Consider the following 135,074-nt stretch of genomic DNA (forward strand, 5'->3'; position numbering starts at 1 on the left):
TCATTTGATTGCGGTCAGAAATCCATGACATATCCTATCATTTATCAAGCCAATGTCCTGGTGCGTATAATCGCATATTTCTTATACCGCAAAGTCAAGTATGAATACATGCGTAATCTGTATTAATTCCTGTAAAAACCATTATCACTCGCATTTACTTTACAATTATTCTCAGGAAAGTATTATGGGAAGAAAAACGTCCAAGCTTCCACATCTAAAATCAGAGCGCTTTTCTAAACAATAACCATAATGTTTTATCTGGTATTTCATTAGTTATTGGCCAACAATAATAAGAAAACCTACTTGATACAAATAGTATAAATAAATATCACCTTATGTTTGTATTTAAAAACAAGAACAATGCAACAGGCAGCAGATGCATTGACATAGAATCATTAATTTAAAAAAAAACGAAAGACAGAAGTAATTGGAAGTGTCTCCGATGCTATGAACGGATTGATGTTGAATCAATTTCAAATTACAAATGTCAATCCTGAAATTCAATTATATTCTTTAACAGTGTCTACTTTTTCCATTAAAAAGCTTTATAACGAGGACATAATACAAATCAAAGTCGTGTCTGTGCTAAAATAATGTCCTGCATTCAGACGTATTTATTCTGTGTTAAACGTATCACTAGCATATAACATACAATGTTTTATTTTGTATGCGATTTTGATCATAAACGATCGATATTTAGTATTTACGGTAATGATCAAGCTATTTGACATGTTTTCCTGGATCATACTTTGTGAAGGGTTTTATTGGCGAAAAGCCATGGATATATTGCTTTATAGGCTTTTAAAATACCAATATAGAACATGCGTGTATATCACCCATTTACAAAATATATGTTTACATGAATAATAATTTAACGTAGAGCGTTTGATTCTCTCACAAAACGCATTAATACAGCAAGTTCAATACAAAACAAATCAAACGCTTGTGAAATCTCACTCCACAAAAATCATGCTAAAACTATATTACGTATTATAAACGTCCAAGCTATGCCACTATATCGTTGTTAAAAACTACGTTGCTTTTAAAGTTTAATTTATTAAAACAATAGCGCACCGTATGACAACTTTCTTTCAATGAATGCTATCGAACGATCGATGTGTTTGTTCAACAATGTCGTAGTTCCTGCACATGTGTCATTCTTGCCATTTAATTTATGAAACACAAGCAAACTACATAATAGTATTATCAACGGAGATACATAAAATGCTGCGTGCTGTTATTCATAAATAATGATTAATTTAAGACGGTTCAAGAGTTATTCAGATAAATTTTAAATAATTTGACAATATGAATATGTGCTCGATATAAATTTCTATAAATAATACATTGTATTACCTCAATAATTGTACAGCAAAATCTTGTTTTTCGGATTTGAACAACAATTCAAAATGTTGATGGAATAGATAAATACAACTCATTTCCGTAGACGAAATTACTGTTTGCATACATTATTTGAAATATTTATTTTATGTACCTAAATACAGTTATTTAACAAAGTTAGTATTTAAAATAATAAGTACATAACACTTAATTATGTTTCATTTGTACGTTTAAGCTCCGGCCATGAATTATCCATATTTATTCATGATAAATGAAAACATACTTCATTTCTAGAAATAATAAATTGTATTACCTCAATAATTGGACAGGAAACATCTTGTTTTTCGGATTTGAACAACAATTCAAAATGTTGATGGAATAGAAAAAAAAACTCATTTCCGTAGACGAAATTACTGTTTACATACATTATTTGTAATTTATCCCACTTTTACAGCGAATTCGGTTGATTAAAGCCCCGTTGATTAAATATCATCTATAATCAACGGCAGGAAATGACTCAATATTTCGACGAAATGACGTCATTAATCCAGCGAAATTATCCAGTCAAACTAATTTTGTTTAAACAAAAAGGTTTACAAAATAAGAAGTGGGATATAGAGAATAATAGGTTAGTCGCCAAGGCTCGTGCTTTTTGTTTTATAAGCCTCGCATGATAAACCTGATCTATAATCAACACTAACCTATTATTCTCTATATTTATTTTATGTACCTAAATACAATTATTTAACAAAGTTAGTATTTAAAATAATAAGTACATAACACTTAATTATGTTTTATTTGTACGTTTATGTTCCGGCCATGAATTGTCCATATTTATTCATGATAAATGAAAACATACTTCATTCCAGTCCAGTATAATTGTGTACTTACAATGAAGTTCAACGCCCTAACATGATAATTATTTACTGTGATTTGTGGTTCCTAAAATGTGCGGTCAATGCCATTCTCTAGACTAAAGTGTGCGGTCAATGACATTCTCTATACAAAAGTGTAGGTGACACATTAATGTTAAACAGTAATATGATTAACGTTAACGTTTTGTCATTATACATTTTAATCACGCCTCAGTTTTGTTAGTGCGATTGAACTGTAAATTTGTTTTGCGTCCTACTGATTTCAATTATTACATGGAGGCATGGATGGAATCAAGCTTAACCGATAAAGATATGCATAATCTATTACCGAATTCTAAAATTGACTTATCATGTTTAACGGTATTGAAGATAAACAAAGCACATGTGTCTAGTGGTTTTTACATACGGAATCACAAACAATCAATTAATAATATATCATATTCATAAATAATTCCACTCGGCAAGTATGATTGGCACAAACAAAGTTTCTTGTTAACTATCGCAATACACATGTATATGTTTATATGCATTAAAAACAAATGCACCATCAAGCTTTAATCTTTTAATAGCAAACTCATTATAACATGTTTATATGTCTCTGTAATGTGGCAAGTTATGTTATGAACATAAGCTTATATGCATTAAAAACAAATGCACCATCAAGCTTTAATCTTTTAATAGCAAACTCATTATAACATGTTTATATGTCTCTGTAATGTGGCAAGTTATGTTATGAACATAAGCTTATACATATCAATATGATGGACATCCCTTGATTAAAGCGGATTCTTTATATCATATCGTATTTCGCTTCAATTGAAGATTGCATTTTGCTGCATTACAATAGAATGGATTGAGATTGTTAATATGATTTTATTTCCGAGAATTAAAACAAACACATTATATCTAAAAGTTTATGCATAAAAATTGCATTTATTGTGATTGTTAATGTAACTTTCTTTCCGGAATGTAAACCAAATGCATTACGGAATATCTAACATATGGAATGTTAGTCTTAAGTCGGTTTCTATGGCAGACGATGCTGAAAAGAATCGAATATTTAGCACATATGTATATTCATGCCACTAGTTGTAGTAAACTATGCAAATATTCAAAGCCATTGTAACCTTGTCAAAATAAAGGAGCAATATCATTATAAGCACCTAAGATCAGATCAGAATATATTGTCAAGAAAATGTATGTTTGTGATATAAAATTGCCTTTGTTTTGAATTTTGGGTGATATTAATTGCAAAAATGACAACTTGGCATTACCAATTCTTACAAATAAAGTATGTGATAAGTACCGGTATCACTTTTAAAGGGGCCTTTTCGCAGATTTTGGAATGTATTGAAGTTTTTCATTAAATGCTTTATATTGATAAATGTAAACATTGGATCTAAAAAGATCTAGTAAAAAAACTATAATATTATTAATGACATAAAAAAGTAACTCTCAACTGGACTCGAACCACTGACCCCTGAAGTAATAGTCTATCGCTTAGACCACTCGGCCATCCGTGCTCATACAATGAGTGATGCATTTTATACTTTATATAAGCAATCCTCGTAGTGTCACAAAATATAACGGCAACAACAGACCTCTCCAAATTATTCAATTGTTTCGCGTTGCAACGCTTTATAATTTTCAGGTTTTTAAATTGTCAAAAGATGCATATAATGGATATTTTATGAAATGGTACATATTAAGTATTACTGTTTTCTCACAAATATCATAACTACAACTAAAATTTGCGAATCTGAAACATATTTGTTTTTAATTTTGTCAATTTACCAAGACGTGAATATGCCCCTTTTATAAGTTAAGGCTTTTGCATAAATTTGCGTTTAAGGGGCATTCTTAACGATTTAGCACTAACATATTACGAATATTCCCAAGCATATAAGCTGCAATTGTGATAAAATAACTGCATCTGACTTCTGGGCATTATACTACTATTCTCAGAGTCCGTGTGTTGTGTGTACTTTGACAATATCGTTCAACAACTCACAGATATAGCTTCATTGGTCGATATCTAGGAGAACATCTACAACGTCGTGTCTTACAAAAGAACAACAGCATAATATATACATAAAACTATTTTCATAAGCTATCCATGTATTCGTGTGTATTTAATGGCATCGTGATTATGACAAATTGTAAAAGTTGGTTTGCAAGAACGCAATAAGCAAAACTAGTACATGTATGTGGTATATTGGTGTCGTGTAATGAGTATTTTGATTCGAAATAAAATAACTTAGTATGCACTGATAACGGTGGAACGATTACCGGAGTGTATAGCTTTTTTTTCCCCACCAGAATTGAGCATTATCTTATTATTTTGAAGCTGCAATTGTTAGTCACTTGTTTTTCGAACATCTCCCACAGAGAGCTTTAAGATATTGAACTGTATTTAACACTCTATTTTCATCAGTTATTTCAGAATTTTTGTGAAAATGTAGATTCCCATAACGTCTGATAGAAACAATGAGCAAATTAAAAAAATAAATAAATAAATTGTTGTTAAATATAATACTTACTGTATTTCAAAACAAAGCAAATAATATAAATGAATCGTTAATGATATGAATAAAATAAATTATTTAAAATGTTTGCATTTCTCTTCTTTAAGTCAACTTTGACTTTTTTTTAATATTTCGAAAAAAATAGAAATATAAAATGAATATGTATTGTATTGCATTGTTGTTCATCATATTCAATTAGACCAAACTATCGCAATGGTTTCGTTGGCTGTGACCAGAACCCCAAAACAGAACTCATCCATTTTTAACTAATGTCTGGCAGCGAATATTTCAATATTGTTGTTTTATTATATCCACTTTCCCCTCATCCCATGAGCAGAATAAAAAAATGTATTCGTATAAGTTATTGTCGATAACATGTGTAGTGCTTCTTGAAGAGTGTCGTAACAGAAGAATTTATTAGGTAATGGCTTTGCTTTCTGCAACAAACAAATCAATAGCCTTTTCAACCACCAATAGAAGAGATATAGACTTAATACCACTGTTATTCAGTGGTAAATAATGAGGACAAACGCAATTTTGAAGTACATTTATCACATTTACCCAGCAAGTAAAGGGAGACAGACGCAACAAGGGCAGTGAAGAAACAAAACAGATATTCATTAAGTAAACAGAGGAAAGATAGAATGTTGTTATTTCACATGAAAGGACTCAAACCTTTTTGTAAGGAATTCTTTCAGTGGAAGTTTTAATGTTAAGAAATGTGTTTGGGTTGTTATGTTTGTTTTTTCGTAATACGATGTGCACTGTCTGAAACGAATCATTTACTCAACAATTTTGAAAAGACACCTGTTGATATTTATAAGTGATAATTTCCTGAGATAAATGCACAATTGTTGCGAGAAAACTACTGCATTCAGTGAATTAAAGTATATTTTTAGTTTATTTTTTATAAATATAATATATGTTATATAATCATTCATAGACTCATATTATCGTACTAATTAAGCAGGGTTTCGACTAAGTATTATTGTGTGCAGAGTTCACTCTGGTGAACAATTTTAACTAGTTACATAACTGCTGCATTTGGTTAGGAGGTTGTCTAACTAAATACGTGATAAATGTTCACTTCACTCGTTTTGTCCGATTATTAGTAAATATTAAAATATTGATTAACGAACAAAGTGAATGCGACGCGACAAAACAAATATGAATCTACGCAATTCTACGATAACATGACCACATACAGTGATTTAGAGGTCAAATTATATCAATAATCTTTATTTCTAACTAGATTTACCTTATATAAAGTATAACACGATAATTGTATCAGTCTATGATCCATTTATAGCTACAAAAATACAATTCTATGAACATGATACTGATAATTCGTTGAAACTAAATGAAAAGCCTTTATTTCAAAACTAAACTTGAGATTTTCATTAAGTTTGGCATATTTATAACAATGTGCAGACGTCAACTTAATTAAAATTGAAATTTTGTGTACCGTTGCTGTAACTAAAAACCAATTAGTATACGTTGCAGCATGCTTATAAAATGACAAATGTATTGCAGAGACCTTACTGAAATATCGGGTTTGCATCGCACGCATAGAAAAAGTGTTCCAAGAAAAAAGTATTTACTGTATGCTATATTTGCTATATATATTTTCAACATCAAACATGATGTACATAGAACGCGTAGTATACAGACATGTATGTGCACACGCAATATAATTTCCTGAAATGTTCAACAGCGCAGGATAATGGCAATGATTAAGTTTCCGTAGTAATTACTACACATTAATTCGATTTGCAACACTGTTACCTATTAAAACATGTGATTTATTAAAAAGGATTACGTAATCACAAAAAGACCAAAGCCAGATGTAACTGAAGTTGGGTGAAATGTCGGATATACATGACAATTAGGGTTATGCACCTGGTCAACATCTCAACAGTTCATGTGATCTAGTGTTGTTAAATGTTTCAGGCACAAACAGCTAAAACGAATTCCTTGGAAAAGCAAAAAAAAACTATAATTAAACTAAAGAAATATGTACAAACCGAAGATTTGACTTACATTGGTTCGTTTAATCGTTTTGAAAAAGTATTCATGTTACAATATATCAGACTAAACTGTTTGAGCAATATTTACCTGCTCCTCGCAAAGAATTGCATAGAGCACCACGCTCTTGTTTACTTTTTAGTCCTATTTTTCGTCACATTGTGGTCGACAATTAATCGTCAGTTCGCTACTATTTTACTCATTAAATGACTACAAGTATTGTATAAATAGAGAATATAAGGTGAAAATAAAGATAAAGTTTATCATACAAACCCTAAAAAAGTTAAGTGCGGGTTCTGCGAGAATTGTTAGTTTTTGTGCACGATGAACCTCAATATACAATACCCAACTCATATGAAGTCTGCCTTACTATTGTAACGATGCAATGAATAGTCTACATAGCGTGATTCAAAATGTAAACAATCCTCCAGTAAACACTACTTTTTCATTCACTACATTATAGATTACGAAATTACGTTGAAAATAGCAATAAGAAGATCTGAATTGTATACGATGGGTTATTCTACAATCGGTTCAAATCTTGAATATGACAAAGCACATATTTTCCTTAGTTATTCATGTCAGCTAACAAGTTCAACATTAAATGTATAAAACGAATAGTCAATCGAGTTTGGTTTTTATTAGAGGAATATTTAAAGAAAATCTAAATATAGTACACTGTTAGTGCAATAATTTTACACGAATTCCTCTAATTTGCAAATGTCACGGATCATATTCAATTATCTCGAAATATGTTTGTTCGCAGAACATGACTTTGTCAATTATCGCCAATAAGCTTCATAACGCAGATAGGCTGACAATCAACGGCGTATTTCCACCATGCCCGATATATGACAAACACGATTATGTCTTGCTAATAAGATATGTTGTTGCGTTTTCTTTCGTTGGTAAGTGAGTTGAGCAATTAACTGTTTTTAATGAGAAATGTAGGTAACATTTATTAAAGTGCATTGAGACTGTTTTCGCTCACATCGACTAACATAATTTGCTACATATTCAGTTGAGGACAAAACTTAATGCACTTAAAACTGTCAAATTCAAATGTTCTGTATAAGATGTTCATTAAAAACAAACCGAAAATATGTATTAATATATTCCTTTTAAGAAGACCGATTCCATAAAAAAAACGATCCCATTTTAGTTTGAAAATATACGATAAATAACAGTGAGTTTATAACTTTTTTACATTTAAATCTAAGTTTGTAAATTATATTATATCAATCCCCTAGAATTCAGTATCATTCACGTCCTCTTTCAATAACTGAATGCTCCAAATGTTATATAATGTAAAAAAAATCCATAAAATTATATTATGCACTATATCTTATTCAGTTTCATTAAAAAATATATATGCAACCGATGACTAATATAAATACATAAATAAAGAAACAAATAAATAAATATTATTCATTATTATTTATATATATATATATGTATTTATGTATTTATTTATTTATTTGTGTATTTATTTATTTATTCCTTCCTTTCTTTATTTATTTATTTATATTAGTCATCTTATCGGTGCATTAATAATAAGTGATTGATCATCACAATGTATAAAGGGACTTGTTGACAGAGTTTCGTATTTTTAAAACATTTCAATCAATCGCTTAAATTGCAAATGTATCTAATTTGTATTTAATCTAAAAATACCCTTTTACACATGATTGTATACACCACTTATTATATCGCGTGTTGCTATATACGCGAACGATTATACTTACATTGATTAGCGTATTCCATTTAGGAGAAGATAGCTATAGGATCTGAAACAAGTGTGAATTAACATAGAGTATCTTACACAGGTTTTAATTTTGTGTATTTAATAAGTCCGGATCATTCGTAAGTAAACTCATTAGAGGCTTTTTAACTAACGAAAATGCCTTTACTAAAATTCGATATGAAACATTAACACTTGTTTGATATCGTTATCACAAACCTTTTAACCAACAAAACTGTATTTATTAAGTTAATAATATTAGCTGTTGCTATATATTTTATTGTATGTTTAAAACCAAATTTGAATTTGAACCGTATTTGCACATAATCAAACAAAATAAATATAGAATAGCACTAAGTAAATTCAGACTATCATCGCATAATCTAGAAATTGAACAAGGACGTTACTATAATATAGAGAGAGCAGAACGAAAATGCAAAATATGTTGTACAAATTTAATAGAAAACGAATATCACTTCATGTTAACATGCCCACTATACTCACATCTAAGAAGAAAATACTTCAAATCATATTACTGTAGATGGCCAACATTAACCAAATTTAAATCGCTCATGTCAACTACAAATAAATGTGAACTTCTTCAAATTGCAAAATATATTTACGATGCAAGTAGACTAAGAGAAGAACTCGTAAGCATGTAACTTTCTGACAAAAAAATAAATAATTATCATTGCTTCAAACGTCAATGAAAATTGAATTACTAATTGACTTAACTAATTGTCTGTATATATGTACATTATTCAACTTTTCGCATCGATAACATACATCATTTTATTTGTTGAGAGTGTATGTGATATACTAGTTTTACTATGTTAATGTATATATATGCACATTAGTCAACATTTTTCATCGATAACATGTACCATTTATACTATGCTGTATATGTGAAATATTGGTACCATTAATACTGCATTGTATATGTGAAATATTGGTTTTACTATATCGATAGTAAAAATAGTTTTTCTCATTATGCCAAAAGCATGCACTATTGTAATATTTATATATTCTAAATAGTTTTCTCAATATACCAAAAAGCGATTTCGGTATATTATGTTTATGTTAACAAATAAATATTTAATGACCATCAAGCACTAACATTGCATTCACGATCTTTGACCTGTATTACTAATATCTTTCTTCCTCTGTATTCAACTAACAATCACAGCAATCTTTACCTGAAGAATTACCATTTGCTTTATCTAATTGTAGGCTAGAAGCTTATTTGTAGCTTAATTGCCGAAATAAATGTTGTTGTTGTTGTTGTTGTTGTTGTTGTTGTTGTATATACCTTAATTAAATATACTCATGAACAATATTGCATAATGAATTTGTTCTTAATTATTTTTGATACCATTGTTCTATGCTTTCATATAAAGATCAGAACTACAATTTCACATTATTTCAAAATATGGCTTAGTCGACTTTCTCATTAGAAACATTATGGCTTAAGTCCAAAAAGCGAGGTAACATATTATTTTTCTTTACAGAATCGGAGGTAAGTGTGTATGTGCGTTTATAATCCTAAATAACTATCTAGATTTCCGTTACAGCTTTGCGGACGTCTGCAAAGAGTGAAGCGCCGTTATCTGACTATATAATATAATATTTCATATATTATGTAATGAAACACTGTAATCCCTTCGCTCACTTTTGAATGCTACTTCTGCAGCCAATAATCATTAATCATTTTTGCGATCACTGTGAAAAATAGCACATTTTTAGAAATAATGACCATTCCGATGCCAGTTATTGTTTATGGAAAATGTACGTACCGAACACCTTACTGTGAATACTATAATATGATTTACTAGTATCTCCGTATAGAGCGCTGAAAGAAATCATTATACACACGGCATGTGTAAAATAAATTTCGTATAATCAATTGTTTTAATTGGTTTGTATAACAAATTAATTTTTTTATTTTATTTTGTATGTTGATGTGTATAAGATGTGACAAGGAACAGAAACAGGGTGAGTAAAATGTTTAGTTATGGAAGCTACATAAAACACGTTTACAAGTACATGTTCAACCCTCGATACAATTGTGACCCTAACTTTATTTTACTTGGAAACTGAAACAAAACTGAACGAGATATACAGACGTGATCGCTTCCTAAAAGGCTTAACATGTCGCGCCTTGATGAAATTAGTGAATTGTGGTCTTCGCTAAATCTCATGAATACGTCAATTATCCGACAAATTTAGAGATCCTTAAACCGTACAACATATTTAATAAGCTACGGTTATGAAACTTTCAACCTAAATGTTGTGAATTATGTGAAGGTTATGCACGTTGTAAATTTGCTATATAAAAAACGCGCTTCTCTATTGTCACTTTTTGTAATGCTTTAATCTTAAGTGTTTTTTCATTATTTAATTGTCACATACATTTAAGCATTATTAGCTGATAACGCGTGGGTTTGTTTACATATATAAGTCATTAACAAAATCGACTTTTAATTAAAACGAAACATAAAAAATTAACTTGACAGGCATACATTCATAATGTTTCGTCGCATAATATATATTCATGCTAAAGTTTAAATGCTAAATAAATGCAAATTAAACCTGTCCAGGGAATAATAAATATCCCTCGTATATTTAATTATGACATCGATTAATCAGAATTGGAGACTTTTATTTGCAGTAGGTCAATTACACTGACAGTGTGCGTTATATTCACTAACTAGTTGGAATCACTTACTAGTTGGAATTACATATTTTCCGTAATATGCATTGAAGAAACAGATTTCTTTCATGCTCTGTTAAGGTATTATAGCTATGCTATCATCTTCCGAATAAGGTTCATTGACTTCTGTGTAGGGAGGCGCATGACAATTGTATGATATTAATTTAAGATGTCATTTACAGTTACACATTTAAAATATAACAAGATGACACAGTTAAGCAACCCATGCTGACCAACTTGTTGACACACGTTATTTATACGTTATTTAATTCATGTATCACACACACTTCAAGATGAGAGAAACAACAGAAACTGTATCATTAAGAACAGATATTAACTACACGCCTACAAGACAGAAACAAATTGCTCGGACTGTAACATTCGTGAATGAAGGATAAATCAATAATATTCCCTTTGAATTTGTTATGAAGACACTATGTACATCAATGGCTATCGCTATCGCTAAATCATCGTGCCTAAATCATTGACTCATGCGATAGCATGACATGGAATGGTTTTCCACAAATGTTTTGAACCGTTCGAGAATGTCTACATTAATGGAAACCCATTATTGAGAGTATTTTTGTTGTAAGATAAAGCCTGGGCATTGTTTCCGATTGAAATCCTGTTGGGTCTGATTCTTTCTTCCAATGAACCCATATAAAACTAGAAATGGCGCGGCAGAGGCCGACGCGTATCCCCACGCCGCATGTTTGACCCAAGGGCGCCCCAGGGTTGATCATGGGGCCATGCATAGTTGAGATTGACTGTATTGTCATAAGAGAAGTTCAGTATCAATTAGAAGTGAATGGGTGTAAAAATAAAGAAGTTATAGTAAAAGGCAATTTTGGGAGGGTGTGGCCTATGTGGGCAGGGTGCCCCAGGGTTGGTAATGGGGCCATGCATAGTTGAGATTGACCGTATTGTCATAAGAGAGGTTCAGTATCAATTTGAAGTGAATCAGTGTATTAATGAAGAAATTATAGTAAAAGGCAATTTTGGGCGGGTGTGGTCTATGTGGGCGTGGCGCCCCAGGGTTGGCAACGGGGCCATGCATAGTTGAGTTTGACCGTTTTGTCATAAGAGAGGTTCAGTATCAATTTGAAGTGAATCAGTGTAGAAATGAAGAAGTTAATGTAAAATAACCTAAATTTTTTTTATAGTAAATGGATTTTTTTGGTGGGTGTGGCCTATGTGGGCGGGCGCCCCAGGGTTGGGATTGGGGCCATGCATAGTTGAGATTGACCCTAATGTCATAACAAAAGTTCAGTATCAATTTGAAGTGAATCCGTGTAGAAATGAAAAAATTATAGTAAATGGAAATTTTTGGTGGGTGTGGCCTATGTGGGCGGGGCGCCCCAGGGTTGGGAATGGGGCCATGCATGGTTGAGATTGACCGTATTGTCATAGGTGAGGTCCAGTATCAATTTGAAGTGAATCGGTGTAGAAATAAAGAAGTAAATGTAAAATAACCTAAAAAAATGAGTGATAATTTCTGACGCGGCCCCACCCCAACCCCTATAACTTTTGACCCAGGGGTCAGATCAAAATTCCAAATAGTGCACCGTCGCACATATGCTCATAGCTACCATGTGTGTAAATTTCAAGGTTCTAGTGCTTTTAGTGTAGGAGGAGATAGTGGCCAGGACGGACGGACGGACAGACGGACGGACAGACGGACGGACGGCGGAGATCACCACAATATCCCCACCTTTTTTTCAAAAAGCGTGGGGATAATAATTTGCTTATGATCAAAACAAACAATGATCAATTTGATTCAGTCTCTATGTAGAGGTGGTTATCGTGAAGAGGACTAGGGAGGACATGTTTAAACAAAGGTTAGAGGAAATAAGATGTCACAAGATAACAGAGCAAATCGACCTTTGAGACAACGACATAAGTGCCAAGAAAGTTTGTATTATGAGGCTGGTAAAAAATAAAAAAGACTTTATTTTGAATTAAAATTCATTTGAGACGTTTATTACAATGCAACCATACATTATTTCTGGCTTAGGAAAGTTACCGTAAATAGTTGCGATACAGAGGATACAAACAAACATTCAAAAGCGCTCTTTGTTAATACAGTTTACGTCACAATAATGATAAAAGGCAATGACATATGTTGAACGGTGCTGATAATAGATAAAATATATAGATAGATAATCATAGATAATTTAGATAATAGATAATCATAGATATTCCGTAATTCTATCACATCTTAACTAGATAACAATTTATTCCATGTTTTTGACGTCAACGCATACCGAAATATGAATATTATTAATAAATAAATTTGCATTTTGTTTTATTACTTGGATTAGGATGAAATAAGAATAAAAACTGGATAGGAATTATTAAAGCATTGCAGTCTCAAATGTATTATAATGTTTCAGAAGGTTAATCTATTGACATGCTAAATTCGTAAAATTGGGATATGCAAATATGCTTAAATACCATTTGGGGGTTTAAACATTACAGAATCGTATGGTTTATGATACCCACATCCGTTAAGTCACACATGTTTTAAGGAAACAATATATTTTGGCTAATTAAGAGTAAGTGTAGAAATATATGTCTTTAAATTTTTACAATCTTTCAAAGTTTTTCTTCAATATAAACGCATACAACAATCTCCCGGAATCTGTAGGATTGGCTATTTATATCTCTGCCCTCAAAGCGAGTCTCAAAAAAGATAAAGGAAAACAATCCCATTCATAGCTATGATGGTGAGCGAATGCAGAAGCTAACATGAACATATGCACGCGAAAAAAATGTTGTTGAGATTGAAGATACATACAACATTAATTCCACTTGCACAATATAAACTAAAACAAGAGGGTTGTTGCCATTTTGGTATTCTATCAAATGCCCAGCCCAAATCGTTTCAACTACTTCTTTGCGGTGTTAAACGCGAGTCATACGAAACGGATTAATGATGTTGACGCTTTCGTTTAGTCAGTTTTTAATATTCATAGATTTTAATGTTAGTCCAACTCATAACAGACCATATATTGCTAACGAAGCCCCGTCCCGCAACTGCTTCTTGTCTTATCGGAAATTTCCTAATTCTTACACTCAACTACCTAGCTGCATCGTGTAAACACATTAAATGAAAATACTAAAACTGTTTAATGTACAACCATTATTTTCGCTATCAGCATTATTCTATTGCACTTATATAACTTATATCATCTTCCCAGTTCAAAACTGTAATATGATAATGTTCTTTATTGCTTTCTAGTTATGACGTAACAAACATTTATTTACAAGTTTCGTTGTTTAGTTATTTACACGTTATCAGCAAAATATCCAACTGACAGAAAAGAGACATAGAACATCGAGCTGTATTTTTCAATTCTGTCAAAGTGTACTTTGCATTCTTTATGTTGAGCAATAAGCACTGTTTAGATTTTCCAGATACATCGTCAAAATTAGTGTACATGATTGTATTGGATTGATTCCATTTGTATACGAGTAACTAAATAAATTAAGTTTGATAAGATATTTATTAACAATTACGTTTTATCTCCAAAAATCAATAATATGATTCATCGTGTTTGAATTATGCTGCTTATTCCATTATCTGACTTCATAACTTTATTGATCAGCCCGATTAAATCATCAAAGAATACTAAGGTTTTCTGTTATGTCAAAAAATAAGATAAATGTCGTCTACGCATAAAAAATAAACAAGGTTAAATTTCCTATCGGATCATAATAGTTATTAGTGTCTGCATTAAACCATGCTTTTACGATCTCATTCGAAAGGTCCCTGAAAATACTCCGAACTCAGTACGTCAATATAAACAACATGTAATTCAGATATAATTGACCAGACATGGTTTTGAATTAGGCAGTGTCACAGTGTCCATAAATATATTAAATAAATGTGTCGCGTAACAAATGGACAAAGTTACATTTTCCAGATATGACCGTGCGTGGGACTGATGCACATGTAAGTACACTGGATATTAACTTGTTTATTCAAACGGACATTTAATCAATTCTTTGACAGAACATTGCCGCCAAATCTTTCGATATGTATGGCATAAGTACTATTTGAAATGCTCTGTTTTGGTAAATTGTGTCCAATCTAAATCCTTCAAGCTATAATTGTGTAATGAATCCATTCAATAATTCCCCAAAAATATTGCTTAAAACATGGTCCAAAGGTCGCAGTCACTATATGTATACTAACTGTATGTAGATTTTAACAATATAATATATATAATTATATATATGGTGGCATTATTATATTAACGAATTTTGATGTTTACTTGACTATTAAAGGGGCCTTTTCACAGATTTTGGCAGTTTTTAACTTATTCATTAAATGCTTTATATCGATAAATGTAAACATTGGATCGTAAAAGCTCCAGTAAAAAATCAAGAATAAAATTAAAAAAAGGAAAAGAACATTGCCCGGACCAGGTTTCGAACCAGTGACCCCTGGAGTCCTGCCAGAGTCCTGAAGTAAAAACGCTTTAGCGTACTGAGCTATTCCGCCGAGTACACATACGCGACGTATTTTATACTTTATATAAGCAATCTTCGTAGTTTCACAAAATTTAACGACAAAAACAGAACTCTCCAAATTATTCAATCGTTTCGCGTTGCAACGCTTTATAGTTTTTAGGTTTTAAAATCGTCAAAAGATGCATATAATGGCTTTATTAGACCATGGTAAATGTTCAGTATTACTGTTTCCTCACAAATATCATAACTAAAACGAAAATTTGCGAATCTGAAACAACTTTTTTCAATTTTGTCAATTTACCAAAGCATGAAAAGATCCCTTTAAATATGTCAACCGATAACAAAATATTCACGAACCGTTTAACAGAACGGTTAATTAATTAACTGCACTAATTAGTATGAATATTTGACGAAGTTGTCCATAAGCTACCACTGTATTTACAGTACGCGTACAGTATTGAAAGTATTGGTGAATTGTAAAGTTCGGCATGCCTTTTAAGTCGGTCTAAATTCCAAAGAATTGGATTGTCCGGTCCAAGGAGGTGTCCGATGCAGTATTAAATCTGATTTTATTTTTGGGGTACTGTTGTGCTGTAAAAATTCGTTCTATATTTTATAGCAACCATCTTTCCTTAAATAAATGACCAGTATATGTTAGCAGCTCTTTCCGTCCTTTGAGCTGTCATAATTTGTTTTATAATTACCAATCGTTTCTCGCTACTCGTTCCTATATATTGTTTAAGTTATCCATCGCATCGTTCAGGTGTGACGCATACGCCGTGTACAATTTTATCTAGTAAAATGTTGTGTTACATTTAATCAAACATGTACTTATGGTAAAAACATTATGAATATTGGGAACCAGAAGACTACGAGAAGAAAATAATAACAATTATTCCGGAGTATTGGTTTATGATGTAGACTTCATTACGTCTATTTTGACCTATTTCAAAATTCATATTTGGTATTTGCATTATAAAATTTATTGTGTTAACGAAGATCACGCAAATATAACCCGACACTTACTTCAACGTGTAAGCATGGCATAAACGATATCATCTTCTGTCAACAAAGATGCTGGAGACTTTAAGTACAGTTAGAACGGTACCTTGAATAAAAAGAGTTTACATTAACACCACGACAATGGCATAGTATGCCGTACATTAACACCACGACAATGGCATAGTATGCCGTACATTAACACCACGACAATGGCATAGTATGCCGTGCCTTAATGACGTTGTATTGTGTATATTAATTAAAATTCATCCAAACGGGTTTTGCTGGAAATATTGCCAACGTTAATTGTTATGCTAAAGATACTGTAAACATACATTTAAATGTGCTTTACATTAAGGGATCATCTATACAGTTATAACGACAATTAACGTATATTTCAATCTGCATACTTATTAATTTGTGGAGAGAACATCCACCAATGTTATCAGTCCACATGCCATATTTACATGTTTAATGGTTTCTGACACAAACTTGTAATGCTCAAGAATATTGTGAATAACTATTTGTAGTCAGGGACATATACATGATTATGATATAGTTATTTACATTAGTTTAAATTATAAGTCCTGTTTAACCCATTTATGCCTAGCGTCTAGAAAAAAAGACCTTGGCAAACAGCGTAGACCCAGGTGAGACGCCGCATGATGCGGCGTCTCATCAGGGTCTGCGCTGATTGCTGAAATGATTTTGTGTACGAAATATTCTTAATATAGAAATACATATACTAGACATTCCTAATTTTTGAAATAAATTAATCCAATTTAGAAGGATGGGAGAGTCCACTAGGCATAAATGGGTTAATACCAATAGTTTTGAAGGATGTCGCGAATGATATTTTGAACTGTTTTGCTCGGCGTATGGCCTCTGGTCTGCAGTTCAATCATCATCTCCGCCACATCGGGATCACCAAGCAACACTTAAGCATGTCGATAAGTTACTTAATGCAGAATAAGTTGTAACATACTCTTAAACTTACCAAGGTGTACTATTCACGCCTACAAGTTCACAAAACAGTAGACATGAACTTTTCCTATCCTATGGCTTATAGTATCCCGTAAGTTATGGTTAAAATATTTTTGAACTTTTTTTATTTTAAGACTTACTGACTCTAACGTGATAGTGGCATTGTTGGTTTCATACATTAAACAAATACACTTATTAGTGAATTAATAATATAAGTTGATTCTAAAATAACTACCTTTCATAATATTTAAAATATTTAAAACCGTCAACTGTGAACTATTTCAATATTTTCATTTTCAAAAGGATGTGAATTTATAATAAAATGTTCTTTGGTAAAACAAAATATAAATATTATATTTTTAAAGTAAATATGTCATAATACAGATGCTTATGATGAATCGGATTCACCAACCGCCTTAAAGGTAAATACTTTTATATAATCAAGTTATGTTATTTTTTATTCGAATAATGTTTGTTAAACCCCCTCAGTGCATTTCCTTACCACAACTTTCTTCAGGGCATAGTAGTGTCTTCAACAAATACATTAAAATAATATTCAATAATAATGATGGTCATTAAGAAAAGGCGAAAGAAAAGTACCTCTCATAACGAAGAAATGGCTGTGGTTTCTTTGAAGGTCAGATGGAATTAGATGGAATTAGATGTAATAAGGCAAAGGCAATATCGAGAAATGAAGACGGGAAAAAAGGATTGATTTAGTCGGTTGATGTGACATGTGTAATAAAACAGAACCAAGACTGGATTAATGACGTTCTTTAACGTAAATACAATACGCTAGAAAAAAAGGTTAATTGTATAGTGGTTAATGCATAAGTGCAATACCAGAATTGATACTTGCAAAACATAAACGGGACAAATACCATAAGTAAATGATATACGAATGGTTAATTGTGATCTTGAATTATATGTGGCCAATTTAAAGTAAGGTCTCAGCGCCTAGGTTTGCGTTTTGATTTGTTTGTTTAATTAAACATGTAATTACACGCAGTTGCGAATTGCAATTACGGTTAACATTCATCTGAGTGGATACTGTATGGCATGACTCTGTGAAACTTTTCGAATCAAAATGTATTTAATAGATAAATGTTTTAATTATAATATTCATAACTTGTAAACAACTTACAAGGACATGTACAAATTTATAACATAGTTTTAACTTTCATGAAAACGTCTGTATTAGAACCTGTCAAATACAAATGCATTGATATAACATAGCGAATTTCCTTCTAAAATTAAGGTTTTTTTCTAATAACTTTGAATTCTTGTTAACATATGGGCCTGAAACAATGAGTCATGAAGCTAAACATTACAAAACTTTCCAACTGCAATGTGAGATCTATTTTAGCCAAACTGGCGTTTAACTTCGAATCGGTAACAGTACATCATAGAATAAAATATAAATTTGTCATTATTCAAATCAATAATAATGACAAGTTATTAAACTATTATTCATGTACACTTATTATTGCATAAACTCTATCTATAATGCCCTCTGGCGGGGTGCAGAAACTTGGCGAAAGGAGGGCTTGAACGAGAGAAATCGTGTATTAACAATGCGATTCACGTGCCGTTCAAGTCCTGTTATGTGTTTTTCATATCCATAATCTGGTCTACGCGCAATTACTTCCCTTCTCCAGCCTTCGACGACTTTCCAAGCATAAATGGGGAACTGAATAAGCACCAGTTTCCTCATGCATGCAGGGATAATGACTATTTCAATCCACTTTTCAAGTTATACCATCTGCACTCTCTTGACAACAGCTTTATTGTATTGGCAACGTCATTGAAGTTAAGGTTATTTACTCAACACTTTCAAAAGACTATGCTGTAAATGTAAGTGTTTATGTACCTTCAACGTTCCTGCTGTAAATTCCAAAATAATTCCTCATTTCTTACTTTACGCGGCTGCATTTCAACTTTGCATTAATCCACTGTTTAAACACATTTTAAATCGAAAACTGCCTATCCGAAGGTAAAGCCTCGTCATTTCGGATGATGACCGAGTGAGGCATATGTAAAACACAACCTTGAACTGTATTGAAATAATCGAATTATTTTGTCGATGTCGAATGAACAAAACATTGTTTTCAATGTTATTTAAAAGTATTTTGGTATGTGTGATTTGTTTATGCAATAATAGCGAAAATACACATTTTCTCGGACATGATCATCTGTGGGCGCTATCAAAATCCGTTCCTGCCCTCGTGCTGCGCACTCGGGCAGGAACGGATTTTTCGAGCGACCGCAGATGATCATGCCCTCGAAAACGTATATTATCCCTATAAAATAAAGTTTGTTATTATTATAATCATTACAATAACCTTTAGTACAGTCAGCGGTCTATGACAGAGTCGGACTCTTTTTTCCTACACATAAGATTCAATCGCAATATATGTGTTAATACAAATACAGCAAGATGAGCCTGATTGTATTGTACCAGCTTATAATTTTATTTTTACATTTTGATTTCCATGTGGCTATCATGTCACTGATTTTATAAAACGTTTATTATACCATAAAAGTCGGCATGAATCAATAAATATCGAAAACGTGCTTTTATTAAGATTATTATTGGCATTTGTATCAAATTGGCTCATGTATGGGAGGTTTTTATTATTTCGCCCGATAAAAACCGGACATATTAACGCTTGTCAAACTGTGTAGATCCAGATAGAAGGATTATGTTATTACCTCGAGTAACTAGGTGTATTTAAACGATTTAGCCATGTCATTCCAACACCTTACTCATCGTTCTCACAGGTCAGTTATCTCGTTCCGACAACTGTATAAGTCGTGAGAACGAGTTTCTTACTCGTGGGAACAAGTGTATATGTTATACTGTCTATATATTGTATAATAATGAATGTTCTTTGCCCACTTTCTAAATTATTGCATTAGAAAAAACAAACTAAAAAACAAATTATGCAGACATTACTAGAAGTAATTGGGGCTTATTTGTTTTAACTCATTATTTAGTTCACAAACTATCATACATTCCGTATCGACACTCCTTCAAAATAACGGAAACACTGGTAGCTGTGTAACAGTAACTTTCAAATTGTCGCGATGTTATTATAAGGTTGCCCGTCATGTGTGTCATCATAAAATTAGGTCTGTTAGAACATTTGTGGATAATTGATATAAAGGTTAGTTCAAAAGTTATACAATCAATTCAGACGATTCAAACACACTACGGCATTACACAAGTTAGATGTTGAAGTAACTTGGTTCGTTTTTTCCAAAATGCACACTTCACTCAATTGGCGGACCTAAACCAAACATGAATATTAAAACAATATTGTTGGGATTTTACCAAAATGCTACTCACGCTTAAGTTAAAGACCGTTCGTTGCTATAATAAGTAACTGTTTATAAACAGGCTAAAAACTGTTAAGTGTGCAAAGTTATAAAGTATATATGGTCATCAAATATGAAATTGACGTATAGGCCTCGGACTAAAAGCCATGCACTGACACTGTGTTAATAAATTTGAGTGTAATAAAAAAAGGGTACCGTTAATTCAATATATATATATATAAAAATTCTTTCATATGGTGATTGTTACCTAGTTGTATCTAAAACAATGCGAACAATGAACTTTTACTATATGAAAGATGCATCGTTGGTAGTGAAATTTCGTTTATAACAAACAAAAATGCCATTTGAATAAAAAGGCGTGGCAATATGTCACATAACACTGCAAATATATCTGGAGTTAGACAAACCATGACAACACGTTTGGGTTTAAGCTAAGAACTCACTTGTTGAGCGATTTTATGACGCTTGTCGCGTAACATTTGCACATTTACAATTTGCACATAGTATGTTTTAACACTAATGTGTCAATTTAATTAATTTATTTTTGTAGTGATATTGAAATGGAACACTATGACGAGCGTATAAATGAAAGGGTCAAATAGAATGCATTAAGTATTTACACATCGGACTTTCACACTCATTGCATGACAAGTGAAGTGCAATGAGAGCTTAACTTCAGGTGATGCTGTAGGTGTTCTATATCTTCAATCATAGCAGAAGCTGATTACAATACGTTAACGCCATTCTGGGTAAATACATAATATCAATATTTTTGCCATTCAAAAAATGTGTCGAAACAAACAAACGCAGTGTATTTTATCCCTATCTTTTCAGGCATATGAATCATTTATATTTTAATCATTCGCCCCCAGTAATCTTGGGAAAACAATGGAATAATGCAAATCAATATTGGCGTGCGTGAAATCCAGTTTACAGTTGATATATTGAATTAAGACAACTTAAATTGCCCCGATATGCACGTGCTTTATTACTTATAAAATTATATTGGCGAGTAAGGGGATATCTTAACGGATATTATGTTAATGACAACAAAACCATAGCTTCATAGCAAGAAAGACTCATAATGCTTACATACACCACTAAAACAAAATAATACGCCACAATTAGACAGGGTAGTTGTTTTTATTTATCATTCAGTTAAATGCATGTTATTTTAATTTTACGATTGTTGTTTCTGGCTTTATGTAAGATAGTGGTAGTCTGTCTATTCAGACACAAAATATGTTGATACACTAGAGCATTAATTGTTTTTTCACATGAACACGATGATTGGAAATGTTGCGACGCTTCCTTACTTGTACATGAGGAATCAAGCTCTATAGGTATAAATATACATGCATGCCTAGGATTTGAGGGTGGCTATCGGGAAGAAAGTGAACCAGCGATAATACCTACAGTTTCCAACGTTACCAAGTTATGCATATAGAATAACATATTAAATAGAATATATTCAATTTAAACGCGTTCTCATTAAAGCGTTTTTTCAAGCATATTTGCCAAGTTCCGAACCTACCGACTTTCTCTTGGGCGTCAACGAATATAATGTATAGCTTACAAAGACTTCAAAATGAAATATAGTCAACACTTCAAAGCAAACAATTAATTCACTAACCTGTGTTCAGAGATTCGAATATTCCATGAAAACCCGATGTGAGTCCTTACCTTTAAAGCCCCTATTGAAATCTTGCTCAACAAGCCTCGTAACCGATTTTGTTGATGGTCAGTTGTCAGATGCAACGAGATACAGGTCCGTGGCGGTGCATTCACGCCGAAAATCGATATCATAGTCAGATTCAATATGTCGCCTTCCTTCCTAGAGTATCAAGTGACAACTTTTCATGAACATTAGATTTCCATGCGACAATAATTCAGAGCACATCAGAATTAGCAATTTAGGAGACTTGAAGTAATTTTCTTTGTATTCGTCCATTTTCTTGAAGATGGTGAGAATCGTATACATGTGCATCGCGAATCGTTGATGTAATATGCATCTGCAACACTGGCATACATCGATATAAATGTACAGCAAACGAACTGTATAATTTAAGACGGCATGTAAGAACTACGCACATGGGTTCGGTTTAAAGAACAGGGTAATATTTAGTTAGAAAAGAACCGCGATCATCGCAATATCTTCTAATTTAGAATGGTTAATGGTTTTGATTTACCATTTTTATTTATGTGGCATACACTTTCTAAATTCAGATTTGTGACATTTGTAACAGCACTATTCACAGTTAAACGAGGTTGTAAATTTGGTTGCAAATAATCTACCTCCCCCCCCCCCCCTCCCCCCCCACCATAAAGCCGATCATGGCCAATTACGTAGTATTATGTTAAGCGTTAATCAGAATGATAGGTACAACAGCATATGAAAGACCACATCAAAAAAATGTTTAGTTGTTCGTGTTTGTAAAACGAATATGACGGGGATTATGTATAACGATGTAATGATACCAACTTGTCAAGAGGAATGTGTCGTCTGTTAAACGCACTTCGTTATAGCAGGATCAATATGCATGTACCTTTTCAAGAACGAGTATTCCATAAAAGAGACTAGCATGCTGTTCAACATAAAGGAACACTCAACGGAGAACAATGTGTCTGGGTTTTTATGTAATACTACCAACAAAGAGTTGAGCATTACCTGCGCAATGGTCATTGAATAATTACGTTTGAGCATAAACCGTGAATTGACCATTACATAATTGCTGCTGCATGACATATGCAGTTTTGATTGAAAAATTGCTGTTGAGCATGGCCTTTGAAATGGTCATTCAATCATTGTTCTTGAGCATGACCTATGCAATGACCACTGGATACTTTCTGTTGAGCATGGCCTTTGAAATGGTCATTCAATCATTGTTCTTGAGCATGACCTATGCAATGACCACTGGATACTTTCTGTTGAGCATGGCCTTTGAAATGGTCATTCAATCATTGTTCTTGAGCATGACCTATGCAATGACAACTGGATTCTTTCTGTTGAGCATGGCCTTTGAAATGGTCATTCAATCATTGTTCTTGAGCATGACCTATGCAATGACCACTGGATACTTTCTGTTGAGCATGACCTTTGGAATGTCATTCAGTAGTTCCTGTTGAGCATGACCTATCCAATGACCATTAAGTAATTGCTGTTAAGCATTCATTACGCTATGGTATTTAAATAACTGTAGTTGGAGATACTTTTTGCAATGGTCATTCAATTATTGCTATTTAACGGTTCTTATTAAATGGTCAATCAATATTATTGATTGAACATGACCTATGCAATAGTGTAATCTTAATTAAATCTTTAATTCACAGACAAGTTCTGTCTTTTCAATCTAATAAATATCGAATAATGACACGATGGGCTTAAAATAATCCTTATGGACTTCCATAAAAAAATAGAGCACTGTACAGTTGATTTTTACTTCTGGATTTTTTCCTAAACTTGTTTAAAAAATTATAATACATATATTAATTTTAAGCGGAAAACATTTAACTCGCATGTATATGGTAGTAGTATGTATGTGTGCATAATGCGAACACTTGTTGGTATGTGCAATTCCCAAAAAGAAATGCTTCGTAACTGTTAATGCCTTGACATGATTTAAATTTTAAACACATATATATTTGTATCTGCTGTGCCCATAGAGCAATTTTAGTTGTTGTTGGTTTGTACATATCATTAAATTATAATTATTGTTTACCTAAAATTGTCAATTTGATGATTCTGATAACAATTGTTTTGATGTTGAGTGACAATGTTTACTATGAAGAATTAGGCATCCCTTGGTGAAGCTTATCATTACCTAAAGAACAAAATAAAGCTAAATTGCTTACACAAACAATTAAGAATATACATCTGACGTTGAATGGGAACATACGTTCTTTGATATCTTTGAGCAAAACATGAAGAAAACATTTGTTGTTTTTATTGTTCGAGTTTTAGTCCTTCACGACTTCAATATTGTCGAGAAAATTAAGTGATATTAATGTAATTGCCCTATTTGCAAAACAGAAAAAGAAACGTAATGGCAGTTAATTGCAAAATCAATTCGCTGAAAGAAGCGTTCTGAAATAAATTATCATTTGGATTGCGATTTTGAAGTGCAAATTACCTGTAGTTGTAGTTGAGAATAATTATTATTCACTTTTATAGCGTTGCAATGATCAAATGAGGTCTATAGAGATGCATTATGCTAACATGAGAAATGGGACGCTTATGTTTAAAACAAAACTTCAATTAGGTTTTGTATACATTGAAAAACGACCATGAACGGTTTAACCTAAAACTGTGAAAATTCTGGCCGAGAAATATGCTGCAGTAGAAAATGAAAGAGTATTGAACCAAAAGGCTAGCAATTATTTATCGATGAGTTTGCTGTCTTCATAATAACTATAAAGTAGACATGAAATATCTTTTTTTAAATAAAATGGTGTCTATTTACATAAAAGTTGAATGAAAATTGCACTATTGACAATTCGTTTTTATAGACTGAGAGTTTAACGTTTGGACTGTTGCCAAGTAAATCTCATATATAATATATATGATATTGTTATTATTTCAGGCTTAACCTTTGCGCAGCGATATGACTGTTTCCGAATATAACTGTATATTATCTTTGCCGTCAATGCACACAATCTGATGATGATTATAATGATAAATTTAAATTATTTAAATTCGTTATTTGTACACTTTTATTACTTTGAGCTATAGATATAATGCGTTACATTCTGTATAAAATGACATTGATTTGCATAAAAAAGAAACAGATTGGCAAGGTCTCCAGATCTGGTAGAATTACTTGTGAATGATGTGGTGTTTTATACAGGTTTCTCTTCGTTTTGTAGATGAAAGGAAGGAAAACCATTGCTTTTTAGGAGCTTTAAATATGTCTAGTAAATAAAACTGAGACGACGGGTAGGAATCTGGACCGGTATACCGCTGCTTAGTGGTATACTACTCAATCAAAATCCCTGTTTTGAGGCTACTTTGTACGACGAGCTCATACTGTCAACCTTTCTTGCTATGAAGGTTTATATAAGACAGTTCACAAAGACAGCTAACGCCACAACAAAGGTAAAGACACTTTTGAACATAGAGCCTAGTTCAAACAAACTAAATAGAATACCGATATCTTGTGTCACGTACTCATATAACGCCTATGGACCTTGTACTTTGAGAGAAAGTAATGTTTGTTATTTTTATACCGTGTACATTAAAACTGTCAACCCTGGAGCATGGCTTATTTGTCCCCTATACACAAAGATTTAACAAACTCTGTAGAAGACCACTTTCTGATGTTAAATATTGCATATCAAAGCTATCGGCCCTGTAGTGCTATATGTCCATATTATAAATTTTACTCCAGGTATGTGGTCTGATTTGGTCCAAGAATCATGACATGAACAAATTGTGTATAGAACCTCAAGATGATTCTACATACCACATATGATAGCAATTGGCTTTTTTTATTTCAGAAAAGAAGATTTTCAACGTTTTTTTAATAATATAAGTCAATATAAAACTGGTTAAGCTCGGGGTGAGGCCGATTTCAACCAAAGGGATACATAGTGAACAAATTGTGTACAGGACCTTAAGCGGACACTACATACCAAATGTAAGCCAAGCTTTTTGCGGTTACAGACGAGAAGATTTTTTAAAGGTTTTTCCTATAAAAGTCAATGTAAAACAGGTGATCCCCGGGGCGCAGCAACTTTGACCCACGGGCCATAATTTTAACAAACATGGATAATGACGTTAAGATCATGCTATATACCAAATATTATTACCAGGGCTTTGTAGTTTCGTTCCAGACAACAAGGTTTAAAAAGGTTTTTATTTCTGTAAGTTTGAAACTTATGTAAAACTATTTATCACTTGACTTGTGCGACGCCACTGTTAATACCAGGGACGTGACTTTGAAAAAACGTTATGAGGACCTCTACATGATGCTATATACCAAATATTAAAGCCTTCGACTTTACCTTCATGGCTTGGCCAATTCTGACCTAATGGAATGACTTCATTATACGTTGTATGGTACCATAGACATTTCAAATATTAATCCCCTGAATCATTCGGTCTCAGATGAAATAATTGTGAAAGTTTTCGTCGTTTAAATTCCCTTGGATCCCCCACGATCTAAATAATCAACGAACAGAAACCGCTCGAACCCTTTTCATAGAGGACCACCGAAGGAACATTCCTGTAATATGTCGTCAAATTTTACCCAGCGGTTCAAGATGAGATTTCGTTTATGAAATAGTTAAGGGATTCACGCACGTCACGGACGGACGTACTACGGACATTACGGTATCTCAAAAGCTCATAATGAACACGTTGTGTAAAAACAGACAAAAAACTTAAAAGTTCTTTGTGCTTTTAACAGATGTCCTGTACTGAACTTCGGTGGTTTCTTTGGTTTATCGGTTCATTAGTTAAATATGTCATTCAGCTTTTGTATGGGTTGGTACATTTCTCTCAAATCAACCTATGCAATACCTTGGTATGGTTTCATTCATTCGGATCTCCTGCCAGAAATTTTCCCAACATTTGTTTTGATGTTAAGATATTTTAACACCTGGGTTAAACAACTATCCCGAAAAAGTATTGCCATCTTTTTAAAACGCTTCCGCTTATTTTTTGAGTACTTAAAAATAAATATATAAGTTGCTGTTTAAGCATTTGGGACCATGCGAACAATTATTTTCATTAATGCGAGTGTGTATGTTTTCGATGTCAACTTTTTACTATTGCGATCTTAAGCCCATATATGAATACATGTATGAGCAACGAATGTTTATTTTCTGATACTACTTCTTCTGTTCAAGTTGTTTATTCCTCAATGCCTTATATGTTTTTGAAAACAAAATAATGAGGTCGTATATACTCGTTTGAACCTTGTTTGACACAAGTTAACAAAATTGAATATTTAATTTTGGTTTCAACATCGTCACTTCAAGTGCACTGTCTACAGCACTAACAGCTATTTTTTAAATGAATCAATATACGGCCGGCCGGGCAATGACATAACCAACATAAATAAGCAGCATACGAAATGTTAATCCCACATGATATATAACGTCTAATATTTACAATTTGTTACGTTGTCACGTACGTGTGCATGACAGCATCTTTACAAGTTTCACTCATGCTGAGAGTTGCTTTACACTGGTCGGTAAAGACAGCGTTAATTTTATTTTGATTGTGTATCATTCTTTTATTTACACGTTTTGTCTGAATAAAACTTCAAAAGTTGATGAACGTGTAGATAGAGATAGAGTATTTATCTTGACTTTATTGCAAAAGAGATGCAACATTATTTCATGGAAAACATACTGTACATCAAACATTTTTAAATCGAACAGTATTTATAACTTTAAAATGACAATAAAAAGTTTTCAATCTCTCATATATACTAAATACATGTGCATTGATTTTAACTGGCATTTGTTAAACCTCACCGATAAAGTTTACATAACTGTGCGAAAATAGCTCGCAAATCGTTTAAATATATCTATAATGAATATTCAGGAGCGGAACCGCGCTGTTGGCGTTGTGCAGGCTACCTAGCTACCTAGCTTCCCCATGTGCTAAAGCATCCAATGGTCAGGTATGAATTATTATATCGAAAGCTTGCACATAATGAAGTCATATGATCATATTAAGATTCCTAATCAAAATATAAACTCATTACTGAGATATTCAATTATGAAAAGTGTTGTGTTGTGTTAGAAAAGTATCAAATTGCATGCTGCGTTATAAAAGAAAAGTGTATATTAAACTTTTATTATCTGCCAGCTCCCAGCAATCAGTGCAGTATATTAGTATTCGCCACTTGTTCTATTTTTGGACAAATATACGATATGATCTCATGGATCTAGGATAATATTGAGTATACTTTTTTTTAATAACGGGCACGCAAAATCAGCAAAATTAAGTTTCCAAACAAATAACCTCATAATGTTAAGTATGTATTTAATTCCTTACGAGTTCACAAGTTTCCATGACGGTTTACCAGGGACCTTTATAAAAAAAAACACTCTTCAACATTTGAGTGGAATTGGAAAGCTGAGTTGTACAACCATCCGAAATCGTCTGATTTTATTAAAATAATTATAAATGAATATGAATTGTAATCGAAATAAAACCAAGTAACGAAATAAACATTTTATAAAACCTGCGCTCCACGACTGTGTTGTCATCGAAAAGTGGTTTGTAACCTTTTTACTTTGAGCTGAATTTTACGGTCAATTGTAAATCTTTGCGGTACATTCATGTAAACAAATAAGTCGTATTTTTTCTTGTATTCTTGAACATTCCAGAGAATATCGAGAGTTTTTCAACATTTCAAGGTATAGGTATGTTTTGAAATAAGGCGTGTTATCACATACATTATCTATTATCAGTATTTTATGTAGTTCGTGGTAACGAGTTGACCGGCTACTATGATAAAAAGGGCGTCTGAAAAAATTCTGAACAGGTCTACTCTAGTTGCAATAATCAAACTCCCAGCTTATGGCCTTACGGATCGCTAGGATTTGCTACTATATGAAGATTTTTATGTTAACTCGACGCCTGGAATCCAGGCTGCACTTTTAATCAGTAAAAGGAGTCACACCAAATGTTTTCTGGCAGAAATAAAGACATATCATTTACCATTTTATGGTAGGTTCCTGTTGAGTCGTTGGTTCTTTTTGAGTCGTGGTTATAGAGGTAATGTGAAATTATGCATTGTCCGAAAAATGTCTTATTTTTCAGGTAGCCCTCTGGGCTACTAATAAAAATATTTGGTAGCCCATAAAATTTACCTACACAATGATAAGAGGCAAGTTTTCATCCCTATTTTAATTCTTCATTTACATACACATAATATGTTTATGTATATACATATACATAATACAGCAAGTAGTCTGATGTACACAGTCAATATCATAAATTAATGTTACAGTACAGGCACCGTGTACGGGGGATGGGGGGGGGGCGGACACGCTACTGACCGCGGTGAACACCCGAAATCGACCCGATTGCACCCTATCGTTAACAGGAACACCCGTTATCACCGCGATGCTGCGCAGCCACCGTAAACACCTGTCTGCGAGAGTCATTCACGCGTTTTAAATGTAAATGTACAAAAGAAAATCATATACTACATGTAGATATTACATGTATGTGCACATGTATGCGTACTTAAATTCGGACAGTACGTAAAGTCAGAAACGTAAATAAAGCGTTTAGATTATCAATACTATTGACTATTATAGTGTTAATCATTGCAATTGTCCTTTTTAACAACAAATACCGAGTTTCAAAGAAATCAAGAGAGTGTTAAATCATTTATTTACTTGTGTCCGACTTTAAGTACTGTCCAAACTTACGTATTGCATACGTATGTTACAACACTTGTGTGCAGTCAGTATACAATACAATAATTGTTTCAATAATGAAGGAACTGATACAGCGTAACAGTAATGATACAGCGTGTTTAAATTATATTTTATTAAGAGGAAATGTCAATGCCAAAAAATTCGCGAGATACCCCGGTACTTTAGTTGAAATTCACAACTTAACTTTTAATGGAAATTAAATGTTCTCAATGGTGTACCGGCTACGAAATTTTTATTTACAAATAAATACACCCACGCCAATTTTCGCGCGCTTTTTATCTGGACAAAGAAATTCATTTATTTAATGTAGAATTTGTTACCTAAAATAGCTGTACACGACGCGTGCAAACCGTGTCAGGTGATTTACGCATGTTGCAATCCAACGGTCCTGATTGGGAGCTTATTTCATCATATCTTTAAATAGAACCATATGCCGAAATTCATTTGACACTTTCGAAATTTTCAAACGTTTGTGTTTATGACTCTTATCGTCTATATTACCCACCCATAATTTGGTTTTAAAAATATAAATCGGGCATATATGGGATTATCGATTAAAAGTCGCTCCTTTAATCCAATCATTAATTGACAATGCAAACTAATTAGCAGGTTTTAACCGCGTTCACACCGTTGTAATTAATATTCATTTTCGGTTTCGTTACCGTTTTGAAGAATCCGCTATTGTTTTGATTTCTTTAATGTTCGGCGTCCTTGGATATTTAACGACATCAAAAACGTTGTTGCTATTACTCGTTGTAGCAGTTAAAACAAAGAATTCCAAATTGCGAAATGACGTTGCGTCATGTGCGCAAACTATCCAACCAGCTCTCATTATATTATTAGCAGACGACAAATGGTGATTCTGATTTGATGCTAAAAATACACTGTTACTGTTTACAATCGACATTAGGCCTACTGCAAGTGATCGGTGACTGATGAGATAATTGATTGCACTTTGTTATCGGATTATAAGCAATACACAGTGTACAAACACATGGTCAGCATGTTTATTCTACGTATGTCTGTCAATTAACCGGGCTACCGCTCTTATAGATTTATAGTAGCCCGGCGGGCGTGAGCTGGAAAATTTCAGTAGCCCGATGAAAAATTTTGGTAGCCCCCGGGCTCCGGGCAATGGATTTGTCGGACACTGAATTATGATATAAAGTTCCTAAATAATGCAGTTGTTACGGAAAAAAGTTTTGACCAGGTCACAATCCTTTTGCTGATCAAAAATGCAAGAAAAACAGGTCAATATTGTACTTCATCAGAACTCTATTTTTTCACCAGAAATTAACCTCCACTGCAATGTCAGTTTTAAGGCTACTTAAAGAATGCAAATCTTGAAATTGGGATAGCCAACCAAAATACATGGCTCAACAAGAACTTATTTTTAAGATGGCAGTTTGACGGTGTAGATGCATATCAAAGGCCTTTCTGTCAAAATGCTGCCTCTCTGTTTATTCTTCGCTGCCTCTCTCTCATACATTGAACGTAAAGATTTGATCATAAAGATGATACCAATGACACTAGATATTTGAAAAATTACTGAAAAGCTGTGTTAAAAAGTCATCAAAGTGGCATGTATGAACGATTGTTCCACCACCCTCGTCATCATTCCATCTTCGATAGAGTTTGTGTTAAGTGTTTGGACCTGCGGATACTGTGAACCTGTAGCTGGATATATGATTCAACTCATGGAGCACCTCTTTTTATGCACAAATGTGTTTACAAGTTTTAATTTTAGATTTTCTTACCTGTTTTGTGAATTACGATCATCCATTTTTCTTGTTTATGACAGAGAGTATTTTGACAGAAAGGCCACCGATATGCATCTACACCATGTAACAAGTTTTTGCAAATTACCCACAACTCAACAAGCATATAGCAAATTAGATCAGAAATGTATCCATAATGTGCAAATTAAAAAAACTCTACCCGATATAACATGCTCGAAGAAGAAAAATATCAAAGTTTCAAACACGTTGACATTTCATGAAAATATGTATGTTTTTGCAAATTGACAATGCTAAAGTATTCTGAATGTGAAAATATGCATCCGCAGGATAGATCATGACTGTGTCTTATCAACCAATAATATACATAGACTGTTAGTTTATATCCGAAACGTCTGTAAGATCGAATCCACAATTCCAAAATTGCCCTTTTGGTCGGATAAAGGTTTTTATCATGTATTTGAGCATAATCTCCATAAAAGTCACGCAAATTGATGTTGATGGTAACAAGTATTTTCTTTAATGCTATGTATAAAATTGATTGAACTTGATTTGAAAGACATATTTAATGACACATAATTTTTTTATACAAGATTTTTGGCTTTATATACCGGGAATAGCTTGTAGCTGTACATATTACATGTACATGTAACTCATAGAAGCTCAAAGTATTCAAGATGAACTAGGGGGAGGCACTTTAGTTTAAATATACTTGTCCGCAGGCCCAGGAATGCCTCACTTGTCCAAGGGTTTGCTATAAATAATGTAAAAAAAACTTATAATGCTAAACTGAACTTGTATTGCTGTAAAGCTTTTTATAAAATAAGTATATATGCATACATTTTGTTATTGAAAGTTGTTTTTTTTCACCATTTTGGGAATGGGGTTGGGTCCCTTTGGTTTGGTGAAATTCGCGGCGTTTTGACTAAAATTGGGAAATTAGTTTTGTTGTTGATTTGCTAAAAATGCTTCAAAATTGAGAATACAATGTTTTCAGTATTATATTTACTAAGATTGAACTTACATGGATGTGAGATGAACAAAATATTGAGATCTTGAGATCTAAAAAAAAAAATTTTTTTTTGAAACCTTCAATTGGGAATTTTTATCTCCCATTTGGGAAAATTATATACTTTTTTCCATTGGGAATGGGTCCGATTACTGGACCCGATTTTGAATGAAAAAAAAACACTGTGAAAGCTTCAAAATTACAAAATGACCGTTACATGAATTATAAATTACATGTACCATATATGTTATAAGGTTTGATACCAGTAAGTACTCAGGGTGCAGAATCAACAGGGTTTTCAGGAATTTACACACGGGCTGGACAAAATGTAATCACAAAATTAAGAACTTTATTTTTGCAAATATCTCAAGTTATTAAAATACATGTACATTTGCAAAAATCAATAGTGCATAAAAGACCAGTTTTTCGTGCAGTTTGTGCCGATATCATCAGGTATAAGAATAAATACGTTTGATATTGGTGACAAAAGTGTATGTTGCTTGAAACATAACCGTCCGGGTACAACGTATGCAGTAAAAATGAAATTTTTTGAACAAGAACACATGCTTATTAAATACAGTTATTCTGATGTATTTCACATTGTCATAAGCAGCATAAAAATCTTTCTTTTATGCACAAGTTGAAATTATTAAGAAAACTTGTTTAAAAAGTTATTGAAATAAAGCACCACTTACCGTCGTGTTAAATCCTATAAAGTTAAAAAGTGGAACCCCAAATGTCACATGATCCTGCACCCTGTACTGGCTTTATAAGTGATATCCATAAATACTTGCTGTCAAGAAAATATGTCTTTAAACTAAACTAAAGTTTGTCTAGATTAAATCAGTAAAAATGGTAAAACTAAAACTTCCATAAGACAATTTATTATACGTGTAATTGGTTCCAGGTTCAATGACTAAAAAGCAAGAGCTATTATATGTACAATCGATTTCAATGTATTCATCTTTGTTAGCTTAACAGATGAAATATGAAGAGTGAGTATGTTTCATATGTATACCGGTAGTCTGATCTTTAGAGAGCTACTTATAAATATATTCTTTCCTAATTTTTTGTCTCATGTGCTTTTATTTTTCTTCTTACAATTATAGTTTACTATGAAATACTTTATTATTAATAATTAGCTTTACAAATGTTGACTTGTATAATTTTTTTGCCTACATTGAAAACATGTACTAATGAATAAGAAAAATCATTTTTTTATTGCAGGGTTTGACTTTCTTCTTGCTTTTAAGTGAACTTTTGTTTTGGTCTGTCTGTCATTCATTCATTCATTGTGTTTGTCCCAAAACTTTAACTTTGGTTAAAGTTTTGCAATAACTTTTGCATTATTGAAGATACATGTAGCAACTTGATATTTGGCATGCATGTGTATCTCATGGAGCTGCACATTTTGAGTGGTGAAAGGTCAAGGTCATCCTTCAAGGTCAAAGGTCAAATTTATGGCTTCAAAGCGGCGCAATAGGGGGCATTGTGTTTCTGACAAACACAACTCTTGTTGGCTTTAAATACGGCAGATATTCGTATGTTTCCCAATCACAAAAGTAACATTTTTTCCCCAAAAATATTACCAATTCCTCCCCCCACCCCCACACACAGACACAAACATCAAAATGTAATGCTTAACTGTTCAAAATTACTATGAACTTAATTGGGATGTTTGTATTTCGAAGTTAATGAGGTCCTTTTTTAGCCAAAGGCTACATTTGGTGTTTACCTTGAGTGTGCCCCAGCACTCCAACCTAATTAATTTACTAGACTCACGAAAATTGGGATAATATTGAATTACAGCTGCTGCAATTTCCATTTATTTCTTTGTTACTGAAAGAGTTTTTTTATTTTGATTCGGTCTATGTTGTGTGCAAAGTCGGAGTACCCAATGAAACTCACCTGTCCGGTATGGTGACCACCAACCAAACTCACATGCTGCTGTGAACAGGAATTGTTCCCGGGTCACCTAGGTGCAAACGCGTTAACCAACCATGCACTGCCCTAGCCGGAGAGCCCCCCCCCCCCCAAAAAAAATAAATAAAAATAATCATCACTGCTGTTGCAGTTTCTTTCCAAGGTTAAGAATCAGAAAAGGAAACCAATTACATTTTACCATGTTAATGCTTTGAAATTCAGATATGACACTACTGTAACAATAAAACCTAGCTATTAAGACCACCTGTGGGACTGATTAAAAATAATGTTAAATTATTCACTGTCTTTTATCTTCATATATATATATATATATATATATATATATATATATATATATATATATATATATATATATATATATATATATTATCCAGAAACAGCAATATGGACGATGGAAATGATAAGAACCTTGATGATGTGATGGTAGAGGATTGTGATGATGAGGAGGAAGACTCGCTGTCTCACTCTGCTGGGAGCGAGGCAGACATGCATCCAAAACGACAGAGACTGCATCTTGATCAGAGTCCCAAACAGACACCATTCATGGTTCAGCGTAAGTATTGGGGCTAAACGATATTAAGAATTTGCAAAGTTTATTTATTCCTTATTCATACAGAATTTGTCTGATTTGTATGAGGTTTTATGTTTAAAAAAAAATGTACGCAAATAAACATTTTTAAGATGAAGGAACTAATTTGTAGCTGTTTGCTTATTTTGCAAATGGTAGAATAAGTCTTGCAGCTAATGAAAGATCTAAATCGGACAAATCAGAGTTTTATTTGCCAGTGTTGCTAATGAGGAACAGGCAGATGTACATGTAAGTACAAATATTGACGCCTTATTACCTTAATCAATCACTGGGGAAAAATGTTAGTCAATTACTGGAGCAAAATTTTAGTCTAGTATGAATTTGAAACATGCACAAACATACAATGGTTAACTAACAATATCGATTGATATTAAATTGTATTTTATATTAAACAATATATATTAAAGACCTTTGTGGTTTACATGTAGCGTAAGCGTGTGAGCTAAATCTATAAAGACTTTGCAAAGCTAACAAATCTAAGCTGTGTCTGTGTCACATACAAAAGCCTTAAACACAAATATTTGATACTAAAAGATTATGAAATCACTCTGATATGAATGTGATGTATAAACATAAATGAAATCAATAACAATAATAATTGATAATATTATTCATTAAATATTTTTATTAGCTCATCTATTTTTTGAAAAAAAATTATGAGCTATTGTCATCACCTTGGCGTCGGCGTCGGCGTCGGCGTTGGCGTTGGCGTTGGCGTTGGCGTCGGCGTCCGGTTAAGTTTTGCGTTTAGGTCCACTTTTCTCAGAAAGTATCAATGCTTTTGCATTCAAACTTGGTACACTTACTTACTATCATGAGGGGACTGGGCAGGCAAAGTTAGATAACTCTGGCGTGCATTTTGACAGAATTATGTGCCCTTTTTATACTTAAAAAATTGAAAATTTTGGTTAAGTTTTGCGTTTAGTTCCACTTTTCTCAGTAAGTATCAATGCTATTGCATTCAAACTTGGTACACTTACTTACTATCATGAGGGGACTGGGCAGGCAAAGTTAGATAACTCTGGCATGCATTTTGACAGAATTATGTGCCCTTTTTATACTTAGAAAATTGACAATTTTGGTTAAGTTTTGTGTTTAGGTCCATTTTATTCCTTAAGCATCAAAGCTATTGCTTTCATACTTGCAACACTTACTAACTATCATATGGGGACTGTGCAGGCAAAGTAATGTAACTCTGACTGGCATTTTGACAGAATTATGTGCCCTTTTTATACTTAGAAAATTGAAAATTTGATAAAGTTTTGTGTTTAGGTCCACTTTATTCCTACAGTATCAAAGCTATTGCTTTCATACTTGCAAGATTTATGAACTATCATAAGGGGACCGTGCAGGCAAAGTTATGTAACTCTGACTGGCATTTGGACGGAATTATGGGCCCTTTATACTTAGAAAATTGAAAATTTGGTTAAGATTTATGTTTTGGTCCATTTTACCCCTAAAGTATCATAGATATTGCTTTCATACTTGGAACACTCACAAACTATCATAAGGGTACAGTAAAAGGACAAGTTGCATAACTCTGGTTGTCATTGTTATGGAATTATGGCCCTTTTTTGACTTAGTAACTTTTAATATATGGTTAAATTTTGTGTTTCGATCCACTTTACTTCTTAAGTATCAAGGCTATTGCTTTCAAACTTCAAATACTTACATGCTATCATGAGGTTACTGTACCTGGCAACTTGAATTTTACTTTGACCTTTGAATGACCTTGACTCTCAAGGTCAAATTATTAAATTTTGCTAAAATTGCCATAACTTCTTTATTAATGATTAGATTTGATTGATACTTTGATGAAACTACTCTTACCTGACATACCACAATAGACTCCACCCAAACCATCCCCCGTGCCCTCCCCCCCCCTTCCCCCCCCTCCCCCCTCCCCCCCCCCCAATTTTTTTTTTTTTTTTTTTTTTTTTTTTTAAGATCATCTCACAAATGACCACCACAACCCTCACACTATACCCCCACCCCCACCCCCCACCCCCCACCCCCCCCAATTTTTTTTTTTTTTTTTTTTTTTTTTAAGATCATCTCACAAATTACCACCACACCCTCACACTATACCCCCCCCCCTCCCATTTTTTTTTTAAAAACTGTTATGTTTGAAATACCGTCCAACCATCGCACCCAAACCCCCCCCCCCCCCCCATCGCCCCCCCCCCCCCGAATTTTTTTTTTTTTTTTTTTTTTCGCTTTTTTGGAAGATAATGTAATAAATGTCCACAACCCCACACTATACACCCCTCTTCACTCCACTCCTCCCTCCTTTGTGATTGAAAATGAGAGTCCCTTCACCTTTAAAAAGAAAATAGATGAGCGGTCTGCACCCGCAAGGCGGTGCTCTTGTTAAAAAAATGATGCTGTGCAGCACTCAAGCATTTGAATATATTAAATACATGTACCTATATGTAAGTTTAAGTGAGTTTTGTCTTATTGGTTGAAGATTGTTTCACTCGTTTCTAAAGTTGATCAAATTAGCTTTCAGTAAAAACTTTTTTTTCCAAATTGAATTACTTATGTATCATGTTTGTTTCAGCCTCGCCCCCAAAGTTTGTTACACTAAAAGACTTGATGGAGGCTGCTAAAGGTGTTCAAAATATGAGTCTGGCACATGAGATTGCCGTGGATACTAACTTTCAGCTGCAAAAAATGGAGCCACCGGAGCACAGGTGCTTTTTTCTTTTACAGTTAACGTAAATTGTTTTTATTTACATGCCCATCTATCTTTTTATCCCCTGCCAAAGGCGGAGGGATATAGAATTGGGCTTGTCCGTCAGTCCATCTCTCTGTCTCATTTTGTTTAGGCTATACATGTATCTCAGAAACTATTTAAGATATCAACCTGAAACTTCATAGGTTTTATAGATATAAATGAGGAGAAGTGCCATGCATAAGAACCATAACCCTCAACTTTCTTTAATAAGAGTTATTGCCCTTTGTTTTTCTGAGTGATTTGTTCAAGGCTATATCTCAGATACCATGCACGACTTCAACATGAAACTTAATGGGTGTACTGATATTTATTAGGGGAAGTGCCACGCATAAGAATCATAATCCTTCATTTTCTTAAGTAAGAGTTATTGTCTTTTGTTTTTGTATGATGGAACTTTTTAGGGGTATATTTCAGATATGATACAATATTTCAACAAAAAACTTCATGGGTGTGTGGAAACCAAAGTGCCATGTACACTACGCGACCCGTGATTTTTGCCGCGATTCTCGCATCACCGCAATCGATGCAACGTGACTTATTGCGGTGATTCAGAGCGACAAGAAAATTTGGGTGATGTATCGGCGACCGTCGCGCGATGTATCTCGCTGTTACGCAATCAGCGCGAATCACCGCAAATCAACGCGAACCGCCGTGGTTCACCTTTTTAAGAGATTTACATTAAGGGTTACACTACATTACATGTACATGTAACATTTATGTATACACTTAATTATACATTGCAATAATAAAGCTTTTGTTGTTGATGTATGCAATTGGCGTATTAGCTAAAATACTCCCGTTCCGACATGAACGTGATGAAGTAATGTCGGAAGCTTTAATGGCTCCAAATTAATATAACAGCGCAGAAGAATGATCATGCAATAATTATTTAACATAACATGTAAACATTATTTAACTAATTGCATTAGCAGAATGTTTATTAAAACTTACAATCAATTATATTCCAGGCCCGAATACACTACCACTGTTCAAATTCCATATTGTTGCAATATACATGAAGCTTAGCACTGTGTAAATTGAAAGTTGCATAGTGTTTCGTCATTGGTCGGTAATAAATACCTTGTTTCTCTACATGGTATTTGATTTCGACGAAACTAATAATTTGGTAATTTACGAGAAATATGATATAAGTTTTCCATTTAAACTTTGATCTTACCGTGTGTGTTTATTGACGTTATTAATTATGTTAATACTTATTTTTGCATTTCATTAAAAATTATAACGTGTAGCCCTTTTGTTAACAGTGTTTAGCAAAATATTCGCGCCTTAAGACACGGAAAATTGTTTAAGTAACACTTTCATTTAAAGGTTAAATGTAATCGGTAGATTACATTAATTATTTGAACTAAAATATGCTATACTTATTTATTTTCTGCTTCAGGCTCCAATGCGGATTACTCGTGTTACTCGCGTTACTTTCCGAGCGTTGTACATACATTCACAATGCTTGAAAGCCGGAAATCGGAAATACATTACTGTTCTATTTTTAAGTACATGTTATTATGACATCGTGGTATATAATTTGTTGTTATTACATCATTGCCTATATATTAAAGCCGTTAAACATTGTGTTTGTTTTGCTGAAAAAAAAAACACGAGTATATCAACGTAGCACTTAGCGTTCGCAGAGTTCAATAAATTTATGATGATGTATAATGTACATGCATTTCTCTGGGTTTTCACGCCAAAAACAAAAAAAACTCAACATTTGATTATTTAGTGTGTACTGTCCAGCGGGTGATAGTGTTTGTTCAAGTGTCTAATTGGCACTCTTTGTACGTGTTCAAACTGTGAAAAGATGTGACAATCACAGAAACAACAGGATGGCGCTGCCAATAAAGTGCGATAATGGATCAAAGGGCATTGACAAAAAATAACAGTTTGGATATATTTTTCGGCGTTTACTCAGATGGTCTCTCACAACAAAAAAACTATACAAGTCAAGGTATTATGTTTTACTTCTATCAGTAACGATACGGATACGGCGTGTTTGATTTGAATTGACTTTAAAAGAAATATCAAATTGTTGGCGATATAACTGTTTTAAAAATACCAAAGAAACATTTAACCGAAATCAACAGAATTCAATGTTCTCTGCGCTACGCAGTTTGTATAAAAAATCAATACTTGCACACTCGTATACCTTGACCTTGTACATTGCCGCATAATTTTCGCGCTCTTTTGTCGGGAAATATACATGGTGACTACATTGAAAGCACTTGTAAACGTCATGTTAACATTAAAACATCGGAAGTGTGTTTCGGATTATAAATTTTTATTCTCATTTGGGAATTTAACGGAACATTTATACTTATGGTATATTTGTTTTGAATTGTATATTAATTTGTTACAACGCTTTACGTGTGAAAAAATGTTTTGATAATATTATGCATTAATAGCACAATTTCCAGGAGGAAAACGTTTTTTACATGAAGGCGTATGACGCAATAAAACGTTTTTTGTAAGATCGTATTGTATCAATCTAAATTTAAATACGCTCGTCCAATGAAAGCTGTGTCCCACATTATGCGCTGTACTCTTTACACTTCTGAAAAATGGCGTAGTCGTATGGTTGTTATAATGAAATTCTCAAACATATTTACCGACATAAATGTTCAAGATTATTTTTTTGATGTTGCATTATCGGATATTTGTGAACATTAGAAGCGTTATGTACATGTATAAAGTTATCGATACGATTCGGTTTCTATGCATGAATTGGCGAGTCATCGTTGTCACTGCGATCACGGCGAATTGCGGCGAATCGCAGCGAATCACCACAACATTGAGGGGATTTAGCGCGAAGATTATCTTGCTCTCGCGCGACGTCGGAGTGACGAGTCACGTGAAATCGCGTTGTTTTTTTACCCAAAAAGCAAAATGCCCGCCTTGACTTCGCAAATTAGGCAAAAATCACGGGTCGCGTAGTATACAAGAACCATAACCCTGCACTTTCTTAACTAACAGTTATTGCCCTTTGTTGTTTTTGTATGATGTAACATTTAACTAATATATGTCATATGTATACGCTTCAAGATTTCAACATGAAACTTCATGGTGTAGATATCAATGAGGTGAATTGCAATTCATAAACAAATTACCCTACACTTAATTATTGCATGTACCTTTTAAAATTTACCCTACAATAAATGATTATACTGTACAAAATGGTATTTGCACCGATCCATAAACAAACTTTATTTTGCAGGGATATCAATTCAACAAATTTGCTTGTTTGATTTGAACCCCTGTCTGGATCAAATCTGGATTTTATACGCCAGCTGTGATTACCCTAAGGAGATGTTATTGCGATAATTGGGCAAAGATCTAGGGTCACAAAAGGTGTATGGTCCTGCTTAAAAGGGGCAGGGTGGAAAGCCAGACCAGTTTGGTGATTTTTTAGCTCATCTATTTTTTGAAAAAAAAATATGAGCTATTGTCATCACCTTGGCGTCGGCGTCGGCGTTGGCGTTGGCGTTGGCGTCGGCGTCCGGTTAAGTTTTGCGTTTAGGTCCACTTTTCTCAGAAAGTATCAATGCTATTGCATTCAAACTTGGTACACTTACTTACTATCATGAGGGGACTGGGCAGGCAAAGTTAGATAACTCTGGCGTGCATTTTGACAGAATTATGTGCCCTTTTTATACTTAAAAAATTGAAAATTTTGGTTAAGTTTTGCGTTTAGTTCCACTTTTCTCAGTAAGTATCAATGCTATTGCATTCAAACTTGGTACACTTACTTACTATCATGAGGGGACTGGGCAGGCAAAGTTAGATAACTCTGGCATGCATTTTGACAGAATTATGTGCCCTTTTTATACTTAGAAAATTGACAATTTTTGTTAAGTTTTGTGTTTAGGTCCATTTTATTCCTTAAGCATCAAAGCTATTGCTTTCATACTTGCAACACTTACTAACTATCATAAGGGGACTGTGCAGGCAAAGTAATGTAACTCTGACTGGCATTTTGACAGAATTATGTGCCCTTTTTATACTTAGAAAATTGAAAATTTGATTAAGTTTTGTGTTTAGGTCCACTTTATTCCTACAGTATCAAAGCTATTGCTTTCATACTTGCAAGATTTATGAACTATCATAAGGGGACGGTGCAGGCAAAGTTATGTAACTCTGACTGGCATTTGGACGGAATTATGGGCCCTTTATACTTAGAAAATTGAAAATTTGGTTAAGATTTATGTTTTGGTCCACTTTACCCCTAAAGTATCATAGATATTGCTTTCATACTTGGAACACTCACAAACTATCATAAGGGTACAGTAAAAGGACAAGTTGCATAACTCTGGTTGTCATTGTTACGGAATTATGGCCCTTTTTTGACTTAGTAACTTTTAATATATGGTTAATTTTTGTGTATCAAGGCTATTGCTTTCAAACTTCAAATACTTACATGCTATCATGAGGTTACTGTACCTGGCAACTTGAATTTTACTTTGACCTTTGAATGACCTTGACTCTCAAGGTCAAATTATTAAATTTTGCTAAAATTGCCATAACTTCTTTATTTATGATTAGATTTGATTGATACTTTGATGAAACTACTCTTACCTGACATACCACAATAGACTTCACCCAAACCATCCCCCGTGCCCTCCCCCCCCCTCCCCCCTCCCCCCCCCCTAATTTTTTTTTTTTTTTTTTTTTTTTTTTTTAAGATCATCTCACAAATGACCACCACACCCTCACACTATACCCCCACCCCACCCCCCCACCCCACCCCCCCAATTTTTTTTTTTGATTTTTTTTTTTTTTTTTTAAGATCATCTCACAAATTATCACCACACCCTCACACTATACACCCCTCTTCACTCCACTCCTCCCTCCTTTGTGATTGAAAATGAGAGTCCCTTCACCTTAAAAAAGAAAATAGATGAGCGGTCTGCACCCGCAAGGCGGTGCTCTTGTTTTATTATGCCCCCACCACTATAGTGGGAGACATATTGATTTTGCCCTGTCTGTTGGTTGGTTTGTATGTTTGTTTGTGCAAACTTTAATATTTGCAATAACTTATGCAATATTGAAGATATCAACTTCATATTTGACATGCATGTGTATCTCATAGAGCTGCACATTGTGAGTGGTGAAAGGTCAAGGTCATCCTTCAAGGTCAAAGGTCAAATATATGGGGACATAGTGTTTCACAAACACATCACTTGTTATTTTATAAATTAAGTGAATTTCTTAGTCCAACTCTTTAAATAAGAGGTTTTAAGCATAGTCTCATCATTTGCATTGAATGCATGTATTAGCAAAAATATGCTGAATATATTTTAAACAGATTTTCACATTGTTGTTTTTGACAAGCCAAGAGGGGAATGATGGAGTAACCAAGAAGGAGCATGGTGCAAAACCCTGCTATTTTTCCCATGATCTTTCTCTATGCATGTAATACATGTATTACTATCCTCATCACCATCATCGGAACACTGCTGCTATTGAAACAGTGTACATTTTAACAATTGGGTAACAAAATATTCATTTACATGTAAGCTATAGCTTTACATCTAAGCATTAATGATAATCACAATAACATTAAAATGTTAACAAAGGATGGGGTCAATTTATTTTGATGCAGAATGATTCTGACATATCCTAATAATCCTACAGAAACTCTGCTGTTTAAGATATGTTTGTGTGGTTCTTATTGAACGCTAATATTGGTGTGTCTTTCAAGGAACAATATGTTTGTTATCTTTGATATATACACAACTGATGATTTTTGAAGATATGTTTTAACTCATTTTTCTAAATCTTAATCATAGTCCTGTGAAACATGAATAAATGTCACATTTTCTAGTTTTTTAAATTAATTTGTATACCGTTTTTAAAAAAAAAACTACTTTATTCAAACCATTTGCATGGATTAACCTAGCTCTAAAATGACTTTAGCCGGTTTAAAAATAAAAGTAGAAATTTTTGTTTTTCTGTTTTATCTAGGTTTTTGATTAAAAAATCATCTTAATGTAAATATCTTTTGCACAATTTTCTAACTTTTTGTCATTGCTAATTGTAAGAATCTTCAGAGTAAGCACTGACTTACATGTATATAACCCATTTTTTTCAAATCCCCACGTTTTCAGTTTGGAGAAGCGAGTGAAGGAAGTCGTTCACAAGGCCTTCTGGGATTTGTTTGAGGAGAAGATAAGAGAAGATCCACCAGACTATGGACAGGCTGTTGTGCTCATGAACGATGTTAAAGAGGTATGTCTGTAACACAAGTAATTGTAAAGCCCCCATCCCACCATATCGGGAGGCATTAGCATGGCTCTCATTTTGTCCATCTGTATACCAGTATATACATGTATGTCCAGTGTTTTTGTTTACAACTCATTATTAACAGGTTATTCAGGGTTGATCTTACTCAAACTTGCTCACAGCCAAATAACATTATTGTGTAGATGATCCTTAAAGATGAAATTTCGGCTGCAACCAATTTTGGCAAAATTTTGACTATTTGTCTGTTTTGTAACTATTTAATATATAAGCTCCAATTTTGTGTGCACTCAACTCAGTTTTTGGCTTTTTGGGTAGGGGTGGAAGAATTTTAGATAAAGGAAATAACCAATTATGCAGAAAAAATCAATTTTAGAGGGAAAATTGCTGGAATTCTACTGACAGGATGATGCCATACATGTATAATGGCTCTGTTTATCATTGGCCTAAGATTATTACCCAAGACCTACAGTAGGCTTTTTTAGTCTAATTCCAATATTTATTTTGGTACCTATTGAAGAACAATCAAGTGTCCTACCACTGGATCTTTTTATGATACTGTACCATCAAAATCCTTTAATTTCAGGACATAACACATGAGGCTGATTTGTTACTATTGCCAGATTTGTACAATGTACATCGTCAACAACACATAATGAAAACAGTACAATGTCAATTTTGTAGCTCAGAGATGTTAGGATTTGTTATTCCAATCCTTTATCACAGCATTAGTATAATACCCCAGATTGTTGTTGATGTAGCACAACTGCAAGGTTTCTCCCTCTATCAGCATAATACTCCAGATTGTTGTTGATGTAGCACAACTGCAAGGTTTCTCCCTCTATCAGTATAATACCCCAGATTGTTGTTGATGTAGCACAACTGCAAGGTTTCTCCCTCTATCAGTATAATACCCCAGATTGTTGTTGATGTAGCACAACTGCAAGGTTCCTCCCTCTATCAGTATAATACCCCAGATTCTTGTTGATGTAGCACAACTGCAAGGTTTCTCCCTCTATTAGTATAATACCCCAGATTCTTGTTGATGTAGCACAACTGCAATGTTTTGCCTTCTATCAGTATAATACTCCAGATTGTTGTTGATGTAACACAACTGCAGGGTTTCTCCCTCTATCAGTATAATACTCCAGATTGTTGTTGATGTAGCACAACTGCAGGGTTTCTCCCTCTATCAGTATAATACTCCAGATTGTTGTTGATATCACACAACTGCAAGGTTTTTCCATCTATCAGTATAATACCCCAGATTGTTGTTGATGTAGCACAACTGCAAGGTTTCTCCCTCTATCAGTATAATACCCCAGATTGTTGTTGATATAGCACAACTGCAGGGTTTCTCCCTCTATCAGTATAATACCCCAGATTGTTGTTGATGTAGCACAACTGCAGGGTTTCTCCCTCTATCAGTATAATACCCCAGATTGTTGTTGATATAGCACAACTGCAAGGTTTCACCCTCTATCAGTATTATGCTCCAGATTGTTGTTGATATAGCACAACTGCAGGGTTTCTCCCTCTATCAGTATAATACTCCAGATTGTTGTTGATATAGCACAACTGCAGGGCTTCTCCCTCTATCAGTATAATACTCCAGATTGTTGTTGATATCACACAACTGCAAGGTTTCTCCATCTATCAGTATTATACTCCAGATTGTTGTTGATGTAGCACAACTGCAGGGTTTCTCCATCTATCAGTATAATACCCCAGATTGTTGTTGATATAGCACAACTGCAGTGTTTCTCCCTCTATCAGTATAATACTCCAGATTCTTGTTGATGTATCACAGCTGCAAGGTTTCTCCCTCTATCAGTATAATACCCCAGATTGTTGTTGATATAGCACAACTGCAGGGTTTCTCCCTCTATCAGTATAATACCCCAGATTGTTGTTGATGTAGCACAACTGCAGGGTTTCTCCATCTATCAGTATAATACCCCAGTTTGTTGTTGATGTAGCACAACTGCAAGGTTTCTCCCTCCATCAGTATAATACTCCAGATTGTTGTTGATGTAGCACAACTGCAGGGTTTCTCCATCTATCAGTGGAATACCCCAGATTGTTGTTGATGTAGCACAACTGCAAGGTTTCTCCATCTATCAGTATAATACTCCAAATTGTTGTTGATATAGCAAAACTGCAAGGTTTCTCCATCTATCAGTATAATACTCCAGATTGTTGTTGATGTAGCACAACTGCAAGGTTTCTCCCTCTATCAGTATAATACCCCAGATTCTTGTTGATATAGCACAACTGCAGGGTTTCTCCCTCTATCAGTATAATACCCCAGATTGTTGTCGATGTAGCACAACTGCAGGGTTGCTTCATCTATCCGTATAATACCCCAGATTGTTGTTGATATAGCACAACTGCAGGGTTTCTCCCTCTATCAGTATAATACTCCAGATTCTTGTTGATGTATCACAGCTGCAAGGTTTCTCCCTCTATCAGTGTAATACCCCAGATTGTTGTTGATGTAGCACAACTGCAATGTTTCGCCTTCTATCAGTATAATACTCCAGATTGTTGTTGGTGTAACACAACTGCAGGGTTTCTCCCTCTATCAGTATAATACTCCAGATTGTTGTTGATGTAGCACAACTGCAGGGTTTCTCCCTCTATCAGTATAATACTCCAGATTGTTGTTGATATCACACAACTGCAAGGTTTTTCCATCTATTAGTATAATACCCCAGATTGTTGTTGATGCAGCACAACTGCAAGGTTTCTCCCTCTATCAGTATAATACCCCAGATTGTTGTTGATGTAGCACAACTGCAGGGTTTCTCCATCTATCAGTATAATACCCCAGTTTGTTGTTGATGTAGCACAACTGCAAGGTTTCTCCCTCCATCAGTATAATACTCCAGATTGTTGTTGATGTAGCTCAACTGCAGGGTTTCTCCATCTATCAGTGGAATACCCCAGATTGTTGTTGATGTAGCACAACTGCAAGGTTTCTCCATCTATCAGTATAATACTCCAAATTGTTGTTGATATAGCAAAACTGCAAGGTTTCTCCATCTATCAGTATAATACTCCAGATTGTTGTTGATGAAGCACAACTGCAAGGTTTCTCCCTCTATCAGTATAATACCCCAGATTCTTGTTGATATAGCACAACTGCAGGGTTTCTCCCTCTATCAGTATAATACCCCAGATTGTTGTCGATGTAGCACAACTGCAGGGTTGCTTCATCTATCAGTATAATACCCCAGATTGTTGTTGATATAGCACAACTGCAGGGTTTCTCCCTCTATCAGTATAATACTCCAGATTTTTGTTGATGTATCACAGCTGCAAGGTTTCTCCCTCTATCAGTATAATACCCCAGATTGTTGTTGCTATAGCACAACTGCAGGGTTTCTCCCTCTATCAGTATAATACCCCAGATTGTTGTTGATGTAGCACAACTGCAGGGTTTCTCCATCTATCAGTATAATACCCCAGATTGTTGTTGATATAGCACAACTGCAGGGTTTCTCCCTCTATCAGTATAATACCCCAGACTCTTGTTGATATAGCACAACTGCAAGGTTTCTCCCTCTATCAGTATAATACTTCAGATTCTCGTTCATATAGCACAACTGCAAGGTTTCTCCCTCAATCAGTATAATACCCCATATTGTTGTTGATATAGCACAACTGCAAGGTTTCTCCCTCTATCAGTTTAATACCCCAGATTGTTGTTGATGTAGCACAACTGCAGGGTTTCTCTATCTATCAGTATAATACCCCAGTTTGTTGTTGATGTAGCACAACTGCAAGGTTTCTCCCTCCATCAGTATAATACTCCAGATTGTTGTTGATGTAGCACAACTGCAGGGTTTCTCCATCTATCAGTATAATACCCCAGATTGTTGTTGATGTAGCACAACTGCAAGGTTTCTCCATCTATCAGTATAATACTCCAGATTGTTGTTGACGTAGCACAACTGCAAGGTTCTCCATCTTTCAGTATAATACCCCAGATTCTTGTGTATTTAGCACAACTGCAGGGTTTCTCCATCTATCAGTTTAATACCCCAGATTGTTGTTGATGTAGCACAACTGCAAGGTTTCTCCATCTATCAGTATAATACTCCAGATTGTTGTTGATGTAGCACAACTGCAGGGTTTCTCCCTCTATCAGTATAATACCCCAGATTGTTGTTGATGTAGCACAACTGCAAGGTTTCTCCCTCTATCAGTAAAATACTCCAGATTGTTGTTGATGTAGCACAACTGCAGGGTTTCTCCCTCTATCAGTATAATACCCCAGATTGTTGTTGATGTAGCACAACTGCAAGGTTTCTCCCTCTATCAGTATAATACCCCAGATTGTTGTTGATGTAGCACAACTGCAAGTTTTCTCCCTCTATCAGTATAATACTCCAGATTGTTGTTGATGTAGCACAACTGCAGTGTTTCTCCCTCTATCAGTATAATACTCCAGATTGTTGTTGATATCACACAACTGCAAGGTTTCTCCATCTATCAGTATTATACTCCAGATTGTTGTTGATGTAGCACAACTGCAGGGTTTCTCCATCTATCAGTATAATACCCCAGATTCTTGTTGATGTAGCACAACTGCAAGGTTTCTCCCTCTATCAGTATAATACTTCAGATTCTTGTTGATATAGCACAACTGCAAGGTTTCTCCCTCTACCAGTATATTACCCCATATTGTTGTTGATATAGCACAACTGCAAGGTTTCTCCCTCCATCAGTATAATACTCCAGATTGTTGTTGATGTAGCACAAGTGCAGGGTTTCTCCATCTATCAGTGTTATACCCCAGATTGTTGTTGATGTAGCACAACTGCAAGGTTTCTCCATCTATCAGTATAATACTCCATATTGTTGTTGATATAGCAAAACTGCAAGGTTTCTCCATCTATCAGTATAATACTCCAGATTGTTGTTGATGTAGCACAACTGCAGGGTTTCTCCATATATCAGTATAATACCCCAGATTGTTGTTGATGTAGCACAACTGCAAGGTTTCTCCATCTATCAGTATAATACTCCAGATTGTTGTTGATGTAGCACAACTGCAAGGTTCTCCATCTTTCAGTATAATACCCCAGATTCTTGTGTATTTAGCACAACTGCAGGGTTTCTCCATCTATCAGTATAATACCCCAGATTGTTGTTGATGTAGCACAACTGCAAGGTTTCTCCCTCTATCAGTATAATACACCAGATTGTTGTTGATGTAGCACAACTGAAAGGTTTCTCCATCTATCAGTATAATACTCCAGATTGTTGTTGATGTAGCACAACTGCAGGGTTTCTCCCTCTATCAGTATAATACCCCAGATTGTTGTTGATGTAGCACAACTGCAAGGTTTCTCCCTCTATCAGTATAATACCCCAGATTGTTGTTGATGTAGCACAACTGCAAGGTTTCTCCCTCTATCAGTGAAATACTCCAGATTGTTGTTGATGTAGCACAACTGCAGGGTTTCTCCATCTATCAGTATAATACTCGAGATAGTTGTTGATGTAGCACAACTGCAGGGTTTCTCCCTCTATCAGTATAATACCCCAGATTGTTGTTGATGTAGCACAACTGCAAGGTTTCTCCCTCTATCAGTATAATACCCCAGATTGTTGTTGATGTAGCACAACTGCAGGGTTTCTCCATCTTTCAGTATAATACCCCAGATTGTCGTTGATGTAGCATAACTGCAAGGTTTCTCCCTCTATCAGTATAATGCCCCAGATTGTTGTTAATGTAGCACAACTGCAAGGTTTCTCCCTCTATCAGTAAAATACTCCAGATTGTTGTTGATGTAGCACAACTGCAGGGTTTCTCCCTCTATCAGTATAATACCCCAGATTGTTGTTGATGTAGCACAACTGCAAGGTTTCTCCCTCTATCAGTATAATACCCCAGATTGTTGTTGATGTAGCACAACTGCAAGTTTTCTCCCTCTATCAGTATAATACTCCAGATTGTTGTTGATGTAGCACAACTGCAGGGTTTCTCCCTCTATCAGTATACTACTCCAGATTGTTGTTGATATCACACAACTGCAAGGTTTCTCCATCTATCAGTATTATACTCCAGATTGTTGTTGATGTAGCACAACTGCAGGGTTTCTCCATCTATCAGTATAATACCCCAGATTCTTGTTGATATAGCACAACTGCAAGGTTTCTCCCTCTATCAGTATAATACTTCAGATTCTTGTTGATATAGCACAACTGCAAGGTTTCTCCCTCTATCAGTATATTACCCCATATTGTTGTTGATATAGCACAACTGCAAGGTTTCTCCCTCTATCAGTATAATACCCCAGATTGTTGTTGATGTAGCACAACTGCAGGGTTTCTCCATCTATCAGTATAATACCCCAGTTTGTTGTTGATGTAGCACAACTGCAAGGTTTCTCCCTCCATCAGTATAATACTCCAGATTGTTGTTGATGTAGCACAAGTGCAGGGTTTCTCCATCTATCAGTGTAATACCCCAGATTGTTGTTGATGTAGCACAACTGCAAGGTTTCTCCATCTATCAGTATAATACTCCAAATTGTTGTTGATATAGCAAAACTGCAGGGTTTCTCCCTCTATCAGTATAATACCCCAGATTGTTGTTGATGTAGCACAACTGCAAGGTTTCTCCCTCTATCAGTATAATACCCCAGATTGTTGTTGATGTAGCACAACTGCAGGGTTTCTCCATCTTTCAGTATAATACCCCAGATTGTCGTTGATGTAGCATAACTGCAGGGTTTCTCCCTCTATCAGTATAATGCCCCAGATTGTTGTTAATGTAGCACAACTGCAAGGTTTCTCCCTCTATCAGTAAAATACTCCAGATTGTTGATGATGTAGCACAACTGCAGGGTTTCTCCCTCTATCAGTATAATACCCCAGATTGTTGTTGATGTAGCACAACTGCAAGGTTTCTCCCTCTATCAGTATAATACCCCAGATTGTTGTTGATGTAGCACAACTGCAAGTTTTCTCCCTCTATCAGTATAATACTCCAGATTGTTGTTGATGTAGCACAACTGCAGGGTTTCTCCCTCTATCAGTATACTACTCCAGATTGTTGTTGATATCACACAACTGCAAGGTTTCTCCATCTATCAGTATTATACTCCAGATTGTTGTTGATGTAGCACAACTGCAGGGTTTCTCCATCTATCAGTATAATACCCCAGATTCTTGTTGATATAGCACAACTGCAAGGTTTCTCCCTCTATCAGTATAATACTTCAGATTCTTGTTGATATAGCACAACTGCAAGGTTTCTCCCTCTATCAGTATATTACCCTATATTGTTGTTGATATAGCCCAACTGCAAGGTTTCTCCCTCTATTAGTATAATACCCCAGATTGTTGTTGATGTAGCACAACTGCAGGGTTTCTCCATCTATCAGTATAATACCCCAGTTTGTTGTTGATGTAGCACAACTGCAAGGTTTCTCCCTCCATCAGTATAATACTCCAGATTGTTGTTGATGTAGCACAAGTGCAGGGTTTCTCCATCTATCAGTGTAATACCCCAGATTGTTGTTGATGTAGCACAACTGCAAGGTTTCTCCATCTATCAGTATAATACTCCAAATTGTTGTTGATATAGCAAAACTGCAGGGTTTCTCCCTCTATCAGTATAATACTCCAGATTGTTGTTGATGTAGCACAACTGCAAGGTTTCTCCCTCTATCAGTATAATACCCCAGATTCTTGTTGATATAGCACAACTGCAGGGTTTCTCCCTCTATCAGTATAATACCCCAGATTGTTGTCGATGTAGCACAACTGCAGGGTTTCTCCATCTATCAGTATAATACCCCAGATTCTTGTTGATGTATCACAGCTGCAAGGTTTCTCCCTCTATCAGTATAATACCCTAGATTGTTGTTGATATAGCACAACTGCAGGGTTTCTCCCTCTATCAGTATAATACCCCAGATTGTTTTTGATGTAGCACAACTGCAGGGTTTCTCCATCTATCAGTATAATACCCCAGATTGTTGTTGATATAGCACAACTGCAGGGTTTCTCCCTCTATCAGTATAATACCCCAGATTGTTGTTGATGTAGCACAACTTCAAACTTTCTCCCTCTATCAGTATAATACCCCAGATTCTTGTTGATATAGCACAACTGCAAGGTTTCTCCCTCTATCAGTATAATACCCCAGATTGTTGTCGATGTAGCACAAATGCAGGGTTTCTCCATCTATCAGTATAATACCCCAGATTGTTGTTGATATAGCACAACTGCAGGGTTTCTCCCTCTATCAGTATAATACTCCAGATTCTTGTTGATGTAGCACAACTGCAAGGTTTTTCCCTCTATCAGTATAATACCCCAGATTCTTGTTGATATAGCACAACTGCAGGGTTTCTCCCTCTATCAGTATAATACCCCAGATTGTTGTTGATGTAGCACAACTGCAAGGTTTTTCCCTCTATCAGTATATTACCCCAGATTGTTGTTGATGTAGCACAATTGCAAGGTTTCTCCATCTATCAGTATAAAACCCCAGATTGTTGTTGATATAGCACAACTGCAGGGTTTCTCCCTCTATCAGTATAATACTCCAGATTGTTATTGATGTAGCACAACTGCAAGGTTTCTCCATCTATCAGTATAATACTCCAGATTGTTGTTGATGTAGCACAACTGCAAGGTTTCTCCATCTATCAGTACAATACTCCAGATTGTTGTTGATGTAGCACAACTGCAAGGTGTCTCCTTCTATCATTATAATACCCCATATTCTTGTTGATATAGCACAACTGCAGGGTTTCTCCCTCTATCAGTATAATACCCCAGATTGTTGTTGATGTAGCACAACTGCAAGGTTTCTCCAGCTATCAGTATAATACTCCAGATTGTTGTTGATGTAGCACAACTGCAAGGTTCTCCATTATTCAGTATAATACCCCAGATTCTTGTGTATTTAGCACAACTGCAGGGTTTCTCCATCTATCAGTTTAATACCCCAGATTGCTGTTGATGTAGCACAACTGCAAGGTTTCTCCCTCTATCAGTATAATACTCCAGATTGTTGTTGATTTAGCACAACTGCAGGGTTTCTCCCTCTATCAGTATAATACCCCAGATTGTTGTTGATGTAGCACAACTGCAAGGTTTCTCCCTCTATCAGTATAATACCCCAGATTGTTGTTGATGTAGCACAACTGCAGGGTTTCTCCATCTTTCAGTATAATACCCCAGATTATTGTTGATGTAGCATAACTGCAAGGTTTCTCCCTCTATCAGTATAATACCCCAGATTGTTGTTGATGTAGCACAACTGCAAGGTTTCTCCCTCTATCAGTAAAATACTCCAGATTGTTGTTGATGTAGCACAACTGCAGGGTTTCTCCCTCTATCAGTATAATACCCCAGATTGTTGTTGATGTATCACAACTGCAAGGTTTCTCCCTCTATCAGTATAATACCCCAGATTGTTGTTGATGTAGCTCAACTGCAGGGTTTCTCCCTCTATCAGTATAATACCCCAGATTGTTGTAGATGAAGCACAACTGCAAGGTTTCTCCCTCTATCAGTATAATACCCCAGATTGTTGTTAATGTAGTACAACTGCAGGGTTTCTCCATCTTTCAGTATGACACCCCAGATTGTTGTTGATGTAACACAACTGCAAAGTGTCTCCCTCTATCAGTATAATACCCCAGATTGTTGTTGATATAGCACAACTGCAGGGTTTTTCCATCTATCAGTATAATACTCCAGATTGTGATATAACACAACTGCAAGGTTTCTCCATCTATCAGTAAAATACTCCAGATTATTGTTGATGAAGCACAACTGCAGGGTTTCTCCATCTATCAGTATAATACTCGAGATTGTTATTGATGTAGCACAACTGTAGGGTTTCTCCCTCTATCAGTATAATACTCCAGATTGTTGTTGATATAGCACAACTGCAAGGTTTCTCCCTCTATCAGTATAATACTCCAGATTGTTGTTGATGTAGCACAACTGCAGGGTTACTCCATCTATCAGTATAATACCCCAGATTGTTGTTGATGTAGCACAACTGCAAGGTTTCTCCCTCTATCAGTATAATACCCCAGTTTGTTGTTGATGTAGCACAACTGCAGGGTTTCTCCCTCTATCAGTATATTACCCCAGATTGTTGTTGATGTAGCACAACTGCAAGGTTTCTTCATCTATCAGTATAATACCCCAGATTGTTGTTGATGTAGCACAACTGCTGGGTTTCTCCATCTTTCAGTATAATACCCCAGATTGTTGTTGATGTAGCATAACTGCAAGGTTTCTTCCTCTATCAGTATCATACCCCAGATTGTTGTTGATGTAGCACAACTGCAAGGTTTCTCCCTCTATCAGTGAAATACTCCAGATTGTTGTTGATGTAGCACAACTGCAGGGTTTCTCCCTCTATCAGTATAATACCCCAGATTGTTGTTGATTTAGCACAACTGCAAGGTTTCTCCCTCTATCAGTATAATACCCCAGATTGTTGTAGATGAAGCACAACTGCAGGGTTTCTCCCTCTATCAGTATAATACCCCAGATTGTTGTTGATGTAACACAACTGCAAGGTTTCTCCCTCTATCAGTATAATACCCCAGATTGTTGTTGATATAGCACAACTGCAGGGTTTTTCCATCTATCAGTATAATACTCCAGATTGTGATATAGCACAACTGCAAGGTTTCTCCATCTATCATTATAATACTTCAGATTGTTGTAGATGAAGCACAACTGCAAGGTTTCTCCGTCTATCAGTATAATACCCCAGATTGTTGTTGATGTAACACAACTGCAAGGTTTCTTCCTCTATCAGTATCATACCCCAGATTGTTGTTGATGTAGCACAACTGCAGGGTTTCTCCCTCTATCAGTGAAATACTCCAGATTATTGTGATGTAGCACAACTGCAAGGTTTCTCCATCTATCAGTATAATACCCCAGATTGTTGTTGATGTAGCACAACTGTTAGGTTTCTCCATTTATCAGTATAATACCCCAGATTGTTGTTGATGTAGCACAACTGCAAGGTTTCTCCCTCTATCAGTATAATAGTCCAGATTGTTGTTGATGTAGCACAACTGCAGGGTTTCTCCCTCTATCAGTATAATACCCCAGATTGTTGTTGATATAGCACAACAGCAGGGTTTCTCCCTCTATCACTATAATACCCCAGATTGTTGTTGATGTAGCACAACTGCAAGGTTTCTCCCTCTATCAGTATAATACCCCAGATTGTTGTTGATGTAGCACAACTGCAGGGTTTCTCCTTCTATCAGTATAATACCCCAGATTGTTGTAGATGAAGCACAACTGCAAGGTTTATCCCTCTATCAGTATAATACCCCAGATTGTTGTTGATGTAACACAACTGCAAGGTTTCTCCCTCTATCAGTATAATACCCCAGATTGTTGTTGATATAGCACAACTGCAGGGTTTTTCCCTCTATCAGTATAATACTCCAGATTGTGATATAGCACAACTGCAAGGTTTCTCTATCTATCAGTATAATACTCCAGATTGTTGTTGATGAAGCACAACTGTAGGGTTTCTCCCTCTATCAGTATAATACTCAAGATTGTTGTTGATGTAGCACAACTGCAGGGTTTCTCCATCTATCAGTATAATACTCAAGATAGTTGTTGATGTAGCACAACTGTAGGGTTTTTCCCTCTATCAGTATAATACTCCAGATTGTTGTTGATATAGCACAACTGCAAGGTTTCTCCCTCTATCAGTATAATACTCCAGATTGTTGTTGATGTAGCTCAACTGCAGGGTTTCTACATCTATCAGTATAATACCCCAGATTGGTGTTGATATAGCACAACTGCAAGGTTTCTCCCTCTATCAGTATAATACCCCAGATTTTGTTGATAAAGCACAACTGCAGGGTTTCTCCCTCTATTAGTATAATACCCCAGATTGTTGTTGATATATCAAAACTGCAGGGTTTCTCCCTCTATCAGTATAATACTCCAGATTGTTGTTGATATAGCACAATTGCAAGGTTTCTCCCTCTATCATTATAATACCCCAGATTGTTGTTGATATAGCACAACTGCAGGATTTCTCCCTCTATCAGTATAATACCCCAGATTGTTGTTGATATAGCACAACTGCAAGGTTTCTCCCTCTACCAGTATAATACCCCAGATTGTTGTTGATGTAGCACAACTGCAAGGTTTCTCCATCTATCAGTATAATACCCCAGATTGTTGTTGATGTAGCACAACTGCAAGGTTTCTCCCTCTATCAGTATAATACTCCAGATTGTTGTTGATGTAGCACAACTGCAAGGTTTCTCCATCTATCGGTATAATACCCCAGATTGTTGTTGATGTAGCACAACTGCAAGGTTTCTCCCTCTATCAGTATAATACCCCAGATTGTTGTTGATGTAGCACAACTGCAGGGTTTCTCCATCTTTCAGTATAATACCCCAGATTGTTGTTGATGTAGCATAACTGCAAGGTTTCTCCCTCTACTAGTATAATACCCCAGATTGTTGTTGATGTAGCACAACTGCAGGCTTTCTCCCTCTATCAGTAAAATACTCCAGATTGTTGTTGATGTAGCACAACAGCAGGGTTTCTCCCTCTATCAGTATAATACCCCAGATTGTTGTTGATGTAGCACAACAGCAAGGTTTCTCCCTCTATCAGTATAATACTCCAGATTGTTGTTGATATAGCACAACTGCAGGGTTTCTCCTTCTATCAGTATAATACCCCCAGATTGTTGTAGATGAAGCACAACTGCAAGGTTTCTCCCTCTATCAGTATAATACCCCAGATTGTTGTTGATGTAACACAACTGTAAGGTTTCTCCCTCTATCAGTATAATACCCCAGATTGTTGTTGATATAGCACAACTGCAGGGTTTTTCCCTCTATCAGTATAATACTCCAGATTGTGATATAGCACAACTGCAAGGTTTCTCTATCTATCAGTATAATACTCCAGATTGTTGTTGATGAAGCACAACTGTAGGGTTTCTCCCTCTATCAGTATAATACTCCAGATTGTTGTTGATGTAGCACAACTGCAGGGTTTCTCCATCTATCAGTATAATACTCGAGATAATTGTTGATGTAGCACAACTGTAGGGTTTTTCCCTCTATCAGTATAATACTCCAGATTGTTGTTGAAATAGCACAACTGCAAGGTTTTTCCCTCTATCAGTATAATACTCCAGATTGTTGTTGATGTAGCACAACTGCAGGGTTTCTCCATCTATCAGTATAACACCCCAGATTGGTGTTGATATAGCACAACTGCAAGGTTTCTCCCTCTATCAGTATAATACCCCAGATTTTGTTGATAAAGCACAACTGCAGGGTTTCTCCCTCTGTCAGTATAATACCCCAGATTGTTGTTGATATAGAAAAACTGCAGGGTTTCTCCCTCTATCAGTATAATACTCCAGATTGTTGTTGATATAGCACAACTGCAAGGTTTCTCCCTCTATCAGTATAATACCCCAGATTGTTGTTGATATAGCACAACTGCAGGATTTCTCCCTCTATCAGTATAATACCCCAGATTGTTGTTGATATAGCACAACTGCAAGGTTTCTCCCTCTATCAGTATAATACCCCAGATTGTTGTTGATGTAGCACAACTGCAAGGTTTCTCCATCTATCAGTATAATACCCCAGATTGTTGTTGATGTAGCACAACTGCAAGGTTTCTCCCTCTATCAGTATAATACTCCAGATTGTTGTTGATGTAGCACAACTGCAAGGTTTCTCCATCTATCGGTATAATACTCCAGATTGTTGTTGATGTACCACAACTGCAAAGTTTCTCCCTCTATCAGTATAATACTCCAGATTGTTGTTGATATAGCACAACTGCAAGGTTTCTCCCTCTATCAGTGTAATACTCCAGATTCTTGTTGATGTAGCACAACTGCATGGTGTCTCCCTCTATCAGTATAATACCCCAGATTGTTGTTGATGTAGTACAACTGCAGGGTTTCTCCCTCTATCAGTATAATACACCAGATTCTTGTTGATTTAGCACAACTGCAGGGTTTCTCCATCTATCAGTATTATACCCCAGATTCTTGTTGATATAGCACAACTGCAAGGTTTTTCCCTCTATCAGTATAATACTCCAGATTGTTGTTGATGTAGCACAACTGCAGGGTTTCTCCCTCTATCAGTATAATACCCCAGATTGTTGTTGATGTAGCACAACTGCAGGGTTTCTCCCTCTATTAGTATAATACACCAGATTCTTGTTGATGTAGCACAACTGCAAGGTTTCTCCCTCTATCAGAATAATACTTCAGATTCTTGTTGATATAGCACACCTGCAAGGTTTCTCCATCTATCAGTATAATACCCCAGATTGTTGTTGATATAGCACAACTGCAGGGTTTCTCCATCTATCAGTATAATACCCCAGATTGTTGTTGATGTAGCACAACTGCAAGGTTTCTCCCTCTATCAGTATAATACACCAGATTGTTGTTGATGTAGCACAACTGCAAGGTTTCTCCCTCTATCTGTATAATACCCCAGATTGTTGTTGATATAGCACAACTGCAGGGTTTCTCCCTCTATCAGTATATTACCCCAGATTGTTGTTGATGTAGCACAACTGCAGGGTTTCTCCCTCTATCAGTATAATACTCCAGATTGTTGTTGATGTAGCACAACTGCAGGGTTTCTCCCTCTATCAGTATAATACTCCAGATTGTTGTTGATATAGTACAACTGCAAGGTTTCTCCCTCTATCAGTATAATACCCCAGATTGTTGTTGATGTAGCACCACTGCAGGGTTTCTCCCTCCATCAGTATAATACTCCAGATTGTTGTTGATATAGCACAACTGCAGGGTTTCTCCCTCTATCAGTATAATACTCCAGATTGTTGTTGATATAGCACAACTGCAGGGTTTCTCCCTCTATCAGTATAATACTCCAGATTGTTGTTGATGTAGCACAACTGCAGGGTTTCTCCCTCTATCAGTATAATACTCCAGATTGTTGTTGATATAGCACAACTGCAGGGTTTCTCCCTATATCAGTATAATACCCCAGATTGTTAATGATGTAGCACAACAGCAGGGTTTCTCCCTCTATCAGTATAATACCCCAGTTTGTTGTTGATGTAGCACAACTGCAAGGTTTCTCCCTCTATCAGTATAATACTCCAGATTGTTGTTGATATATCACAACTGCAGGGTTTCTCCCTCTATCAGTATAATACTCCAGATTGTTGTTGATGTAGCACAACTGCAGGGTTTCTCCTTCTATCAGTATAATACTCCAGATTGTTGTTGATATAGCACAACTGCAGGGTTTCTCCCTATATCAATATAATACCCCAGATTGTTGTTGATGTAGCACAACTGCAGGGTTTCTCCCTCTATCAGTATAATACCCCAGTTTGTTGTTGATGTAGCACAACTGCAAGGTTTCTCCCTCTATCAGTATAATACTCCAGATTGTTGTTGATATAGCACAACTGCAAGGTTTCTCCCTCTATCAGTATAATACTTCAGATTGTTGTTGATGTAGCACAACTGCAGGGTTTCTCCATCTATCAGCATAATACCCCAGATTGTTGTTGATGTAGCACAACTGCAGGGTTTTGTCCATCTTTCAGTATAATACCCCAGATTGTTGTTGATATAGCACAACTGCAAGGTTTCTCCATCTATCAGTATGATACTCCAGATTGTTGTTGATGTAGCACAACTGCAGGGTTTCTCCCTCTATCAGTATAATACCCCAGATTGTTGTTGATGTAGCACAACTGCAGGGTTTCTCCATCTATCAGTATAATACCCCAGTTTGTTTTTGATGTAGCACAACTGCAAGGTTTCTCCCTCTATCAGTATAATACCCCAGATTGTTGTTGATATAGCACAACTGCAGGGTTTCTCCCTCTATCAGTATAATACCCCAGATTCTTGTTGATGTAGCACAACTGCAGGGTTTCTCCATCTATCAGTATAATACTCCAGATTCTTGTTGATATAGCACAACTGCAGGGTTTCTCCATCTATCAGTATAATACTCCAGATTGTTGTTGATGTAGCACAACTGCAAGGTTTCTCCCTCTATCAGTATAATACTCCAGATTGTTGTTGATGTAGCACAACTGCAAGGTTTCCCTCTCTATCTCATCTGATGTGAGGTCCTCCATGAGGACAATTAAAACATTTATTGGAGGCAGGTGTTTGCATGTCAAGAGGGAGTAGCTCGTCTATTTCTTTCCCCTTCCGTTGAAACAGGAGGGGACTTATGGTTTTCGCTCCGTCTGTCAGTCTGTCTGTCTGTCAGTCCGTCACACTTTTCTGGATCCTGCGATTACTTTTAAAGTTCTACATATTTTATCATGAAACTTAAAACATGGATAGATGGCAATATGGAGATTATGCACTTTATTTCATTGTGTTCCTACCTCAAGAATTCTGGTTGCTATGGCAACAAATATATATATAAATAAATAAATACTGACAATGGTGGAGTTTCACCAGTAGGGGGACCATATTGCTTGGCAATCTCTTGTTTATCTATTGGTTCTTGTTTAATTGTGATAAATTTACAGAGTAAAACTAGTCATTATTGCTCTGATGGGAATTTGTGTAATGTTAATAGTGCAAGAACTTTATGGCACTGTGACATTGATCTAGATTTCATGGAAGGTTCATGATGGTAATGAAATTATTTTTAACAGTGCAATTCAGCTAAGCTGTATTACTGATTTTGTTAGCTTTATACCAGTTTTCTTTTATTATTTATGTTATTATTATATCATCATTATTATATGGGCAATATTATTGTCATTTGGCTTTATTACAAAAGCATGACATATTTAATTCTTACCATGTTGTTTTGTGCAACCATTATGTAGCTGTATATATAACCCACCCCCAATTGGCATTAAACTTGAGATAACTCAGAATTTAATACAGACAAAATTTCCTTAGCAGCCGCCACATGATTCTGGATGTGTTTATTGGACCGCATCTTGTCAACTGATTATTTTATCATGATTTGATACCCACTGAATTTCAGATAGACAAAGAACACAATTATTCACAAGTCAGTTACTCATTAACACTACAGAAAGAAGCCCCTAATCAGATAACTATATTCTAGTAGTATTATATAGTGCTAATTTCTTTTTCTCCTTCTGATACAGCACTCCTTTTAAATAACAGGTTTTGTGCTGGCGCAAATTTGTTAATGGGTGAAAGCTGTACAAAAATGCTCAAACAGGTGTTAGTTTAAAACTATTTACATTGTAAGTGTTTACAGTTGGATAAGGGGGACAATGACGGCCACAGGAGTAATGGTTTGAAAGCTTCTTATTTCCAATACATAAATACAATTTGTATGACATTAGAATAGAATTGTAATGATTTTCACATTAAAAATATCATTTTTTAATGGGTCGTTAAATAACTATTTGCTCTTTAAATAGCTCTTAAATTTCCAAATGCTCATTTTTATCAAAAAACATAATATATATATACATTTCAGAGTGTGATGTCAGTGTTGTTACCGCAGCATGTTAGAATTAAGTCCCAGATGGAAGAAGTGCTTGACACAGATCTTATTCGCCAGAAGCTTGCAAATGATGCCTTTGATATTTATTACTACTCGGAATATGTGATCGGCATCATGGCGAAACTATGTTCCCCTGCGCGAGATGAAAGAATTGCCAAGCTAAGGGAGACGAAAGATGTAGTGCCACTTTTCAAGTGAGATCTGGTACTTTTCAACTTAACATTCCTGAAAAATGTGTAGTTGTAAAGTTATCTCTTCTACTCTGATCATATTCCTAATGCTTTGATCAATGTTTAAGTATAAATGATCTCTTTTACTTCTTCCAGCAGTCTTCACAATAATATTTATAATCCAGTACTTTTTTCAAACTTCATGAGTTTCCGTCTATGTGTGATGCAAATCTAAAGCTGTTTTTTAAAAATGTTTTTTGTCTTCATGAAATGCAGCTGTGATGGCATCAGTTGAGTATACTTGACTTATTGACCATTGTTAATTGGCCATAGGCACGGAGAAATACAGCTCATGCAGTTGGCATCAGCAGGAAAGCTTTTTTTAAAACTTGCTTTTAGTATCAAAGTGCAGGTCCTGTGTCTCGCACAGTTTTGTGTAAATTGAGCATGTGCATTAAGTAAATTTCATCATCAAGTTCCTTTTTGTTTGTTATATGGAAGTTCAGATTTTGCTCACATTCTATTATTTTGAATGCTTTAATTTTTAACCAGGTTTTCCGAAGGAAATTAACCAGGTTTTCCGAAGGAAAAAAATGGTTATTAGATTGGCGAATGTCGGCGGGCGGGCGGAACAAGCTGGTCCGGGCCATAACTTTGTCGTTCATTGTGAGATTTAAAAATCATTTGGCACATTTGTTCACCATCATTAGACGGTGTGTCGCACGAAAGAATTATGATGATATTTTCAAGGTCAAGGTCACACTTAGAGTGCAAAGTTCAATTTTGTCCCTTGTTTTATATAAGAGAAGGTAACACAAGACATATTTTTTATTGCAAAAAATGTTTTTTATGTAAATGATAGGCATGTTTTACCCACAGGGAGATATTTGAAGTCCTAGACCTGATGAAGATGGACATGGCAAACTTCACAATTCAGCAGATCCGTCCCTACATCCAGCAGCAGTCTGTGGAGTATGAAAAGAAGAAATTCGAAGAGTTCAGACAGAAACAAAGAGGTATTGTGGTTTTTGAGTTCAGATGAAAACAGAGAGGTATGGGTGTGCTTGAGTTAAGGATAACAGAGAGGTATGGGAGTGTTTGAGTTCAGACAGAAGCAGAGAGGCATGGGAGTGTTTGAGTTCAGACAGACGCAGACAGGTTTTGGTGGGTTTGAGTTAAGGATAACATAGAGGTATGGGTATGCTTGAGTTCAGACAGAAGCAGAGAGGCATGGAAGTGTTTGAGTTCAGTCAAACGCAGACAGGTTATGGTGGGTTGGATTTCATATGATAACATAGAGATATGAATGCTCTTGTGATTAGATGGAAAGATAGCGGTGTGTGTGTTCTTGAGTTTAGACAGAAAGAGTAAAATATGAGTGTGATTGAGTTCAGACAGAAGCAGAAAGGTATGGATGTGCTTCGTGTTACACTGAAATGGAGAGTTATGGGTGTGCTTCATTTAACACTGAAATTGGGAGGTATGGGTGTGCTTCAGTTCACACTGAAACGGGGAGGTATGGGTGTGCTTCATTTCAGACTGAAAAGGATATGCATGGGTGTGCTTCATTTCACACTGAAATGGGGAGGTATGGGTGTGCTTCATTTCACACTGAAATGGAGAGGTATGGGTGTGCTTCATTTCACACTGAAATGGAGAGGTATGGGTGTGCTTCATTTCACACTGAAACAGAGAGGTATGGGTGTGCTTCATTTCACACTGAAATGGGGAGGTATGGGTGTGCTTCATTTCAGACTGAAATGGAGAGGTATGGGTGTGCTTCATTTCACACTGAAATAGAGAGGTATGGGTGTGCTTCATTTCACACTGAAATGGAGAGGTATGGGTGTGCTTCATTTCACACTGAAATGGAGAGGTATGTGTGTGCTTCATTTCACACTGAAACAGAGAGGTATGTGTGTGCTTCATTTCACACTGAAATGGGGAGGTATGGGTGTGCTTCATTTCACACTGAAATGGAGCGGTATGGGTGTGCTTCATTTCACACTGAAATGGAGACGTATGTGTGTGCTTTATTTCACACTGAAATGGAGGGGTATGGGTGTGTTTAGTTCACACTGAAATGGAGAGGTATGTGTGTGCTTCATTTCACACTGAAATGGGGAGGTATGGTTGTGCTTTATTTCACACTTAAATGGAGAGGTATTGATGTGCTTAATTTCACACTGAAATGCAAAGGCATGGGTTTGCTTCATTTCACACTGAAATGGAGAGGTATGGGTGTGCTTCATTTCACACTGAAATTGGGAGGTATAGGTGTGCTTCATTTCACACTGAAATGGGGAGGTATTGGTGTGCTTCATTTTACACTGAAATGGAGAGGTATGGGTGTGCTTCATTTCACACTGAAACAGAGAGGTATGGGTGTGCTTCATTTCACACTGAAATGGGGAGGTATGGGTGTGCTTCCTTTTAGACAGAAACACAGAGATATGGGTTAACATCATCAAATTAAACAAACATATTTATTGTTTTTGAAGCTTATTGGCTTTCATCAAAAACATAAGTCATATCATTTTAATTCGATGCAGCTGAATGCTGTTGAACAGAACTCCTTTTTGGACATTTTACTTAAACCAATTCCACTATGATAAAAACCTGTAATAAAATGAAAAATTAGTTGTCAGTGCTCAATAAACAAGTTATTTGCTCCTACAGAAACTACTCTGTTTATTGGAGAATTGTACTGGTGAAATTGTTATTGTTCTCTGGAAACTGCAGTATTTATGGCAAAACACTGAAGCATCCAATTTTTATGTACGCGCAATTAGCAGTTAAAATATAGGGCAATTGGGTGAATAAAAAAGGTTTTATCTTTCCACCAAATAATAAATTTGCTTGACAGGCTGCCGTCTACTTTGAATCTTTTTATGCGATTTTAACATGTAAATAATTTAGAACAGTTTGGGTAAGTCATGTTCTAGCATTTTGAGTATATAATACTTGCAGAATCAGGAATTGATAGCCTTGAGCTGACTCGTCAGTGGATAGACAGAAGCTTGGAGAGATTGAGCACTCAGGAAGATGTGCTAGCAGGAGGTGCAAGTGTCGTCGCCATGCCAACACCGGCAGTCATTTTGAATGGTGCATATATGGAACTCCTGGAGTGGGATTTGAGTAGATTATTTCCAGAGGTATTAATGTGTAAACTTGATTGCATAATTTGTATGCCCCAGGTAGGGTGGCATATAGCATTCGAACTGTCTGTCTGTCCATCAGTCCGTCGGAAAACTTTAACATTGGCGATAACTTTTGCAATATTGAAGATAGCAACTTGATATTTGGCATGCATGTGTATCTCATAGAGCTGCACATTTTGAATGGTGAAAGGTCAATGTCAAGGTCATCCTTCAAGGTCAAAAGTAAAAAATACAATCCAAGGGAAGTAATAAGCTTCAAAAGGGAGATAATTTCTAAACCTGCCTAATGATATATTGAAATTTTATTTCAAAGCGGCGCAATAGGGGGCATTGTGTTTCTGACAAACACATCTCTTGTTGGAATTACTTTTTTATTTGCCTGCCATTTGAGTTACCTAAAATAATGTTTCACATGTAATATGTAATGTTAAACATGTACATCTTATGCTGTTATAATAAGGCCAAAACACTAACTGTAGTATACTTAAGGATATCATAGTGGTTTATATATGCACTTAAGTGATCTTGATATAGTTTCAACTCCTTGCGTATGGTTGGTCACCATACCGGACAGACGTGGTTTACTCTGGGCACTCTGGACTTCACCAGTAGCTCAAGACCATGTCAACATTTATTATCTTTCAGTAAAAATCAAATATCTATGCATAATTTAAAAGCTTGGCTAGTGCTGGGACAAACTCCACATATAATTTACCCTCAGGCACAAAAAGACCGTGTAAACTAAGAAACTTACTGTAGTTCATTAATGTGCAAAACAATGTGTTCTTAAATGTACATGTGATATAGTTATTAAAACTAAAACAGGAAGTTTGGAACTATTCTGGTAGTTGAAGCTCTATTTTCTATAAGACATTCCATTTTCAAATGTGTTGAGTATCGTTCTAGATGTTGTTGGATTAATTTTTCATAATCCAGATGAAAGAGCAAAATTCCTTTATTTCAGACCCTCGTTTTAGACCAAAGTCGCCTCCTTGTGTTGAGGGATCAAACCCAGCGTATCACCATGGTGACCTCAGTGATGCTGGTTACATACAACACTGTAGGCGAGACCATTCAAGGTGTCCAACAACTAAAAGTCAAACTCAAGGACGAGATATGTGCCATTTTGGAGGGTGATTACGAAAAGTTAGAACAAACTTGATTATTATGCCCCCCTTCGAAGAAGAGGGGGTATATTGTTTTGCACATGTCGGTCGGTCTGTCCGTTGGTCGGTCCGTCGGTCTGTCCATCAGATGGTTTCCGGATGATAACTCAAGAACCCTTAGGCCTAGGATCATGAAACTTCATAGGTACATTGATCATGACTGGCAGATGACCCCTATTGATTTTCAGGTCACTTGGTCAAAGGTCAAGGTCACAGTGACTCGAAATAGTAAAATGGTTTCCGGATGATAACTCAAGAATGCTTAGGCCTAGGATCATGAAACTTCATAGGTACATTGATCATGACTGGCAGATGACCCCTATTAATTTCCAGGTCACTAGGTCAAAGGTCAAGGTCACAGTGACTCGAAATAGTAAAATGGTTTCCGGATGATAACCCAAGAATGCTTACGCCTAGGATCATGAAACTTCATAGGTACATTGATCATGACTGGCAGATGACTCCTATTGATTTTCAGGTCACTAGGCCAAAGGTCAAGGTCACAGTGACTCGAAATAGTAAAATGGTTTCCGGATGATAACTCAAGAATGCTTACGCCTAGGATCATGAAACTTCATAGGTACATTGATAATGACTGGCAGATGACCCCTATTGATTTTCAGGTCACTAGGTCAAAGGTAAAGGTCACAGTGACAAAAAACTTATTCACACAGTGGCTTCCACTTCAACTGACAGCCCATATGTGGGCCATGCATGTTTTACAAAGCCCTTGTTTTCATATGCTTAGATTGTGATATTATAAGTAGTAAAATATTCCAGCTTACACCTTGTATGTATCTTATAATGCAAGGATTTTGCTAGGGATGTAAGAATTTATTGCTTGTCGCGTCCTTGTGACCAAACAAAAATTTTAATAGCTTTTTGACTTTGGTTCAAGTAACAAGCCTTCTTGTCTTAAAAAAACAGAAAAAAAGACACATGACAAATTATAGTACTTTCTTATTTCAGTGATAATTGGCATTTATTTTATGATGTGAAGAATGTAAATTGCGTATTGAGTTGTTTAACTTACTGAAACACAGAAATATAATTTGATCCAAATATTGGGACTCAACCAAATGTCTTTGGGACGCAACAATTATTTGGTCCAAAGGACTGAGTGTTATGTTAAGTTAATAGGAAAAATGATTAAGGTGAAATAAAATGTATGAAAAAAGATGTAACAAAGAACCATGGCAAGATGCTGAATTAAGCTGTCTGCTTTGTAACCTGTCAGATCCTGTTTATATGTCTAAAGGATCTGACAAGAGTTGTCATTTCATATTGAATGACATGACTGAACAGACTTAAGTTTTATCAAACGCATTATTTCTAGAAAGATTCAACACAAATTATGCTTATGTGTATCTTTTCACCTATTTTTAATCACAAATATAAAGGGCAAAAGTTTTTCACTCATTAAATCATACTTATATTGATATATATGTTGTAAGGTCTTATACACACTCTTTATTTTAGCTGGGAGATGCATATGATTATGCCTTTATTTAAAATAGCAAAGGATTTTATAGCTGGGTACCGCGCCCAGCTCCTTTTTGCTTCCCCTCTACTGCCCTTCTTGAATGATCAATACAAACGTCTGATTTTGCCTTATGGCCCTATTCCACTACGAAAACAAGCCCACGATTTGCTACGATTTATCACATTTATTGAATCGGGAAGACTCGTGACAGTCTATGATTCAGTTACGACACTGGTAGGATTGAGTTACGACAAATCATCGTGGGGTTCGGTTGAAGTCTTGCGAATAGGGTCGCGACTTCACTACGATGTGTAAGAATCTACTCACGCCGGGTATGCGAATACTTCGTTTACGGATGGCACTTCACTAACAGAGAACAACAAACGCCACGCGCTAGAGGTAAGTTCCTCTGTTTTATTTCAAGTTATATCCTAAAGATTAGTTTTTAAGACAAGACACATGGTCGAGTTGATAAATGGTGTATCCTTTTGTATTGGGAATACACAATTTCACGGAAGAATGGTACAGTTTTGCCCAAAAAAAAGAAATTCGATCTGAAAACAGCATAAACTGGATGAACAGTAAACATTTTAACAAAATAAAACTACTTAGAATTATTGCAAGAAATTGTTTGCTATTCCAGCATGTAGAGTAATCACTGTGCTTAAAATACTGAAATTTTGATAGCATTCAATGAAATATAAACAAAGATAGTGCATTTTGTAATAGGTGGCATACATAAAGTTGCAGCCACTTTGTTTACCGATAAAGGGCACTTCAGATTACGGAGACTTTCAACAAAGCGGGCACTCTAATAACTGAGTTTTATCTTCTACCTCAAATGCATTTATTTATATTATGGCTATTCATACGAAACATTTTTAAAATATATTTTTCAAAAATCACATCACTATTAATTTATACTATGTTTATTATAATTGCAATTTTCAAATAAGATAATATTTATTATTAAATAAATGTGTACGGATAATGCGGATCAACACAATCGTGTTTAATTTTACTTATAGCAGGGCTCTAGGTAACGGTAGTGAAGGGGTCTTTATGACGCAAATACACATTTGTTCTTCATAAAATCCTATGTCGGTTGTGCTTATTTGAATCGCATCATCAAGACGATACTTATGCGTAGCAACAAAATTAAAAAGAGAATGGTAAAACTCCCTGTATTTTGAGCCCTGCTTATAGGGAGCACTTCCCTTTACGCAACGCTAACGTTTGCTCGAAGTGCGATTCACCTGACCCTAAATCACTGTATTGGTTGAGTTTTAAGAATCACGGTTAAAATTAAATCGTAAAAACTGATTCTGGAAAAAAAGGAATGCGTACATAAAATGTTTAAATGTCATATTATGGAGTCAGTACTTAGTATACCCACACAAACGAAGTTTAGGGTGCTATATTGGATAGAACTTCATATGCAGCATGTGTTGTGTTTATATTAAAACAAAGACGGATATGCATAATTTTTACACCACTATCGTGTGATTAAATCAACCCCGCCCGTTCTTTTATTGCTATTTTCGTTTATTGGCATTGAGCCAAAAAGTTCCAATAGAATTTCGAACCTGCATCGCTGCTGATATTAATCTCTGAGAGGCAGTTTAAGCAGAGTGATTATTCATGACATGCTATCTAATATAAAAGTAAATAGCCTTAGTACCTTCATTTGGACATAAAGATAAATGCTTAAGATCAACCGCTTAGAACGTAATTTAAAATATATGGTCATATAGATTTTACTCATTAGACATATCCAATTTGTTTATCTTTCACATTTATACCAAATCATAATCATATTTCAAAGGGATAAGAACATGCTTCGGTTATTCGTTTTTTATTTGCGTACTAAGTACATACATTTTTATTTATTGCCTGCTTACTTTAACAGTATTCCACAGCGAATTCTGCATTTTTGATTCACAAAAAACGAGTGTGTTATATCTGAAAAAAAGTGTCTAGATGTCCGGAAACGAAGTGCCATTGTTTTTTAGATGATCGGTAAACGAAGTGCAGATGAAAAATGTGCATGCGACTCTTAAAACATTTGAATTTTCTCAAATACATTAGTAAACTAAAATGTAACGTGTTGTAACATTACTGGATATATTGATCTTTTATTTCGAATAGTAAGCACGTTATTGATTTATTTCCAAGTATGTTTATTTTGTTTAAATATGTACTGATCATTCAATTCATGCTGATTATCGATGGACTTTTATCGTTTTTTTTTAATAATTCACCGTTTTTCCGCGAAATTCTTTCTTCGCAATACGAAGTGCTATACCATTAATCACCCAAACAATGTTCTGTGTCTAAAAACCAAATAAACAGAACATAAATACAAAAAAACTGAAGAACTCACCTCTCGCGCGTGGCGTTTGTTGTTCTCTGTAAGTGAAGTGCCATCCGTAAACGAAGTATTCGCATACCCGGCGTGCTACTGCGACTGTACTACGAACGATGCAGATCGGTCACGACTAAGATAGGACATCACCGAACGCACCCATGAATTAGGCGCCAATATATATTGGTATTGATCATTCTTTACAATGTGACCTTCATTCTTCTGTGTACATGTACATGTGTAAGAAGGCCTCCGTTCCTTTTTTTGGCGCCAAATCAAAAATCGAAGATCGACGAAGAGCAGCCGTAATATTTCCACTAGAGCTTGAACATCAACCAAGTGTTGATGGCACGAGAAACCCTAAAAAGGAGGAGAAGGCGAGCGGCACCTAGTTGGTTATTCATACAAAGCCCTAACAACTGAATGACCGAACAAACCGGGAAGTTCTGTTTTTATACTACACCCATCCTCCGAAAATCGTAACTGTTTCGTAACTAAATCGCGAGAATCTTAGCGGCTCGCAACTGACTCGGGGTGAACTCGTGAGAGTCTTGACAAAGTCGTAGCTGATTCGTAGACAGATCACGTGATCACCGATTTCCCGATTGAGTCACGAATTACCTACGATTCCATTACGACGCCCAAGAACGCACTACGACGCTGTTACAAGTCAACTGCGATTAAATTCAGTCTTGGAGGTCCTGGCTAAATTTTAAACACGTTTAAAATCTGGGCACGATTTTTCGGGAGCTCACGACCGGCCCACGACTAGCAACGAATGAGTTAGGACCTTCGCCGATTAAGCTACGAATGTCCCCGACCTCAAAATATTGGAAATCGGGACAAATCGTGGGGAATCGGGTCGTAGTGGAATACCCCTATTAGATTTGGCAATTTATAAGAAAATGCTACCAGACTGGTCCAGCTTTTCATGAGTCTCTTCTTCAGCTGCACAATGTACGTTTTGTGATCCTAGGACATACATGTATATCTAAACCTTGGCCTATTCTTATTAACCCATTTATGCCTAGTGGACTCTCCCATCCTTCTAAATTGGATCAATTTATTTCCAAAGTTATATTTATTTCTATATTTAGAATATTTCTTACAGAAATTCCTTTAAGCAAACATGCGGCGTCTCATCTGGGTCTGCGCTGTTTGCCACGGCCTTTTTTCTAGACGCTAGGCATAAATGGGTTAAAGGTTGTACAACAAATGTAGGTTGCAACTAAATTGGACATAAATGACATGTATGTTCCTAAAGTAAAGAACTTTCAGATCCCATGGAAACGTACAGAGAAACTTAAATAAACTAATTATAATTGTTGCTGTTGCGCTCTTGCTCAAATTCTATCATCATTTAAATTTTGCTCATGATATTTGATACCACTTGTCCCATTTGTGCTTGGTATATGCCTTTATTTTGTATATGATTTTCTAGTAGTATTTCTGGTTTATTGCAGGGAGCTCACATCACGCCTCGAAGGCATTGCAGAACAGGTGAACAAGAACGTGACAGTGTTCCTGGAGGAGCATGGCTTCAAACCCCTGGAGGAATCCCATCAGAGGACCTTAAAGGGGCAGATCAGGAGTCTGGCCAACAAGGAAAGTCCAGTCATTACACTAATGTGTAAGTAACTAAGTTTTCAGTTGTATTGCATGAATATTTAGGTCGAAGAACATGTGAAGTTAAAGAACATTGGTTCTCTTTTTGTAAAACAAATTTATTTAAATTTGTAAAATATGATTTTACATATTATCAGTTGCATTATTGTTTGGCTTCATGTAATCTTAGGGCGGATAATTAAAATAACCAAAATATAAGCCTAATGGGCACAAATCTATTCGAAGTTTTCTGCACAATTATGTACAATACTTTTCAACAATGTCAATAGATCTAGATCTAGATTTCGAGATCATAAAGCTCTAGAATTTGGGATCATTAACTCATTCTCCCCTTAAAATATTGAGTCCTTTAAAGGTCGCTTTATGTTTTTCAGTATTCGACATTGGTTGTATCATTTGCATTATAACTTCACCTAAATGGTAATGGTATTTCTGTCCGCTGTGCTCAGAACGTTTGCCAGGAGCATCAAAATTAATGTCCGTACTAGTGCAAGGAATTAAGCGGCTCCCCTTCCTTCCATTTGTATGTCTCTTTCTTTTTAGCCCCGTTTTCATTTGTCAATTTTAGATTTAATAGATTAACATGCAGTATAACTTGTTATTAACGTAAAATCATTGTGAAAAAACATAGCTAAATGTTATATATTATAATTATGCTGAATGTAAGTACGCGAGGGGAAACAACTCTTAAAGTTTCTAACAATGTACAATGTTTACTATTACGACGAATTGTTCACAAAACAGGTTACCCAAGCCAAATTTCAGGCCTATGTCCTTTTCAGGGTACTGGCATTTTTTGAAGTCTGGCTAATCCCTTCGTACCAACATTGAGTTTGAGAATAGTTTATTGTATTTAGTTTACTTTCATGATTCTGTATTTGTATATGTTTTATATTTCCAGCTAAACGAGTTATCAGCTTTATTCAAACAGCGTTATTCTCCAAGCACACAGAGCCATTGAAACTGCCCGTGGGAATGTCAGTGATGGAAAAAGAACTGTCCCAATTGTGTGGCCAATTTCTTCGGCTCATCTCGCACAATAGAGCAGTTTTCGGACAATATTATTCGGACATTATCGACGAGCTTACTGCGCGAAACAAAGACCTTAATTCAAGTAGTAATGAATGAAAGTCTCGTTATTATATTCTTTAGAAATTAATGCTTGATTTGTTTTAAAATGTCAGTGAATCAATAAATGAAACCAATACAAGTGTATGCGAAGTGAAATGTTTGGGGCCGTGTATTATGGAGATTTTGTGTGTGAAGTAAATTAAGTAATGGAGATGTATTCGATAAGGAAATCGCAGAGATATAAAGAATAGGTGACCATAATGTTTTCGAGCAGTAATAGTCCAAATGACCAATCTTAGGCCACTCATTATATATAGGTTGTACCAGAAACTGTTTCTTATGCATCTGATCTTACTCGAGATCTGGCGAATTAAGGCACTCAAATACAGCGTCTAAAATCCATTTTCACACCATTCTTGACCCACGCCGTCTGTGCTTTACGAAGAGGACGAGTATCACAAATTGTCATCTAAAGCCACAAAACGTGTTGTTTGTTGTGTATATATATATATATATATATATATATAGCGTTCGTATCGTTTGTGAACTATTTACATTTGATATGATGGTAAAAAGCAATTAATGAATGCATGATTCTACACATTTTTTATGTTTCGATAAACAGCTGTTTTGCCGTTTCTCGCTCGGTGTTATGAACCATATGGTTACGTCGGCTGCAATCAATATACACGATGTAAGACACGAAATAAAGTGTAAACAGAAATATCAGGCTACGTTCTTTACGGTATCGTTGTGTTAGCTTGACCACTCAATTTGACTATCTAATTGCATGTTTGTAGAAGTTGTATATATACACATGAGATGACGTTGTTGAATGAAATGTAAGAATGGGTGGAGCTATCGGGTGATATTGCGTCATTTATGCACAGACGCTGAATACTTTGAATACACAGTTAATTCGCTGCATACAAATTAGCGGCCGGTCTCAAAAGTCGTATTAAAAGATAAACAAGTGAAAAGAAGCGTGAAAATAAATAAATTATTTATAAGCTGATCACTGTACACCTTTCTTCGGACGATCGCTCTGAATTAAAGAGTGATAATTATATAATCAATTATATGTCGGTGATGTAACATCATGTTACACCTTTCTGCCGATTATCAATTTAAATTAAAAGATAATAATAAATTAATTTGTTTTTTACTCACAAACTATGCTCACTGAAAGCGGCGTATTGTAATCAAAGGACTACGTTAACAACACGCGCGCGATGCCTTGGTTACAAACTACACAAGCCTAGTAACTCTGTTGCTAGAAGAAAAATCTGGTAAAGCCTCGAACCTGTACATAAAAATAGCAACAATTCAAATTTCTGTACACTGCTAACTGCCTGTGTGATGTGCTCAAACCAATGACCATTGTAAAATAAAAATACCAGAAAAAAGACTTGCTGGGTTTATAACGTTCCATTTTATTTATATTTTCTCTCTGATAGGCGTTTCTTGTTTGATTTAATTATTTTTAATTTGTTTAGCAGTCACATAAACAACCAAGCTATGTAATATGGAATTTTTACACCCATTATTGCTGCTTCTTCCTGTATTTGCGCGATGATTATCTGAGATATTAACTCTATGATTCTACATTCTCAAATCTTTTCTATAAAGAAAGAATGTAGTTGACAATTGTTAATAGTTTTATTTGATCGTGCGTCAAAAAGTTGTAATTCTGTTACTCTTGTATCTTCAATGCAATTGAGTAATTAAATAGTAATTAAATTGAATGCGTTTTAATTCCCTTTTATTATTGTTTAATTTGAGTTACAATGCTATGACGTTAAATTTTATTTACACTTAAATGTATTATGAATATTGCTGGGCCAAGTGTGAGGTTGAGCGCTCTATAACCAGGTTTAAACCCCCAATGCTTTGCATTGACCGTTCCAAGGCGGTGACCCCAGCTTTATTCATATTTTGTGTTTATGTTGGTTTGTATTGTGCTGTATTGTGCTGTTTTGTACTGTTTGGGCAATCGGTCACTTGCCTTAAATAAAGGACCAACTAATTGTTTTTAATGAAAATTCAATACTGCTCCAGCAGCTGGAGTTTCACTTCTTTATATTGCTGTTTTTAGGTTATCCCCCTTTTGACAGCCACTACTATCACAGACAGTATCAAACAAAGAACTGAAGCTGAGTCTGTGTGCACACAGTTCCTTAATAATTTGGTCACAACTCTCAATAGCAGGTTTTCAGAGAACAGTGATGGTTCCATAATCAGCCAGTTCCATAATCATTATGTATTATATTGAAAACTGAATGCTATATTATGATATGTGATTGTTGTCAATAAAATAAATAACACAAATCGATATTATATATTATTATTCGATAACCATTTTTTTTGCGCCGATAAATGAAAACTTGTTGGCTCAATGAAAATTTTGGGTATCGCTAGCCCTGATTCCGAGTATGGGTATACATGTATGTATAATCAATGTTTTAATTTAAGATTCATTACCGAACACTCCTTTCAGATAGACATGATTGATATGCTACAGGCTGATTTGTGAAGCCTCGTGCGCATGTCTATTTAAGTCCTGCTCATCATTAATTACAAGTTTTGTTTGAAAAAAACAACAACAGCATACTGCTATTAAAATAAAAATAATTGCCTGTATGCATTTTTACTGATTTTACATGCGCATGCGCGATACTTTGTTCTTATTATTTAATGTTTTAACCATGTCAAACATGTTGCTCATCACGTGATTTATAATCTTACGTTATAATCATATGAGATGGTAATTATGGTACAATGATATGCAAATGGCTAAAGATTATCAGCGAAGAACTGACGTTATGAAAAACGACGATGGTCGTAAATTGCGCTAACGAGTAATCTGTCAAAACTATAATATGATGCGGTTTTTGATTTGATGTTTCGGTAGCTTCTCAATGCTAGTTAAAGGGCGGTACGTTTACCGAATTAAGTGTTTATATGAAAACATGCAGACAATATTTTGGTGTTCGGCTATGAAATCACAAATAACGAATGCTTCGCGCTATAAAATCCGATTTGATAGCGATGTTCAATTGGAACCTGTAAAATAAATCAATTAGCAGCTAAAAATGAACAATATATTCAATTCCGACATTGCACGAGCTTTAATAGAAAAACGTAATGATTGGTGGTTATTGGAAAATATTAGGTAATTGGTTTTGATTTTTTAGAGAAAAACTAAACATAACTCGACAAGGCGATCTACGGTAGTCCAAGGTATCGCCCTTTAACCCGTTTACGACAGCTCGTCTTATGTAACTTTTTTGGTTTGTTTTAACAAATGACATTTTGTAAGAAAAAAAATGCTTTCGATGAAACATCGTCAACATTGGAAAACAAATGTTTTATTTATGTGACGTTTTTGAACTGTTTGCTAATTTGCACTCGACCGTCGTGGCTATAAATATTGGTGAAATAAACGCGTAGGCAATTAAACGTTACGCCTTTAAAACCCAAGTGACGTATGACGGTTACGTCGGTAATTGAAGTATTAATGCAACAACCATCAGAGGTTATAAGGACTTTTAAGAGAGCAACACTGCATACTAGCGTCACGGTTAAGGGAAATAATATAGGAAGCACAACATCTTAATATCGCCGCAAAACGGATTTAAAAAAATTAAACATGGCACCAAATACTGCTTACACATGGACTTTCCTGGCATTACATTTGTTGCTAATCGGGCACGTGATGCTCATGGAATCCGTGCCGACCAAGAAAACATACCGCGCGGCGGTGTTCGAGCACGCCGTCATCCCACCGCCCATCTGGGCCAAGACGCGACACATGGCGGTGGATCAGATGATGTTCAACCTGCGGATATACGAAGAACAGGCACACATCGCTGGCAAGAAGGTATTCCTTATTTATTATATTCTATATTTCTTGGAGAAGATTTTATGTAAAGGAACACACATACTTACGCTGGATTTTCTTTTGATTGCAACTGATTTCCTCTTGTTGAAGGTACATGTTTCTTCACAAGAATGACCTTTTGAGTTAATGAAGTATATGTGTTAGGTGGGGCTAGTTTCTTTGCTGAGTGGTTACCAGAATCAGTCCGCACAGGCTAATCAGGGACTACACTTTCCGCTTGTATGCTATTTTCTGTTTGAACAAAGTTTATTCTTAGCGAAAATTAATTTTAGGCGGAAAATCTTGTCCCTGATCAGCCTGCGCGGACTGATCTGGGACGACACTACGCACATGCGTTTAGCCCCGTTTTCCAAGAGCGAGGCACATATAATTAGCATCCACGGCTGGGTCCGTATATCCCTGGTTATAATTGTTTTTTTCATGTTTAATATATTAGCCGTTTGGAATTTTTCGTGATGAACATCAGCGTGCTCAAATACTCAAAACCGAATTAAAGGCCAAAAAACATACACTTATACATATACATAAACACTTATATTAATTTCCGCATTTAAAAGAGTGCGATTGCTTAATTACCATTTGATCGGTATTCACTTACAATAAGCGTGTCAAGTTATTATTGTTTGTTCGAGTTTACATGGATTCATTAAATATTTTTACATTTTGTTCAGTCGTCGGGAAGTTAATACATAGGCTAAATAACTGTTTAATATTAAAATGTACGTACTGCATTCTAGCAAACATACTTTGCAATGCAAAACATTCGGTTACGACCATGTACAGCTCGCCAATATTCAGCTGGCACAGACATTGATATGTTTAAATACCGTACGTTACTCAGAATAAATTAAGTTTCATACTGGAAGAGATTAAATCAATTCAAGCATTCCTCATTAAATATATTCTTATAGGGCCCCATTTAACTCGTGTTAAACGGGCTTGAACAAAACCAAAATTAATGCAAAAATAGGAACACTCAATATGTTAAAATATGTAAACAAAAATATTTAATGGAGTTCAATAAATATTCGTTTTTAATAAACGTCAATTGTGTCAGAATTGCAGTAGCTGTTGTTTTTTTGTTCAATCGGAAGAATGAAACGCTTTGTTAGTTGACCTTGTTTCTCGAATGGCTGTACTGTTGCCTCGTTTCTGTGAGCACTTTTAATTGCATCATTAATTTCTCAAAACGGCTGTATCTACGTTATAGGTACATATATTTTACGTTGAGAAAATTGCTACGTCAACATTTTTTGAATGATTAGTTTAAACACGATACAATACACGAATCATCTCGATTTGATAAATGATATTGAATGATTAATCTAGAAGTTGCATTACGCAGCTCAATTAATCCTAATAATCTACTAAACTTTTCACATGAATTTGTACAAAATTCGCGTGACGATCTCATTTAGTGCGTGTCCATAGCTATGTTCTAAGAAATTCATGCAGGTAAGTTGCTATCAGAATGTTTACTCATTGTCGAAATGACAATTTTCCAACAACTCTTCACATATTCAAAATCTTAAAGAAGACTGAACATTGGAGGTGTGGAGGGGTCGGGGGTGTAATAACATGTATAACGGTATAACGTAGAATCATATTGAAAATACATGTCCGTTAAACTTTAAAATGGTTAGATCCCAGATGGGGAAACGTTAACTAACGACAGCAGGAACCATCTAAGAAATACAATCCGTTCGTACTTAGGAAACAGACAGAACATTTAAATTTTTGACATGAAACATTGAGTAAACACAAACTTGTGACCACGTTCTTGTTTTTGTTAAGTCTGCACATTAAATATATATCCATATAGTGTTGACCATTGAACAAGTTTTGTCTATGTTTTCCACTATTTATAATTCTGCGAATTGCTGCGTGATTTTGAATCTAGTCTAGTAGTTTAAATTAACATATATCACAGTCGATAGTTTTGAATGATGTCATGCATTTTATACATAATAAATGCAAAGGCGATCAATTATAACAGATGTATGTCTGTTACAACATTAACAAACTGAATTTAAATTTTAAATCCATAAAATATTCAAGATAAAGTGGAAATGAATTATACTCGCTATTGATAATTAATGACAGTGGCCGTTCAGCCGTCTAAGTAAATCTTTTCTTTGTTTTACTTCTATGTCAAATTATTGTTAAATCTATAATTGAATGTACTATTATAACAATGCTCTGCCTCCTACTTTATGAACAAAAACTGTAACCTATAGAATAATTAATAGTTCAAAAGGCGAAGTTCACAAACTATGACCAGTTGCTAGTCATTTTGAAAAAAGTGAAATCAAAGTACTGATGTAATGTATGTACACATATATCAACTATGTACCTGTTTAAGGGGGTTTGGGTGTACATTGATATGGATGTGCATATAATATAAACATTTTATATATGTAAATGAATTACTAACACGCAACATAAATAATAGATTGTGCACTATCTATGTGCTTGGGAGGGAAACCTGGAAAAATCTAAACATATGATTTTTTTCATAAAGGGGCTAAGTGAATGATGTAAATGGAAACGTTTACATTAAAACAAATTTCTATTCTAGGGAGTTGATATAATAGTGTTCCCGGAGGATGGTCTGTACGGGCTTCACCTGAGGACCCGGATGTTCATCTACTGGTACCTGGAGCCCATCCCTGACCCAGTATACGTCAAGGACTGGGTACCCTGCGACGAGCCCATGCGCTTCCCGCAAGCCGACGTTCAAGTCTTCCTAAGTTGCCTAGCAAAGAGAAATAAGATGTACGTCGTGGCGAATATGGGTGACATCAAGAAATGCCTGGCAGGGGTCGATCCAAACTGCAACCTAAAAGACGGCGTCTATATGTTCAACACCAACGTGGCGTATGACCGCCATGGTAAGTTCATCGCCAGGTACCACAAGCAACACCTCTTCTTGGAACCGCAGTTCAATGCTCCGGTCAACCCAGAATACATCTTCTTCGACACGGAGTTTGGTCGATTCGGAATGATGGTGGGCAACGACGTTCTGTTTCACGATCCTGGACTTGAATTAATCCGCCACCATGGCGTGACGGATATTGCAATTCCAACCTCCTGGCCTGATAACTTGCCATATTACTCGGCCATTGGTTACATGTCATCCTTTGCAATTGGCCACTCGGTAAACATGCTGGTGGCGAACCTACACGACGTGCATCCCGGATCGAGTCTTCACGGAAGTGGAATATTTACGCCGGCCGGGGCGCAGACATATATGCGCGATCCGTTTACTTTACGAGGTCACCTTCTGATTGCTGACGTTCCTATCAACGTGCGTAAGATTCCAAATCTAGCGTGCGATGTAGGTCTCACGCAGTTTGGACCAGCGGAGATGAAAGCGCTCATGCATCCGGAATTCAAGACCACAGTCCTGAAAGACTGGTTCGATTTTGTTTTAGTGAAGGGAACAGCCGGCGCTGTGACCATCTGCCAGAATGGCTTTTGCTGCTTCCTACAATACGATAAAGCGAAAACGTACGACGTGTTTGCATTCGGCGTGTTCCACGGAATACACAAATCGTATGGTCAGATGTACGAGCAGATATGCCTGCTTACCAAATGCAGGGATTATAACGCCCAGTCGTGCGGCTACCCCGTTCTTCATTCCTCTACGAAGTTCAAGTCGTTCCGTATCACAGGCAACTTTACCACTCCATTTATACATCCACAGATTGTAGTGGCCGATCCAAAACTTAATCTGGGACTGCCCGCTCCTGGGAGTTTCCTGTACGGTCCCGGCGGCCTTCAGGGCACTTCCGTTGAGCGACCCCTGCTCCATGCCGCACTTATTGGCCGCCTTTATCATAAGGATTGCATTAACTGTATTGGCGTCTAATATGATGCTTTCAGCGCTTTGATTGAAATAAAATGGGAACAATTCTTTCCGTTGCGTCATTAAATGTTTTAAGAGTTAATTACAATACTACTATTCTTACCACTACTATTACTACTGCTCGATTGGTGATTGTCGGCTCAGGTACTTCTTAATATCCCGGGTACTCGAAAGAAAATTACAAAGAACCCGGTGTACGGAAAATATACTAAAAAGTACACTAGAGCATGGCGGTTTGCATTTAAGTATATTTTCCGAAACCGGGGAACATTTTAGTATACTTATGAGTACCCGGGTTATTTTAAGTAGTACCTGAGCCGACAACGCCCATTAGTGCTACCACAACTACTTCTACAACAACGACTACTTCAACAACAACAACTACTACTACCACCACTACAACTACTATAATTACTATTATTACTGCCACTACTACTTCTACTACTGCTACTACTACTTTTTCTACTCCTCCTCCTCCTACTGCTACGACTACTAATACTACTTCTTCTTTACTTCTTCTACTACTACTACTACTACTACTACTACTACTACTACTACTACTACTACTACTACTACTACTACTACTACTACTACTACCACTACTACTACTACTTTCTCTCCTACTACTGCTACTACTACTACTACTACTTCTACTACTAGTACTACTATTACTACTACTACTGCTACTGCTACTACCTACTACTACTACTACTACTACTACTATTACTACTACTACTACTACTACTACTATAAATACTAACTGCTACAACTACTAATACAACTACTCCTACTACTACTACTACTACTACGACTACTCTTCTTCTACTACTACTACTACTACTACTACTACTACTACTACTACTACTACTACTACTACTACTACTACTACTACTACTACGACTACTACTACTACTACTACTACTTCTTCTACAACAACAACTACTACTACTACTACTACTACTACTACTACTACTACTACTACTACTACTACTACTACTACTACTACTACTACTACTACTACTACTACTACCACTGAACTTTTCTTATTACAATTACTACTTCACAAACAACCACCCGTATTGCTGCTGCTGTTATTACTGACGGCGATTTTTTTCATTCTGCTGCAATGGGTGATGAAAAAGTCGATTAAACGCTATTTAATTGTTTCAAAGTTGTAATAACTCAGAACTCGTTGGTGGGTAACTCACAACTGACTTTATTAATACATTCACTCAGATATATCAGGGTGCAGAATCAACGGGGTTAGCTTTACACACGGGCTGGAATAAATGACAACACACCGTTAAGAACTTTATTTTTGCAATTATCGCAAGTTGTTGAAATGGGTTTGCAAAAATCTTCAGTGCATAAAATAATAAAGCTTTTCTTGCAGTTTGTGCCGATATCTTAAGATTTAAGAAAACATTTTTGTTACGTCTGAAATCGGTGCCATAATTTCACGTTGCGTGCAGCATAAGCGTGTATATAAATGTTGTACACATTGAATTTTTGGTTAAGAACACAGGCTTATTAAATTAAATAATGTTGACATGTGTGTTCACATTGCCATAAGCCGCATTAAACCTGTCTTTTATTTACTAGTTGAAACTCGTCTTAAAACTGTTTTACAAGTTATTTGAAACAAGTAATATCTTTAAAAAGATATACGGCGTTGATGTTGTAATGTTTGCGACCAGTGAAAGGAGATGGAATGAAGCGACCATGTATTTTAATGAAGGTAGAGAGTGATAATAAGATGATATATTTTACTGTATTAACAAATAAGAAATGAAGAACAAGAAGAGGTGAAATTGTATGTTTTATTGTCAATAAGTATTCTAATGACTAGGTTTTCATAATTAAACGAGTAATACATTAGTTTCAATAGGAAAAGAAAACATATTCGCGACTGAAATACTATGAACATAATGTTGGAATGAAATAAAAGATAATGTGTTATAATGTGTAAAGATGTTAGTAGAATTCAAACATAAAAGACTCAATATTGCAAGCATCATAGTGATATACATTTTTTGCAGAAAGACAGAACTTTATATATAAAATGAACAAAACAAAGTACAACGAAACATATTTACAATAATAAAACACAAATATGGATTAGAATAAATCAAAGACAGATATATTTCCAACACCTATATATTTCCTTAGTATCGGGGGCTACCGCCCCCAAACACCCGCTTTGTCGATAGTGGTAAACAACTGCGTACCGGTAAAGTGCAATTTTAGCCTGTTTTTGTAGTGTTTAGTGTGACCGCTACGGCATGTAAACAATAGCTTCTTTTAATTGTAGAGACATGTGATTAATGCTATACTGCTTCGTAAACTAAGGAGAAACGTTTCGATGTAATGTTTAGAGGATGTTTTGTATCATGAGAGTTTTTAATTTATTGTAATTTACAATATATTCATGTTTCAGTTAAATTAATATGCATCCAATGTTTACGGTGATTTTTGTATTATTAGCCAATGCACAATGCGGATTTATTCATTTGGGACCTATCATGAATGAAGGTCATCTATGGTCAAAAGTGACGTTAAACAGCAATGCCGAAAAAGCACCACTTACCGGTGTGTTTACATCCATTTACATCCATTTGAGAACCCCGTAACGTCACATGATTCTGCACCTTGAAAAACCGCAATACAAATATATCATGACTGCATGCTTTAACAAGACAATACGAGTTGTGTCCCTTACAGTGCAATACATTACAAAAGCGAAGTTTTCCGATTATTTAACTCAATTCTAGTTTCGTTTCCAATTTATCTATTTTTAGATCCTGGGTTTTCCAATAATCATTTTCTGAAAATGAAGCAAACAAAGCTCGAAACGACATGGGTGTTTAGGATGGAAGTAAATTAATTGAACAGAATGGACGTTATTAAGATGTGCTCTAGAATGTGTTTGATCTGGAAACGATGACATAAACAATAAAAATATTTATTAATTACCTTGAACGACCTGAAAAATAACCTTACGATTTTCAGTATGTTTCAGTTTCAAATGATAACGAAATATTTTATATATAAACAGCCGAATGGAGATTATTTGAAGATCAACATTTGTATTATATACGGCAGTGTATAGGAGGACGTTTGAAGTACACGGACTAGATTACTTTCGACTTGAACATACGGTAGTATGGATGAATATGCTCCGTATGAGATAGCCTCTGCATTAACACTTTTTGTGGAAGGCATGCTGGTCATATGGGACATAGGCCAGGTCTACGAACGAAGGCAGAACGCAAAAATACTACGTAGTGTTTTGTTGAAGTATATGGGACAGCGACTAGTGAAAGGGGCGATAGCGTCTGGACTAGCCATAGTGGGTTGTCGAGCGGGTGAAAAACTTGCAACGCGTGCTGGTGTTGAAATCGAAACAGGGATATTTTCCCCTGCGGCGTTTGTACTGAGTCTTATCGGTGGTACCGCGGGGGTCGCCTTGGGTCATATGATAGGTAGCGTGATAGGTCCTTACGTTGGTAAGATGGTTCTTGGGTGGGTAAAGAGGGAGGATCTAGCTGTAAAAACGGTGAACGAACTTGTTCTCGGTGATGTTATTGTTATGTCGCCAGGTAGTCTGCACCAGAGATGCTATGCTGTTGTAACGGGCACTGATCCGAAAGAAAACAAAGTTAACGTCGTTCGCAATACGTACAAGGCCGGAATTGTCCAAGAATGGATACGATTTGAACAACCCACGTATAAACTTGTGTTTAAAGAAGACGAATGCTACAATGGTAATGCTGTTGTTATGAGGGCTCAAACGAAGGTGGGAGAACACGCGTATTCATTTGTTAAGAATAACTGTAGACATTTTGCCTGTTGGTGTAAAGAGAAGAAAGTCTGACGTGACAGTTCAGCCTCTTTTAGAAACATTTTGTTGAATAGTTCGCTCTTATTTTTGTTAATAAGTTCATAATGATAAGTTGAATCTTTTTTTTTTCGCGAATTATAACCTTTTAGTGGAAAACTGCGTAAATTCTATGTTTTGAACAGAATTGTATGTATGTAAACAAGATGTGTTTACGAGTTCTGATTAAATGTGCTTCTTTAGATCCGTTTTTATCGTGCAATTGAAATAGCAATGTGTATCTTGTATTACCGTCAATATGATTCGTATTGTTACCGCTTGGTGCTTCAGTCCAAACTCTTATTCAACGTTGCCCTAAAATCTCGGTTAGGATCATATTAACCAGGCCAGATCCCACAAATAAAACTAAAGTGATAAGATATTTTCATTTGTTATGCAAAACTGACCAAAACCCGTATGCCCTTTCTGCCACGGAAGTGGAATATTTACGCCGGCCGGGGCGCAGACATATATGCGCGATCCGTTTACTTTACGAGGTCACCTTCTGATTGCTGACGTTCCTATCAACGTGCGTAAGATTCCAAATCTAGCGTGCGATGTAGGTCTCACGCAGTTTGGACCAGCGGAGATGAAAGCGCTCATGCATCCGGAATTCAAGACCACAGTCCTGAAAGACTGGTTCGATTTTGTTTTAGTGAAGGGAACAGCCGGCGCTGTGACCATCTGCCAGAATGGCTTTTGCTGCTTCCTACAATACGATAAAGCGAAAACGTACGACGTGTTTGCATTCGGCGTGTTCCACGGAATACACAAATCGTATGGTCAGATGTACGAGCAGATATGCCTGCTTACCAAATGCAGGGATTATAACGCCCAGTCGTGCGGCTACCCCGTTCTTCATTCCTCTACGAAGTTCAAGTCGTTCCGTATCACAGGCAACTTTACCACTCCATTTATACATCCACAGATTGTAGTGGCCGATCCAAAACTTAATCTGGGACTGCCCGCTCCTGGGAGTTTCCTGTACGGTCCCGGCGGCCTTCAGGGCACTTCCGTTGAGCGACCCCTGCTCCATGCCGCACTTATTGGCCGCCTTTATCATAAGGATTGCATTAACTGTATTGGCGTCTAATATGATGCTTTCAGCGCTTTGATTGAAATAAAATGGGAACAATTCTTTCCGTTGCGTCATTAAATGTTTTAAGAGTTAATTACAATACTACTATTCTTACCACTACTATTACTACTGCTCGATTGGTGATTGTCGGCTCAGGTACTTCTTAATATCCCGGGTACTCGAAAGAAAATTACAAAGAACCCGGTGTACGGAAAATATACTAAAAAGTACACTAGAGCATGGCGGTTTGCATTTAAGTATATTTTCCGAAACCGGGGAACATTTTAGTATACTTATGAGTACCCGGGTTATTTTAAGTAGTACCTGAGCCGACAACGCCCATTAGTGCTACCACAACTACTTCTACAACAACGACTACTTCAACAACAACAACTACTACTACCACCACTACAACTACTATAATTACTATTATTACTGCCACTACTACTTCTACTACTGCTACTACTACTTTTTCTACTCCTCCTCCTCCTACTGCTACGACTACTAATACTACTTCTTCTTTTACTTCTTCTACTACTACTACTACTACTACTACTACTACTACTACTACTACTACTACTACTACTACTACTACTACTACTACTACTACTACTACTACTACCACTACTACTACTACTTTCTCTCCTACTACTGCTACTACTACTACTACTACTTCTACTACTAGTACTACTATTACTACTACTACTGCTACTGCTACTACTACTACTACTACTACTACTACTACTATTACTACTACTACTACTACTACTACTATAAATACTACTGCTACAACTACTAATACAACTACTCCTACTACTACTACTACTACTACTACTACTCTTCTTCTACTACTACTACTACTACTACTACTACTACTACTACTACTACTACTACTACTACTACTACTACTACTACTACTACTACTACTACTACTACTACTACTTCTTCTACAACAACAACTACTACTACTACTACTACTACTACTACTACTACTACTACTACTACTACTACTACTACTACTACTACTACTACTACTACTACTACTACTACCACTGAACTTTTCTTATTACAATTACTACTTCACAAACAACCACCCGTATTGCTGCTGCTGTTATTACTGACGGCGATTTTTTTCATTCTGCTGCAATGGGTGATGAAAAAGTCGATTAAACGCTATTTAATTGTTTCAAAGTTGTAATAACTCAGAACTCGTTGGTGGGTAACTCACAACTGACTTTATTAATACATTCACTCAGATATATCAGGGTGCAGAATCAACGGGGTTAGCTTTACACACGGGCTGGAATAAATGACAACACACCGTTAAGAACTTTATTTTTGCAATTATCGCAAGTTGTTGAAATGGGTTTGCAAAAATCTTCAGTGCATAAAATAATAAAGCTTTTCTTGCAGTTTGTGCCGATATCTTAAGATTTAAGAAAACATTTTTGTTACGTCTGAAATCGGTGCCATAATTTCACGTTGCGTGCAGCATAAGCGTGTATATAAATGTTGTACACATTGAATTTTTGGTTAAGAACACAGGCTTATTAAATTAAATAATGTTGACATGTGTGTTCACATTGCCATAAGCCGCATTAAACCTGTCTTTTATTTACTAGTTGAAACTCGTCTTAAAACTGTTTTACAAGTTATTTGAAACAAGTAATATCTTTAAAAAGATATACGGCGTTGATGTTGTAATGTTTGCGACCAGTGAAAGGAGATGGAATGAAGCGACCATGTATTTTAATGAAGGTAGAGAGTGATAATAAGATGATATATTTTACTGTATTAACAAATAAGAAATGAAGAACAAGAAGAGGTGAAATTGTATGTTTTATTGTCAATAAGTATTATAATGACTAGGTTTTCATAATTAAACGAGTAATACATTAGTTTCAATAGGAAAAGAAAACATATTCGCGACTGAAATACTATGAACATAATGTTGGAATGAAATAAAAGATAATGTGTTATAATGTGTAAAGATGTTAGTAGAATTCAAACATAAAAGACTCAATATTGCAAGCATCATAGTGATATACATTTTTTGCAGAAAGACAGAACTTTATATATAAAATGAACAAAACAAAGTACAACGAAACATATTTACAATAATAAAACACAAATATGGATTAGAATAAATCAAAGACAGATATATTTCCAACACCTATATATTTCCTTAGTATCGGGGGCTACCGCCCCCAAACACCCGCTTTGTCGATAGTGGTAAACAACTGCGTACCGGTAAAGTGCAATTTTAGCCTGTTTTTGTAGTGTTTAGTGTGACCGCTACGGCATGTAAACAATAGCTTCTTTTAATTGTAGAGACATGTGATTAATGCTATACTGCTTCGTAAACTAAGGAGAAACGTTTCGATGTAATGTTTAGAGGATGTTTTGTATCATGAGAGTTTTTAATTTATTGTAATTTACAATATATTCATGTTTCAGTTAAATTAATATGCATCCAATGTTTACGGTGATTTTTGTATTATTAGCCAATGCACAATGCGGATTTATTCATTTGGGACCTATCATGAATGAAGGTCATCTATGGTCAAAAGTGACGTTAAACAGCAATGCCGAAAAAGCACCACTTACCGGTGTGTTTACATCCATTTACATCCATTTGAGAACCCCGTAACGTCACATGATTCTGCACCTTGAAAAACCGCAATACAAATATATCATGACTGCATGCTTTAACAAGACAATACGAGTTGTGTCCCTTACAGTGCAATACATTACAAAAGCGAAGTTTTCCGATTATTTAACTCAATTCTAGTTTCGTTTCCAATTTATCTATTTTTAGATCCTGGGTTTTCCAATAATCATTTTCTGAAAATGAAGCAAACAAAGCTCGAAACGACATGGGTGTTTAGGATGGAAGTAAATTAATTGAACAGAATGGACGTTATTAAGATGTGCTCTAGAATGTGTTTGATCTGGAAACGATGACATAAACAATAAAAATATTTATTAATTACCTTGAACGACCTGAAAAATAACCTTACGATTTTCAGTATGTTTCAGTTTCAAATGATAACGAAATATTTTATATATAAACAGCCGAATGGAGATTATTTGAAGATCAACATTTGTATTATATACGGCAGTGTATAGGAGGACGTTTGAAGTACACGGACTAGATTACTTTCGACTTGAACATACGGTAGTATGGATGAATATGCTCCGTATGAGATAGCCTCTGCATTAACACTTTTTGTGGAAGGCATGCTGGTCATATGGGACATAGGCCAGGTCTACGAACGAAGGCAGAACGCAAAAATACTACGTAGTGTTTTGTTGAAGTATATGGGACAGCGACTAGTGAAAGGGGCGATAGCGTCTGGACTAGCCATAGTGGGTTGTCGAGCGGGTGAAAAACTTGCAACGCGTGCTGGTGTTGAAATCGAAACAGGGATATTTTCCCCTGCGGCGTTTGTACTGAGTCTTATCGGTGGTACCGCGGGGGTCGCCTTGGGTCATATGATAGGTAGCGTGATAGGTCCTTACGTTGGTAAGATGGTTCTTGGGTGGGTAAAGAGGGAGGATCTAGCTGTAAAAACGGTGAACGAACTTGTTCTCGGTGATGTTATTGTTATGTCGCCAGGTAGTCTGCACCAGAGATGCTATGCTGTTGTAACGGGCACTGATCCGAAAGAAAACAAAGTTAACGTCGTTCGCAATACGTACAAGGCCGGAATTGTCCAAGAATGGATACGATTTGAACAACCCACGTATAAACTTGTGTTTAAAGAAGACGAATGCTACAATGGTAATGCTGTTGTTATGAGGGCTCAAACGAAGGTGGGAGAACACGCGTATTCATTTGTTAAGAATAACTGTAGACATTTTGCCTGTTGGTGTAAAGAGAAGAAAGTCTGACGTGACAGTTCAGCCTCTTTTAGAAACATTTTGTTGAATAGTTCGCTCTTATTTTTGTTAATAAGTTCATAATGATAAGTTGAATCTTTTTTTTTTCGCGAATTATAACCTTTTAGTGGAAAACTGCGTAAATTCTATGTTTTGAACAGAATTGTATGTATGTAAACAAGATGTGTTTACGAGTTCTGATTAAATGTGCTTCTTTAGATCCGTTTTTATCGTGCAATTGAAATAGCAATGTGTATCTTGTATTACCGTCAATATGATTCGTATTGTTACCGCTTGGTGCTTCAGTCCAAACTCTTATTCAACGTTGCCCTAAAATCTCGGTTAGGATCATATTAACCAGGCCAGATCCCACAAATAAAACTAAAGTGATAAGATATTTTCATTTGTTATGCAAAACTGACCAAAACCCGTATGCCCTTTCTGCCACACATACAATTACATTTCCATTACATACATACCAAGATTTCATAGTTTATGTATAACAATGCGATCTCAAGAAAGCCAAATAATTATGTGAACAAATGCCATGTTCTTTCTTTAAATACAAAAAGCCATTATTAAATCGGAAACTTCATTTATACCCGATCGTCACCAGTATGTTACAGTCTGTATATGAGAATGATACTACATGATAGGTGATAGGTAAGCAATATGGGGCAAAACTTTTATTTAAAGAAAACGTGAGCATGAACATTATTGAAGAAAGAGGCGTTTTTTTTTCAACATTCACTGACCTTGCACTGTTTTTCAAATACTTTAATAAAAGTGTAAACAAGAAGTTCAATTCAAGCATCTTATTACAATCATCAGAGTGACGGCGCGTTGTTCGTTGAAAAAGTATGCCGACATAGACGTTATCCTGATATAAAAAAAATAGTTTTCATCCACTCGTCACCGATCTTTCACAGTCTGTTTATGACCAAACAGATGAATGGTGAAGTGACATCAAACCATTATATCATGAGAAACATCAGTGTTTTTGCCCCTTTTTGTGAAAAAATGCCAATATTGACATTGATGTTAATAGAGCAGGGGTTTTTATCTGATTTTGGGGAAAGGGCCTGGCCTTTTTTGAGGGGAAAAAAATCACGCGAAATGCCGTATTTTGGGGGAAAAATCACACGAAACGCCGGATTTTGGGGAAAATAAGGAAAGTCTTAAATAATTAATTAAGCATATTTTACTGTTTTTAAAACAAATTCAAGGAAACAGAAATTTTAATTATGCAATATTTTTCTATTTTCTTCACTGGATTATGTTAACTTATATATTTAAAGGTTAAAAAAAAAAAAAATTTTTTTTTTTTGGAGGGGAAAATGAAATCTAGGGGAAAATTTACCAGCTGAGGGGAACAAAAAATCGGAGAGGAAAGGGCCGATTTTCGGCGGGTCACAAAGAAGAAAAAAAAACCTGTAGAGACTTAATGTTTTATCCAACCTTTTCCAAATTCGTCCATGGTTAAATCTGCAAGATGTAACTGAAAGTTTTATTAAAACAAGATTGGAACAGGCACATTGGAGTAATAATGTTTTTAAATTACTTGTAAATAATGGAATAAAGTTAGGCTGGACGCCTCATATAAGAGACAATCTTCATCAAGCTTGCACAGTAATGATACCATATCGCTTCTTGCCAAGTCGAATTACAGCAAACATTAACAAGAAACGACAGAATTCACAGTGATAGCTCCCATTACATTTACCTGTGTTTAAAATTGAAAAGAGCTTCTAACCCCTCGGAAAACGCTGAAGTATTTTTCTGAAGCCCGAATATCAAACCTGTGACAGCTGTATACTGATTAGTAAACTTTGCCACTCACATGAACGCTGACGTTGTATAGTTGTCTAGCTTTTGTGCTAGTGTGGACTGATACATATGTTTTCTCAATAAAGTGGGGCAAAGAGCTCACTAATCTTGCATTTTATCAAATGTAAAAGTAATATCCAGAGATTATCGGTCATAATGTCTCCAAACAATGTCAAATAGACCTTTCAAATTTAGATTATATAACTAAAGTCGAAATTGAATTACAGATTTTCAAATTAATCATTTAACAAAAGTCACTTGTTTTAACACGACTTCTTAATTTGTTCAGTGTAAAAGTAATCCCCTAATTTACATTCAATCTTGTCATTTGTCCGTATTCAGAGGCTGTAAGCAGTTGAATTATTAATGTTTTTGTGAGTAAAATATGTTTAATACCTGTCTTCTATGAGTGTTATTTTTCAATGTAAGCGCAGCGCGAATTTTGTACTCAAATAAGTTATAGAAACATTTTTCCCAATCTTTTTGTATAATAACATCGGAACTATATCATCCGAACAGTTTTAGTTCTTTTCACCGATAGTTACTACGCATGGCCACTATAACAGTATATTTCGTATTCAATGCCCACGTTTGAGAAAGTGTTTATGTTCTGCCAAAATAAAGTATATCACTGAGACCGTTTAACCAGTATTTAACTGCTAGACCTGTCTATTGTAAACACATCCATGTACATCCAATTTAAAATGCTACATTTTGAAAACATAATTACGGCTTCTTAAACGATGTATGACGCACTACACCAGTGTGTTTTGTGATTTATTTTGTGCTAAGGTTATGATAGCCATCAACCGGTTTCAGTCCCCGATTTATTGCACTGACTGTTCGAAGGTGAATTCCCCACTTTTGAATTATTTAACAAGTTAAAAAAAAACAACAATGCTTATCGTATTATAATAGCCGATCGATCGTAACAATACTTACTCTCTTCAGAATGTTTATGGAGTTTCATTATTGCTATATTCTCCCAGTTTGTGACAGGCACTCTCTTGATTGAATCTTTTATGTTTATATTATTCGATTTGACATTTGCCTGTTGTTACATTTTGTCGTCGGACCTAAGTAAAGTAATGCTAACCGTAGTGTTTATTGTCAAATTAACCATTTATCAATTTATATAAAACAAATGGTTAGGAGTTAACATTTGGTGTTATGTAAGTCCAACTTCATTTTATAAACATTGATTTATTATAATAAAAAAGAAATACAATTAAATTTCACCAATCGTAGTAAATATTTTGAGGCAGTGGTCAAACATAAAGTATATAGGGTATTTTATTTATCGATAACATACTGATATATTAAATTGAATTTCAAAGCATTTTATTTACTTAAAATGTCATTCAATGAATTTGCTGAAAATTTTGCGAACTCTGGAATAGCGTTTAACAATTAAAAAAAGAATAAAATATAGATTAAACAACAAATTCCTTCCCGGAATCCCGGGACCTCTAGAGTCAAAAGCCAACACACTACCGCTGAACCACGTAAGATTTTCAATAATAATAATAATAATAGTTAAACATATATTGGTAATACATGTTATTGCTAATTTATCCATGAAAAGGTTTACAAAGACTTTATTATTTTCACAATGCTTTTCTTTGTCAGGAGTATTTTCCTTGTTGTAATCTCATGTATAAATTGATTTTTAAATGTGTGAGTTTTTTTCAGCATAACAAGTCCATATAAATACTGAATGTAAACCTGGACGAGCGACATTAAACATCGTCAGTTAATTTAATATGAATACCAGAGTAATAATCAGACAAACTGAACACACGACTGTACATATCGTGACTGAATTTGTTACTACCATAGTAATAATGCAACAAAAAGAACATGCAACCTAACACATCGTTACTAAATGCGTTAATACCATAGTAATACATCGACAAACTGAACACGCAACCTTACACATCGTAGTAACTGTATACATATGTACTTTCAACATAGATAAACACATATATATCATTTAGTTTATTACATATTCGATTTTATTAGAAACGAATATATAAAATTATTCTTACATTAACAACTTGCACCAACACGCAAAGTCTTTGCAATTGTCGAAAACAATAGAATAGTTGTGTTGACCCAGTTTTGACCGTGCACGGGTGATGACTAATTCAGCATTACAAACTTCATCGGTACTATAAATCACTTTATTAATAGGTGTTTGAAACGCTACCCATTCCTCAACGACGCAATATGCGTAGCTGTTTCGTATCACAAGAATTATATTATTGCTTACATCAATATCAACTACAATTGCAAGGCATCGAGGATGAATCCATGACGGTGAAAATACTAGATGGTCTCCTCTGCAAATATCTGAGATATAATTTACAGCCCTGTCATCTCTCTTGATAAAGTTTGTTATTGCTTGACCAGCATAAGGCCCAACCAAAGAGCCCAATGCACGACCAGATATGGATCCCAGAAATCCACCATGGACACTTCCAAAAAAAACAAAAACGCACCCATATACGCCCCTATGTCCGAGCCAACAATATTAACAAAACTTCCTTAAAACCCGCCTACGGCTCCACCCAACGCAGCACCGCCAATACTACCGCCGATTGCTAGTCCAGATCCAAATAAAGCTTCGAAAAACCTTTGCGTGGCTGTTTCAATAAAGTCCTTTCTTGTAGTTCGCTTGTCCTGTCTTCGCTCGTATATTCTACTGATGTCCCAAATCATAAAACCACCTTCTACTGCAACAACAATTGCAATCCCTAAAACATCCGTCGAACGACTTAGTTTTTCAATTGTTAAAGCAAGTGATACTGTGGCCGTGGCAACAAATGTCACACGTGAAAATTTGCTGACCAACTGTACTCCGAAAATAGCTTATCGAATTTCAGCAACAATCAACGCTTCCTGAACAATCTTCGTAAACCAGTTTTCCTGGCAGCCGTCTCGGTTACCAGTCTTACAGAAAGTAGCAAATGTCTCACCATTGTTTTTCAAATATTGGTAATTCGTTTTACCGACTTCACATCGTGCTCTATATAAAACAAGTGCATGTGGATTGCTTTCAGTCACGTCATTTTCATAATCAATGCGATAAAACTCACCTTTCTGAGATACAGAATCTATCCATTGCTCTACAATGTTCCCCTTGCTATTTCCATCGTTGACTTTTTGCCATTGTATTACGAACAATTTATTGCGATGTCTGTCAACCTTAAGTACTATAGCATGATGCCAAATGATATAATTACGATGCCACGACACGTGGTCACCAGGCTGCAAAACACCTACGTTGTTTTTATCAATTTTCGTACGATTTCCCCTAGCCTGGAAGGCATGCTTCGGCTCGTTCTCAAATGCAGCGTTTCTTGTATTGAAATCCTGCCTTTCAAAAACTATACGTGCTCGTTGGGCTTCTATTATTGCCCTCTCATTATCCAGCAACAATTCTTCCAATGCCTCATCGGTGACATCGGCCTGCACATGTGTTTGATGTCGAAGCGATCTAAATGCCATTATTATTATGACTTTCAAATATATGTTGTTCAACACTTATGATTAAACGTTCCATCGTCGTAACGTGTGTTATTATCGTCATTCTCTATAAAAATATAAAATCCCAACATCATTAAATGATTATATCTATATGTAATTTTTATAACTACTTTAATATCACAGCATCATAAATAGATTATTGTCAAATCCGTAAGTGTCAACTGATTGCATTTGATATCAGTGCATCTTAAAGATGTAAAATTATATGTTTTATAATAAACTTACCCTTCTGGTTCGTGATTATATTACTTAAGTTTTTTTATCCACCAGTGTTGCTGCTGTATGAATATATTAAACGTATGAAAATTTAATACGATATCATACATAAATTGTTTTGATAAATATAGATATCTGCTGTTTTTTATCTCGCATTATGTGTTTCTATTTATACGTTCCCAGAAAACCAGATGTTTGATCATACATATTTTTATTAGGAAATCTGCACTTTAATGTTTAAGTTCATGATATTTAAGCTTGTTGATACCGTAGACAGAGTAAAATAACGTCAAAGAAAAGAAATGTGTGTACAAGATAACACTGAAACGTTGCTTCCAACGGGATTGGCACCGGCGCATTCATTGTCACATTTTTCGAGAGTGTATATAAGAGCGTGAATTAGTGCGCGCCTGTGTGTGTACGTTTGTGTTAAAATTAACTTACCACGTATGTTAACAAGGAAAGTGCGTGTCGCGGGTAATACTCGTTCTTTTCGTGACAGGTCAAGATCGCACAAAGAGGGTTATTTTCAACAAGCAAATTCAAAATAATTTAGTATCAAAGCGCTGAAGGTACTGCAGTTGTTCGCTCTTTGAACGTATTTAATATATCCTTACAGTAACAGGACATGAAGTTCGACTTTTGAACACCAATGTAATTTACTTTTAATTGTCTACAGTGGTGAGATTTTGAAAAAAAGAGGAAATGCCATTGATATACAATCTCTCATAATGTTATATAGGACTCACACAATCTCCACTTATGATTACAAAGATGAAAAAAGAAATTCAACGTATATCGAAGTTGGCGCTAAGGAAAAGTCTGTGAGTCTAACTAAGAATGAACCACATCATAATTATAATAATAAATGTATTGGTTTCAGCGAGCATTGTATTAAATTCTCGATCAAACCACATTAAAAAACATTAAATATTATAGCCTTAAATTAAATGCTTCATTGAATGTATTTCCATTTCAGTTTAATTCATTTTCACGTACTGACATTAACGCGGAACTCTTCTACTCCACCCGTCACCGATATTTTTATGAACGTACCATGTACTGCACTTTTTAATTCGTAAATTAACGTATTTTTTCTATAGTTTCAATGGGTCAATAAAGCAACTATTTTGAACTCTTGTGAAAACACGTTTTTTTAGATGCGTACTAAGGGACTTTAATCAGCAAATATTAACAAATGACTATACAAAAGCGAAATATACATGTACTGAAATTAAATTGCTACCGCGTAGATTCTTTAAAGGTTTTTGTTTTCACAACTTACTCGTCATAAGGGTTCAGTTGCTTACCATTTGCTTTTAACTTTTCATAAGTAACAATTGTTTACAGTTAAAAGGTGTGAGGACGATGTCCGACATTGTTTTAAATGTACTGTATTAATAAACGTTTTATATTACGTAAATGGTAAAACTGTTATTATGTGTTCAACAATATGCAGTAAACGCTTACTTCATTGACCGCCGTCAATCAAAAATAATAGTCGCCAATTAACCCCGTCCGCAGAAGCATTCTCGGAACCGATTTGACGGCGAAAATTACAGTTTAGCGACTAGAAAGTAACCTGCGAATTTCTCGTAACGCATCTTTGTCATCACAAATGACTGTAATATGGCTTGTCAAATTTACCTCGGCTGCCCGGGTATTCGCCAACGAAATAATTTTGATCCAAAAAGACCAGTGCACGATGGCAAATGACACCTTAATGTGCACTGGTAGACAATGTAACTTTGCAAAGGGAGTGCTAAAAATCAATGAAGATCTTCTTCCCGCTCCTCGCGCTCTGCGCTGCTTATATGGCCTCTTCCCCAGTACGTTGAGCGTACTGGGTACCGCTATTCTTCGACACTTCCATTATCTTCATAGGGCCACCCCCTCGAAATCCTGGCCTGCATCGCTTCCCAAGATCCGCCACGCCCGTCCTCTACGCTGCCACCCCCGTTGTCCCCGTCCCTCTTCCGGCGATATAGTGAAAACACTATCTACTTACGGACAAACATCATTCCGCTTAGCGATCGTTCCAAGTTCTGGGAGTCAGCGAAGTCAGCAGTAGAGGGTCGAAGGATGACGGTACTCGCTTGATTAACAAAGCCGCCCAAGCAAGTTCCCATATCCGATTGGCGATTCTTCGGAGTCTTCAAGAAAATCTTGTGCGAGTGACTCTCCCCCCGATCGCGACGTGCATGCTCCAGTTTCTTACCGAGCTCTGTTAAACTTATGAATATTATATCATTTATAGAGTTACCCTGATTTGTTGGACAATCGCCACTTTCTTTTACATTTTAACTTTAATCGCGAGCTGACAGATTCAATTGCCATTGGCGATTTTGTCGATCGGAAACGCTAAAATATAATATCGTGACTTTAAAATAAAGTTAGAAAAATACGCTATAAATAATTGAATTAAACAAAAAGATTTAAATTGTTTTTGTTGTTGCTTTTTTTTTCACTTGTTTGTCGTATATTCCCCGCTGTAATTTTTGTTATTAATTGCACGTGTATTCAAACCACACGTAAATTTTGTAAATACAAATTATAATACGGGAGATCACATCATTTGTGGACTCAATTTGCTTATTATGAGTTTAGTTTTTCACCATCGAAATATATGGTATACAAATATTTGATTAGCATGCAGTTTTCTTTCGACTTGCAGTTTTCTTTCAACACATTGAAATCATACTTTTCTAGCCGCGTCATGCGAAAATAGGTCTTATGGCGCGGTGGCTAGCCTAGCTAAAGCCCTGTCTGCGCAGTTGCGCAAGGTTTCGTGGTCTCATTATGTATCTCCTGACATACTGCGAGATGCGTAGGCTGGACAATTGCTACGCTAGCCGCATATGGCATAAGACCCATTTTTGCATGACGCGGATCTACACAAATATCTTTGTTGCTTAAAAATGGAACATCTTAGCACAATACTTTTCGATAGGAAATTGAAGTCAAACTGTGTTATTTATAGCGAACTGGCACATTTCGGTAGCATTTCAGTCTTCCAAGAACGACTTCCATACCGACTGAAGAGTACGGCAAAAATGTGTGGTTAGATGATGAAACGATTTCCGTCTTATCATGACACTATATTTTTCGGTAGTTTTGTTTCCCATCTTGAAAGCAATACTGTTTTATAAACGTTTATCGATAGTCCATTGTGTCTTTCCCAGACGATTTAGTACCGAGTCAAGATGCAAAGTATAACACACACACACACACACACACGCGCACGCACGCACGCACGCACACACCCTCACACACGCACACACACACACACACACACACACACACAATAATATCGAAAATGATCAGCACAAACAGTTTTGTTGTTTTCTGTTAAGTTTAAGCGAAATTTGATAAATTATTTCCGATTGTCACGAATTTTCTCAATGAACTGCGCTTTACTTATCATTGTGGTAATAATGAAATGGAATTAAAACCGATAGTAGCAAGTGTATTCATGAAAAAGTGCGTGTTCGGTATATAGACAGCGTTATCGTCTGTGTTATCCATCATGCCTTTGTAAAAATACGGCGATTGTCCCGTAGAAGAGACACTGAATTTGTAAGCATCACCTGCCGTGAAGTTGTTATATGACATGAAATTCGTTGTTACAAAACAGGGACCGGCGACGTCAAGTTGCTCCCACATGGCCTGGAACGCAGGCAGATTGTCAATCAGGTGCTTCAAGAAGGGATTCCTCGATTGCGTTGTTCAGCAGGAAGGGGATGTTATACCGAAGAGCGCTGTGTTCAAAAGGTTCCAACGGGAAAATGGCGGCGTATTCCCTAGTCACCGGGTCAAGAGGCCGTAGGCACTCAAAATCTAGATCAGCATAGATTCCACCGAATTCATACAGAACACAGTACCTGAGAGCGTCCGCCTTATTAACGTTGTTTCTGTAATTGTCCCAAACCACTATGAAGTCTGGATACATTGCCTGTATCAATTGTCTGGCAGTCTCGTCGGTCCAAAACATGTACTTCCAATTTGGATTGAAAAGAATAAAAGACTGCACTTCCGAAAATCCATCGGTATAGCCTCGGTCTTGTAGGTCTGGTGGATGATGTGTGGAATTCTGGGAGAGGACGATGATGTTGGGAAAAATCGTACATTACTTCCGGTTCAAAATAAGGTTGATCGAGTTCGAAATAAGGTAAACCGGAAGTAGGTGCTGAAATACAGAAGCAAATACACATTGATTAAGATATCAACATCAATTAAAAGTTGCTCTATGGAATGCAGTAAAGACATTCGCATAACTGACGTATTTTCGTTAATGATGCTTTGGAAACGACTGTTACCTCGGTAAAAACATTTAGGTGCATGCTGCATGTCCTCTCATTGAACCAAATGTTATGCAATGTTTATACGCGTTATGATTTTGAAATTTCAAATGACTCATTTCGGATATCATAACCAGTTGTCTATACGTATGCACAGTCAGATATCATAACCAGTTGTCTATACGTATGCACAGTCAGTAAGTGGACGTCGTATAATCATGATTATGTACTATCTATATTAATCTATATTAAGACTAGGTTGAAATCGGTTTTTACCTGAATATTCATGAACATAAGGATACACATATCGCACAATAAGCCCGATACTATAATTATTGTAAAATAAAGTAAACATGATTGCATCGAAATTGTTCTTAAACAATAATAACATATTGTGCTTTATTTCTTACAAATACATAAGTCTTTAACTATATTATTCTTTTTAAATAAATGCATTTAAACAAAAATGTTCATTGTCATGTTTTTTTAGGATGATAAGCACATCTTGGTGGCCGTTCCCATAAAAACTTTATTATAAATGCAAGCGAATACGAGTCCCATTTAATCAGAACAGGGACCATTCAGCACGAGAACATCTTAAAAAAGTTTCAAGTAAAATAACTGCACACAATCTACGTCCAAAAAGTTTGACAAAATATCAATAAAGTGAAGAACCCGTTCATCCACATGAGAAAGTATATAGACTAGAGAATTGTGAAACATAAAGATAGGAGAATTATGTAGTATAATACAGAACACATGTGTAGTGTAAATATAGAACAATTGTGCAGTATACAGATAGATGAAGTTGTAGTATACAGCTTATTAGTGAAATGTCTAGTATAAAGATAGGATAATTGTGTTATACAACGATAAGGAAATTATAATGTATTAAGAAAAGATAATTGTGTGGTATAAAGATTAGATAATAGTGGCAGACACGATCAAAGATGACTCAATTAATATTTCTATTTCACGTATAGGTGTCATATTTAAGGAGACTGACATTCTTTTTTTTTAAAAATACAAAACAATGCCATTTTAAATTACGGCAATAATTAATCGAAAGAGTTGTAATTATCAACAATGCACTATTTGTGTCTTAATTGTAAATAGAAATTCTTAAAAAAATAAAGGTGTTAATTGGGAACATAAGAGTTCAAAATACAATATCATACCTTACCTTGTTTGATGACTTTCTTTCTTTCTTTAATTTGTTTGACGGGTATTACGTATTTGAGTTTGTCAGACATTTGTGTACTGCCCTTTGTACCTGATCCAGACGGATTTTGTTTTACTTTGCCTGAAATTTGACTGATGTTAGAGTCTTTCTTGTCCAGTTGCGCTTCATCTGAAGTAATTGCTTGTGTATTTAAATTACCTCCAATGCCATTGTCTGTGAATACAAATAAGAAAGAAATCTTACATTGTCCGACCCACCAACTTTGAATGTAACGATCACATGTTTGGGTTAAAACAATACATCGGAAACATTTGACAATAAGAGTGTGCCAGAACTAAATCAATCGAATATGTTATTGTGTATCTCATAGGATTGATTTATTTGAAGGATGTTGTTTTGTATTAAAAGATTCGCTGAATAGAACTTTCGACATTGGATACGACGTAAATAAGTATGCGCTTGATAAATAAAACAGTATGTCAAAGATTTATCTTTCCAACGTCTTACATGGCGTCACCTTTAAAGGTGGTGTCATTGAACGGCTGATTTTCTGGCGTCAGGGTACATAATTGTTGCCAGACAATCGATGGAAAGTTTATACAATGATTAAACAGTAATAATTTCAAACAGTGAAACATGTCAAGTTTTAAATATATTTAAATGTTACAAAAAAGAAAACGTACATACTATTTAACTAACTCACCACCAAGGCTTCTGAATACATGCAAAACCCGTAAAAGTGCGATGAACGCTACGCTAGCAGAGAGAACCTTTCGCGTGAAGGAACTGCGTGCAATCAACCGGCGGACTAGTTTCATCTTCGCTGTAAGATCTCACAAACAATCTAGTCCTAATCAATAGCAAAATCAATTTAAATACACTGCTACTTTTACGCGTATGTTTTATCCTTTCTTGTATTGTTTGGCAAATCTTCCCCTTTTTCTTTCATATGTATAAGCCGACAAAACATGAAAAACACCCGTCTCCAACACGTTCACTGTTTTATTGCCAGCTATGCATCATTCAATTTCAACCAATTAGCTTTAACTTCATACGTTTTCTTTATCAGATGGTAACACATGTTACATGTCACATAAGAAAACACGTTCGAACGCTTCTCAAAATAAATGTTCAACATCATATTTGTGTATTCAAAATTTAACATGTTCGTATAGTTTTATTTTTCAATTGGAACTAAATGTTATGTTACCGAAGTTAGAAGACTAAAAACCTTTTGAAAACGGAGATATATCCAAATCAACAAACATACCCTGGTTGTGCATCTCATTGCATGTAAATGCAAGTTTTCTACACACACGAAACATAATTAATATCTTGCTTTTATGAAAATCACTTAATTTGCAAACCATAATGAACTATTTGGAACTCGACTTTAAACTGTAAGTAAATAAATACCTTTTCATCAAATATCTGTTTTTGGATATTTTAAACATTGTTTTATTTCCAACCTATAAATTTAACAGAATCCACAGTACGCAGTACACAGAAACAAAAAATCAGTGGAAAAAAATGTTTTACCAAAAGATCTTTGAAAGGTTATCGAGATACCCACACGCACATATACTTTTGGAAAAAAACATTAAAACGTTACTTTTCTAGATAATTCGCTGAGAGCTTTATCATTGGATAAAGCAAGTCCATGCAAAATCGATGCTCTTAAGTAACCGCTTGTACTAAGAGACCGATAAATGACCGCATTCGAACATGGTGAGAAGGGTGTTCTACGACCGGTCTCTAAGTTAACGTTGTGAGTGGTAATTACCATTCTGGTAAAAATTCAGTTGCACAAGATGACAAATGACCTAATTGCTTACTCACATAATCTCTAGGTACAGACAACTGTTCACTGTCGTATGAACTAGTGTTGCATTATTAGTGTAATGTTTACAAGAGCATTAGAGTGTACCTTAGTTTGAATGAAAATGTATTGAATAATACACACAATGGGTTTGTATCTATGCCTACTTACTCGTGAGGCCGTCAAACGCTGCTACGAGTATACCATACTAGTTTTAAAAGACAAGACATCGTCAATCAAACAATAATAGCCGCGCTCTGGCTATTTTTCAGAAGTTTGAGATTTCTGAATGGCTTAACACGCTGCTATTTGAATCTGAATCAACACCAGCTGTGCGTCCAACATGCAAAGTAATATTTAAATATGTTACTTTCAACAATACGTAACAAAACATGTTTAACAAGTAGAAAGCATATACCCTAGAGACCACTGGCCGAAAATACTTGTCCTGCTCTGTCCGCACTAAAAAGGGGGAATAACAAAAATATACTTGGTTTAAAATGGCTTTTGCAATGATCTACAAGCGTCTATGGTTATACACTAGATGTGCACGTTGATTAAGTTCCGTGAACAGATGTTTATATCACAGAACAGACCAGGCGTTGAACATTTATGGATATCGGACAGCTATTCCCTCTTATAACCGACCACATAACTGACACCTACTGTGAGGACGACCAGAAAATACTACATAAGCATTAAACTTTCAAAAACCTAGGTCCAACAATGATCAATTGGAGTGTAAGCCAAGACCTTAGTAACAATTTGTTTAACAGTCAATTACTCACGCTCAATTGATTTACTATGGTATATTATTAACGAATTACCAAATTCTGAAGTTATACCCTTTATGTGAAAATTTGGTAATGATTAAATTAAAAAATTAACACGTTATATAACATCCAAAAACCTTATTGTTGATGGCTTCTATGGCCTGATAAGCCGTCCATCCGGACAGCAAATGAATACACGTTTTATCAAATTTAAATTAAAAAAGGATACACTCCAAACCGTGCAATCGTTTTCGCATGTATAACGCTTTCAAATTTTTTTAATTTCAAAAGATGAATACTCATAATTGAAAATACGTGATCAGTGTGTCTCTACACCATTAGTTTCGCTTACCGTCGGTCAGTGTTCGTGTTTATTTACATTGAAAACCTCATTTGAAAGTAATCCAGATATAAAATGTTGCATTATGAAATTCAAAATAATATTAATTTTAACAAAACAGATTTTATTTACGACTTAAGCATATACAGCTCATCGTCAAATTAACAATATAGCAATAATAAATACATACACATTTGTCAAAATAACAACAATTTCGTGTATACATTTTTACTAACATATGCTTTTTTAAGAATGTTATATGTAAGAGAAGGCTATTTATTATTAAAAAAAGGAAAATTGATGTTAAAAATCCGTAATTGATTGAAACAAATTATGCAGTAAGATTAGATATACAAAATTTCAATTCTGGGGAATAATATTCTATATATAATGTCGGCTCTTAGTTTAAATGCTTAATACAGAAATTAGCAAGACGTATCAGCATTGATTTTCTGGTCTCATTAAATAATTGTAAAAAAATAAACATACTTGGGTTTCCTCTGTAAACATCATATATATTTCTATAGTTACAATATAATATATAATATCATACAAAGGGCATATCTAAACAAAATGGTACTCATCTTCAATTTCATTAAGTGTACAAATTAACAAATTATTTTATTTCTTGGAATGTTTTAATGCCTACCAGTTTCTATAAATAGAACAAACCATGGTTCGTTTAGTCATTTCTTAATGTTATAATGTTTGCTATTCATAAATGTGTTTTGCAAGCATGTCTTACATTGAGAATGGTCCTGGATGATGAGCTTAAGGACGGATGGTCATTGTAAATGGTTTTCGGACGGACAAATAGCAAGTTAACAATCAATCATAAAGCAACAACCATTAACATATTATAAAGATGATTTCTTTGTTAAATATCGATCCATGTTTTTATAACGTACCAGAATGGACATCATATTATTATATCCAAGATCAATGCCACAGTGCGACTACGGAATCACTATTAGCTCTTTTCGAGCATATAATTATATGTCCAACTATGGCCACGTTGGTAATCATTTTGCAGAAAGTGTAAAGGATTTGGTACATACATAAATTATTCAAAGATCGTATAAATTAAAGATTATATACGAATTGGTGCAAGATTTCCAGGGCAATATGTGTTTCGGCAGTATGGTTGAATTTTCATATAATTATAAGCAAAATCAAACTACCCACTTTTATGAGATTTTCTTCACATTGTATACTTTAGAAAACATAGTGCATACTTCCCTGACCGGTTTATCTCTGTTACAAGTTCATAATATTTCCCCGCAAACAATATTTATTTGTAATTGTATCCGTTTTGTAGTATTATTATGCAATAGATAAATGTTCAAACAAATATAAAGTATATAAAAGCTACATAACGAACATTTAAAAGATAATACTTGGTATTTGTTTGAACGCCATCGTGTTCATGGCATATTAATTTTGGGTGAAGTGTTATGTTTTTATCAATAAGTAAATTATTTTTATATATTTAATTTTTTGTTTATCAGGCAAACCTGATAATCTTGGAAGTCGCATTGAAAAAGTTGTTCGGAGTTTCTGCCATGTTAAAGAAAACAGACGCTGAGAAAATCAAGTAAGTTATAGTGTTCGAACCTGTTTTTGAGTCAAAGAAAGGAACATGTGAACATCGATATTTTAACGAATTACTCTATTGTTATTTTTTTGCCAACTTCCATGCAGAACAAACAACTCTAACGTCTGCAAAAGACGATGCTTTATATTGTATGTAAGGAATAACATGTCACAATAAATCGGTTAAACATAACTAACTACAATAGGTTTTATAAGGCATTTGCATGATTCAAACTGGTTTGCTTGTATCTTTATTTGGATATTTCGCCCTACTCAAAAGTATTTCTGTCTTTAATTTACCGCTGAAGGACAGGTATCCGTGTATCGACTTTAATTTTGAAACATATTTATACACATACAGGACCGTTGTGAGCAGTGTGTGAGTTCTACTTCCGGTGCTGGGCCTCACCAGGGTGTTCGGTATTTTTGCAGTCAACAAGGACACGCTCGTCTTCCAGTACTTGTTCGCCTTCTTCGACAGTATGCAGGTATATGCGACACAATAAATATCGCGTTCGGTTGAAAGTGCACCTCAAATAAATTGCAAACTATGAATAACCATTCAAAGCAACAGCAGCATTCACAACTGGGATTTTTATATGGATGTGTTATGCAAACATCTCTTCTACTGTGTTACCTAGTGGGGTTGGAGTCGCATGTAGTCATACTGAGCTAAGTTTTATCACTTTAAACAAATTGTACCTTAGGATATGAAATGAATCCACATATTAAATTTTTAACCTTTTTATATATACTTTAATGTTAAACCAGCCTTTTATTATTAAATATATTTTATATTCGATCACAAAGAATTCGTATTATGTTACAGGGGTTCCTTTTTTTGGTGCAGTGTATGTTTGATAAGAAAGTAAGTATCAATAAAATAATATCATCCAGTCTGTGCATGTCCATAATTATGAAAGTTGCTTTAACATCAAAAGGATTTCACGAAATATATGGGAATACCATGAACATCAAATCTAAATGTGTGTTTGATGTTTAATAACCTCACAGTCCCATTTACAGGTACGCAACGCTCTCCGACAGAGCAAGGTCCCATGGTTCATGACTCCAGTCTTTCCTTCCGGGGACATAAACGTGAATTCCACATAGGTTCTAGAATAAGATTCATTAGGTTTTATCTAACTTATTTAGACGACGTTTTAATAGTCAATCACATTCACAGTAGAGAACACTGATATTAGACGACATGGGTAAAAAGGCGTTGAAAAGCAAGATACAAATATGATTAAAATCCGTGCGTGAAATGCCTTGGCTTAATAGGTTCAATCATTCCATTTTACTTGGATCGATATGTATCCAATATTTTAAATCATTATTATTGTAAGTTTATTTTAAGGTGTATTCGTGTTTGGTTGTTGTTGTTTTTTTGCATTAATAGAAATCGGCATCTCGCAATATCAGTGCGTCGACAAAGAAACCAAACAGTCATCACATAGTCGGAGTACAGGACGGCTGCATTTAGATGACTATGTTCTTTTTTGACATCATTCTATTATTGCGAATCTTATTTACATTCAAGCATTATTGTGTGGATGATGTGTGAATTATTGTTGTTATCGAAATCTTAATTGCATGATGCCAACGATAAAATTGTGTCTACGTAGAAACAAAGCAAACATCATGAAGTGTATGACAGCAGAAAAACTTCAAGTCGTTATAGAGATGTTTTAATAAGCTTTAATATAATCATTGTGTATTATTTGCAACCGCATTGACATTTGCATTGTTAGGCTTATCAGTATATAATATGGCTTTAATTGATACCTTATTTCGTAGGAAGCTTATCTTGACAAAGCGGTCTTCCAGTAGATTATAACCACAAGCGTGTATATAGAATAAACATGTTGATTTCTATTACATTAGATACGTGTTAACGTCAATCGTTAGAACGGTTATGGCTATATAATGTATTTGATTGTTTTATTATTCATATAAACCACATAAAATATCATGTTTTTCTAATTTGAAGTTTTTACTTTTAATATTGTCTTATACAGTTTTTGCATGAATAGTATTGTTCTTCGCAACAGCCCTGGTTATCTTATATTTATCGTCTCTTATATTTAATATAGGTTTCTAAACAAAACATTGAGTTAATAGACCCCTATTTGATTTAACTTTGGTCGAACCTTTCAGTGTTGCAATAAAAGTAATTTTTGTTATTTTTGAAAAAATGGAAGCGCTACATTTTAAGACGTTCGCTTATCTAAACCTATTTGTACACTTTATTTTTACATATACTTGATATATGAACTATACGTGAAGCTATTGTTTTTTTTTACATAAAAAAAAATCTTCATGCGTTCAAAGTTTTCTTATTCAAAATAGAAATCTATACTGTCAACCAAAATAAATGTTTGTTACAAAACACACAAGGATCCGTCATTGTTTGCGAAGTTAACATAAAGTCTTAACCCGTTTACATTCTAGTCAGAACGAACAATGTAATAGACACTTTTCCAGTATTACAAACGCAGTCTTGATCTGACATATTTTGTTTCTTAAAGATGTGTTACAATTGCGTTAAAATGTCCAAAATTACTGTGTTTTACTGTTTCTGCCTGTGAGATTAAAAATTATCCTTATCTTATTCGCTGTATTAGTGTGTAATTCAATAATAATTAAAAAAAGGTGAACCTGTATCGGTATGCAGAAAGGTAGACACCGTTTTCGAACAAGAAGAGAAAGTAAAATGTAAAACTAGGATCAAAACGATTTAACGACTTATGTTCAAGACCAATATAACGTATAGGGATCAACCTAGAGTACACACCCAGAAGGAATGAAGAGAATCACAAAATAAGTGTATGCTATTGAACGTTCAAAATCGCATTCACGTGAAAGACGTGTACACTGGTAGGAAATCCCCACTATACTGAGCAAATGTATGCATATGACACAAATAAATCTTCGTTTCTGAAACAAGTACTGGTGAACTGTCGCTAGTGGATCGATGTGTTTTATTTTCAACAACATGAATCTTTTGCATGCCGTTTAACCATGCTGGTAGGTGAGATTATTCATGCCATAAGGTATATTGAAGTGCGTGTTAACTAGTGGTTCTATTCCACAACCTTACGCGTGAATGAGTGTGTACTGTTGATTTCATGTATGCATATGTAAATGTAAGGACTAAATTGCCACATTATATGAAGTGCTTTTGTGTATTGTAAATTAAATGTTAGTTACCAATGACACACTAAAGCCCAGTATGGTGGTAATACATACTAAAAACTCATTTTAGGGGATTTCGGAAGACATTCATTACAGACATATGCATATTTTTTGGTTTGATTGACGAATAAATAGCAAACGTGCAACTGTTATTTTTGCAGTACAGCTCAAGTAGATAAGCGCGAAATCGCGAAACACTTATAAATCACTTTATTAGTGTTGAGGTAAAGCGCTTAACATCCAAGCGCGTGTTTGTTTATTAATAGCATGAAGACGTCAGTATGCAAATATCCTGTGTATTTGGTTGATACAATAACTGAATTGTGTCATTAAACATATAATATTATATTGAAATGGTCTTCAAATGTCGTTCATATCAAATCCTAAATTTGCAAAGTACCATTATTATTGACTTTTACGGTAGAGGATTTATATTGCATCTGATGTTTCATTTTCCATCATGGACCACGACGCTTTTCTGAAAATGTCGGTTAATGAAAATAGTCCGAAATAAACACTCGTTGATGAACGAAACTGTTTAAGATTCATGCACACGTTCGGTATAATTTATTCTGATATATTTACAAAAATATGTATCTTGACATAAAGAGAGAAAGTGTACCACTAAACAGTGCGCGTAAACAAAACACTTTCTACGGACGAAATATTCATATAAGATATCGTGTTTCATGTTCATGCGTTTAATCAATTGATACAGAAGTTACATTGCTTGATATAACGCTTAATAGAGAAAAGCCATACAGAACAAAACAGAAAGGTAATTTTAATGATATAGATTAAATGTTGCATCTTTAAAATGTACCTCTATCGCGTTCAATTAGTTGACGCTTTAGGATTTCACAGTGCTCTATTCATGTTGCTGTGATATTACAATTGTTATAAAATACCTATAATTCCATAATTATTCAGCGATGTTGTGTTTTTATATTTTGGTAGAGCATGAAGATAATAACACAATATACGACGATGACATGTTTTTGTTCATACGTGTCGATCATAATTATGCAACGTGTTTACCGTTTCCTCGGGCATATATAATGGTAACAAACACTTGTGGTATTTCGCAACATGCGAATTTTCCTGGGGCTTTCCTTAGTCGTTTAATTAGATACTATTTTTTTCTAAATTTAAACTGGATTCAATGAATATTGACACTATTGATGATTCAAAATGTTTGTGTTATTCGAATTATGTACGATTAATCACTATACAAGCCGGCTTCGTATGCCATGTGCGATTTGGATGGCTTCGATCAATTTGGTGACTCGGGTCACCTCGGATGTCTTGGGTGAATAAGTTGTCTTGAGTAACATGGGTCATCTATGGTGTCTTGAGCGACTTGGGTCACGTAGGGTGTATTGAGTGACTTGGGTCACCTAGGGTGTCTTGAATGACTTGGATCACCTAGGGTGTCTTGAATGACTTGCGTCACCTAGGGAGTCTTGAGTTACTTGGGTCACTAGGGTATCTTGAGTGACTTGGGTCACTTAGGATGTCTAGCACCTAACATTTGAATAAGTCCACACTAGCAAAGAAGCTAGATAACCATAACAAATGACCATGATGGTATAGTGTTCATGTGAGTGGCAACGTTTAAAATCTTACAGCTGTGACAGGTTTGATATTCGGGGCTTCTGAATAATACTTCAGCGTTTTCCAAGGGGGTGGGGGGTGGGGGTGGGGGTAGAAGCAATCTTCAATTTTAAACACGGGTAAATGTAATGGAAGTATGACTTGGGGCGTGAGGAAGCTGTCACAGATTTTGATAAATTCAATGTAAATAGCAGAACAAAAAATAATTGTAATAAATTGCGTGCAAATTGGTCAATGATTTGTTTAGTTATAGGTATCTTGCATTTTTGCTAGTGTGGACTTCAAATGTTTGCTGCAATTAAGTGGGGGCGAAGAGCTCATTAATCATGTATTTTATCAAATGTAAAAGTAATACATGCGTATCTCAAGATTAACGCTAATACTGTCTCCAAGCAATATTAAAAAGAACTTTTAAATTTTTATAAGATAACTAATGTTGATATTGGATTACAGATTTTCAATTCGATCATTTTACAAAAGTCATTTGTTTGAACATGACTTCTTGATGTATACAGTGTGGAATGATCCCCTAATTTACCATCAATCTTGATGTGTACAGTGTGGGATGATCCCCTAATTTATCATCAATCTTGTAATATGTAACATGACTTCTTGATGTATAGAGTGTGGAATGATCCCCTAATTTACCATCAATCTTGTCATATGTAACATGACTTCTTGATGTATACAGTGTGGAATGATCCCCTAATTTACCATTAATCTTGTAATATGTAGCATGACTTCTTGATGTATACAGTGTGGAATGATCCCCTAATTTACCATTAATCTTGTAATATGTAACATGACTTCTTGATGTATACAGTGTGGAATGATCCTCTAATTTACCTTCAATCTTGTCTTATGTAACATGACTTCTTGATGTATACAGTGTGGAATGATCCCCTAATTTACCTTCAATCTTGTCATATGTAACATGACTTCTTGATGTGTACAGTGTGGAATGATCCCCTAATTTATTATCAATCTTGTCATATGTAACATGACTTCTTGACGTGTACAGTGTGGAATGATCCCCTAATTTACCATCAATCTTGTCATATGTAACATGACTTCTTGATGCATACAGTGTGGAATGATCCCCTAATTTACCATCAATCTTGTCATGTACAGTGTGGAATGATCCCCTAATTTACCATCAATATTGTCATATGTAACATGACTTCTTGATGTATACAGTGTGGAATGATCTCCTAATTTACCATCACTCTTTTCATATGTAAGATGACTTCTTGATGTGTACAGTGTGGAATGATCTCCTAATTTACCATCAATCTTGACATATGTAACATGACTTCTTGACGTGAACAGTGTGGAATGATCCCCTAATTTACCATCAATCTTGTCATATGTAACATGACTTCTTGATGTGCACAGTGTGGAATGATCTCCTAATTTACCATCAATCTTGTCATATGTAACACGACTTCTTGATGTGTACAGTCTGGAATGATCTCCTAATTTACCATCAATCTTGTCATATGTAACATGACTTCTTGATGTGTACAGTGTGGAATGATCCCCTAATATACCATCAATCTTGTCATATGTAACATGACTTCTTGATGTGTACAGTGTGGAATGATCCCCTAGTTTACCTTCAATCTTGTCATATGTAACATGACTTCTTGAGGTATACAGTGTTGAATGATCCTCTAATTTACCATCAATCTTGTCATATGTAACATGACTTCTTGATGTATACAGTGTGGAATGATCCCCTAATTTACCATCAATCTTGTCATATACAGTGTGGAATGATCCCCTAATTTACCATCAATCTTATCATATGTAACATGACTTCTTAATGTGAATAGTTTGGAATGATCCCCTAATTTACCATCAATCTTGTCATATGTAACATGACTTCTCGATGTGTACAGTGTGGAATGATCCCCTAATTTACCATCAATCTTGTCATTTGTAACATGACTTCTCGATGTGTACAGTGTGGAATGATCTCCTAATTTACCATCAATCTTGTCATATGTAAGTCTTCTGAAGCTATTAGCAGTAGAGTTGTTTTGTGTTTTCTGAGTAAAATATGTTTAATAACCTTTTTCTCTGAGTGTAATTATTTTAATGTAAGCACGACGCGAAATTGGTACTTATATAAGTTAGAAACATTTTTCCAAATCTTTTTGTATAATTACATTGGAAATATATCATCCGAACAGTTTTTGTTTTTTTCACCGAGAGTTACTACGCGTGGCCACTAAAATGTAATTTTTCGTATTAAATTCAATGTATACGTTTGTGTTTTCTTTAGAATCTCAATACATGTCACCCATGAAAGTTCTCTGACGAACTTTCCTTCTAATCGAGCTAATTGTCTCGCACCAATAATCATCGTTTTCTTTACTGTCTTCCAAAACCATTTTTTCTGGCAGCCGTCTCAAATGTCCTTCCTACAGTAGGTAGCAGTTTTTTTTTAAATGTGTAATTTGTTCTACCGACTTCACAACGTGCTCTGTATAAAACGAGTGCAGTTGGGTTTCATTCAGTTACTTCCGGTTCATAGTGAATGCGAATGTCTGTCTGTCTGTCTGTCTGTCTGTCTGTCTGTCTGTCCGCCCGTCCGTCCGTCCGTCTGTCTGTCTGTCCATCCGTCCGTCCGTCCGTCCGTTCGTCTGTCTGTCTGTCTGTTTATCTGTCTGTCTGTCCGTCCGTCCGTCCGTTTGTCTGTCTGTCTGTCCATCTATCTACATTGTAATGCGATTTTGATTGTTCAATAGCATACAACTATCTTGTGTGGCTATTGCACCATTCCTTCTGAATGTGTATTTCAAGTTTGCGATTCTTCAACGCTATATTTGTTTTGAACATAAGTAGTGAGATCGTTTTGATCTAAGTTAAATACATTTAAAGGAAATTTCTTGTCTTGTTTGAAAACGGTGTTGTTTTTTTTAAGAAACAAAATATGTCCGATAAAGACTGCGTTTGTAATACTGGAAAAATGTCTAGCAAATTTTCGTTCTTATTAGAATGTTAACGGATTGAGGGTTTGTTTTTACTTCGCAAACAATGAAGGATCCTTGTGTGTTACAATAGGTTCACGTAGAATTCATATATCAAGTATATGTACAGAAAAAGTGTACACATTGGTTTAGATAAACGAAAGTCTAAAAATGTACCCGTTCCATTGTTTTCAAAAATAAAAAAGTTGTCTTTTATTATAACACTGAAAGGTTCCACCAAAATTAAATTTATTTCAATCAAATAAGGATCTTTTAACTCAAGGATTTGTTTAGAAACCTTTATTACATATACGAGAAAATAATTATAAGATAACCAGGGCTGTTGCAAAGAACAATACTATTCATACAAAAACTATATCAGACAATATTAAAGGTAAATACGTCAAATTAAAATACATTATATTTTATGTGATTTAAAAGGAATAATAAAAGATCAAATACATTATATACACATGTAGTCATTAACTTTCCAATGACTGGTGTTAACACATATCCGATGTATGAAAAATCAACTTTTTTTTCAAGATACACACCTGAAGTAATAATCTACTGGAAGACAGGTTTGCAAATTCATCGCAGCATTAACAGGACAAATGTGTTATGATTGTTATTATACAAATGTGCATACAGCGTTTGCTGTCATATCGATCGTCCTACGAAATAATTTATCAATCAATTTGAAAGCCAAATTATATAATGATAAGCCTTAAAATGCAGATGTCCATGCAGTTGCAAATGATGCACAATTATTATATAAAAGCGTATTAAAACATCTCTATTACGACTTGAATTTTTTTCTGCTGTCATACATTTATTGATGGTTGCTTTGTTTCTATGTAGACACACATTGCCGGATGAAGCACTAGGCTGACAAGGTTTCTGCATTGGGCCCCCAATGGCAGGCCAGTTTTCCAATTTATGATCTTTATTTATTACGCCATTTGACGACTCCATCGGGATTGCAGTAGAATTTTTGTATGTAATTTTACCAGTTTCCCGATGTATATCCAATGGTAATTGTGTCGTTCGCTTTGATTTACAGTGCTATAAATGTTCTGTCTGTGTTGTATGTCCATTCAGAACCATTAGTTTCTATGTTTATTATACGACTTTCTCGTATGGTCATGACAACATCTGGACCGTTAAGTTCGCTTTGATTGACTATGCTATCTGGATGCACCAGTGGCGGGCCCCTTAATATATGTAGCTAAACGTTGCATTTTCTTGTTATCGTGCCTCTGATGTATATCCAATTGTAGCAGAGCCAATTACTGGCTTCCGTATGTTGTTGAAACCGTGTCACGGTTTTCAAGTTCAATTTACCCTAAGTTTATAAGATGCACAATATTGTTCACATACCATTCCTCGAAGTCTAGTGAAGTCTTAACCAGATGACACTGAGGCGTCTTTTGTTGAGTTCGTTCAGTTCAAAGCCATCTAAGAAGCGGACCAATACACAACCATCACCCACATGAATGATCTGCTGAAGTAAGATGGAGGTCAACTGCAGACAACTTTCATAAAAACGTTGCCATCGCTGTACGAATATACTTAACAATTCCAGTTAATAACTAAAAAACTATCTGAGGAACACCACGAGTCAGGAAATGTTGACAGCATTAGGCCTATTGTCTATTGAATGTCAAGTCCTCCGAGAACTAGACTTCACACAGCTGATCGATGACTTTAGCCTGCTGAGGTGTTGTAGAAGAGATTTATAGGCTTGAATCTTTTACATGTATCATGTGCGTTAAGTTCAGTTAATAAAATATTTATACATTTTTAAACTTGTTTTGCTATATATATATATAAAGTGTAACTGTAAACTGTGTACAAATCCAAGTTTTCTGATCTTTGTAGTTGTAATATCAAGTATGATTTTCAATATACAGAAGGGGACCAGAAGGGAGGGGCCCCCGTACTATGTGCTGCCTTGGGCCCCCAAAACAGCTTAATCCGGCCCTGTAGACACAATGCTATCGCTGTCATCGTGCAATGTAGATTTCAAACGCGTTATATATTACCCTTAATACTACACACATCATCCATATAATACTGCTTGAATAAAAATAAGGTTCGCAATAATAAAATGATTTAAAAAAAGCACATAGTCATCTCAATGCAGTCTTCCTGTACTCCGACAATGTGATGACTGTTTTGTTTCTATGTCGACGCAATTAGATTGCGAGATGCCGATTTCTATAAAAGCAAAAAAAAACCACCAAACATGAGTTACATCTTCAATTAATCATACATTAATAATTATTTAAAATATTGCATAAATATCGATCAAAGTCAAATTAAGTTATTGAACATATTTATCGAAGAACTAAAAGCATGACACGCACGGTTTTTATTCATATATGTATCTTGCTTTTCATCGCTTTTTTACCCATGCCGCCTAAAATCAGAGTTCCCTGATGTGGATTTGATTTACTATTTAAACGTTTTATAAATAAGTTAGATGAAACAGAATGAATTATATTCTAGAACATTTGGGGAATTCACGTTTGTGTCCCCGGTACGAACGTCTGAAGTCGAGAACCATTGGACCTTGATCTGTCGGAGAGCGTCGCGTACCTGTAAATGGGACAGTGATGTTATTAAACATCAAACACACTTCTAGATTTGATGTTCATTGTATGCCCATATATTTCGTAGTATCCTTTTTATGTTAAAGCAACTTTCATAATTATGTACATTCACACACTGGATGGTATTATTTTATTGATACTTACTTTCTTATCAAACACACACTGCAACAAAAAGATGAGGAACCCCTGTAACATAACAAAACATTATCTGTAAACGAATAAAAAACTACTCGAATAATAAAGAGGTTTGTTTAAAATTAAATTATATAGATTATAAGGAATAGTTAAAGAATCAATAAGTGGAATCATTTCATATCCTTAGTTACAATTCGTTTTAAGTGATATAACTTAGCTCAATATGACTACATGCGACTCCATCCCCACTAGGTTTCACAGTAGAAGAGATGTTTGCATTACACATCGCAGCGGTGAATGCTGATGTTGTTTTGAATGGTAAATCATAGTTTGCAATATATGTGTGTTTCACTATGAACCGGAAGCGATATTTAATGTGTCGCATATACCTGCACACTGTTGAAGATGGCGAACAAGTACTTGAAGATGAGCGTGTCCTTGTTGACTGCAAAATACCAAACACCCAGGTGAGGCCCAGCACGGGAAGTAGAATACACACACTCTGCACACCGGTCCTGTATTTGTACAAATATGAAGAAATGAAGTCATTACGTGTATACTTGTCCACATTCAATGGGTAATTACTGACTGAAATACGTTTGAGTAGTGCGCAATATCCAAATAAAGAAACAAGCAAACCACTTTGAACCATGCACATGTCTTGGCAAACCTATTTGTGTTAGATATGTCAAACAGATTTATTGTGGCGTGTTATTTCTAACATATGTCGTCTTTTACAGACATTAGAGTTGTCTGTTCTGCATGCAAGTTGTAAAAAACTCGGAATAATATGGTAAAATATCGGTGTTCACGTGTGCCTCTATTTCACACAAAAACAGGTCGAAAACTATGTTCAAACTTACTTGATTTTCTCAGCGTCGGTTTTCTTTGACATGGCAGAAAGTCCGAACAATTTTTTCAACACGAGTACCAAGATAATCAGGTTTGCCTGATAACAAAAAATTAAATATATTAAAATTATTAACTTATTGATAAGAACTTAACCCTTCAATCAAAATTAATATGCCATGAAAACTATGATGTTCAAACAAATACATAGTATTATCTTTTCGATGTTCGTTATGTGGCTTCTATATACCTTCTATTTGTTTGAATATTTTACAAATGCATAATAATACAAAAAAAACGGATACAATTGCAGATTAACATTGTTCGCTCAGAGATAGTACGAAATAGTAACAGAGATAAGCTCGTCAAGGAAGTATGCCACATGTTTTCTCAAATATGAAATGACAAGAAAATGTCATCCTTGTGGGTAATTTAAAGATTGCTCATCATTATATGAACATTCAACCATACTTCCCAAAAACATATTCTGGCAAACTTGCGTAATTTCTTACATGTAATCTTAATCTTCGAGCGTTACCATTAAATAATTTTTGTTTGTACCGCATCAGTTACACTTTCTTCAAAATGATGACCAACGCGATCATGATTAAACAGATAATTATATGCTTCGAAAAGAGCTAATAGTGATTCCGTACTCGCACTGTGGCATTGATCTTGGTTATAAGAGTATGGTTCGTAAACTTTATAAAACATGGATCGACATTTAACAAAGAAATGCTCTTTAAAATATGTTTATGGTTGTTGCTTTATCATTGTTTATTGACTTTTCTTGCGACGGAAAAAACTATTCGTCCGTCCGAAGTCCTTCTACAATGACCACCCGTCCAGCAGCTCACCCTCCAGGTCCGTTCTCAATAAAGGACATATAAAGGGCATACTTTCAAAACGCATTTATGAATAGCAAACATTAACAAATTAATAAACGAACCATGACTATGGCAAGAACTGGTCCTGCAAATGCCCAAAACAGACCTGACTCCACCGTCAGCCAACAGCTGCAATATGAGACATACAGTGTGTTTCAATACAGCTCAACCCTTGATAATATTATATTGAACCACATGCTGTATTATTTTAGCATAACAATTTTGCATTGGGATTTTATTTTAACATCCTGGGTCATAATTCAATGGTATGCATGATACAGCCTTCGTATTTTATCATCAATGATTTTTTTTAGAGTATTTCAAATGTCGCTCACAATCTTTCGTTGCCATAACCATCCAACTGTGTCGCGCCAATTGAAATACCAACAATAATGGCTGGAGTTCCTAAAATAATGCAGATATTACTTTATTACATTCGCACAAACAATTATATTATAGTACAGTGAAACCTCGCTATTAAGATCACATGTGGGACTTTTGAAAAGACGTCTTAATAGCGAGGTGGGTTTGATTCTGATTTTTCATAAATTTGATGAACAGATAATACAAAAACGTAAACTGTCAATGACCTTTAATATGTTTGCATGCAATATAACAGTAACAATTCATAGATTGTACACAGACAGTATGTCAGGCTATATTACGAGATTAACGACAAAACAATGTTATAACGCACTTAACAAAAACATATGCAAACTCACTTCTTATGTTCCTGTTACCTTACCATATGCTCAAGCCAAGATGTAAGGGATAATATTCCACTTGGCAAGTGGTTTCATAACCATCAACGCAATATCGCCTCCCTCAGCCAGCATCAAGAAAAAGGCCACGAGATACAGGTAGTGAAGCAATACCGCAGTGAATGTACAAGCGCCCTAAACGTAGACCATTTCAGTATCATTATGAGTAAAGTGTAAGTTTACACGGTTTATTTAAGTGTTGTGATGTTCTTTGACATAATACATTTCCAGACTTATTGATCATTCTGGGTAAAATTTGCGAGAATCCGCATTTTATACCTATCTCATCATACTGTTTATATAACTGTAGACAAACGCACTATACTTTTAATAAAAATGAACCTAATTTGAGCATTTAATATTTCAAAACGGTTACACATTGTTATATACAATACGTGTGGATTTGGTTTCTATAAAATAAACGTTGATAGTGTGACAAACTACAAAAAAAGGAATTCGTGACTATATTATTCAATACCATCGGTTGAGTGCGTTTAATTCCAATGAGGAACGCTAGATACGCAACGAAAAGTGCTCCACACAGGTTTAACAGCAAGATTGCTCTGTTTGACTTTACCATCCTTGATTGCAAAAAAAGAACAACAACATATGATATAGGTTTTATAAAATGATAAACAAATGCAATTATGGAAAATACATTACCAATTTTTTTTCCATCAGACGAGTGTTATTTATTTTTCTTTAGTGAACTGGTGTTTAAATAAGAAGGCTCCAGGAGACAAGTGAATGCATCTATATGCTTAGCAATAATATATTTTTTATATCAACGAACATAAACTTCATTACATTCCTCTTGTCCATTTAGAAACATGTTGTATATGTGTTTACCTCCAGAAACAAACGTAAATGACAGTAGTTGTAAATAGACCACCGAGAGACAAACTGCAACCAACCACTGTTATTGCACTGAGAGCCTGGTGGTGGATCTGTATTTAAATCATGACGAATAATATAAATACTATGTTAGTACGAAGTTAATTGGCTACCGACACAAATAAAACCATTTAAGTCATTTAATCAAAACTTATGACAACGTTATGGAAACAAAGAATATACACGCGAGTGGAGTGGGCATTAACATACTTTAACGGTTTATACTCATATAGATGCTATGAGGGACGCACATGAAGCGAACAACCGATTTAACGAACAGATACACGTGATTCAAAATAATGGTATTTTACATAGCTTTTATACGACCATAGTAACACAAAATATGGTGAAACTCTCCTAAGATGTATACGGCACTCCAAGATCGCATTTGTTACGTACTTGGATTGCTTTAATTGCTCCGAGTAAACCTGATTGACTTAACATGATTTTTTTTATTTGCAAGACATTAGCAGAAATGTACCACGTCAATGGTAGTCGCTGGACTCATCAGGACAGCAAAGTTGGTGAGATGATTGCACGAGCATTTCACACGTCCTGTCTTACGGTTATATTCAACCAGTTTGCATCCTTCGCTAGACCAGTGGCCTTGATGACTGTAGTAAAATACTTCATAGACTTATGGACTTATATTTTGCAAAAAGACAACAGCCAAGCAGTAGTGCAAAACAATCAGTATTCTTATGTTGTCTAGGAACAAATCATGAAATAAAGAATTTGAAACAAATATACCAAATATTCTACTTAGTTAAAAAGAATGAAGTGTCTACTAAATTTATTGATATAGGTACACTTTGTTTCACAACGCGTTTCTGTGTACAATCAGTAAGTCGAAATACAAGGGGAGATTGTTACCTAGAAATATCCTTCTTCCAGAAAGAACATGATGGCCTCTCTAAGCCAATCTATTAAAAAAGATACATACAAATGATCATACAATAACAGCTTGTATATAATCCGTTAAGCGCAAAAAGCCAACAATGCCCCCAGGATCAGTATTGATATACACAGTTAAAATATTTTAGACATGGTTAAAATAACACAATAGTTACACGTGAACTTACCTTAAATAGCTGGAAGTATAAGGTCATATCTAGCCGTTCAAAACTTTGATTCTTGGACTTGTGGATAGTAAAATCTAGTACCGGGGCATTGATTTCCAAATGCCTTATTTGCAGTTGTTGGAGAGTTTAGAATATAAAACGGAGGTTTGAAAATATATTAACTCGATATAATGGTATTTTGGTGGTTCCCTATGAGTGCATTTTAGTTAAAGAGTTATCAATCGCACCATTACAAATTGCGCGAGGAGATGTTTTTGAAATTATGTATTTTGCGGAAATCATAGCATCACGGCATCAGCATTGTCGTTAGTTCAATAGTTGTGAATTCGCCACCGTTGTGTAGCGGTTTGGTTCACTGTAATATTGCATGACCAGCGCAAAATATGGGGCATATTTAACACTCAGTGACGCAATTATTTTCTCCCTTTTACCTGTTAAAAACCAAACAATATACAATAGCAATTTGTAAACATTAATTGACAACTTACGTGGCGTTTTCATTTCTTGTTGACATTATTGAAGATATATTTCTAAAGAGTGCACCACTAAAAGCCAGACCGCCAGCTGAAAATAATTCACACAATTGAACTATTATAAACCGATATAAGTTGGTGTCTTAAGTACGGTCCATAAGGCGTTACAACAAATAAGACAATTATTAAATAGTTCGCAAACGCGTTATAATGATAAGTTTGGTACTTTCGCTACAATTAACTTCAATGCTGGTGTGTCGATCGCTTGCCCAAGATGGAAGGTTTCCATTCTTCTCAGTATCTGGAAACTTGATCATTGAACATTCATCCACAGTGCCAGTTTCAATAACTGAAATTACATTCATATGTTACATATTTAAGTATGGTATTAAAATATTTTATGTGAGTGTCTGATTTCGTATGTATCTGTACTTGTGTCACCATCACGCGTACAATAATGTTAACATAAACAATCGTTTTATTTAAGGTTTTACATATATACAGACATTTTGTTTTCTTGGAAGTATCGATACTATTTGCATCTTTACTAGTTTATATTTACAGGTAAAGAGAGGATATATTATATAAGAACACTAAAATGTAACGTTGAGTCTCGAAGCTTCGATCTTACGAATGTTTTCCTTTGCAATGGCAGAAAAGTTTGCGTCGCAGCAATGGTGTTGATAAATTTTGACATAAAATCATCTACTAAATTGATCACTGTCGCTGCGCCTCCCTGTATAATACAGACATGTATCTGTATAATAGTATATTAAATTAGATAAATAGTATATGTATAAAATATTTGTAAATTAGTTTACTGAGTCTTACAAATACATGCAAATATACAAATCATACTAACAGAGAATAATTGGTTGGTGCTTGTTTACAAATACGTTCTATAGACAGGCTTAGGAAACCTAAATACTAAGCTTATAGAGTGGTTCAGGTTATTGTAATGAGCGCATTAACTTATCTGTATGCAGCACTATATATGCTTTTGTGTGTACCCTAGCACTTTCGCATGTGTCTTTATTTCATTAGTCACCAAACAAAAATGGTTTAATATAATTTAGAAAGGTCCAAAGGAAATACACAAAATGCCATCAACTATACAAAATTGAAATACACCTTTAGTTAGTGTATGAGATGGGATTTTACTTCTTAAATGTGGGTATGATAAAGAAGTAAATTAATTCACGCAACACTTTTTTCTGTGTACATCCGGCAAATATAATTACCTTGTCCATCAGGGCGCCCCACGAGTGAGTTGCTCTATCGCTTATGAGGTTATCCACCACATCAACAAATGACTATGAAATATAAACCAATAGTTATCAAAATAATTTAAGAATTCTATATTATATTTTATATAAATTAATGCCATTGAAAGCTTGCCATTTCTTAACACTAATCAATACGCTTCAACAATAATAAAGACCTCGAACTTAAGCCAATGGAATTTCATAAATCTCAATAAAACAAGTATAATACTGTTACTACTTAATTTGTAACTTACATCCGTCACATTTTCAATCGTAGAGTTTTCGATATGATTAACAATGAACTCAATAATCTGTGTTGCCGCTTCGATATCACCAACATGTATGTTCGGATGTTCAGCCGTCGTGCTGATATTATCTGGGCTGGGTCGCATTGCCTTCCGCAAACCTTCCATTGTTTCGGAAATTGTCGCGGTTTTTATCTAGAACAAATTTGTAACCTTATGCATTTATTTCAATTTGCGAACTCATTTCATAATATAACAATGTAAAAAAGTACATAGGAGAAATATCAAATGTCACCTCAGTAATAGTAGTCAAGGCGACAAAACGCCACAAATTCCCTACCGTTTTTTTATAACTCGTGTATTGCCTCCTTTGTGCAGTTATATACTGGATATTCATAAATTCCCTTTGAATTACACTTCCTTGTCACTATACCTAATTATCGAGAAAAAATAAACATATTGAAATGATTAACAAGATTGTGCATTCATTTTAAATAAATGCAATTGGTCGTACATGTAGATATTAAACATTACTCTTGGTATTCCTACTTTAAGTAAGTTACATAGTTACATATAAAACCAGTTACCAATGTATCCGTTTGAGCAGTTGTGGGTTTCAACTAACCCTGCAGGAACTATCCGCCATGTTTCGTTATTGAAATCAATATCAGTTTCGCATTGGAGAGTTGTTGGGTCTGTATATGTATAAATGAAATGATAAGCAAATCGAAGTTTTGCATGTAGTACTATTGTTAACGAGGACTCACTTGTTTGAAATTAAAGCATATTTGAAAGTTATGTCCTATGAAATGAACACAGTCAACACATGTTGAACCATGTTTAAAAAAACAATCGACCAAGTTTAAAACACCATGGGTTATTTTAAATTAAACATGTTTAAACCAAGGCTAAACATGTTTCATGTTGTGGTTTATTGAGGTTATTTGACGTCCGGAAATGTTGATAGTCAAACATATTTCTTGAACAGAGTGGTTTATTGCAGCTTTAGTTCCATGGTCGAACAATGTTAACCATAAGTTTTATGATTTTTTTATGATCGTTTATGTTTCATAGGCTCTCCGTATACCATGGTCAACCATGGTTTCATAACGATCTTTTGACAATGATTTATCACGAGCATTTCCATAGAATATATTTTAAAAAGTAGTGGTAATACTGATAATGCTACTACTGGTGTTGTTGTTGTTTTTGCTATAGATGAAGAAGATGATTATAGTAGTAGTAGTAGTAGTAGTAGTAGTAGTAGTAGTAGTAGTAGTAGTAGTAGTAGTAGTAGTAGTAGTAAAGTAGTAGTAGTAGTAGTTGTAGTAGTAGTAGTAGTAGTAGTAGTAGTAGTAGTAGTAGTAGTAGTAGTAGTAGTAGTAGTAGAAGTAGTAGTAGTAGTAGTAGTAGTTGTAGTAGTAGAAGTAGTAGTAGTAGTAGTAGCAGTAGTAGTAGAAGTAGTATTAGGTAGTAGTAGAAGTAGTAGTAGGTAGTAGTAGTAGTAGTAGTAGTAGTAGTAGTAGTAGAAGTAGTAATAGTAGTAGTAGTAGTAGTAGTAGTAGTAGTAGTAGTAGTAGTAGTAGTAGTCGTGTAGTAGTAGTAGTAGTAGTAGTAGTAGTAGTAGTAGTAGTAGTAGTAGAAGTCGTAGTAGTAGTAGTAGTAGTAGTAGTAGTAGTAGTAGTAGTAGTAGTAGTAGTAGTAGTAGTAGTAGTAGTAGTAGTAGTAGTAGCAGTAGTAGTAGTAGTACCTCAAATTAATCTTTTTCACATGTTTATGTTAAATCCTCCAAGCAGTTTACCAAATAGGTAATTTAAAAGAGGAATTGAGAACGGTCCTAGAAACGTACTTAGTCGAAGTCGGAATAAAAAAGTCATTGAAGGGAAACCGTCCACAAATTGTTGTTTACTTACGTGAATTTTGAGTAATTTGATGTACTTATTTTCTCTTACAAAACAGAGTATTAGCGTATGTGTATAGTACAATATAACAAAAATCAAGAACATTAATTTATATCTCCTATTTCAAGAACTGAAATGACATTAATAATTTACAAATCTTAATATGGTATTAATATATGACATTTGTGCTATTAAATAGCGTACGCAGTATTACTACTTCCATGCGTGCGATAATGCAAACATAACACATCGGATTATTCAATGTTTCAAAATATATTGTGACATTTTTGTTTACATGACCATTTCAAATATTATTTGAATCTTTATTTGAGTGTTTATTTAAGATACGATGCATAATATAAGATACAATAAAACGAAGCGTTGGAAGTTTAGCGTTTAACTTACAAATGTTTCCTTTTGCAACTGTCAAATTTTGTAGCGACACAGGAGTTTTGTTTGCAACTTGTGATATAAAATCATCTACCATATTGATCACTGTTTCTGCTCCGCCCTGCTTAAAATATACATATAAAGTACAATGTATAGTATGCAGAGTGTTATACATTCAAGCAAAATTACAAAATCTATGTTCGGGGGTTTAGCCGTCGTGTTCTCATGTACTGTGCTGATCCGCATTGCCGTCTGAAAATCATTGATCGTTTCGGTAACGACTGCAATGTCGCTTTTTCTTACCTGCAACCAACATTATACCTGATGCTTTTTCAATGTTAAAGCACATTTCATATTCACATTTAACTGTTATAATACTACATATACATACGAGAAATATTTAACAGGCGTTATAGCATCCAAGAAGACAAATGCTACACAATTCCTACCTTGTTGAATAACTCGTGTATTGCCTCCTTTGTGCACTTATATACTGGTTGTTCATAAATACCGTTCGCATTACACTTCCGTGTCACTATACCTGGTAAAGGATAAAAATAAACATAAAATTGTGTTATTAATGATAAATTAATTAATTTATTTATCATTACTTAATGATAAAACGAGTAATCATTATTTTAACTTGTCTGAGATATGAAGCATAAAGTCTCGATATTTGTTCTGTAAGTATGATACGTATAAACCAGTTACCCTTGTATCCGTTGGAGCAGTTCAGGATTTCGATAGATCCTGCCGCAACAATCGGCCACGTTTCGTTATTGAAATCCGTGTCGGATTCGCATTGGATAGGTGTTAGGACTGTATACGTATATAATCAAAGATAGGAACAGTGCCATTGTGCATTGCGTTATCTTCTTTCCGAAGACATACGTTTATATTATTAAATGTAATGCTCCTATGAAATGAACACAGTCAAAACATGGTGGTCCATGTTTAAATCAGTGTCGACCATGTCTTAAAGACAATGGTTTATCTCGAAATGAATCTAATGGAACGGTCAAACATCTTGTACGTCGTGGTTTATTGCCGCTTTTGTAACCATGCTCGTCCATGATCTTTTTCAAGATCATCATGATGGTTAATTTGATTACTTAAACCTAAAACATTACTTTGTCTCATAGACCATTTTTGCCACCCTTGTACAATGAACCTCCATCCTGGTTAGATCATGATTATTATTATTTTATTGTCCTATATGATACCACGGAAAAACATATCTCTTGGTTTATTTCCACCCTAGTTCATTGGTATAACCACGGTTGATTATCACGACATAATTTCATGATCTTTTAAATTTCAATGTTTTAAAATGTTTCATTGACTTCCTTAATGTTATAACAAAAAATGATTTCATTTGGAAATAGTGGAAAAAGACAATTATGGAGCATAATTATTAAATAACTGGTCGGATTTCCTAAACGAGTATCAATACATTTAGGTCATTCTATCGTGAACGTTAGAGCTACATCCTCATAGTAGTTTATTTAACAAATGACTGAGATCACACAATTTCGTAAGGACGGAAGAACGTACGTAAAGGAGTAAGGACACATGCATCGATTAAAGGGGCATATCAAGGGTAGTGTCCGCTTAATATAGAGATGTATTGAACCAATCCATTATCAGCATAAACTGCTATATTGATAGAATCATTACGACAAATATATACCATTCGAAACGTATTTTTCGATACACGCCTCAAATAGTTCTCGAACTAACGCCTTCAAAAATTGCCTACTACAGAATTTCACTGAATTAAAGACTCGTTATCGTTCATGCGCATGGTCTAAAGCGTGTCCTCTTGTAAATATCATTTTTAACAATTGTACTGCTGGTTACTAACGATTTTCCTGCAACTTCTTCAAATGTTTTAACTTTTAAACTTATCTTATAAAAGAACGAATATTTTAATGAACGTTTATGAAAACGACACAATTTGTAAATCAATCATATAATACATGTACATACTTTGTAATTTAAATAAAATAACGTATTAACATTCGATATGACCAGTAGAAGTTTAAAAAGTACATATGTCCTAGTTTTAAGAACAACATATACACGTAAGTGAATTTAAATAAACAAAGTAAAACTTCGAACAAACAGAATATAATGCTTGTCTAGAGAATGTGTGTATTTGAAAGTTTATGAGGTCCTATGGTTGCATTATGTGTGGACCGATAGTGTATCCCAGAATTCCTACTTAGTTTACTTGACTTACAAAAAAGCACTTAACCAATATATATATATATATATATATATATATATATATATATATATATATATATATATATATATATATATATATATATATATATATATATATATATATATAATAAAAGTAAAAACACGTGTCTGGGATTTTAAATATATATTGATATAGTAAACGCGTTTCTCACAGCTCATCAGGGCATAATACAATATATTACAACGTCAAAATGGCTATATCAATATATATTTAAAATCCCAGACACGTGTTTTTACTTTTATTATATAATATTTAAAATCTGGATTTTTACATTTTACGTTTATAATTATATATATATATATATATATATATATATATATATATATATATATATATATATATATATATTGTGATTTTGTTTGGTAGATTACTAAAATGACATATCGAAACTAAATGTTTTATAAACAAGATTAAATGAAACATGTTTTGATAATACACAACAATTTAGAGATTTCTCCAATTGACTTACTTGTCGCATTTAAATTGCTTTCACATTGTACTGTCTCCCATTCACCATGAGGCAAGCATTTTACGCCACCGTTTGTTTAGTTCCCAAAGACAGTGAATCCCGTGTCGCAAATTACTCTAGCAATTGAACCGTATGAAGTTGATCCTTCCGAAATAAGTTTCCCATGTTCTATCTTCTTCTCGGAAAGACAGTCTGAAAGAATTGGCAAAATTACCACACATGTTCTTTGAGTGCGATGTTATGAATGCCTTATTTATTAAAGATATATTTATATTATGTTTTCTTTAAATTATTTTTTTAAGTTGTTTTAATCTTTTAAGAAAATATTACTTTTGAAGCATAACCAAGTAAATTTGTCTGCAATTTGCTTAACGTTATCAAATCGCGAAACTTAAACAAAATGATGCATTATTGATTGACTTAATTACTTCGATGTTATATGAGATATGTTAAAATACATTGCTTAGAATCAATTTAATATCAACCGTTTTAACTTTAAGGTTACGACAAAATTTGCATTACTCTTTGTTTCTGTTTTATTTAATGACGTGTCGAGTCGCTTTATTATTGGTTGCAAGTGCGAGTTGATTCTATTTCATTGATTTGTAAACCTTAACTCAACGCTTGCCAACAAAGCGGTTGCAATTTCAATGTGTAAAACACCATTTTCGCAAACAACTGGCTGACGACTCAAACATTTGTTCCGTTTCGGTATCGTATTCCTCGCGCAGATATATGGCTTGTACCGAGCATAACTTTATAATATTCCTGCCCCCATTAAACACCCCGATTTAAATAGTATTGATATTACATATGATTCAAACTTTATATGTTTAATTAATATTTTAATTACGACAGCAAACCATGTATACAGCATTCAATGATGCAGAAATTTGTAAAGAGAAAGGTATTTACTGGTAAATGCAGTGAGTATCGTTAACCGGTATATGAGGTCACCACTGAGAGGAGTTTGGGCCAACCGGACGAACATTTAAGTGTTTTTGAATACGTTCATCTAAAAAGTACATTCAAACGACTATTTTACACCGCATAACACATGAAGCAAATCTCGATATTATTAATGGGATCGTTAATATTGTTCATACACTTCCATGCACTAATTAAACCATTGTAAGGTTGACATGAAGCGATTTATATAACACTCTTATTAAAAGATAGTACGAATTGCTCGCTCGAACATCTTTGTTTCTGACAACTTAAAGATTTATATTTACGTTCGTTGTTTTGTTGCAGTATACCCCTTTTTTATTGAACAGTTTGTACTGCAGAAATTATATTTGTAGTTCAAATATACATTTTATTTCGCCAAAGTAAAAGTATGTCATTTCGTTATCCCATGCACGCCCTTGTAGTAGGATTGAGTGTCTATATTTGTAAATATTTCCATTAGGTCCATAGGCATTTTATGATTGATGCCGAAAATACATATCAGTTACAAATATGGACGTGTTACATTTTCTTTAGTGTCGATATATCCTTAAACCTAATTGCAACAGATCAATAATAATTTGTTAATAAACCTTCACTGTCAACATCATGAATAAAATGGTATAATACACAAACCAACCGCAATTCGTTGTTGCGAATAATTATCTATTGTAGTGTTCCATTTGTTTATCCAGTAAGCAGGTAGATGGAGGATTTACAGTAAGCACTAGTTATTCAATATATTAGAATTTAATTTACATGTTCAGTTTCCGAAATTCAGGCGTAATCAGCCCGACACACCATAATATTTAATAAAACTAAGCACGCAATCTTAATTGAACGGGTGTGATAATTGTTTTCCGTTTATTTAAAAGCTTGAAAAAATAATAATTTATTATTTGATATATCTGTTAAGATAAAGGCGAAATTTGATTTTGTACTCGAGTACATCAACAACTCGGACATTGATAAAGGTGCGAGGCATGCCTACCATCTTTAATTCATAGTATTATGTTAAGTATTGCATATATCAATGTCGGACTTCGGGAATAGCTAAGCATCAGCATACATGTAACAGCAAAACTGGCAGTTGTGACGCCGTAAATCCTCGAAGTCTGGTGTAGGATACGTTTGGTTTTATTGTTGCTGTATTTTAAATGGTTACAATTTATCTGTATTTTAAAAGGAAACAATTTATGAATATGTTTTTAAAACGTTTTAGAGGAATAAACATACGATCAATATGTGGTTCGCATTGAGAGATGCAATGTTATTGTAAGCATGTTTCCCGATTTCCTTACCATCACTATAAGGTCATTGTTTAAAAAATTACTTACCTTTAGGGTTGCATACAACACCAATGTCTCGTTCCTCATTACAAACGCCAACACCAATACCCCAACCCCAATTTCTACAGTTTTTAATAGATAATTCAGCACCACTACACTTGACTATGTCCGTCCATAGTTTATTTTTGAACACGAACACGATATTTTGCAAAAACTCGCCTTTGTTCATTCTAAAATTCGACAATTAAACAAAGGCAATCATTCAAATTTCATTTTCTTAAATAATTTTTATCAGTTGTTGTCAATCAAAGGTTATAACTTGAATATAACTTGTAAATTGACTTTAGTAATATTGTGCAAAGAATTGTGAATAAAGACGCCATGAAATTAATGGTTACAGCTGGTTTTATTACATGGAGAATGATAACGGTACAGGACAAAACAAAGTGAACCCGCTTCTACAAATAACCATCAAACGTTTCATTATTTTTATAAAGCATTTGGATTATTTCGCATGTATAATCTAGCATATTGTCCTGGCTATATGAAGAGAACGATCGCGCTTTAAAGATTCGATAAATATATATATATAACCGGTTTAACCGATTAAAAAACAATCGAAATATAAATCAAGCACCGCCGTTATCAACTACCGGATGTGAACCTCCCTACCAAATCATATTTTGTTCTGGCGTCAACGAGGACGGTTCGATACGAACAACTATCTAGATACACATAAAAGAACACGTGGTGATTGATAATTTTTGTCGAGAGCTTACCTAGGACGCTGTCCGGGTTTAGTTGTCAATTTATTTTGGCACAAACACCGTAAATGTTACGCAATATGAGCTCTTAAAAGGCGGACGATGTCCTCCAAGTTGCCGAGTCCGACTAGGAGTTTTCGGGTTTTGAGAACGACATTGTTGACACGCCATATGTGGCGAAAATAATTGAAGTTGGAACAACTTCTCCAATGAAAAAATCTAAAGGGCAGGAAAAAAGTTAAATCGACTGTGATTTTGACCAAAAAAGAAAGAAAACGACAACAAATTTAATGCAAATAATTCTAAATGTGAACTTAGAACATTTAAAGTCAAATGAGATTAGATTGCTAAGACAAAAACTGTGTTTACAAGAGGTTAAAGTCAAATGAGATTAGATTGCTAAGACAAAAACTGTGTTTACAAGAGGCATATAGTGACAATAGTTCAAATTTGAACTTAGAAAATCTCAATTCAAATGAGATAAGATTACTTAGAGAAAACCTTGGTGTACAAGAGACTTATAACAAGATTATGACTATTTTTGCACCTTCTTGTTCAAGAACAAATAAGGAAAATCGTCGAAATTTACTTATTGAACTTGATAATGATTCTGATGATAATGTCGGTAGAAACGTGGCCCATGACATACAATATGAGCTTTTTGGAAGTGATTCAACGGAGGACTGAGCCCCTCAAAAGTCCAAAAATATGGAAAAAGGAAAACCAGTTGCTCCTTCATTGGCTGAAGTGATAAATCAAGCATGAACAACAGCTTGTGATGCAGATTCTATAGTTTCTAAGTATACAATTCCTCAAAATGTAGATATGTGTGGCCTCCTTACAGTAAATTCAGAAATCCGGAAATGTCCAGACAAGCGCACGCATTCTAATGGCAAAGATGTTCAAGACATTCAGACATTGTTAGCATCAGCTATGATTTAGCTAAAACTATGAGGAATGGTGCAGGTAATTAAAAAAAAGAAAGACATGAAAAGGTTTTAGTGTCTGATGCCTTAACTTTGATGGGGCAAGTTCAATTTAATTTGTCTGTGCGAAGGCGTTACTCAATAAGACCGAATATTAATCGCAAATATTCCGGATTTTGTAGTTATTTAATGCCAATCACAAAAAAGTGTATTCGGTGACGATTTGGCTAAAGACATAAAGGTCTGTGATTCATAGGCAAAATAGGGAGACCAATGCGGAGAGGTCAGTGTCGTTATGTTCCTTATCCGCAACTAACTCAAAGATTTGGACCTCAAATGGCAACAAGGCCCTTTCGAGGCAGACCCTGGGTTCGAAGAGCGTCTAGAGGGAGCTTCGAAGTCACTAATGACAAATAAATCTTTGGTAGGTAAAGTGAAGCATTTTTTACCTTCTTGGAAACAATTAACCAATAACCAATGGGTGTTAGATGCAATAAAAGGTTATAATATTTGTTTTAACAAAAAACAAACTGAGCAGTTAGTAGTGCCCAATACAATAACATTCAGTGATTAACAGAGAAAAAATGTCGAAGCAGAAATAAATAAGTTAGAGCGAATCGGAGCGATTGTTCAAACATCTCATGAGCCACAGTAGATTGTTTCAAATTTATTTATAGTTACAAAACCAAATGGGAAATATAGACCTGTTCTTAATCTAAAAAATAAGTTTGCAAATTATGATCATTTTAAACAAGACATTTAACATGGTACTTCAGCTTTTACAAGAAGGGTATTATTTAACTTCAATTGATATGGAACTAGCGTATTTTCACATTCATATTCATGAAGAAGATCAAAAATATTTGAAATTTATTTAAAATTGAAAAGTGTATAAATTTACTTGTTTGTGTTTTGGATTGAAGTCTGCTCTGTTTGTTGCTACAAAAATACTGAAAACTGTCTATGCAGTTTTTAGAAAACAATGTATTAGTTGTTCATACTACTTGGATGATTCTTTGAATATGAATAAGATAAATTGATTTGCTGATTATCATAGAAACTGTGTCTTCTTTGGGATTTACTATTAATCAGGAAAAATCTGTGCTGATTCCTCCACGAAGAATGGTGTTTTTTTGGATTTGTGTTAGATACTGTACAATTTATTGTTTTTACTGAAGAAAAAATTCATAAGATAATTACTACTACTCAGCATTTGTTCAACGCCCCTTTTGTTAGTATTAGAGAAATGGCATCTTTCATAGGCTTATTAGTCAATGTTTATATATGCTGTTTTGGAAGCACCATTACATTATCGTGCTTTAGAAGGCGAAAAAATCTATGATTTAGGTAAGGAAATTAATTATGATAAAATAATTTCATTGTCTGATGAGAGTAAACTAGAAGTTGATTAGTGTATTAAGAATGTAAGAATAAGAAATGGTAAAAGAATAAGACCAAAGTCTGCAAATATAACTTGTCGTACTAATGCAAGTTTCAGTGGATGGGGTTCTGTTGAATTAAAAACACGGATATATGCTAATTGTAGATGGAGTTCAAAAGAATGTCTGTATTCCATAAATGTGTTTGAACTCCTAGCAGTTATTTATGCCTTGCCGTCTCTTTATCTTCAACAAGAACATGTACATATTAAGATTCAATCAGATAATATGTACGATATTAAATATATTAATGATATGGGTGGCATGACCAGTAAACAAATGGATTTCTTGGCTAGGTGTATATGGGGATGGTGTATTGAGAGAGAGATATTTATTTGGGCAGTTAATGTTCCAGGAATAAATAATACAGCAGATGTTTATTCAAGTAATTGTTCAGATGCTACTGAGTGGATGCTCCAAAAATATATGTTTGTAGGGTCTGTTCACATTTTTTTGAACCAAAGATGGATTTGTTTGAATTCAGGTTAAATTCCCAACTTGATAAATTTGTTTCCTGGTTCCCAGAACCAGGCGCTACATGTGTTAATGCTTTTAGTATATCATGGCGCTAATATTATCCATATTTATTTCCACCATTCACTTTCATCGGTCGAGTGATAAATATATTAAAAGTTGATGGAGTACAAAAGGCAATTCTTGTATTTTCTCTTTGGAAAACACAAGTTTCGTTTCCTGTATTAATTGTAATTTTAATTGATTTCCAGATAAGATTGCCACTACACAAATATCTGCTGACATTACCCTACAACATCCAGTGAAAATGGACTTGATCGCTGCTCTCCGGACAAGCCTTCAGAAGCAAGGAATTCCAAGACAAGTGTCTGACATCCTCATCAACTCTTGGAAACTTGGGACACTTAAACAATATGAATCTTCATGGAGGAAGTGGTATTCTTGGTGCATTGTCTGGGAAAGAAATCCCTTTATTACAACTGAAAGTATAGTTATTCAATTTTTGGACAGTTTGCGTGTACAAAAGAAATCTTATTCAGTTATCAGTTCATATAAGTCAATGTTGTTACGGACACTTCCTTTCTATGGGAATAAATGGTGTACTGAATGTTTCTTAAGTAAGAGGTATATGCGGGGTGTGTTTCATTGTTCTCCACCTTTACCAAGGTACATTGTTTCCTGGAATTATTCTATAGTTTTAAAGTTTTTGTTAGGCTTATATCCTCTTTCAAATTTATGTTTGAAATCGTTAATACTTAAAGCAGTAGCTGTAATTGCGTTAGCGCGTTAGCGACTGTACCTAGAGCACAGACTCTTGTGTCGATAAATATGTAATACTTGAGAAAAGATAAATGTTGCATTCTCTTTATGTTTCCTAATTTGATGAAAACTTCCAAAAATGGGAAAGCATTTTCGCTGAAAATAGAGCATTTTAAAGATGAATCATTATTTGCTCTGGATACATTATTACATTATGTTAATAATACTAAGATGTAGAAAGTCTACAAAACTTTTTATTTCATATGTTACATTTAAGTCGGTTACGACAAGTAGGATTGCAAAGTGGCTGAAAAAAATGTTTTGAAAATTTGAAAATGTCAGGAATAAATACTGATCAATTCAAAGCTCATTCATATAGAAATGCATCTGTGTCTGCGGCATTTTCAAGAGGATGTTCTCTGAAATATATTCTAGAAAAAGCTGACTGGTCGTCAGATAACAATTATAAGAAGTTCTATTTGCGAGAGAAATTAAATAATAAACTGTCATGTGTTGATAGTGTTTTTAAATGTTCGCAAAAGTGTTCAAAGATGGTATTAATATGTATAATTATATACTCCAAACTAGTTTATTTGAAAAGGAAAAACTTCTATAAATTATATATTTGAAACAAGTTTGTGATGTGTGGGAACTCAATAAGATGTTTGATTTAATATGAGATTTTGAATTTTTTGTTTATATGTACATGCAGCAAGAAACTTACTCCCATGACACCGTGATATGTTGTAGTATTTGTTGACAAAAAGGCAATTAAAATACTTAACATGATGAGTTTTTTTTTATTTACATGTACTATTTTGCATGGTGTTTTGTTTTTTAAAGATGCTAGATTATATATGCGAAAGCCAAAGGCTTTATGAAAATAATGTGCCGTCATCCAAGCTTGAGCGCCGGATGAGGGGCATTATTGGAATGAAGCCGGAGGCTAAGCATGTATAAACCCGCCCATGGTGTTAATGATGTTATGAATT

General features: G+C 35.0%; 4 protein-coding genes and 1 long non-coding RNA gene across 10 annotated transcripts; 3 read left to right on the top strand and 2 right to left on the bottom strand.

The window, feature by feature from the left end:
• The first annotated feature begins 28,539 nt into the window (after window positions 1-28,539).
• LOC127876281 (T-complex protein 11-like protein 1) lies at window positions 28,540-73,396 on the top strand. Of its 5 annotated transcripts, none has more exons than XM_052421397.1 (10): window positions 28,540-28,643; window positions 35,481-35,659; window positions 38,256-38,388; window positions 44,552-44,672; window positions 62,189-62,409; window positions 63,265-63,401; window positions 65,356-65,540; window positions 66,511-66,692; window positions 72,024-72,190; window positions 73,088-73,396. In XM_052421397.1, the coding sequence occupies exons 1-10, from the start codon at window positions 28,636-28,638 to the stop codon at window positions 73,312-73,314; spliced, it is 1,560 nt and encodes a 519-aa protein (XP_052277357.1). In that variant the 5' UTR covers window positions 28,540-28,635; the 3' UTR covers window positions 73,315-73,396. The 5 variants fall into 5 exon arrangements, with proteins under 5 accessions (XP_052277357.1, XP_052277358.1, XP_052277359.1 ...); XM_052421398.1 differs by lacking the exon at window positions 28,540-28,643 and adding an exon at window positions 29,267-29,385; XM_052421399.1 differs by lacking the exon at window positions 28,540-28,643 and adding an exon at window positions 29,280-29,391.
• A 3,312-nt stretch (window positions 73,397-76,708) lies between these two features.
• LOC127876282 (pantetheinase-like) lies at window positions 76,709-81,076 on the top strand. Its single transcript, XM_052421402.1, has 2 exons — window positions 76,709-77,137; window positions 79,737-81,076. Exons 1-2 carry the CDS (start codon window positions 76,907-76,909, stop codon window positions 81,027-81,029), a joined length of 1,524 nt encoding a protein of 507 aa, XP_052277362.1. The 5' UTR covers window positions 76,709-76,906; the 3' UTR covers window positions 81,030-81,076.
• Window positions 81,077-85,375: 4,299 nt separating this feature from the next.
• On the top strand, window positions 85,376-85,996 carry LOC127878476 (pantetheinase-like). Its single transcript, XM_052425002.1, has one exon. It carries the CDS (start codon window positions 85,376-85,378, stop codon window positions 85,994-85,996), a length of 621 nt encoding a protein of 206 aa, XP_052280962.1.
• A 7,224-nt stretch (window positions 85,997-93,220) lies between these two features.
• LOC127876314 (uncharacterized) lies at window positions 93,221-95,595 on the bottom strand. Its single transcript, XR_008047786.1, has 2 exons — window positions 95,465-95,595; window positions 93,221-95,285 (listed from the first exon to the last, which is right to left on the bottom strand). It is a non-coding gene; the product is annotated as an uncharacterized LOC127876314 (long non-coding RNA).
• A 17,997-nt stretch (window positions 95,596-113,592) lies between these two features.
• On the bottom strand, window positions 113,593-120,601 carry LOC127876294 (adhesion G protein-coupled receptor L3-like). Of its 2 annotated transcripts, XR_008047765.1 has the most exons (11): window positions 120,472-120,601; window positions 120,263-120,312; window positions 119,871-120,003; window positions 119,345-119,442; window positions 118,974-119,076; window positions 118,480-118,630; window positions 117,797-117,863; window positions 116,388-116,513; window positions 116,008-116,049; window positions 115,778-115,849; window positions 113,593-115,468 (listed from the first exon to the last, which is right to left on the bottom strand). XR_008047765.1 is itself a non-coding variant. In XM_052421422.1 (8 exons), exons 1-6 carry the CDS (start codon window positions 120,496-120,498, stop codon window positions 118,487-118,489), a joined length of 555 nt encoding a protein of 184 aa, XP_052277382.1. In that variant the 5' UTR covers window positions 120,499-120,595; the 3' UTR covers window positions 116,861-116,947; window positions 117,797-117,863; window positions 118,480-118,486. The 2 variants fall into 2 exon arrangements, 1 of the variants encoding a protein (XP_052277382.1); XM_052421422.1 differs by lacking the exons at window positions 113,593-115,468; window positions 115,778-115,849; window positions 116,008-116,049; window positions 116,388-116,513 and adding an exon at window positions 116,861-116,947 and having other exon boundaries at window positions 120,472-120,595.
• Between the last annotated feature and the right edge of the window lie 14,473 nt (window positions 120,602-135,074).

The sequence above is a fragment of the Dreissena polymorpha genome, chromosome 4, assembly GCF_020536995.1.
Source record: "Dreissena polymorpha isolate Duluth1 chromosome 4, UMN_Dpol_1.0, whole genome shotgun sequence".
NCBI lineage: Eukaryota > Metazoa > Mollusca > Bivalvia > Myida > Dreissenidae > Dreissena > Dreissena polymorpha.

Bases quoted from the DNA above. Each gene is read 5' to 3' on its own strand.
- LOC127878476 (XM_052425002.1), top strand. From the start codon at position 85,376: ATGCGCGATCCGTTTACTTTACGAGGTCACCTTCTGATTGCTGACGTT.
- LOC127876281 (XM_052421396.1), top strand. The intron at 44,673-62,188 runs GTATGTCTGTAA...TATACATTTCAG, and splicing joins TCATGAACGATGTTAAAGAG to AGTGTGATGTCAGTGTTGTT. The intron at 62,410-63,264 runs GTGAGATCTGGT...TTTTACCCACAG, and splicing joins GATGTAGTGCCACTTTTCAA to GGAGATATTTGAAGTCCTAG.
- LOC127876282 (XM_052421402.1), top strand. From the start codon at position 76,907: ATGGCACCAAATACTGCTTACACATGGACTTTCCTGGCATTACATTTG. The intron at 77,138-79,736 runs GTATTCCTTATT...TTTCTATTCTAG, and splicing joins CACACATCGCTGGCAAGAAG to GGAGTTGATATAATAGTGTT.
- LOC127876294 (XM_052421422.1), bottom strand. From the start codon at position 120,498: ATGACCTTATACTTCCAGCTATTTAAG. The intron at 120,313-120,471 runs GTAAGTTCACGT...CTTTTTTAATAG, and splicing joins TATACTTCCAGCTATTTAAG to ATTGGCTTAGAGAGGCCATC. The intron at 119,077-119,344 runs GTAAACACATAT...TTTGCAATCAAG, and splicing joins ATTTACGTTTGTTTCTGGAG to GATGGTAAAGTCAAACAGAG.